The sequence below is a fragment of the Plutella xylostella genome, chromosome 9, assembly GCF_932276165.1.
Source record: "Plutella xylostella chromosome 9, ilPluXylo3.1, whole genome shotgun sequence".
NCBI classification, from domain to species: domain Eukaryota; kingdom Metazoa; phylum Arthropoda; class Insecta; order Lepidoptera; family Plutellidae; genus Plutella; species Plutella xylostella.
Window position 1 is genome coordinate 845,126 of NC_063989.1, and position 121,896 is coordinate 967,021.

Below are 121,896 nucleotides of genomic sequence, written 5' to 3' on the forward strand. Positions count from 1 at the left end.
TGGTCTGCGGTTAACCTTAGAATAACTAAACAAATACTTATTGTGAATGCTGATAAATTATTCTTCCCAATATTTTCCAATCTACCTATATGCAAAGCAAAACTGAACTCGAAACACAAATATAAGAGTTTCCCAAAACAGTAAGTTAGTTACCTATTGTACGTACGCAATTTGCTAAAACTTTCCTAAATAAATAAAAGTGGTGATCTGTTACGAATGCAGGTTTTGTTGCTAAGTCCTAAGTACACATGGCTCCGAATTCCCCGGCGGCAGACAATAGAGGAGATATATTATCATTAGAGCACGGACCTATAAGCGGAGGTGCACTTCACAATGCGAAGATGCGATGTACGAACAAGAAATAGTGGATGAATGTGGCTTATAAATATATGTGGTAAATGTGTTTTATTAAAACTGATGATCTTGTTAATTCAATAATTTTTTCTATAAGTAATTAGCCTTTCTGTTCGGGTATTTTCAGTTTCCTCTTCTACACCCTAAAGATCCAGGTAAGTACAAAAATAACTGAAAATCCTGAAATATCAAACATAAGACAAGTTAGGCCGTGCGGTTTTACACAAGAAGGCTAATACTTCGAAAAATTACTTATCCAATGATGTGTTTGTGAGTAACCTTATTTCTGAAAAGCTAGTTTCTTTCATAATAACTCGGAGGTTTCCTTATTAGTAAAACATTCAAGTTATGCAGTAAGTAGGTGTAGTAGAGCCATAAGTGCCACATCCACAGCTCGAAGCCACCCCCATCTCGGCGGTTCGTATCGCGCGCGCACTTACGGTGCGACAGGCGCAGCAAATTGAAAACTCACTGGACGGTGAAACTCCTTGATTTGTTCACTTGTGCTCACTGCACTGCGGGAGGGTTACTCTATATTGACAAAAACGAAGGGGCGAGAGCTGTCGTGCAATCGGCACGTTTAATACAACGAGATAGAGTCGTGCCTCGCGCAGCAGCGCTGTGAAACTTCGTTTTTCGTTATATATAGTGACCCCCCAGTTACACTGCAGTGTTCAGCTTACAGGTCAAAGAATTAGGACGGATGTACAGAGTTATTATGGTAACTGTAGTAGTAATAGTAAATGCTTTCAGCAACGGCTCTAGCAGTAGTTATTAGTGTTGAGGCCTCACATGATTTACGCAATAATTTAAAGAAATAATGTAAAACCAACGACGACCGAATGGCGTAGTGGTTAGTGACCCTGACTACTGAGCCGATGGTCCCGGGTTCGATTCCCGGCTGAGGCAAATATTTGTTTAAACACAGATATTTGTTCTGGGTCTTGGATGTGCCCGTAAAATGGCAATAGGCCCGCCTCCTATTACATTGGGACTAACATAACACTCTGGCGAAAAGTGGGTGCAGCAATGCACCTCTGCCTACCCCGCAAGGGAGTACATTAGTACAAGGCGTGAGTGCGTGTGTGTTGTAAAACCAACATAGTTGCAATGTTTGATTTTTAAATGATTTGATTGATTGATGATTTTTTATGATTATAATAATCGTATTCTGTGTTTTAAGCATATTATAGATAAGAGAGATCACGTGTATTTCGGCTTGTACTAAAAATTGTCCAGGAAACATTAAGCATTATTGATTTCCTAATAAAACCGTAAAAATTCCCAGACATTAATTACCTCTCTTGAGGTAAAGCATAGTAGGTACCTACTTTCAAACTTTCTCACTCTTTAAAAGTTGAGTTTCCCGTTATATCAAAGTTGCAGGAGGTATTACCTCTGAGCAAGTTCCTGAAAGAATCTCAGGAAGTAATTGACAGAAAGAATTAATGTGGCGTCACTAACTCGACACTTCCAGAGTTCTTAAGAATCTCTTTTTTCTAATTTTTACATCGTTGCAAGGTGTTAGGATTTTAAGGAAAGGCACAAGTTTGCTATCGATAAAATAAGTGTTCATGAAATACTTAGGTAGATAAGCGACCAACCTATAATAAAAATAAGTACTTAATTCGGTATGTAAATTTGTTATGTGGTACGTCATAAAATTTTCACTTTACTAATCAATTTAGTACCTTCTATCTTCGCCAGGCAGTAATGAAAGGTTACATACATACATCAATGGTGAAATGGCTTAGAACCCGTTACGCGCTGTGATAATTAATATTAACTGACGCTGCTTCTTGTATTACCTATGCACGTTACCCATACGTGAATCTCAAACTAACCAAAAAAACCATCGACATTGTTGTCCCTCCATCACTACAGCCGCGTCTGCGTGAAAACCTATTAATAATTTCCCTTCTCAAGTTTTTAAAAGTCCCCCTCTGCCCCTGCTTGCCCCGCGGGTGCACCGAGGGGAGGGGGGGGACAAGTTGCCGTGTTAAAGAAGGTGCTTACTGAACATCATTAATTACTTGACCTTAAACCGCTATTCATGAAGCAGTTGGTAACTAGAGCCGGTTGTTGTGTCTGTACTTGTGATGGTAACGAATTATGACGCCTGAATTCTGCAGTATCGAACATGACGCTGTATGACCTAAAGACCTAAATTATTATTGTTACGGATTCGGGTATAATTACATATCCGAATGTATCTATTAAGCATTCCTATGGATTTCTTCGCAATCGGTAGATATTTAATTACACGGATTGAGGGGATTGGATAATTTGGTCATCAAGAGGACCTACAGCGCAACACTCCGAGTCCCGATATCATGCATTTTTCTCAGATATTATAAATATTAAGTTAGAAGCTCTATGTAGAGCCTCAAACCAAGACCCCAAATTTACCTCACAGTTGTCAACTGTAGAGCGCAATAGGGGGAGTAATGTCGTGAAAATGATGATGTTGTTGAATTTTTCATACCACGGGGCGACCGCGGACACGCTAACTTTACAAGTTTCGTATAAATTAATCAGCGGTTATTGTTGTCCTGTTGCGAAGCTTTCGAGGTATTTCCTCCTGGGACGCAAGTTTTATGCAAGACACGAATTAAGATTTTAAAAGTTCAGACTTTCGCTTTCTAAATTGAGCTTTTTAAGTACAAGCGAGAGTAATATGTGTTTGTAATTAACTGAAAATACTTATCAGCTTAAGTATCATTAAATTTAGGTGCAAATGTAAAAATATGCCAAAAGCTATCGCGGAAATCGATGTAGACCTGATTTCAATTCTCCGCATCTTTTAATAACGTACATAAAACTTTCATAAACAAAGTCCAATGTTAGCGACAGACCTCTCGCATAATAAAACCACTCGCCCTGCGCTGCGTGGACGTCAGACACATTTCCACTAATTTCCTTTCAACGAAATTAAACATCACCTTACAATATTACCTATACTCAACAAACAAACAGAAACAAGCCTTAATTCAAGGCAATAACGTCGTAAAAGAGTGTACAGGGTGTTTGTAGGAGCGCAGTGTCGGTGACAGCTAGGTGACTTTTAATTTAAGGTGTGAATAGCAAGGAAATTTCAGTTAAAACATTTTTTCATGCAAAAATCTTTAGGTTTGTTTTATAATGGCTATGTACATAAATTTAAGTTCGTTGTTTACATTAGGATCTTTGTGTATGTGTAGTACACATGAATATAAAATAATAAACATACGAGCATAATAGTAGCATCTGTGCGTTATCTCCAAAAAATAACCCCTAAATCACCTTTTGTAAAAAAAAGGGTCCATAAACAACATCTCCATTTCAATCTGCCGGCAGGGTAGGCTGGCTCTGGCTCGTATAAGAAATTACTTAAAACTTTTATCGCTACCGTCAGTTCTCGCGAAGAATGATAGAGAAGAGCCATTTTTCACGCGAAATGTGTGAACTCAGCTGAAAGGTGTTGTGAGACTAGAATGTTTCAGGAACATTACTGTTTTTTTTAATAAGTTCGTATAGGCGGGGGATTGTATATAAAGCTTTTTATTATATCTAATTTACTTTTGTGTATAGGTAACGATTAAGGAACCCTAATAATTATTTATTAAGTTAATTATAAACCTATCGTCAATCGTAATAAATGTAAGTAGGTAGGTACTATTAAAAATATCCGGTAGACGATGTTTACTGTCCTTGTACCTAATACCGTCCTGTCATATTCCCATTAAACTTAGTTTACAGATCACGTAGGTAATAAATGTATGAGAACAGTTTGACTACGGAACTGTCCAGTGCACTTTTACTTATTTTCATTAGCAGGGTCTTAACTCAGGTTAGGTCATCATTTAATAGCATTTAAACATAATTAATGAAACACAACTTATGAAATTGTTTAAAGAGTTTCTCAGAAGCGTTGTGAAGATGGCGCTGCAGGTTCGTCTTGACGGGAATTCGCCCAAAGCGTTTCCGGCCGATAACAACATCCGTCCAAAGTTCCCGGGAAAGTTCCCGAAAGTTCCCCGGAGCAGGTGCTCCCGCGGATAAAAATTTCCACCTTTTGTCGAACTTGGAAATCTTTTTATGAGCAAAAGTTTTACCGAGACAGCTTCATACAAGGAAATGAGTGTCGTTGCTCTTGAAACAGATTTAGGGGAATAAAAGGTTCAGACGATATCGGATTATTATAACTTTTAAATGGAAAGTGCTTTCTGTTTTAAATTATTTTTGAGGTACGTAATTTTATATTCCTTTCTTTTTCAGTGGATGTCCCTTGCTTTAAATTTCACTGTAACTCCCATTGTAAAAAGTAGGGTATTAATTTGCTATTAGGTACACTCACGAGCAATGAAAAAGTTTCACCTGCCATTGCCGTTCCATATTATTATTATTATTTCACTCGAACTTTTTCATTGCTCGCCCGCAGTTTCAGTGATGTATTATAGGTAAGAAGAACCTTCAATATAATTATTATGTTGACTATGCTACGGTTTCTATGAGCAAATTTTGTTGATAATTACTAATAACTTACGTTATTTTGAACTGCACTAATTACTGCCGGTAATTTCCCGTTCGTCGTCGTCTCGAACTCGAGGCACCGCGCACCGTCGCAAGCCGCTTATGCAGGTGGGGTGACGCCCTTCAGAGAAGTACAGGTTGATCAAACATAGTCGATTCTGAATAAATAATTTTATTCATTAAAATAAAAGTAGAAACCAAGAATTGTTTAAATAACAACAATTTAGGGCCATGACTCGAATAAACCGTTAAGAAGGTTTTAGAGTAGATAGAAAGTGCTTAAATTAATTGCTTGTGAAAATTAAAAACATACTTGTATATTTACTACAACTGTATCAATTTGGTCAGATGATAAAGGTAGGTTGTAGGGACCCAATGGATAAGAACTTATCAGGAGACTCAACCATGAGCGATATACAGGACTGATAATGAATTGATAAAAATAAATTATGATGATGATGAGAGGTACCTATGCAGTATGCAAGCATTAAATAATATCCGACTTTTAAAAATGACAAACTGAAACACACAAACGACATCACCAAATTAAGAACCAAATTAGTCAATCTGTAATAAAAATATCAACTAATTTGTCCATTTGCTTTTTCAGCCACGAAAGAGGATTGGCAACTTCATAATTAGCGAGAAAGGGCTCGGGGACAGGCCCTGAGCCCTCCTGGACTGGAGCATACGCATGGCTGCGTCACCGAGGCTACCGATCTACTCAATTCCTCAGACTCAGCATGTGCTATAATCCTTGGATTATAGCACATGCTGAGTCTGGAGTCCTTTTCGACACTACGCTGCAACTTGCATTTTTACTATTTGGATATTTTATGTTTAGTTTACTTGTTTTTATTTTTTATATAATTTTAAATGTACACGTTATTACTAACCTAAAACTAAATATTTTCTAAATTTTAATTACTAACAGTAGATTAGGTTTAGATTAAGTGTTTAATTGTAATGTGTGTTGATAATGTTGCTGTTTATGTGTTGAATAAATGTTTTCTATTCTATTCTATTCTATTCAATTCATTAAGGTGTTAAAGTATTAAAAGTGAAGTTTAAAAACAATAACCTGTATTTTTAACGGTAACTTTTATGTTTTGTTCACGTCCTTTCGGACGCTTTCTATCCGCATACTGTTTTATTGATACTGTTTGGTGAAGGATGTTTTGAGAACTAAGTAACTTTCAGTAGCGTAGCGTAGAGTGATGGCTGGTAGCGTATCGATGTCCTATGCTGAGTGTCACAGCTTACAGGTTTCACGCTCACTCTAGATACTCTCGTAATTTACAGGAAAGCTCGTAGTCACGGGCGCCCGTTTGCCTACTGGTAACACAGCCCGACTGACTGCATTAGAACATCTTTTAATAATCTACATACTTTTTTCTTTAATTAACACTCAATCCCGTTGAGTATGAGATATGCAAGCGCACGCCACGCTCTGCCCCGTCTAAAGTAAATTACACTAAACCTGATAAAACAATGAATGAATTAAACCTATTATCATAACATAATCCGACCCGGATCAATTCGCATCGGAACAGGTATTAAGCTCATAAATCTTTTAGATCTCTCTCAAACGCACTCAGTACCAGCTGAAATATGAATAATAATGTATGGAGTGGAGAATAATACTGAACCATATTATCTAGCAGATAGAGATCAAGGGAATTGTTTTTAATTAAGTGCCGGAATACCTACGTCGGGATATTCCTTGTTCATAGCTCTGTTAGTACTTGCATTAACTTTTTTCATAATCATCAAAAATATGCAGAAATTCATTGATGATGACAAAACATAATAATAGGTATATCTTATTCACCCCGAGATTACCTACCAAGTAGTTACTAAGTTAATAACTATATCCCTCGATCCTTACATACCATAAAAAACACTTCAATCGAAAAGGTCCATTAACAATCCCTAAGCCCGTAGGTACCTTTCAGCTCCTCTCTCCACGAGAGGTTTCACACGGGACCCGGGATTCCGGATCGGTATTAATCCGTCAGGTCGTGATTAGATTCCGGGGCACGGACGCGACTAGGTAATGTATCCAAGGTGCTTGTGTAGGGATGTAGGTACGATGGGTAACGATGGCTATAATATTAGTTTGCTACGAGAAGAGTCGTAGCAGCTACGAGGCATTTCGTAGCCGGCGGCGTGGCGTATTTGAAGTTCTGAAACTCCTTCCATTATTTATAAGCCTATAATTTAAAAAAATATAAATATCAAACCGTTTCATGGGTTAATTTATATCATAAAGTTATAGTAATATATTCGTTTATTTAATTCTATGTTCGGTATATTTAAAACTTTCAGAAAAACTATAATATTTCAGAAAGAAAATACACATAGGTACTGTAACATTTGCAACTGAAACAAAAATTCAATAACAAATAGTCTCAACCTGTTCAGTTGTCAAATAGCTTTCATGTAATTACATAGATGTCACTATCCCGCAAACTACATCGCGGTATTAAGTTATCTTTTATGTTAATGACCCTTTGTAATATACCAATAAACATTGCTTCTATTACCAGCGATCCGAACATAAGGCTACCAAGCCTTTTCACAACCCTCGACAGTTGAAAGCACTACCCCATCACTAGCTCTATCAGCGTCGATGCCGGCGCGTGACGCGGCAAGCGCCACGCATCTTATCGACACCACCTTGCGTGTCCGTCACTACTGTTAGTGTGTCTGGACCATTGGGGTGGTTGTTTACTATGTTGCAAGGTGTACCTTGCATCATGGATAGGTGTATTGAAAAAGGGTCTTTGATTTCTATTGAAACTTCATAAAAATGACAAACACATTTTTCAAATACGCTCCCTTTTTTGGTTAGATTCCGAGGTCCTACTAACTTTTTTTACTTTAAGGCAAACATAGCTTTTAAATAAAGTAGGTACAAGACTAAAATCTGTAGGTAAAATGGTAACCTAAAATGCTTTTAGCCTGAAAATCCAAGCACTACTTATTTTTCAGGTCCCAGAACGGCATTTATCAACAAGAATAAACGCGAAACAACTGCCCGGCATTCTAAGGGCGAGTACACAATCAAGCGAAGTGCCCTCCAGTGTGCACTTGTCCTTATAGCAGGTGAATGTACAGGTGGTTCCACTATTTGTTTTATTAGTTTTTATTACGTCTGCTATGACCCTCGGGATAGTCCGGGTTAAATGCGAAAGTATCTATGCTTTTGAGATTTGTGTTTGCATTTGGCTTCGGGGATGTTTTTGTAGGTGAAGTGTTTAATAGATTTTCAAGCTGTTGGGTATACTAAGGATAATTTATGGATAAAAATCGGTAGCCTGGGGTTTAGCATTACCATGAGCGAGACATTTAATTTTTTTTTATTGAAATACAGAAATAAATACAGATTGTTACTAATCGTGGGACGTGCCACCATAGTGAATCAATAGCCACATTCTCTACCTTATACTTCCAACTCCATCAATAAAAAAAACTCGCCAACCTCCAGCACAATCCAATCCCACCATTTCCTCATAAACGTCGAACACCTGAACGTCCCGGCTCCTGCAGCAATAATCTCCAACTTTACGACTCAAAGGAACTTCAGTTTTATTGGAGGTGTGCCTCTAATAGGTAACGCTGGGGACAATTGCCCTATAAAATACCAGCCACCCACAGTTTCCTTGGCGGACTGTTCAATCGAAAACGGATAAAGGTTTAGTGCGCTACCTTAGTTTGTGATTTTTCTTACATTACCTATACTTTTATGGGTAAGTAGATATAGTATACCTACGCTTACGTTAGAATATAACTTGAATGAGGGGCTTAATGGAAGTATAGTGGCATCTTCATGTGCTTGCATTAGGTACCTACATACACCCGACAAATTTTCATTCAGTATTACAATAAACCATTAGGTTAAAAAAAAGTTGGAATGTAGTTAGGTAGATGGTGTGGGATGAGGCTATCCAATAAATAATTTGATGAGAATACCTTATGTAAAATAAGACACTTAAATAAAGTTATATTCATAAACTCACCCCAAAATGTCCGCTTTGCATAACGCCGCACCACTAGTTCAGTTCATAAATCAGTATTTTCAATGTCCGCACAATACTCAATTCACAAAATTATATATTACAGTCCGCATGCATTTACGCGTCGCACATGTTTTTGTTAAATATTTTATAATTGCGCAATCTTTATAACTTTACAATAATTTTCCGATGCCGCCAAAAACCATAAACTATACTATAGTGCCACAAACTTATCTGTTCCGGTGAGAGCGAACTAAATTGATCCATATTTCATTACTTATTAATGAATTGTTTATTGTAAAAGATTAGATGGGTTTATTAACACCGCAAAAGCGAAATAACTATACGAGCAAACTTAAAATCTTATAGAATTAAGAAATATTAGATATTTATGTGAGTTGTCACCGGAACAGATACGTTTGTGGCACTGTATAAGTAAGTAAACGTATGTTCTTTTGTTTCTTTTCTTCGGCTTTCTTTCCCGCTTTGCGAAGTGGCAAAGGTTTGTGGCTCAAACAGCCTAGGTATTCCTTAGAAATCTCTGCATAAACTAAAAATCTAGTTATGTTACTTTTCAGCGACAACATAATATTAAACATATATAGGTATGTAGGTAGTAGGTATATACAAGAAGGACACTTACCTACAATACCTACATACACCATACATAGGCAAGTAAACAATAAACCCGTTTTCCCATTCCCTGGAAATCTGCATACTCCCCTGCCCCAGTGACCCAGAGTGTTCGCAACGAGTGTAAAAGGTAGTGAAGGGCCGATTCGTGCTCGATGGCTGGTGTATCGACGTTTTGGGTCAACCGGCCACTCGCGAGGTAAGTCTAGCTGAAGTGCTAGTGATGGGGTAGCTAAAGAAACTGAATTCGAAAAAATATATACCTAGTCATGGGCGTACCCAGGTAGGGGCAGGGGGGGGCAGCTGCCCCCCCCTAGCCCTTTCCAACCTGATTTTTTTTTCTATCATATGTTTAAAAAAATTGCATAATATCGCCTTATATATTAAAGTATACTAGGAAAAAAATATTATATGTATATTTTCCGTTTTCCCGGAAAAGTCAAAGCACATTCGTGCTATCTGGGTTTCAACACCACCAACACACATTTGTGCATTACGATATTTTACTTAAGATACCTACTTAATTGACTGAAATAAAAAAAACAGAAAATTAGAATTAATCATAAAAACTAGGGTTCCGCTCATCTGGCATAATCTTTATTGACCAAAACTCATTTCGCATAACTCGTATGGTCTAAACTTTTTTGGCCGAACCATCACTTTGCCAAGACTTATGTGGCATAAGGCTCGTTTCGTCTAAAACTCTTTAGGCACAATCTTTAAACACCTAAGTTTCGTTTGCTCAAATTTATGTTCGTCTATACCTATGTTAAATCTTGTTTCTCATAATGTTATCTTAATAAATAATATATTAAGTATGTAGTAAATGTACAAATTGTGGTATTTTTCTCCTACATCCCGAAAATCACGATATTGTATGATCAAAAAATCGAAAGTTAACGACCAATATAATTATTACTAACCCCATGAGATCGAAACCTAAAAATAGGTGCGACGACGAGCAAAGCGAGGAGGAGCGTGTTAGGTGCACATGTTCATCAAAACCAAAGCGGAGCGCAGCGAAGCGGAGCGGAGCGTTTTCCAAACAGCGGAAACAATACAAGACACCAGTTTGCGCTATGTAGGGAGACGCTCCGTCAAAGTTAAAACCAAACGAATATTATTACTTTGTATAAACCTATGCCATAGCATTATTAGGCTATTCAAGATTTGGCCATTACCATTATTAGGCTAAACAATGTTATGCGAAATAACTTTTTTACCAAACGAGATTTATGCCATACGATTTTCGGCGTAACGAGACTTTGACCAAACGTTACTATGCAATACGAGATTAGGCAAAAAATCTTATGCCAAAAAAGGTAGAACCTAAAAACTAAAATCCAATTCAGAAAAATTTGCTATTTGACTTATTTTTTTATTCTAATGAGATAGTTTTGACTTCCATCACATAAATGACAACTTTAAGGGGTGAAATATAAAAATAAAACGTTATTAGCTTAAATCTTCAGTTTCAGTCTCTATTAGGTACATATACTTATACCTATTGAAAATAATAGACTCACGGGCAATGAAAAGGTTCCACTGAGAAAAGCACCAAATTACTCCTAAACGGAAAAGGTTAGCTTAATGACGCCTTCTGCAACATTCAAGTACATTTAACAGAGCATCAGGATATTACCAACTAAACACAGTAATATTTTGTTCAATTTTCTAATTTAATGTTTGAAAATATTGGGTCCTTTGGTGTCGGTACCTTGTAAGTGGAACTTTTTTATTGCCCGCGAGTGTAATAATGATAATCATAAATGGGCAGAACAGCTGGCCAGCTGTTGGGCTCTAGGAACTCCAACTATCAGATTCCACAGAGAGAACCCCTGTTCCTCATCTCTGGCTTGCTTTTATTTTAGTGTCCAGAACACTGAAGAGGAACAGCATCTCCCACATTTTGCTTGGCTAGCTTGAGTGGTGTTTCACTAGTGCAAAAATGCTCGTAGAAAAAACTGGAGGTTTTCTTTGGGTTTACTTGTATTGATTGTGTATTGATTGTATTGATAAAGATAAGATAAAAAAATCTTTATTCTGTGTCTAGCATCACAGGGTAGGTATAGTCTAAGCAGGGAATATAATATGTTTGGTTGGCGTCATTTTAATAGGTATGGAATTATTTTGTCAAACGGGTCCCTAAATAATAATTCGACCCCATGAACGCCTTCCACGTGTCTGGGAACCTGGGTACTGGTTCATGGTAAGAGAAGTACAATTATTATGATAAAATGTAATTTTGTGCATTTGTACATTTTGAACCTGAAATGCATATTTGTGCGTATGTGTAGCTGTTTTTTCGAACAAATATTATCATAGAATCATTGTGTTTTGCAAACATTACTATGCTTACAACAAAGATAAGAATGTAATATAACAATGTTGCATAAAATATGTAAAGAAAATTAACTAAATCTGCAAAATAACATTAATTTCTTAATTCGCCCAGTGTCAGGATCAATGTAAGCCGCCGCCGCCATTTTCGTCGCCTAAACTGACTTCAAAAATCAAACACAATTTTTATAGGCATTAACAAAAAATATGCACAAACGATGCGTTTCGGTCATAAGGGCAAAATAAGTTTGACGCAAAAAAAAAAAACAAAATTGAGCGCACATTCGTATCACTCAGGTTCAAAAGGGGTAGAAGATAAAATAAACGTAAATTTTCCTGCCAAGTGGGAATTAAAAACGTGTTACCTACTCTGCGCAAAATGAAAAAGGTATGAGCTGCCCCCCCCTAGCTGAAATCCTGGGTACGCCCTTGTACCTAGTAGTAAAACTTTTAGGAAGAAAAGTTTTCTATTGAAAGTATGCCAAATATGGAGGGTAAACAGCTAACTTGCCAGGCTGTATCTACGAATCCGTGTGGATGGTACCCAGTCTGCCTAATGTTAAGATAGGCACGTAATTCTAAACTTCAATAGGAAGGTTATATAAATATATCAACAGAACACCATTCTCAATGGAGGTGTTTTCAAATATTTTCTTAAAAAATTAAAGGGTTAAATTCTGATGATACAGGGATAACTTTTTATGTTGTTTTCATCTTAATGTTAATCATTAAGATGAAAACAACAAAAAAAGTTATGATGATGATGTTGTTATTATGATGTTTTCGACTTCGTAAACTTATGGGTTTTTAAGAATACGGCCCTGCATTGTGTAATCCAGCCATCTACCCCGCAGTGGCAGCCCTAGCGGCCGTCAGTCAGCGTTTCCGTCGAGAGTGAGGCAGGTGCAGCTAATGCGCTCCTCCACACGCTCACTTTCACCAGAGTGACGCTTGACATGCATCGCGGGACATCGATTCGTGAAAGAGGGGCCGATTCTGGTGATTTGGTACCGAAGTTATGTTCTGTTCGAGTTTTTTGTTAGTTTGGAGCAAATACCTAAGTTGCTTTGAGCAATAGGAAATTAAACTCGGTCTTGATTGCTATGTAATATACTTACTGTTAGTCTATGGCTATGTGTAGAAAAGGAGATAGATACCGTAGCTGAACAGTCGTGATATCTAAGGAATATTGACCAAAGCAGATATTCTGCATATAACTCAAAATGGCTTTGTATGGGTAAATATTGCTGATTTATTATGATTTACAATGAAAAAATATAAAATATGTCGGGCAGGTATCACCGGAATTGCCCCCCAGCTTTGAAAACACCGCAAATGAAAACCTTAGGTTACGTAAGCGGGTTCATTTGTGCAGAACGTCGCAAAGTCAGCTACAAAGGCGTAATACAGATCCGTAGGTACTTTCATTTCATTGCACTTATTGTTGCTGAACCTGAAGGCCTAGCACAAGAAGACACACTTGCGAAGACGTGACAAAAGTTTTCGGCTTCGAGAGCGAGTGCATTCATACTGTGAGTGGGGCAATAGAATGACAAGTACAGTAGTACTAGTACTTGTTATTCTATGGTGGGATCAAGTTTATTTACCCCAGACTTATACATAGAAAGGAGAATACAGAATAAAATTAAAACAGTTCCATAATGTATCTTGTGAAAAATTTATTCGTGATTTTAAAGTACTAAAATAAAACTCTACATCTACACAATGAGTCTCAATGTATGCGGTTACTACTTCGGTGCCTCTTAATTTGTCTGGAAGAGATTAAGGCACATAATCTCACGATCGAATAAAAAACTGTTTAGTCACAACATAAAATACAAAACTATAATTTTTTTAATACAAAATTAATCCCACATAATGTCGCAAATAAAAATATAAATGATTACATCATTATAAGTTAAAAAAAATATTTTGGACGGAAAAATAAAATACTGTTTTGCATAAAATACAAATCTACGCACTAATATTAGCAGTCTAATTTATAATGTCGCGTTTTAAGTAGATTCTTAAATAATAGAAAATTCAGAGAGAACTTAATAAACCCAAAATACTAGTCTACATGAAGTTACGAATGCAGAGTGCTGTTGTAACAGTAGCGCCTAGCTGGCAATTTTTTTTATCTTTGTAAATATTATTTTATTTCAAATAGGTAATTTAACAGATACTATCCTCCGTGTTTTAACAATATAAAGTCATTTCTCATTTTTTATATGGTGAATAAGACTTTTGCTGGACCAATGATAAAACAGCACCCTGTACAAATATCAATCCCTTAATCTAAGTTTCACTTAACTCTGAAAGGCACAGTTCTCGACAGGCCTACTACATTCACTCTTCAGACGTTTTATAATCTGACTAACTTTAATTTTATTAATATTTCGTTTTTATTCGTAACTTCAAGAAACATAACTAAGTAATTACTTATAACTAATATACAATCACTAACAAAATTACGTCAGTTGTATAGTAAAGCAGTTTGCTTGTATTTTAAAAATGCTCTTTTAGATATACCATACAGTATAGTATAGATATAGTAAAACAGCAACTTTAAACTTATCAGATCTGTATAAAAATATAAAACGAGATACATACGATGTCGAATAAACTTTACAAGAAGGCATTTTGGTTTATGGCATAATCGGTGTGTAAAAATATAGCTATCGCATATACGTTTCATACAATATCCATGAGAAAGAAAGAGAAAGCAGTAGCCAAATGGCACTTTATGGGAGAAATAGGTTAGAAGAAGAAAAGCTATGGAGAGATTGAATTTAGGTAATGGTTTACAATATAACAATTACTTCAAAATGGTTGACATTATGAAGCAACGTATTTTATTATACGTTTGAAACATTTGAGAGTTTGACAGTGATAGATGTGATATGGATGATGCGTTTTGTACTATTTCTCGACTAATATCAATTAAATAGTTATATACCTAATATTATAATTTTGTAAATGTGCGATAGATTCTTTCCTCCGGCGTATGTCCACTGAATAGTACGATGGACACTCGCCATCTTTTTGTTTATTAGGCAGTGGAAAAACGTGGTACCTAAGTCTAATGAGTTAAACGCCTTTTAACTTCATCTTTATTTTATGGCAATCTGTCGATTTTGGCCTGTGGTATGTTCTGAATTAGCATATAGGTGTGGTGATATATATTTAAAGAATCGGGATGTCTTTACCCGCTATTTGAAGTGTCATAAATTGCTACGACAACTATTCCCAAACAGAAGGTTACAGTGAAGCCAACTTATCTGACCGCGTCAAATGGCTAAACAGAAGCCAAAATGTATAGCTCAGCTGTCACCGGACCAAGAATGTAGTTGTACAATGTTCCAGATCGCCTAAATTTTGACGTCCTGTTTTTCTTTATACCGCCATGAAGTTAGAAGTGACCGAAAATGGACTGTGGGGTAAACCCCACCCAACATTAGCTCGCTCACCAGCTCGCTTGTCAAATGTGACGTTCCTTGTATGAATCTGACAGATGTTTGACAGGTGAGCGACGCAGCTTAGTGTCGGTGAAGAAAATGACGTTACAGTCATGCCACTGTTTTGCTCGACTTCGGAAGCATCAGATAAGTTGCCTGTCACTACTGCTATGATGAATGTAAACAAGATACAGGATGTGTATGTGCTTGCCACGTGTATGTAAGATACAGGGTGTGCCTATATGAAGAACTCGCGTCGCTTGGTGACGCGCGGGCCGGTGGCGGCGGCGAGTGCGGCCGTGTCCGGGTCGGGGGCGCCGTCCGCGCCGCGCTCCTCCTGCGAACGGATAGTAAAACTTGCATTAGAATTTTACAGAGGTGAATGTATAACAAATACTGCACATTCGGAAAGGGTCGTTTTTGTGCCGTGTCAATTTATGTTGCTAATAAACATAAGCGTGTTTCATAAATGGAAATGAAGATTTTTTTTCCGTTACACCTGTCACACGTCGCCACATTTGCGTCTCTACTGTCGTGCGCATTGTAACGTTGGTATTCTATTCGGAAAATATATCAATATATTTAACTAATCCCATCCCAGCATTGTTTCAGTCCTACTGAATTTGAAGATGGGGTTATAAAAATCCTCCAGAATACCTATAAGTATTTTTATGAACTTATGGTCGACCACGAGTGAAACTTTTACGAGTATCCAGAGCGAAACTCGCGAGTAATAGCTAGAACAGCAATACCTACATAAAGTACATAAAATATATAAACATACCTGGGTGAGGTACTCTCCCTTGTGCCGCGAAAGCGCGCGAACCAACACGATGGCCACCACGATCAGCAGCAGGAATATGAACGCCAGCACCGCTGCAACAAACACATGACATTAGCATACAGTAATATAATATGTAATATGTGGGGACATCTCACACACAGTGACACTTATTCTCAGTTATAGTGCAACATAAAGTCATAATTATACATGATCAGTTGTTAGGTGATAACAATAATGTATATTTACTATAAACTACACAAGAACCTATTACATTACATTGAAGACTAGGGTCCACTTTTGACGTTTGTTACGTAAAAAGAAAGTCCTGTGCTTTCTACTACTAAACTTTTAGTCCTCCTCCTCATAAAACGCTATAAGTATAAATACAGTTCTGGTTTAGAACAATGTTTAGTCCACTGATTTGTGTATAGAGCGTAATTTTTAACACCAAAAAACCAATGCTACATTTACTCACTTCCCAGTATGGCCTCGTCAGTCTTGTGGAAGTCTGGCCCCAGATCGTTGGCGTCGGGCGGCGGCCGCGTCTCGATGGGCTCGGGCGGGTGCGTCACTGGCTCCACTCCGCAGAAGTCCTCGTTTAGGACACCTGAGGAATATGAAGAGTTATGGTGAGATTATGAATGAATAATAATGGCATTAAAGCCGCAGCGTGCCTGGCCGCAACAGCAAGTCGCTCGTAAGTATTTTATACGACAACAAGACCTACGAAAACCGGGCGTATAGTGCCATTGTTGATATAAAATACATTGCAGCAACTTTTGAATTTCGAGGGATCAATTAAAATGAGGGATCGTGTACCACTTTTTGAACAAACTCGTCCTGTCATTGACTAAAAGCCACGCAGCGCTAATCATCCGCCATGGTAGTCTGTAGTTATCATCTATCTCCCCCCACCTCCACCTACTTGAGCGGGTAGATGTCGTCGAACTGTTATCTCCCCTATCTCCGCTCACCTCCGAGACTCCTGACATTAGGCGGCGGGTCCTGCTGGAACAGCAGCTTCAGCGGGTAGATGTCGTCGAACTCGACGCGCGACACGCAGCCCACGAAGCCCTCGTGCATGGACTCGTTGCGCCCCACGTACATGTACTGGATGTTGTTGAATTGAGCGTCGGCTGACTCTTTGATGTTGAAGTTGTACTCTTGGGTCTCGATGTTGTCCACCTGTGGGGTGCGGGAATGATTTAGATATTTTATTTAAAATATGTGAAGGTAAAATAGGTATCAAGAAATCGCAATTGGCTTACGCCCAAGAGCACATAAAAATTGACCTCAGTCAATGACGAAAGGAAAGTGATAAAAATAAGTTATGGCTGTCCATTGTAAAAAAATGATTTCTCCATCTTACAGGTTATTTTACGAAATTTAAATTCTATTAGCCCACCCTTTGATTTTAAGGAAACTGAGATCTGTCTGTCTTACCGAAAGATTTATTGTTTGTGAATTTTTAGTAAACCTACAAGAGCCTGTCAATCTAAACTAAACCTTCACCCACTAACCTGCAACACCATAGTGGCGCCACTGTTCTTCCTTGACAGGCGCACGTCGTGGTACTGTCCTAAACCGAAGTGCTTCCCCGGGAAGATGATCTCCTGCCGTTCGAAGCCGAAGTCGAATACTACTCGAAGGTGGCCTGGGAGAAAATGTTGTGACGTGAGCTTAATGTTGGAAGTGTAACGTGAGGATTGTAAGTCAGGGAAAGTTTATTGTGGGTGTGTATTAACTGTCTGTAAATTTCTGGATAAAGGTTATCAGTCCGTCTGAAAGTTTTTTACCCAGAAAAAAAATAGTTGTTGTGAAATGTGAAATAAATATGCAAAGAATATCTGATCTCTCTATCACTGTCACTGCATCAATCGAGTGGCCCGCAAGCAAAACCTGAAAAGGGTCTACCACATAGATGACATATAGCGAAACGGAGAAAGGACGGTGACGCGACGTCAGCGTGGCGCCGGGTGTTTTAACACATACGTCACACAACGTGTCACGTCGCGTCTAGCATTGCGGAATTGCTTGTATAAAAAAATCCGGCGGAACACAGACATCGCGACGCCATCCTGCTCCGCCTTTAACCTCAATTTAACCACGTAGTCTTTATTGAACAACTTACCGGAGTTGGAGACCTGCAGCGTGAGGTACTCTCCATATATATTGGAGTAGAAGCCCAGCAGGAAGCCCTTGGGGTTGGTGGTGGTGAAGCCGACGCGGATCTTCTCGTTGATCGTGGACCGCCACGAGCCCAGGAAGTCGTATTTTACTATACACTGGTGGATTATGTATCCGAGATCCGCGAATAAATATCTATCTGTAAAGGAATATCGGACCGGGCGGGGAAAGAAGCCGCAAATCTTGGCACAGCTGTCATCTCTAAACACTGCATTATCCAGCCGTTTTAATACATACGACACCGTCACGTCACCGTCACGTCACCATCTTTGTTCCGCTGACTGTCTAACCAGATTATATTTAACCACTTACCCGAGTTCGAGACTTGCAGAGTCAGATACTCTCCAGATATATTGGAGTAGAAGCCCAGCAGGAAGCCCTTGGGGTTGGTGGTGGTGAAGCCGACGCGGATCTTCTCGTTGATGGTAGACCGCCATGAGCCCAGGAAGTCGTATTTTACTATAGAGTTGGGACGCATGTTCACGCCGATCTCTGTAGGGAGAGGAAAGGTTGGTTAGAACAACGTTATAAAGTTGAAAAGAAAATAAAGCCGGTTGCCACACCGTCGATGCCGATGGCTTAGATACATCGACGTAAAGCCAGGGATCTTATAAGATAAATGTGTATTTGTTTATGCATGTTAGTACCTACTAACGGGATGGTTTAATGAGTTTGACATATATTGCATTTTTTCATACACTGTATCGTATTAGCCCCTCATGGTGTGCTTATGTACTGTTGAGTGTATACGAAAGGATCCTCCCCGTGTGACGTAGGCACTTATTAACTGTACAATACATATCCACAGCAGCGAGCAGTCAGAAACTGAAGACTGATATCTGACTGCCCTAAAGCTCGATTTGGATACGCTAAGACGTGATTAATATTAGCTAAAAACACCACAATCCACTTCAACATCATCACTATCCATAACGTCCCCACTGCTGGGGCACGGGTCTACTCCCAATCCAGGAAGGGTTTTAGGTATAATCCACCACGCTGGCCTTGTACGGGTTGGTGGACGCCAATTCAACAACATCAGTACTCACCATCAGCACAGATGGGTCCCTTGAAGGCGGTCCAGCGGCAGTCGCACGAGTACGAGTCGTAGCCCTCGAGGCACGTGCCGTTGTTGAGGCACGGCGACGACGCGCAGCGCCCGTGGCAGCCGAGCGAGATGCCGTATTGACCTGGGGGGAGAATGGATATGTGAATTAATCAGTGGGGGTTGATGATATGCTATATTGACCTTCGGGGAATGTAGGATGGGTCGGTTGGTTAATACAATTTACACACTAGAATATATTCAGTTTAAAAGCATTCACTGTCCAGAGTATCCAGCAATTATTGTGTCTAGTATTTTCTAGTATGTAGGGCGTGCAAAACCGGTTAACCGGTTTTTCCTAAAACCGGTTAACCGGACAATATTTCACGGTTTTTCATAACCGGTTTTGAGAGTTCAAAACCGGAAACCGAAAACCGGGTTTTCACCGGTTTTGATCGTATTTTTATATACTTTTTTACATACATTAGAAGTTGAACCCATAAACTCTAAAAATAAAAGAATTTGTATATCGGTTGGCACACTGATGGACACTAGATTAATGGTGAAACTCATAAAAAAGCACTAAAATATTGTATGGAAATTGAGTGACGATTTTCTGGTGCACATGCCGGCACTCTGCCTAGGCGCAGTAAAGCAAACACGACGTCAGTGACCGATGTGTGCGTGTGAGTTCACACTTTTTGCTGTATGAAAACTTATTGCTGTGTGAAAAAAGGTACTCTGGGTGCACATAATTATAACGTTGAAATCTTGCCCAATAAAGCACAACAAGGTGGTCTTCATACAAACTCTAGGTAAAACAGGACTGCATTGACCGTTGTTGAAAATATAATTGATTGGTGATTGGTCCGACCGATTTCGGCCATGGCGACCACTTCGACCCCTAGTTCTGTTGGCGCGCGTGCGCCCTAAGATGGCTTATATAGCCGATCTTTGCGGCGAACCCCCTTGCACAGTGTGGGCATGTGAGTACGCCGCCGACATAATTATAGTTGATGGCGGCAGGTGGACGAGCTTTTAGCTGGTCGCGTTTCGCGTCTAACTCAGCTTTACGCTGCAGCTCGAATTCGCGTACTCGCCTTGCCACCACCCTGCGCCATTCAGGCCGTTGTGCCGCCAAATCTTCCCAACGAGAGGGCTCAATGTTGCATCTTTTCATGTGCCGCTTCTGAACATCTTTATATCGGAGGAGTTGTCCGCCAGGTTTCCGCTTACCCTCCTCCGAAAATATAATTAGGCCAAGTGCGGGGACTGCATTCGACGTTATGAACTTTTTTCATGAAGTGTTGAGGACGTCAAATCAAATGCAGTCGTGTCCATCAATGAGTAAGGCTTTCTTTCGTTGCGTTGATATGAATAAATCTGTAATACATCAAAAAAACATTCATCATCTTACTGCTACTATAGAGTGGTCGTAAGAATCAGACAATAAATGTTTTTTTTTCAAAATCTGCCTGTATGTTTAAAATATACAATTATTGATGATAACAGAACGATATAAAAACACCATTAAGGTGCCACACACTTTTTGTAGATGTGATAACAGTAAGTACTATGATAATTCTTATTTAACTTTTTTTCCTGTTCACTAAATTATTAATTTGTCATATGGTTGATTAAAAACAGGTAAGTATATCATAAAAAAATGTTTTATTCGTATGTTTTGTGGATATCTCTATCTAAGAATATGGGTTTCTTGTTTAATTAGTACTGTATGACAAAAAATATATAAGTAATATCAAAACCGGTGAAAAACCGGTTAACCGGTTTTGAGACTGAAAACCGAAAATTCAAAACCGGTTTTGAAAACCTTCCGGTTTTGCACGCCCTACTAGTATGTACGTATATTATGTATGTGTTTGCAAGTAAACTGTGAAAAGATTTATGAATATTACTGACAAATTTTGCGCTTCCTTAGATAAGGACAGTATGTTAGAAGTAGTTTTTGATATCTGTCAACTGGAGTAAATTTTAAGTATATGTCTGGCAAAGTTTTCGAGATTCAGCGTTGCGTTAAATATCAACATTGCAGCGATGACGCATTACAGAACAACTTATCGCTTCGATCGATTCAAGGTCCCAGGGGAGAGACTCCATTTGTATGTGTCCCCTGTATGACTAAAACGAAGTTTCGGAGCGTCACGGCGCGAGCCACGACTCCACCTCGCTGTATTAAACGTGCCGATTGCACGACAGCTCTCATTCCTTCATTTTTGTCAGCCTAGAGTAACCTCCCAGGTTCGAATCCCTACCGGCATACTGGCTGAGGCTGTCCTTCCTGTCGGCGGCGGCGCCCAGCACCAGGTTGGACGACAGCCGCCCGCCCATCACCAGGTTGGACGACAGCCGCTCGCCCCCGCCCAGCTCCTTCTTCAACGAGCCCTTTGTACGCTAACTCCACATTCATAAGTGTCTTAATACACGCTCGTCGGTTGCGAATCACGAATATTGTCGTCTCAAGTCGATAGCGTTATTCGATAGCAATTTGATCAGCGCCCCTGTCGGTAACGTTAGAAACAAGTAAAACGCAACCAGTGACCTACCGAATCTACCGAATCCCTATCGACTTAAGTCGATAATATTCGTGAGGCGCATACTTATTAGGCTCTTCTTGAGTATGTTGCCTATCTAGTCGACAGCATTTAATCATCTTGGATTCTTCTTATTCCATTCGCGACACTTTTTGGCCCATTCACTATAGTTACCTGCATACTGGCTGAGGCTGACGGGGCGTCCGTTGAGCAGCAGCGCGCGCACGCAGCCCACGAAGCCGTCCTTCCTGTCGGCGGCGGCGCCCAGCACCAGGTTGGACGACAGCCGCAGCGCCCGCGCCGCCGAGCGCCCTGTCCGGATTTCGTTCTTTAGGGCGCCGTCGACGACGACTCGGGCTTCTTTTCTGTGGGGAAAGTTTATGTGTTAGTGGTGATGTTTGAAACATAAGATAAGAATTTGGGATATGGCTTAGTGAGGTTGGATGAAAAATATAGAGCAGAGCTTCTTGAAAGTGGCCCATGAATAGCATGGGTATTTTGTTACTCTTTCGCGGGTAAACAGCTAAAGCAATTTTCATGAAATTTAGTTAGATTACCCATATTGGCTACTTTTATTCCGAAATTGCGACAGGAAAACATTATTATAAAGGAGAGTTAACAGGCTACCTAATCGTCTCTATGATAGACACGGAATGCCACTGGTTCATACCTGTTCCTCTCTATAGACACGGAGTGCCAGTGGTTCATACCTGTTCCTCTCTATAGACACGGAGTGCCACTGGTTGTCGGCCAAGCGGCCGCTGGTCTCCACGGACACCCCGAGCGGCGTGTCCCCCACTTGGAACTGGAACTGGAGCTGGTCTCCGCCGATGATGGACAGCTTTATGTAGTCTTGCGGGCCCTGCGGAGAGTGGGATGTTGTTATAAACGATACAATCATTCAGTATTCTTTGGTAAACTTCGGTAAGACACAAATTAATGAAAGAGAATATGGAAAAGAGAAACTTATATATCTGCCAGTACGACAACCCCAGTGTTCTACGGCCAATAGATAATTGAGGTTCTAGTAAAGTCATATCTGTTTTAACAACATATCGACCTGTTATTGGCTTCCTTTTGCAACACGCACGCTCAATCTTTTAAAATAACTGCAAGTGGGAGGGAGACGTCGTATCGGAATCGATTTGAATGCGAGTACTTCCATATTTGTGCGATATGAACGTATTCTGACTAATCACACCAATCGTCATCACTCACCAAAGCGTGCAACAGCACGGCGTTCTCCCGGGTGGTCTTGAACTCGAAGTAGATGTCGCCACTGTGGCCGAGGTCGAACGCGGGGAGCGAGATGATCGCGTCCGATATGCGGAATGTCACTGCGTTGCTGAATAGATCTGTAGGGTGAGGGAGGTTTGTAAATAGTGGTAGTTATACGAAGGATGTTTAAACCGGATCTGTTTGTGTTTTATTAATTTAAAACGTTACCAGCAGGGGCGGTTGTCATAAACTAATCGGCTACAGGTGTTATGAATATATCAGTAAGGCTAGAAATGAAACTGATGACAATAATATTATGAAAAAAATATTTCGTGTGCCATCGTTCTTAGAGCAAAAGCATTAATGACTATGTAGGCCCAGCAATAAAAGCCATGAGAACATGAAGTTATATGGTTCTGGTTTTGTGTTATCAACCTGAGAACTTTACAAAGTAAAAAAGGAATGACGCAACAAAACGATTTGGTATACATCAAAAGCTTATTCAACTTACCGTCTCCCTCACACAACAGCGGTCCCAGCGAGTATCTTCCCTCTTTCTCATCAAGATGGCTACCAGTGTCACCGAAGCGAAGCTGTTTCACTGGAAGATACTCTTTCTCTGTAATCTCGCCGCCGTCCGTCAGGAATTCTGAAGAAAAAAGTGGAGATCAAAAAGATGGTATATGAAATTGTAGAAATTAGAAAATAGAAATTTGGTCCTGTTTGAGTCTACAAATATTTTACAAACCACTTTGTCAAAAGTTGCTTTAGCGTGGGTTGTATCAAAAGGAAGACGGTTCACTACGATGGGCACTATGTGTACATGATTCTAATACAGAACATTGTCATAGTAGATACACAAACAGTTGCAATTGTTAGTATATATATCACAAGTATCACAACACAATAGTTACAAGCCAAATTCACCATTATGCTGCCTGTTCGGATTATAATCCGCGTCTCAGTTGCACCACTTGGCTGGGACCACACAGGACCCCAGCATGCCGCACGGACACATCATCGAGCCATATTGACACAAGTTAAACTAAGCTAAGCTGACGGCCGAATGGCGTAGGGGTTAGTGACCCTGACTACTGAGCCGATGGTCCCGGGTTGGATTCCCGGCTGGGGCAGATATTTGTTTAAACACAGATATTTATTCTCGGGTCTTGGATGTGCCCGTAATATGGCAATAGGCCCGCCCCCTATTACATTGGGACTAACACAACACTCTGGCAAAAAGTGGGTGCAGCAATGCACCTCTGCCTACCCCGCAAGGCAGTACATTTGTACAAGGCGTGAGTGCGTGTTTTTTTTTTAAACTAAGCTTTACACCGCTGTCTATTTGGATTATAATCCGTGTTAAGTAACTCCACATTGCCAAGGTAAACTCACCATTATGCCGCTGCCTATTAGAGTTATAATCCGCATCACAGTTGCACCACTTAGCGGGGTCCACACACGACCTTAGCACTCCGCACTGGCACATCATCGAGCCATATTAACACAAGTTAAACTAAGTTTCACACCTTTTCTTATTAGTTATATCCATCATCGACAATACTTGACGCAACAAATACAAGCTAAACTATCCTTTACACGTTGAATTCACCACAATAACTACAAGCTAAGCTCACCATTATGCCTCTGCCTATTCGGGTTATAATCGGCGTCACAGTTGCACCATTTAGCTGGGTCCACACAAGACCCTAGCACGCCGCACTGACACATCCGTGAGCCGGGGGGTGCCCCACCCCAGGAGTCCATGCGCTGCCCGGCGCCGGACACCCACCACGCGAAGGGCTGGTAGTTCGCTTCGTCACCTGTAGGGGGAAAATCTGGTTAGTATGTGGTTTATAAGTAGGTCCTATTGTTTTACATAAGAATTCCCTTGACATCGACTTAAATCCACTATCAATTGTTATTTGGGACATCATAAATAGAAGGATACCACACGAAATTATTAAAAACATCGTTTTTTTTGGGGGGAAATCGTGTTCAAGTATTGTAAAGTCAGCAGGCTCAAGTTTTATTACAGTTTTCGCGGTGATAGACGTTGTATGACGACCCAAAGAGGCAACAGAATATTAAGATTCTTTATGTGCTACCTACCTCTATGTGGAATATGCATGATTATGATATGAACTTACTTGGTGAATTGAGTAGGCGTGAATTCTTGCACATGTATTCCAGCCTCTGCCAACAGTTGTGAGATCTGTAACAAAAATCATTGTGATTAAATTTCAATAATGGTAAAGTAGCAGTGGTAGTAACTCCCGTCTGCTGTGCTAAGGGTCCGGGTTCGATCTCTGGATATTGGGTATCAAATGTGTGGTCTTCAATCGTGTGGTGATTAAGTATAGTGTTAGGTTTTAGGTTATTTTACTCGTTGTTTTTTTTTTTTACCGGTAACACCGATATCGCACTGCGATAAGTTTGCTATATAAATGCTCAAATTGTTTGGAGCACGCAACGAGAACAGACGTTAGAGTTCTGGTTTGATTTGAATAATAACGGTTTACCTACAGTTGTGCGTTTTACTAGTTTCTCGTTAGCAGTGTCCTGTCTAACAATAGCAATTAGGTACTACCCAGTCTTGGAAGACGCCTAAGTACGGTTACTCAGCGTTCCGATGCTTTATAAAAATCAATCAATTTCAATCCGTCTGTACCTATTGAGCAGTGCCTCGAGCTGCGGCCTGGTCGCGTCGTAGGCGATGTCCTGGCGGAAGCTGCCCGGCTCCTGGTATCCGTCCACTATGGTGTTGAGCCCCGCCGAGTGCTGGACTGCTGTTATTATGCGACCGTCACCTGGGAACGTAAATGTATGTATGAAACTCTTATAATTCACGGGGTCCACCAACCCGCACTAGGCAAGCGTGGTGGACTAGGCCTAAATTCCTTCCTTTATTGGATAGAGAGCCATTCCCTAGAAGTAGGGACGTGATGGGTCGTGATTTAACAAAGCGAGCTTAAACCGTTTTGTGGTCTGATTGATAATCATGATTAGAACGTAATTCCATATGTCTAATTCACTTTGCACACGTAACGCTCGCGACGTGAAACATGACGCTCGACGCTTTTGTAACGCATTCGTCTCTCTTGTGGAATTTCATATATTCGTCTGTCGCTTCGCCTTGCTGTCGTCACAGTCACGCCCCCACGATTAAATTTCAAGCACTATACATACTATATTAGATTTCTAGAGTAAGCATGACTCACTATAAATTGCAAAATGAATTGCACGTTCTTGTACTCACAGTAGGTGACAGTACTCACTGTAGAACTCGCAGGTGACGGGGAAGGCGGGCAGCGGGCCGGAGCCGTCCACGTCGATGTGGATGTCCGCCGAGCGCGACACGGCTTGCACGTTCTTGTACTCACAGTAGGTGACAGTACTCACAGTAGGTGACAGTACTCACTGTAGAACTCGCAGGTGACGGGGAAGGCGGGCAGCGGGCCGGAGCCGTCCACGTCGATGTGGATGTCCGCCGAGCGCGACACGGCTTGCACGTTCTTGTACTCACAGTAGGTGACAGTACTCACAGTAGGTGACAGTACTCACTGTAGAACTCGCAGGTGACGGGGAAGGCGGGCAGCGGGCCGGAGCCGTCCACGTCGATGTGGATGTCCGCCGAGCGCGACACGGCTTGCACGTTCTTGTACTCACAGTAGGTGACAGTACTCACAGTAGGTGACAGTACTCACTGTAGAACTCGCAGGTGACGGGGAAGGCGGGCAGCGGGCCGGAGCCGTCCACGTCGATGTGGATGTCCGCCGAGCGCGACACGGCTTGCACGTTCTTGTACTCACAGTAGGTGACAGTACTCACAGTAGGTGACAGTACTCACTGTAGAACTCGCAGGTGACGGGGAAGGCGGGCAGCGGGCCGGAGCCGTCCACGTCGATGTGGATGTCCGCCGAGCGCGACACGGCTTGCACGTTCTTGTACTCACAGTAGGTGACAGTACTCACAGTAGGTGACAGTACTCACTGTAGAACTCGCAGGTGACGGGGAAGGCGGGCAGCGGGCCGGAGCCGTCCACGTCGATGTGGATGTCCGCCGAGCGCGACACGGCTTGCACGTTCTTGTACGCGAGGCAGGATAGCGGGTGCACGGCTGCGGAGGGAAAAATATATTTAGTTTAGTCTGGTTTTCAGCGGGACATTGTTGTAATTGTAGACAATTCGTGTCAGAACCATTTATTACAGTTTACAAAGTTTAAGCTAATTGGTAGTGTATTTCAGCAGAGCCATTTTTTCTCAAACTTATCGCTTCAGCGCTTTATCTTCGGTGTCTAAGGACTAGTGAAATCAGGCGTATAAGATCAGGTAACATTCCTTTCTTGCACCCCTGATTTCGGTAGTGCAGTTGGCTGGCATTTTTGTCTTCTTTCGTGAACCAAACTATAGTAACCTCTCAAATAAATCACTATTTATAGACACTTTATTGCATACAAAAACATACAAAGACAAAAATACAAAGTAAGATAAAGTTAGTACACGATCGCATCCAGTGGCGTACTTTGGGAGAAGCCTACGTCCAGCAGTGGACTGCTATAGGCTGATGATGATGAACACTAAACCTATGTGTAAATACTTACAAGTGTGGCACACGGCGCCCGCGTAGCCGGTCCCCTGGCACTCGCACGCGAACTCGTCCGCCGTCTGCGTGCACACGCCGCCGTGCTCGCACGGGTTCGGGTTGCATCTGGCGGGAGACCGGAATTCGGTGAATACATGGTACGTTATAAAATAAGGTTAGCAGAGTACAAGTTATGTAACAGAATAGAGATAGTGAAATAGGTTGTAGTTAGAAGGTTGTGTTCTGCTAGCATGAGTACATAGAAATTTATCAACGTGCGTAACGTGTTCGTGGTCTCCCGAACACGCTAAGTTAGGTTTAGAATATGTTCCAATCGGATGGACCTTAAATAGGTAGGCAGTGGTAGCAATTAATGAGAAAGGGCAAAAATAGAGCGTTGTGTGTCTTGATTTCACTTTCTGACGATGATGAAAAACTGAAACCAAACAGCGGCCTTAATCTGCCTTATGTCTATATGTTTGTACAAGTAAACCACGTCTATATCTACAACACACAAGTAAATACCTGTCGATCATCTGACACGCGTCAAACACCACCTCATTAGGGCAGCAGTAGTCCTCCTTCTTCCAGTCGGTGGGCAGTCGGTAGTTGCCGTCTACCGCTATGCGACGCATGCAGCCCACGAACCCGCGGAGAGGCGCCTTGGTTTTACCGCCTGGGGGACAAGGGTTATTGGTGCAGTGAATGAAATGATAGTTTTAGGCGGCGATGTAAAAAGAATAGCAAGGCAATAAGGGTATACTCGGCCCGGTCGTAACAAAATAGAGCATGATTCAATTATGCTAGCTGACTATTCGAGTAGAAGGAATTGAAAGACCTATGAATATGGTGAGATAGCATGAGTACGGCCGCCATCTTTATATTGTTTTTTAGTGACTTCTACTGTTTAACTTACTGCGGATAACCAGTCATAACAGCGGGAATCGAAAGCCATGTCAGATTGAAGCATATATACTCATCGCAGGACAATTAAAAAACCAAACAAAACACATTCTGGACCTCCTAAACCTATAAACCGTTTCTGGCCAATCATAACCTCATCCAAACTCACCAGCAATATAATAAGTGCTCCCAGTCAGAAACCGGAACTTCTTCGTAGTCTTCACGGGCCTATTGTCCACGGCCAGCACCAGGCTGTCGGTGGCCATGGTCAGCATGAGCGCGTGCCAGCGCCCGTCGTTGAACTCTTCAGCATAGTTGTCCAGCTTGACCTTGGGCGCCAGGTCCGCTGATGTGGTTTGCAGGTCGACCTTCACGCGACCTTCTTCTAGGTATACCTGGGGGTGAGAGGTGGTTTGTTTTGAGGGGGTTTAAGGTGGAATAAGGTCTGTCGAAACTGTTGGACTATTTCGCCCTTTGTATGTACCAATATATTTATTCCCATTTGAAGAATAAATGGAAATGAAGGGTTTGGCATTAACCATAGCTGTCGAAAGCCAGAATTTACCCCCACATTTAAACGATTAAATTTCAGTTAAAATGTGACTTTCACAGCATCAATATGCTACACGAATTTTCGCTGACTCTAGTAACTCGTTTGTTTCTTGCTTTATGAAGCCCGAACTAAATATATTACCCCCTTTGTACGCTCTATGAATACGGGGGCCAAAACTAACTTCATAATAGATCTAGACAAGTGTTCATTCAAGAAGATTTTGTTGATGTTAAGATAGGGATCTAGATATTTATGTCATTCCAAAACCAACTCCACCCACCTTGACATAGCCCTGCGTCTTGAACTCGTGGTGTATGAGCAGGCCGTGCTTCTCGTACGTGCGGAACTCCATCGAGATATTTAGCGTGTTGCCGCCGGAGTAGCCGCGCAGCTTGGCGTAGGAACCCTCTTTGAGGAAGGTTATGGGGACTATTGGCGGCTCCTGGAAGAGGGTAGGTTAGGGTAAAAAGAGAAGCAATTTACTACTTGTACTTTTTGCATCTGTCTGTAACTACAATATGTAAGTTGAAATGTTTGCGTTTTTATACGTCCTTGCAAGAGTTTTTAGTTTGTGTAAAATATCAAAACTATCACATGATTTTCCTAACCCTTCGACCGCAAACGCTTAAATAATGCAAATTGGTTTAGATTTTCATAATTTATTACTTTATACAATACAATACAATATAACTTTATTGAACAAAACACACAACATACTTTTTACTTTATCTATCGTATCTGATTTTGTTTTTTTTTCGACATAACGATTAGGTTACTTTTTGACTCACATTGATCCTTCTTCGTTATTTATGTAATAGGTAAACATAAATCACTATATATGTATTTAGTATTAAGAACTGTAATAAATAAACAAAAATATTAAATAAACCCGCACTCACCGGGCACGCATACAGCGTGTTCACGCGCTGGTACTTAAACGGCTCGCCACTCTCATATCCTAACTTCAGCTCCTGGATCACGTTGGTGGCGTTCAGGTACAGGTTCTCGACACACCCCGTGAAGTTCTGGTTGACTACCAGCCCGTCTTGAAAGTTGGGCACGCCGCCGATGTAGATCTGAGGGGAAAAGCGAAATTAATGATTAATTCAGGTTAGTTTGTCAAAATTGCGGACGTCCGATGTTACAATAAGAAAGTAAAGATAAAAGATTAGCGGCAGACGCAATAGACGAAATACCAATGTCAGTTTCAGGCAGTTGCGTGAATGTAAAACCGTCATGTATGTATTCGTCACACTTATATATCATCGTTCTGCTTTTACATGACATTTCTATATATAAACATCACATATCGCGAACCGCCATAATTATGGCGATCACGAATTGTCATGATACTATTCAATCATAGGTAATATTTAAGAGATGTAATATGAGGTTGTGATTCTTGTAGAATAGGCACAGGAAATCGTACCCTGCCGGACCGTCTCATATGGTAACGTTGTGCTCATACTATAAGAAATGAAATTAAAATAAATACGAATATGCCAACTCTCACCGGGTGAATCAAATCGGTGCACTGTGGTAACACAGCCTATATTAAAACATTACACGCCAATCACATACATCCACTCTCATTGCCATTGCATTGCACTAAAGCTTCAGACTGCATAATATATGTCAATAGCATCCTCACTTGCCCCGCCTCTTGGCTGAAGGCCGTAATACACGTACCTGCACTACGATGCACACGCGTATACGTTTACTATCATCAACTCATGCCCCGCGTCTTCGCTAAGGGCCGTAATACGAGTACCTGCACCTCAATGCACACCCGCACACGTTTACTATCATCAACTCATGCCCCGCGTCTTCGCTAAGGGCCGTAATACGAGTACCTGCACCTCAATGCACACCCGCATACGTTTACTATCATCAACTCATGCCCCGCGTCTTCGCTAAGGGCCGTAATACGAGTACCTGCACCTCAATGCACACCCGCACACGTTTACTATCATCAACTCATGCCCCGCGTCTTCGCTAAGGGCCGTAATACGAGTACCTGCACCGCAATGCACACTCGCATACGATTACTGTCATTAGCTCATGCCTCGCGTCTTCGCTAAAAGCCGTAGTACGCGTACCTGCATCGCAATGCACACGTGCATACGTTTATCATTCTTTCATCATCTATCACTCTCTCATATCATGTTTCGTCACTATTAATGATTTATAAACATTAAATGTCGGTTCTGTAGATACCGACGAAGGGCCTCCAACCACCCCTTATAGCCCTCCCTGACCACACAGTATATTCTCTTCTCACTCTAGTTACACATTTACCCAAGTCACAGTAGTCCACTCTTATTTGGGGTACGACTTCAAATTACCGTATGCTTAACGACATACCAACATTAGTATAATCAATGTCAATAGCAATCACAATTCAAAACCAAGAAATAAAGTACAAAATGGTTTCCACTTACATTATCTCCATAGTTTCGTTACTCATTATAAACACAATTGGTCCATCAAGAAATAAAGTGTATAACTTATCAATCATAAACGAGAGATAAAAAGTAAGTAGAAAGATCACTTAGCTGTACTCGCTGTAACTATTGTCTGAACCGGGCCATCACTCCCGCCTCGGCTCCACATGCCTGGTCGCCTCGGCTCCGCTGCGCCGGGTCCTCACGATCCCACGGTACTGATCACTCCCTCACTCTGACCGTCTGCTCACCGCGGCTGCTCACACAAAAGTGGCGCTCCACTACACCCGTCGAGTCGCCCCGTATTCACTTCTACCCACTAGTTACCGATATAAATTTTAGGCTCGTCTACACTATTGAAAATTCTACTCGATTTAAGTGAAGTCGAAATGTGATTCGCGATCTTTCGCGACACTCCCGGCAATAAGAAAGTGAAATAATAAGATAAAGTCAATAAATAATGTCTATTTTACACTATACGTAGTATCGGTAAATCCGTTTATAGTAGTAGGTATATAAGTATGATTTATGATATTACTATACTGTTTTCACTAATAAGTATACTGTTACAACATTATTCAGTAATTCAAGCAATTTTCTATTGCAAGTTATATTTGATACTTCTACTATGTGGCTTCTATTACAAATAATTCATCCTATTTTTCTGTTATCTTCTATTCTTACTACACCTCTTCTTTTCTAACTACCTATACCTCTTCTTGCATTTACATTTATTACTGATACTCGTATCTGTCACATAACACAAACGACTGTACTGTAATTTTCTGCTTTTAGCTATTGGTCCTGTTGACTTCAGCATGTAGACACTTGAACACTATATCTTAATACTCAATCAACGATAATCTTAAATCAAATAAGAATTAGCAAACAAACTATTGTGACAGTTTACTCGGGAGCTGTGGCTGGCTTAGCCGAAACCAAGGGGTAATGCACAAAGGCTCCACTCGAGAGAGCCACGCACAGAAACTTCGCACCCTCTCTGATCAGAATAGAATAGATCTATTTCAACACACAATAATGTATTCGGTGTCGACACGTCTCCCATAGCTAAATTAACGCTTCACACTAAACAATATAATCATGTCATATTCTTATCATTTATCTATATTATATTGTATTTATTGTTTGCTAGTTTGCTTCTAAGTATATAATATTAGTATCCCAAATGAATGTTCAATCTACAACAACTATATTAATCTCTTCCTCTATAACCATACTCTAACTCAATTTTATTATTCTATATGTATTTATGTTTTGGTATAAGTGGAGTGTTAGCTACTACAAGCTATTATCTTGAACTACGTTCGAAGACCCTCCCCGGCACAGAAAAACTTTTAATTTGAACATCTCTAAGCCTTAGCTTTTATTATAACAAGCATTAGAGTAAATTTCTGTGTATTGTAATATTTTACATTCTGTAACCTCCATCATTATTGTTATGCTTGAACTTTAGGAGTGCTATTCTGTCTTTTCATCCCTTCATATTAGAATACCATTAAATAATCTGTCTCTTTATCATTAACCGATTATGATATAAGTTTGGAAACATTCATTGCAACAAGTATTTGTAATAGGCCTAAGTTGCTGGGAATATTATGTGATAGTAAACCCACGTAAAAGTCAAGAGAAGTCCTGATCATGAATAAGATACTTTAGTATTCCTAAACTGAGGCTAACTCTCTCTTGGTCTGACACTGGACTTGGTTATTATACAGAGTTGGATGACACGGTTAGTGATACACCGATATATGCAATTATATGTTCTGTCTATAGTTCTGTTCAACGTTCTATGAAAGTTCAGATGTATGGGTAGGTTCATTACTTATAAATTAGCTCAACCTTTCCAATTACAACGGGCACTGACTTTGCCACTGACTCTGACTGTGACTCTGACTCTGACTCTGACTCAATGAACAAGTATAGTAGTACCCATTCACTATAAAATGCACACAGGTTACCATTTGCATATCTGTCTATCTGCATTAGGGCATGCAACACCGCAATACCGCTATCGGACCCTTTTAGGCTATAAATAAAGTGATTAGGATATAGTTAGACTTGTGTTCCTATATACCATGAAAGCCCACTTGTTTCCAACCGTTTAATGCAGTTTTCGGACGTTGGAAATCTACTGTTGTCCATGCGTAAACAAAAATCAATGTTAAAAAATATATATTTTAAAATATAAACTCTAATACTCAATTGTTGTAAGTAAAACTAAATTTTATTGCCTTTTCTTGTTTAATTTGGTCCTACACGACCTTTAAACACAATATATGCCATTTATTACAATTAAGTCTAATACCGGCACCAATACCGGAATCCCGGTATTGAGTTGTAATACCGGAACTCTTGAAAATTTATCCGGTATTGTATGCCCCAATCTGCATACTTGCACTAAGGTCTTCTTATCTTATCTTATAATTACATCATATTTCAGTTACATCCCAATTGGGCCTCAAATATTCATTTCATTTATTCACACTAAAACACAGCCAACATCATGTGCAACACATGTACCTACATGTGTTGCATATATTCTATCTATCCTTCTTCAAGTCTAATACATAGTACGTAAGCACCAGTTTGCACATCCGTTCTCTAGTTAGGTAAGTACTCAATATTTAACATGAAAATTGTTAATCTTTAATTTTAATTGAGACTTAGGTACCCTTTTGCTTCAACACTCAACACTCACACTACTTAAACTTCTGACTTATACAATGTTTCCTTTGATATAACATCTATTCTGTATGTTAAGGAAACATAAAGAGGATTACCGTCTATTGAATTCTTCTTACATTGGTGACGTACGTACGTACCCATGTATATCTACATATAATTCTGTTCTTACATAGGTACTTTACTTTATGAGTACCAATACCACATGCTAGTTAAGGTCATGTGCATTATATGTATACAATTATACATTGTATACCACACATAATTGGACTCTAAATGATAAAAAATCTTAAAATATTGCAGATCTCAATAAAAGGGATGTGTTTATATAGGTACTACTTGGTTATCCATACTATTTACCATTGAATATGAATGGTCCCCTCTGGCGGGGTGGTAGGCCAGAAAGGCCCTCCGATTTATAAAAACTAGTTGCAGTCTCAATTTTCACTAGACTCAATCTAGTTGGCAAAGCGTTCGTTTCATAGAAAATGATTTGTTTACATACTAAAATGACAGCTTCAATTCATAGAATATCCGGATTCCGGATTTGATCACAGATTTGGTCATGGTTTATTGTTATTAGCTGTTTCCTAGCAACCAATGTCAAAAAAATGCAATAGTGATGTACCGGTATGTAGATATGTATTAATCGACAAAAAAGGTCATAGTTGGGAAGCGTCCGTAGTCGAATTGGCTTCAGTAATCGTAACTGATCACTGAGGTTTAGGAACAACTGACACGGTCAGCCATTGGTAGGTACAGCATGAGTTACCGATTTCAAATTGTTCTTTTCTGGACGCTTCCGTGCTTTGGACGGGACGTTAAGCCGTGGGTCCCGGTTGCTGCTTCGGCAGCAGTCGTTAAGCCTAGTCAGAGGCCGCCCGAAGGGGCGGCTTGAATGCATCTGACCGTCGGGCCGCCCACTTGACAACTTCAGTGCATTGTACTCATTCAAAAAAGTCGACACGGCCCGCGACCCACCACGCGAGCACAAATGCACAGCGAAAAGCGGGTGACTTCGTTTATTAATCATTCCTAATTAAACTTAACTATACCTAATTAATTTGAAATTAGTATTTCTAACCCATGTTCTCGAATTCATCGATAACACTTATCGATAATTGTTACATCCATTGGCAAGAAAAATGAAGACACTGTGTTCATTATTAAATGTCACTTCACGTAACCCTTATTGCTGCGAATGAAAACTCATAATGATATGTCCCATGAGACATAATTATGGTAAACGGTAAAATTTCCCCCCGCAAAAATTGGCAGACTTTTTTGTATCAAGAATGATCGCTATGACGCTTCCCGAGGGTACACCCGACTTCACCCGAGTCCGCGTTGTTCTATGCTATTTACCTATGGCAAACTTGTTTTGATAACTATTTTGGATTCAAAATAACATGGATCTGAATTTCATCTTTGATGACTGATTTAAGTCTGTGGTGGTCTATGTCTTATATCTAACGTTCCTCTATATCAGTACTGTTATAACCATGGATTTAAGATCACGTTTCGTAAAGTAAAACTCTAAATTAACAATCGATCTACTGTACCAACATGATATGTATCACTAAGATTATGATAGTTACTTTGTAGGTATTCCACATTGTCAATGAGTAGTCTAGATTGACTTCTTAACTAGATCTGAATTCTTATTTCTTAATAGCAATGCTTTTGCTGCAACCGGGCTATTTTACGTGCTATTACTAGAATCATAGCAGAACTTTCATAAAATTGGCCAATTTTAAGGCAGATTTGAATATTAGCTAAATAACTCATTTTAAAAATATGGTGAATACCACATACCACAATGCAACGTTCTGATTGACTGACTTAACTTGGTCTCTCTGAATAGTCAACTTACTGTTACTGATAGGTCATAACATGCAACCATGCAAGTTTTGTGTTATACTTGTGTTATAATTCTAACAGCTATAACGACACTTATCAACTTCATTCCACATAAGTACAACTGTTTCAACCTTGATGAAACTGAAACTACTTATTTTCCTCTCGGACTCATAGACTAAAACTTCTGAGATCACTCGTGATCCTTTAAATTCTATGATTACTATAAACCTTCTATAAAGTATATCTTATTTACGTTGGCACGTAATTGTGTGTCCCAACTTGATACTTATATGCAAAGAAAAAGAATAGTCTTAGTTAACCCAGTATACATACATATATCTAATTTCAACTGAGTATATCAATTTTACAGTTTGTTTTCCTTTACCGTTTTTTTTTTTTTTTTCAGAAACTTTAGGTTGAAGGTACAGTACTTAAGCAACTATACAGTCTTATGTTACGTCTGGTCTGCTTGAGAAGAAAATCGCAAGAATTTATCTGAAATTTGACATTGTAAGTATAAGTAAGTATACTCAGTAAGAGTACGAGTTTCAATACAATGACAATTCAAACATTCTTAACAGTATTGGGCACAATGTGAATCATATTATTTTTAAGAGGAGATTCATTCTGCGATATTGGCCTACCTGCTTGGGTATTAATAACCAAAAACGTTCTTTGATTTATAAGCTAAGTACTTTAAATTCTGATTCTTTTCTGAGTCGCTCCTTGGTTAAGGCCATTCACTTGTAACTAAAGTTTAACGCTTACTGAAATCTAAACATTTTAAAGTTCACATTGAACTAAAGTAAGACATATATTTAACTTCTAAATAATTTGAAGCTTAATATTATAAAGTATAACTTCAGAGAACAGTATATACATGGGTATAATCTTCGTTAGCTGACAACTTCACTATTCATATTCGGTACTATATTCGACCTCAGACTACTGATATACTCAGTACAAGTTCTACCAACTTTCACGATATCTAATTCTAATATTTTCGAATTATCAATCCGACGAGAACTATAAAATGTTTGGTAATAGGCAAACTGTTCCTTTTGAACATCTAGTATAGGTATATTCTTTAGCTCATAGCTTTTCAACTGGTTATTCTAAATTTCAATGGGTAGGTAGTGTAGGTACAAGCAAGAGCATCACCTGAGTCTGTACTACTTAACATCAAATCAAAAATATTTTCTGGGAAATCCTTCATTAAACTTAACCATATTCAATAGGCAATAAAAAACAAATTTCTTTGCAAATTATTTACACCGCAACAATGTAACATAACAAAGAAACGGCCGGTGGCGCCAGCGCGGGCGTCTCTTGTCTACTCGCCTCGTACAGTTAGCTCACTGTGACTTGCTCCTTTACAAGTTTCATTTCATTATAAAATTGTAGAATTTGTGCTTCATTTATCAAGAATAGCATTAACTATGTAACATCTATGCAGTCCAATAACTTGTAAGCAACCACTTGATTGTCCCGATGGCGTCTAATTCAGTCACTAAATATCTGAATCTGAACCATAATAAGTGCCAAGAGTAAATTACTCACACACGCTATGATAGATTACTAAAAAATTCACTAAATATATCTATTCTGTATTACTCAGGAAAAATATATACTGTGTGAACAGATTGCAGTCTACAATACCTAAATAAAATTTATCAAAAAAAAATTATCTAAAAGTCACATTTCGGTGACCTGACTGTACTTTCACATTATATCCGCATGAGAAATAATAACTTCAAATCTGACTTCGCCCATTTGCTGGTCTAATTTTGATCAATCGCTAACTGCAAACTGGCATACTCCAACATTCCAATCATAACAGCGAAAATCGTTCGTATATCGTTTTTAACTTTAACTAAAGCATGTAACCTTTAAACTCACATTTTATAGGCTTACTTCAATTTATATTTATATTTTCATTAAATACTCAATAAGTAATGCTTAAAATACTATTGACTACTAATATAACAGCTACACCAAACTAATTTACTTGTATCTTAATCTTTATGTATATATTTTCATTAAAACCTTTTACGAGTCTCAAGAATAGTCCCCAATTTCTCTCAAACAACTAAAGTATTCACTGGTGAACGTTTATCATGATATTTCATAATACCTTTTCTTGTATTTTGCAAAACCCTTTTGCAGGGAAAAATAAATTATACACCCAAGTCAAACAAAGCTGTAAAACTGGACTCAGATCCCAGCATCTCCACCATATCGCGAACCGCCATAATTATGGCGATCACGAATTGTCATGATACTATTCAATCATAGGTAATATTTAAGAGATGTAATATGAGGTTGTGATTCTTGTAGAATAGGCACAGGAAATCGTACCCTGCCGGACCGTCTCATATGGTAACGTTGTGCTCATACTATAAGAAATGAAATTAAAATAAATACGAATATGCCAACTCTCACCGGGTGAATCAAATCGGTGCACTGTGGTAACACAGCCTATATTAAAACATTACACGCCAATCACATACATCCACTCGCATTGCCATTGCATTGCACTAAAGCTTCAGACTGCATAATATATGTCAATAGCATCCTCACTTGCCCCGCCTCTTGGCTGAAGGCCGTAATACACGTACCTGCACTACGATGCACACGCGTATACGTTTACTATCATCAACTCATGCCCCGCGTCTTCGCTAAGGGCCGTAATACGAGTACCTGCACCTCAATGCACACCCGCACACGTTTACTATCATCAACTCATGCCCCGCGTCTTCGCTAAGGGCCGTAATACGAGTACCTGCACCTCAATGCACACCCGCATACGTTTACTATCATCAACTCATGCCCCGCGTCTTCGCTAAGGGCCGTAATACGAGTACCTGCACCTCAATGCACACCCGCACACGTTTACTATCATCAACTCATGCCCCGCGTCTTCGCTAAGGGCCGTAATACGAGTACCTGCACCGCAATGCACACTCGCATACGATTACTGTCATTAGCTCATGCCTCGCGTCTTCGCTAAAAGCCGTAGTACGCGTACCTGCATCGCAATGCACACGTGCATACGTTTATCATTCTTTCATCATCTATCACTCTCTCATATCATGTTTCGTCACTATTAATGATTTATAAACATTAAATGTCGGTTCTGTAGATACCGACGAAGGGCCTCCAACCACCCCTTATAGCCCTCCCTGACCACACAGTATATTCTCTTCTCACTCTAGTTACACATTTACCCAAGTCACAGTAGTCCACTCTTATTTGGGGTACGACTTCAAATTACCGTATGCTTAACGACATACCAACATTAGTATAATCAATGTCAATAGCAATCACAATTCAAAACCAAGAAATAAAGTACAAAATGGTTTCCACTTACATTATCTCCATAGTTTCGTTACTCATTATAAACACAATTGGTCCATCAAGAAATAAAGTGTATAACTTATCAATCATAAACGAGAGATAAAAAGTAAGTAGAAAGATCACTTAGCTGTACTCGCTGTAACTATTGTCTGAACCGGGCCATCACTCCCGCCTCGGCTCCACGTGCCTGGTCGCCTCGGCTCCGCTGCGCCGGGTCCTCACGATCCCACGGTACTGATCACTCCCTCACTCTGACCGTCTGCTCACCGCGGCTGCTCACACAAAAGTGGCGCTCCACTACACCCGTCGAGTCGCCCCGTATTCACTTCTACCCACTAGTTACCGATATAAATTTTAGGCTCGTCTACACTATTGAAAATTCTACTCGATTTAAGTGAAGTCGAAATGTGATTCGCGATCTTTCGCGACATCACATTTATATCAGCCTACTTATTTTACAGTACATGATTGTTGAGTTGGACTTGAATCTAGTTTTTCTCAGGGAAAGAAACCTGAGCCCTCCCATGTAGCATTGTCACTCTATATCTATTGTTGTAGAAAATCATCCATGCACGAATTTTGAATGGCGTTATACACGCTCAAGGCTACTACATATTTCACTCTACTTTCATTATATATTATACACTCACAGCTCTATTCAAATTCAGCCTCGAGAACTCTCCCTTGATCTTGCCCAGCACGACGACTCTATCCACGGAGAACACGACGTCTCGTCGGTTGCGGGACATCACCACGTCGTGCCAGATGTTGTCGTCTAGGAGACTGCCGACTGAGAGGGAGGTGGAGGTGCCTGAGCCTGGGGAAGGAAGGTGGAATTAATTGGGATGTCCTGTGAGGTTAACAGAACTAATATTGACCATGAGGACCTATCAGGTTAAGTGATCAATATGAGTGGACTAATGATCAAGTTAAGCCAAGCTTACAGTGATGCCCATTTAGTCACTTTTATTGAAGTTTTTTTATCCATTTAGTAACTTTTATTGAAGTTTATAACGCAGTCTTCATCTTAGCGTGCCGCTAGACGAGGGTTTGTTTTGAGTATTTTGGGGACCATAGTGAAAGGATTGGCTAGTTAGATTAGCCTCAGCCGCTGTGTGCCAGATGAAAATCATATTTTCATTGCTTGAAACCTCTAAGAATGGCCTTTAAGACCACACAATTTTTTTCACCATTATCATCACTAAGCTAACAATTCACAAAACCACCACTAGTAATTTCAAAGGCCAACCGATATCCACTCACCCAGATCAATATTCAACAGCAGCCTATTATCCCTCAGCTGCATCGCCATATAGTCCCCCTGCGTGCCGCGCGAGTAGATCATGGCTCCCGAAGCCGTGCTGGTCTTGAACCGGAACCGGATGGTCTCGCGGGACGCCGAGATCGGGTCTCTGAGAAGGTCGACCTTGACGAGGGAAGAGCCGTTGAAGAACATCGTGTCCGCCACTGGAAGGGAATCGGGGTTGGATTGGTGATCTCAGTTTAAATAATTATAGACCAAAAATCTAGACGGTCTGATGGTGAACTATTCAATGACATAGTAATGAAGAGTATCTCTGTCGCACGCGCACAATAATAGCTCCTTCACGCTCGCACAGTAACGTTGATGGCCGGCGGCAGAGATTGAGATTTTCTCTGTGCTTTCCGACCGGGCTTTATCACCTGATTGACTCTAACCCTAGATTATTGTTATCACCAAACATGGAGTGGAGAAGTCTAATAGACACTCACCATAATCGCAACCATAGAGCTCCACCCTCATGGAGATCTTGTCCAGCCAGCGCATGGGGTTGATGCGGATGTACTGCGCGATGATGGGCACCTCGAACTCATTCAGGAGCTCCACATTTAATACCGAATTAAATGCGGAGCTTCTATAGCTAGCAACTAGCTTGAGAGATAGCCCCGCAGTCCACTCTGATTCCTACAGTATTCTTTCACGCATGGTCGCTAAGCTAAGCATAGCGAAAAACGGGCATTGACCTTTTTATATATTTTTTTTATATTTGTCTCTGTCGCACGCGCACAGTAATAGTGCCATCACGCTCGCACAGTAACCTTGATGGCCAGCGGGCGAGATTGTGATTGGCTGGTGCAAAGGGCGAAGGTCAACGTTCGATTTTCTCTATGCTTTTCGACCGGCCTTTATCACCTGCATGACTCTAACCCTAGATTATTTATTGAATTACTTACCATAATCGCAGCCATAGAGCTCCACTCGCATGGAGATCTTGTCCCGCCAGCGCATGGGGTTGATGCGGATGTACTGCGCGATGATGGGCACCTCGAACTCGTTCTTCTTCACCGTGTTGCCGTCGTGGTTGCCTTCGAACATCTGGGGAGTAGGGGTGTGGTGTAGGGTGGGATAAAGGGTAGTTTGGTAATTTATTTAAGTACTGGCTTTACTTTGACCCTTTCCTCGCCAGGCGCGAGGCGGGCGCTTGTTAACCTCTAGTCAATAAAAGAAAGTAGGTATTTTTTATTTTTAACGAAAGTCAATGAACTATGTAACTACTCTACATTCGGAAGGGGTCTTGATTTTGCTATAAATGTCAAGGATACTTATCATGATTTGTAATATTTGTAGCCTCGTATCGCTTTTACTCGTACCACTGGTTAGCGCCAGTCAAATCCAATCATTTCAGAATTTTAACCTTGAAACGTACAGAATTATATCCGCTCTCAGTTCAGTTAACATACGTTATTCCAACCACATCTACACATACAAATAAAAACCACCGCATTACCTGACTAGACCCATCAGCACCAGTCAGCGGCCGCCATCCCTCGCCATCATCGGAATACTGCACCACATACTCGGAGACAAACTCGTCGGTGGCGTAGCGCCCCCTGGTAGCGAGCGCGCGCACCTCGCGCCGCCGCCGCAGGTCCACGGTCAGGTGCTGGTAGTAGGACTGCTCCAGCGCCGTCCATGCCGATGTGCCTTCCGCCACCGGTTAGTTAGGTTAGTTTGGGTTAGCAGGGTTATGATTATATGAAGTACTAGCTGTTCCCGCGCGCTTCGCTTCGCCTTAAAAAGTTTTCCCGTGGGAATTCCGGGATAAAAAGTAGCCTATGTTCTTTCCCAGGGTCTAGACCGTATGTATACCAAATTTCATTCAAATCCGTTGAGTAGTTTTGGCGTGAAAGAGTAACAGACAGACAGACAGACAGACAGACAGACAGACAGACAGACACAGTTACTTTCGCATTTATAATATTAGTTAGGAAGTTAGGATTACTGCGCCATCGGAGAAATCAATGCTGGGACGGATTTAAAAACAATATGGCGCGTGCGCTTTGCGTTTGTTATAAACACAGGGACAGGTTTCAAGTGGTTCTAGAAATTACTATTAATAGGCCAGCTTATTCTCCGAAAGCACAGTGTTAGAGTTAGTATATAGGGTATCAGTGCCTTAAGCTAGTGCTTTATGAACCTTCATAAATAAAGTTTAACCATCCATTAGAGGGGGATTTAAGTCATTGGTCGTTAACGTTAATTAGAAGACACGACACAAGTTCTAGAGGCGGCATTAGTAAGAGGGTCAATCAGTTTAGTTAGTTGTAAGTTGTATGAGATAGAAATGTTATTATTTTTAGTCAAATACAGTTTCGTTTCTACTACCACATACTACTACTAAACTACAAACATGCAATAAACAAAGGAAACAAAAAATTTAACCACATGCCACATTAGTTACCCCAACCCTCATCCAAGATTTTAGTTATCATCAGTACACCACATCACCGCCCTTATAACTTGTTCATTACTTCAAATTACCTTGACCTCACCGCCAGCGGCCTTGTACCTCACGTAGTCAAGTCCATTAGACCCATAGCTGATGCGGTATTCCTGCACAAACTCCTGCGAGTGCGCGCGGCCCTGGGTGGCGATGCGGGTCACATTCTTCACGGAGCCGAGGTCGATCACCAGGTACTGGTCGAAATCGCTCTCTGACGCCGTCCACGCGTTCAGACCTTCGCGCCAAATACACTAGTGATAAGTATGCATACTTCTTGCTTGGGAACTTTTTTCTGTTAGTGGGTTGGCTTCTTGTTAGTGATGGGAGGCTTTTTGTTTTGTGTTAGTTGCTTGACAGTGTTATTCAAGAATGAGTTTCGCGTTTATTTATAAAGATCTTTATTTCCGTAACCTGATTCCTAAGTAACATTGCTTGATAAGTTGATTTCAAATTATATTATAGATTTGTCTTATTATAATACCTATGCTAAACCCATTAAAAAGTAACATGCAAACTTATAAAATAAAACGGTTCTCATTAACTATCCATTAAGGTAGGCTTGTTCACAATTTTGTTCATGAAACAGAACTTCCAGGTGGTATCTGCAGCATGCAAGGGCTCAGCTCCCGCCACCAGTTCCTCAAATGTCAGGAATTTGTATGGAGTGGGCGTCCAGCTGGCTGTGTCCTCCAGTTCCATGGCCACTGCTACTGCGTGCTTCTCATCCAGCAGGGTCTCTTCAAACACCCAGTTCTTCATCAGAACCCTTCTCTTATACAGCTCTGTATCATTGACCATTTCACCAACTTTCAACTTTCTCGTCTTGATATTGAAGCTCAAATCTTGCAAGTTAACTGTGATTCCTGTTCCAGTATTTTTGACATAGCTCTCTTTCAGGCACCAGTTGCGGTAGAAACATGCAACCTGTTCAGCTTCAGTGGGGAAACTCCTGATGGTCTCCCACTCGTCTGAGGAGAACTGTCTCTTCATCAGCCTGAAGAATTCAGGTATATCCTTGTTACATGGAGCCTCTACCTTCATGACATCAATGCCTACATTAATTTCAGTAGATCCAGCCAGTACCACAAGGTCTCCTTGATGTGACACATTGAAAAATAGTTTATTTTGGGAATCCATTAAAATTGGTTTCCCATGATTGTCTCTGCCTAACCTCATTTTGCTGTATGGTACAGATGTAGCTTCATGAACAAACTTTCGAAGCATAAGTCTTCCAATCAGTGATGTCTTAGCATCAGTTTGGAATACAAACTTTGCAATTCTATCTTTTTCTTCATTTTGTATGTAAGTGGATGCAGCCAGTATCTGTTCATCAGTTGGTGTCCATTCTGCTGCTTTGAAAGCCCATCTGACATTCAATTGTTTAGCCATTGCTCCGGAGTTAATCTTTTTCAGTGCTATGGTCCAAGATTTAGGTCCAAAATCAGTACGGACCTGCAGACCAAGGAATCTTATTTTATTTATTTATTCTGCTGTTGATTCCTATTTTCATTTGTATACGATTTTGTCTCCCTAAAAATTTACTGTTTGTTTCTGTCTAAATATTTTAAACTAAATTGCAACATAAATAAAAATAAACACTTCAACACAAAGTTCATGCACTAAAACACTCAGTCTTTAAAATATCTATGTCATTAAACAAAAACAGAACAAGCCTCATTGTTTGCAAATGAAGACCCACGGAATAAATAAAATAACACTGGGAAACCTACTCACACACAGACTAGACTTTAAATAAATTTAAATAATATCAAACTTACAGCTTTTTAATTATACATATTACTGCTAGGCTTGGCACTACAGTATCAAATAAAAATACAAAAGACTTACCATACAACTTAGCATTATCGGCACCTCTTTCCCTCAAGCTAGATGTCGCAGATAGTTTAGAGGAGGCTACTAGAGGCTCGTTGCACTCATAGTCGTAGTAATAACGAGCTGTGTCTGTGTAATCTGTAATGAATAATGTTTCATTGATGAGAACTTTCCACATAGAAAAAGATATACCTGAGCATTCAATACTATCTATTCTCTTTATATACGAGCTGCTTAGGATGGAATTGATTGGATTCTATCAAAATTCTTATTGGTTCATGAGTTATGAGACTAGTGAGACAGTAGTCAACATGAGGTTGGTAATACAACATAACCAATCAGAGAAACAACTAACAAATAATTTATTACGGCATTTTATTACAAATAACATTGTTTTCCCCTGTAACATCATCCCACATCGTTAATTATTCAAGCATTCCAAGAGAAATCAGTTAAATACCGGGATACTTACCAACACCTTCCGTTAGGCTACTGCAAAGCAATACAAAGAAATAATACACAAAATCCCTCATCATAATATCATGACTGGTGTGAATTGATTGGTAAATATTAAAACACAAACGTTAACAAGAATTATCAGTTATAAAATTAAATAAAACTTGTTTGATCATTACGATTGCGTTGTCAAGCAAAGCAAATCATCAAACGGCCGGACATACATGGACAACACCCTGAGGCTGTTTTCAATTATTGTTTTTGTAATCAAATGCCACAATGCTATTGGCCTTTACTCATAAACTTTTTTCCTAAGCCAATCAAATCAAATTAATGACATAGCTTTGTAAATGTCAATGACAAGTCAGTAATATTATAAGATTGAGATTGAGCATAGAGAACATATTCAGGCCCACTTGCACCATTCACCAATGATCTTTGTGTACAGAATCTATAGACTGAAGTAATCAGAAGTAATAAAGTACATACACATAATATAAATAAAAAGGCTCGCTGTCTTGTTGATTTTGTTTTTTTTCCTTGGCAGCACCGTATTTAATTTACTTTTTGAGTTCAAATGAGCCGTTTTCCTTGACAGCTGTCAGTTGAGCTTTTGGGTAAGCCGATAGATGGCGTGAAAACGCAGTGTACCAACTGTCAAAAATTACATAGAGAGCAAAGAGTACTAAACTCAGAATAAGAACTCACTAGTTGTGATTAAATGTCGGGTGGTAGCGCGAGCCATCCTTCCGAGGCTCAGACTGCATGTGGCTTGGGATAGTGCTAAGTATTCTGTGAATAGTTCTACCCGCGCCGTCACGTAGTGTTCTTTTCTCTATGCGCGCCGTTTGCATAGAGAAAAGAACACTACGTTTTAAGAGATGGGAGTACAAGGGGAAAAAAAAGAAAAAAATACTTGTATTAAACAGAGGGTACCAACAAAACAAAAATTATGACGTACAAAACTGCCAATATAGCCCCGCTGAAATAGTGATGTGCTTCTTATGGATATTTTTTATCGATAACTAGTTAACTAGTAAAAAAAAAAGTGCGAGTGTATGTATTACTTTAATTTCAGTTTTACACAATAGGATTTCAGTGTTACACAATGACACCAACGTTAAGTCCCGGTTCAACGTTATGTTATGTTCCTATTTGAACACAAAAATATAATCCATAAAATAAACTCGAGATTTTCCGTTGACGTAAGTGCTATGATATAATGTTGAAATAAAATAAAAGAGGAAAAATATAATTATATTTATTTATTATAAAAAAAGTGTCTGCAGTAAGTCCCACACATGAAATTGTTTTTTTTTCAATTGTGTTCTTAAAATGTTGTGGTAGAAAATGATTGCCACAAATTCGTTTAAGTTGATGTAGCTTTTCAATAGGCACATAAACCAGATCCTCCTTACCGGTCATCTTAACCCACTGTTTACATCTGCAAACAACATTTTTATAATCATTATTAAACAATTAAATATTATTTAAGTAGGTATAATAAAAGTCACTGGTAATTTTTGTATGGAGATCCAAAATTTGATTTTCGCTAATTTCCAAAACTAGTAGACAAAAGTTGTTCTGATTGATGAGCTGTGCGTACTAATGATAAATATCACACAGTCACTATCACAAGAGTCACTATCTCACAAGAGTCACTATCTCACAAGAGTCACTATCTCAAAAGAGTCACTATCTCAAGTGCACTAACTCTACAGTATCAAGGGAGGAGGAGCAGATAGCTCAACTACAACTCAATTAATACAGGAGAAACACAAGTAAACTGAGAAAACTTGAAAAGAACGGCTGTACGCACAATCGCACTGAACGCTGAAGCAACAGTGACATCGACATCATAGAGAAAATAATACTACAATTCTACCTACCTACGTCACTTTCACATTTCGTTAGCCTCACAGAATAACATATTGTGATCTGAGTGTGTTCTGAGGGATTGAAAGTTGGTACAACCCCAGACAACGCCATCTATTTCTCCAAAAAGGAACTTTTTTTTTTTAACAAACGCCTCATTTCAGAGCTTCTGTCTAAAATAAAAGGACAGTAGATTGGGCAGTTCACCATATTGGTACAGAGTCATCTAAATCATCAAATTCAAACATGGCAACTCCATTTAAAAAAATCGAATAAAAGTTTTTTTTCTGAAAATAAGTGAAAATATTTTTCATCAATAAATCGAGTTTTTATGAAAAATAGCTGATAATTACTGTTCTTATAAACCGTAGTAGACATTAGTATTACGTATGGTTTAAAAAATACTATTAATTTACAGTATTTATTCATCTGCACACAAAACACTTCTTCCCGTTATCCCGAAGAAATTACAGTCTGCCACGTTCAGACTGTGTTTGTATGTTAATTTCTTGAAGATGCTGTTTATTTATTAGGTATCCGGTTAAATTTAAGGTAAGTTACATTAATATATTCGTATAAATCTTCAATCTGTGTGAATCATGGATCCTCAATGATGACATCAGCCTTACCCATCATAGGCTTTCTTTCCCTGCCAAAATTCAATCAGTCCTTTATTGAGCAAAATGATCATGGCTCCCACATCGTTTTGAACGTAAACCCATTTGACGTAGCTGATTTGACCCAATGAAGGGTATTCCAATTTTAATCTGTTTACTTACACTCACTGACCAACAACATCCACCACACAATACAACATCCAATAACTACAACATTTTCCACCTGTCTGTCCCCAGGACCTAGGAACAACACTATGTCCAGCATGTCAGACCGCAAGGCAGAGCTGGAGCGCAAGAAGGCGAAGCTGCAGATGCTGCGGGAGGAGAAGGACCGCCGCCGTCGTGAGAAGGAACAGAAGGATGCCGAGGAAGCCCTGGTAAGAGACTATTTAGTGCCTTTAGGAATTCACGGAAGTGGCATTTAAACAAAATTGATAGCTGTATGGTTGAAAGTGGATGCCCATGGAGCTGTTAACAAATGTTATTGCCTGTTGCATGGACCAAGGACCCTAGGCATTTCATATGAGTCTCTGCAGACAAGTTTATTTGCTAACACTAGACTCTGCCGCAACATCTGCTCCCAAAACAAGAGCAGACAAGGAGGAGCAGGAAGCTTAAGCTAAGGTCTTATAAATTTCTTATTTTTGGCTCCTAGAAGTTTCTTAACCATTTACTGCCCAGTATGCTTATGAGACACAGGCAGGTCTCTCTGTCTCTCTCTGTCTTCTACGTAAAAAAATACCCATTTTTATTGTATTGCAATAAAACTTGCACTAACAAAATATAAACCTCAATCTACTCTCTCAGGCAAATCTAATTAGATTCATAGGGGTTTCAGAGCAGTTCCCATTTGGCTGCTGCAAAAATTGGCTAGGCATAATATCAAAAATTTACAAAATAAATATCTCCAGTAATGTGCCTATGTATAACATCTACATTCTCCACATATCCTCAGCAACGCGCCTCCACCGCCTCCAGCCTGGACAGCCGGCGCGACCTGGACGAGATGCTGTCGTCCCTGGGCGTGGCTCCCGTGAAGGACGTGCTCTCCTCGCTCTCCTCCATGACGTCACTGACGCCGCCGCAGACCGCCTCCCCGGATGTCAGCTTGCCGCACGCTGATAAACAGACGCCGAGTTTGCTGTGAGTGATGCTCTTTTATTTGGAAGAGATTTAGATTTTGTTTAGACTAAGATAAAACTTAAACATAAAGCATTTGAGCTATCAGGGAAACAAAGCCAACCTATGTGTTTACTATGTGTGTCTATTACACATGCCACATGCACGACTAGTTCCACTACTAGTTTCGTGCAGGATATTATTTTGAAATTAAGCCATTGTGTATGTCCCCACTGCTATGTAATATGGACAGAAGTATCGAAAAGGGTTCTGTGCTTGACCAAACACAATAAAAACCTCAATTAATAAATCTTCAACCTCAATAATGTTTCAGGGTCACGAAAAAAGCGCCAACACTCCAACTGGTGTCAGTTCAATCTACTGACATCCCTCCGAAGGAGAATGTGGTTTACACCAAGCAGACCCAAACCACCACTACAGGGGGGACAGAGTTGCGAGATGGTAAGTTCACGTCAGTCGTACGGGTGTGAGCGAGATGGCTAGATGTATGCTTGCGCCTTGAAAGAATTGCAATCAACATTCCATTGGCCATTTAGGGAGTTAGAGAGAAATTGGGGCTTATTTTATTTTGTGATTGATCTGTTAATACTAAGTTATGTATACGATCCATTGCTGTATGGGGTTGTCTTTTTTATTTTTACATTATCATAAAATCTATCTACTGTCTGAAGAAAAGATCATCAACGACAATTTCATGAAATATCTAACTCATTCTCATCTCATGGAATAATCACAATCATAAAACTAAACAAACAAGAAATTGGTTGCAATTTTTTCTTCCAGATTTCAGCTACGGTTTTTTTTGTAAGTAGAATGCTAGAGAGGCTCGGAATTGTGTGATGTTTTATGTGTGCCGTTTGAACTGAGTGAAAGGGTTTGCGATTATTTAAAGTAATTTACAATAATGATCTAACATTAACGAAATAATCTGCATGAAATATTAACAGGACGGAATACACAAAGATTAATCTGTATCTAATGATAATTCTCTGTGTATTCGTCTACCTAACTGTTAACACTATGTTATCATTATCACTGTGTAAAAATAAACATCCCTTATATTGTGTCCCCGTCTGTCCACGTTTTTGGTTTTAACGTGACGTCTGGTGTTGGTGATAATTTTATATTTTGCAAATAGAGTTGTCCTTTCCTTTCCAAATCATTCTCATTCACAAATTATAAACAAAAAGCATTAAGCTTTCATTTATAATTGAACAAATTTATTTGCAAACTAGTCTTGGTATTAACTACTGACATTCTTAATTAATATTTAGAACAGTATTTACTTTTTTTCGTTCTCATTGTCTCGTCAACTTAGCAATCATTATTTAGATTTTCTTTTGTTATTTTTACTGATACACCTTTCTCATCATAAACTGTTTAAAATTTGTATTTTTTTTCAAATTTAGAATCCACCAAAGAGTTTGGCTACCTTTGAGTTGATTGGCTTGTGTGGCGTCCTCCTTTATGCTACCCTACTTGGTACTAAACTAATGTTATAAAAGTAAATACTGTTTGAGTGTCCGGTGCAATGTTTGTGTTTGTGCTACCATAAAAAGGCTGCTCTTCCAATCCATCACCGCTTTCAGGATACATGGAGGACTGGTGGCGGCCACGTAAAGGTAATTTGAACTTTATTAACATATGCCGTAACGATTTCAACAAATATCACGTCTAATGAATTGGTTGAAATGACAGAGATATTTGTTGAAGATGCTGAATAATGTTGCCTCTTTTAAATCGATTAAAGTCTCATTTTTTTTAAAGTTATTTTTTAATTACTTATTTGATACTACTGAAAAAGGCGACATTATTTATTATAAAATAGATTTGTGTTTGTCAATAAACAGCTGGGTAACAAATAAAACTGCATGATTAACTGATCCATTTCGGACATAATGTAATTTAAGTAAATATTTGAATTTATGTTAATTAAATTATAGGTATTTTAAGCATGTCTTGATTTAAAAGCACCGCCAGAAAATAATAGTATTTATTTAATTGTTATTCATTGTGAATATCATATTTCAATAAGGTATTCAAACTAACTCTTTCGGTACATCTTTGAAAGGGCCATAATTATTCGAGTTGACAAATAGGGTGAAATTTTAGATGTACATAATTTAATGCTCCACAACGCAATACTGACGGTATGTTTATATGTTTGTTTCTTTCTAGCACACGCGACCGACTACTACGGTAAGTCATTATTCCTCTCGTATCTCCCTCTAACACTTGTGTTCGTTCGGTGTCGGTTTGCCCTCCAACTGGACTTCCATAGATATCTGTACATAGACTACCTGTTCACGCTTCTAGAACTTTCGTACTAACAAATCGGGTTAGGTGCGGTACCGACGGATTGCTTGAAATATACTCTTAATTCATTAGACTTAAAAACTGTTATTGATTGAGACTAGAGATGTGGCCTTCCAGAGTTCTCCACGAGTGTAAGGCCGCAGAGATACGATTGTACCTTTATATATGTGTATCGATATGGTGGTAGTTATGGGGTCGCCGTATGACGTCACGCCTCTTCCGTCTATACTAACACTGCACAGGTTTTAACTCATCAAACGTAGGTCATGCTGTAACATAATGAAGCACCCTCCATATTGTCCCGCCGTGTTCCGATAGCTACGAAATACCCCACTTTTGACCACAAAATTACAATCAGAAGGGAAAATCTTTAAACGACAGCTATGGGAGCACCTGGTAATTAAAATAAATGTAATCTTTCTAAATTGGGCCAGATTTTGTGGTTAAAAGTAAGCCTCTGGAACGCGGGGTCTGTATAGCATTTGTTTTGACCGAATGATCGAAAGATACTGACATGATTTTTGTTTTCCTCCCTTGTTCAAGATGAGTACAATCTAAACCCAGGCTTAGAGTGGGAGGACGAGTTCACAGGTAGGTTTCAATTCTGAACCACTTCATGAGACCTAAATTTTGCTCTTCAAATGTAGACCTTGTGCCTATGTCACTAAGCAGTAAGCATGCCTGTGTTGGACTGTACCCTCATTTTACTATATCGAATAACGCTATTTATGACATTAGAAACGCTAACAACAACATTATTGTAGTATATCGTGCACCTATTATTTATTTTGTATTTTGGCTGGGAAATGTTTAGGTTGAAGGAAATATTTTTTGTTCGTCTTCATCGGTTTTCTACATAATTTGATTGAAATGCCTACTGTATTTAAACATTTGTCAGCCATGTTGAAAGTCGTTATATTTGAGTATCGATAGAGTATTTTATGCATGTGACAGAATAGTATCCCACTTTTGTGTGTGTTTGCATGACGACATAGTCATTACTTTTTACAGAATAATTATTATTTAAGAATATTAGCTTTATTTTATACATTAATATTTTATTTTTGTATTTTATAAACCATTTTTCTCTCTAGTGGAGAGCTCGGGAAGTTTTTTGTTGAGCTATTTTTATTTTGAATATTATTTTAGAGCTTTCTGTCACCATTTAAATGCTTTTTATAGAAAAAAATATTATGAGTGATATTTAGTTGCACATGAATCCGTTTGGGTTTGTTTTTGAAACTGCCTTGTGTACAAACTTTGATATTTAAAATGAGATTTAAGTTTGATAAAGCTACGGTAGGCTCAGAGTAGATAATCTCGTGTTTAGCTAGGCCCCCTGTATGCTTAGGAAAAAGGCAACATTACCTTACTCGGTACAGTTAAAGTTTTCATTGAACATTCTTCTTATTCATTGTACATAACATTATACGTGTAACTAAGAATTGACCTTTTTCCTAAGCGTAAAATTAAAAAAAACGTCTTGCTTTAAGCTACATTCATCAATCAAATAAAACCGACATCACTTATTACAGAATTCAGTACTTAGAATAAGTAACAACTAACTTTAAAAAACTTCTAAGTATTTCCTGTAAAAAGAACCACAAATCTACAGTAACATCGCTTAAAATAGAATAACTAATTCTGTTCTGAATTCTGGCAACGCAACTTAGTTAGGTATCTTCTAACTATGCACTCACGCTTACTTGTGATAATAACCATAGACTAGCTAGATCATCGTACACTAAACAATTCAAACCACTGTCTTTCCTGAACTTAGTGCAATACTTTCATTTCCTGTAGTTAAAAGTATCCAATAATGAGCAGCTATTTACAATACTAAAAACAGAATCAGATGTTATTAATAATAGCACTAAGTAAATAATGTATAATTTGTATGTAGAATTATTTATCACAAAAAAACCTAATTGTGTATGTTATTGTATACTTTTAATTCACATTACATCACAACACACCATTCGTTCCTGAAATAATAGAGAAAATATAGTTTCCATCGTATTTGTAGATCTATCTATACTGATTGAAAGTATTTAGTTTGAATTCCTCTAATTTGATGATGATTTAGTCACCGTAGTGCATGATGCACAATCTCCTAAAAGTAGATATAATTTTGGATTAGACTTTCCTTAGTCTTTATTTTATCTAGATTCCTAATCCCCTTATCCTAAATCATTACATTTAGTTTAAATACATACAACCAAGTAGATAGTGCCTACATCTAGTTATGAATCCCTTTTAATCCAAATGGATATCGCTTTCACAATAACAAAAGTTTTCAGTAACTTCAGAACTACCTATAGCACAAATTCCTAAGGATGGATTCGTAGCTTTAATTGACGAGAATAAATCTCGATCTCCGTTCTTATTCCATCCAATAACTACTAGTATCACAGCTTCCTTAAAAGTCCCAGGACCTTCATTGTCCATTTTCGTCGTTGGAGTCATATCCATTCTTCTAGGCTTATAAGGTGTCCTTCTTCGGTCGTCGAATATACATTCTACGCTTATAAAGCTCTACTCCCCCCCACACAAACACACACATTCTCACTCACTCCCATCCCACCCATACACAAACCCGAACCCCGCCGCCGTCGCCATTCTTATTCACCATCTAGTACTTACATTCGACGACGGCGCGCGACAAGGGGACGAAGAGGACGCGGCGTTCCACGGCAAGCTGCCCCCGGGCATCCTGCCGCACGGGCTGCCTACTGTGAAGGAGGTCCAGCCGGCTGTCACCCAGCCCGAGGAGAAGAAGGAGGAGGAGAAGGAGAAGAAAGGTGGGTTGTGATTGGTTGAGTATTTTTTGATAGAGTTGCAATAGTGGATTGGCTGAAGGAGGGATGGTCTCCCAAAACGTGTGCCCACACTGGCCACATTACTCTGTACTGATGGTTGCACGAATGATACTCCTCACTTCTAAATTAATCTCCCGAAGTGATACGTCTTAAATTGAAACTTAGTGTCAGTCTTTTTGAACACACCTAGATATGTAGTTCTTTTGATATAGTTTATGATATGATATTTGTCACCTGAACTCCGTTCTTGATAGAAAAGAATGACTTGAGGAGTTTAGTAGCTAATACAGCAGTCAACAGTCGTTCGGTGAGACCTTTAGGCCGCAATTTACATGTATTTTCTTTCTATAAAACTCATTCCTTCTCCCCCCACACAGCACGCGAACTAAGTGCGGACGAGAAGCAGACAATAATGCTGTCGGCAGAGTTCCAGCGGTTCATCTCGCGCGCCGGGCGGGTCATCGAGCGAGCGCTGGCCGAGAGCGTGGACATCTACGCGGACTACACCGGCGCCAACCACAGCGAGAATGCAATGTGAGTAGAGCGAGAATGCCATGTGAGTAGAGCGAGAATGCCATGTGAGTAGAGCGAGAATGCCATGTGTGTAGAGCGAGAATTTCATGTGAGTAGAGCGAGAATGCCACGTGAGTCAGTTCCAGCGGTTCATCTCGCGCGCCGGGCGGGTCATCGAGCGAGCCCTGGCAGAGAGCGTGGACATCTACGCGGACTACACCGGCGCCAACCACAGCGAGAATGCCATGTGAGTAGTCGTGACACAGCGAGAACGCCACGTGAGTAGTTGCAACACAGCGAGAATGCCACGTGAGTCAGTTCCAGCGGTTCATCTCGCGCGCCGGGCGGGTCATAGAGCGAGCGCTAGCCGAGAGCGTGGACATCTACGCGGACTACACCGGCGCCAACCACAGCGAGAATGCCATGTGAGTAGTCGCAACACAGCGAGAATGCCATGTGAGTAGTTGCTTTACAGGAGAGGCAGTCAGGCCATGTACATCATATTAAGTTACCTGCATACAACCGAATAGATAATGCATCTAGTTATGTATCCTGTTAAATCCCAATGCATATCGCTATCACAAAAAGTAAAGTTTTCAGTAAGTTCAGAATTACCTACAGCTCATGACCCAGGTACATGGAACTGCGGATTAGTAACTTGATGATATTCTTGCACATTAAATCACATCATGGCGAGGCGCCAGATAGGCGCGACACGAGGCTATTGTGCCGACAGGAGTAATACATCGACTTTCATCATTATGAAACGTCACATAGCGCGTCGTGCTAACTTCGAGTCGGGCGATTAGTGCCTCTGTGTGATGCATTTGGAATTCAATGTATAACAATCCCGGGCGGCACTATAGCCGATATATCCCCGAAGGAAAACTATCAGGCCACAAAGATCCAGCCTACAAACTGGGCCCTAAATGTTATGAGGGGCTAGCTTTAAGTTTTCATTCCATAATAACACGACTTTCATTCCCCACAGAGACGACAAATCCGACGCGAAACTCTCCGTGGTCCGTTCATTCTACGACGAGCGCTGGTCGCGCGGGCGCTGCGTGACGTCACTGGACTGGAGCGCGGCGCATCCGGAGCTGCTGCTGGCCTCCTACCACAACAGCGACGAGGCGAGTCATAGAGATGTAGTTCATGTATCCGGCTCGAAGGACCAAAAAATGTTTACGTAAACCGTATAGTTAAAAAGCCCGAAATTCAAACACTAAAAGAAGCATGATTCAGATGTAGCTCATATATCCGGCTCGAAGGACCTCCTACCACAACAGCGACGAGGCAAGAGACATTTCTTCTCCTTATACCGTATACAGTATTCTCGGCCGAAATTCGTTCATTGGCAGAGGATCGATCAGCTGAGTATTAGTGACAAAGCCTTTGTGTAGTGGTGGAAGGCTAATATGTCACCTAGCCAACGATAAAAACCCCTACTTTCAAAGTCAACACTAAAAGTTGCATGATTTTTGTAAGGTAAAACCGATTTTGATAAAATATAGCTAAGAACACTCGGGGTAACAATATCTATGTATCTACAAAAACAAGATGGAAATAGGTTTAGCCGTTTGGGAGCTACAGACACGTTAAACTTGTAACACCCCTCTTTTTCCGTCTGGGCTTCCTGGCTATCGACAAATAAATCTAAAAATTTACGTAATTTAACTTTTTAATTGTAATTCCAGGCGCCGCACCAGCCCGACGGCGTGTGCCTGCTGTGGAACACCAAGTACAAGAAGAGCACGCCCGAGGACGTGTTCCACTGCCAGTCGCCCGTCATGAGCGCCACCTTCGCCAGGTGAGGGGGTAGTGAGGGAGGCGTGACGTCACTAGACGGCGTGTGAGGGGATGTGACTCCCGGAGCTGTAAATATTACGTCAACGCGACGTGATTGCGACGCGACGCGACGTTAGCGTGACGGCAACGTGACGGTGAAGCGACGCTTTCGTGCTATCTATAGTTAGCTGTAAGACAGAAGATTCTATATCAGACGTCACGCAGTCGCAGAAATCACATTTGCAATTATTTATCTATGCATAACTCAAAAATAAAGATTGTTTCATAAAATCAATTTAAAATATTGTATAACTTCAGTTTTTGGCGCCTCCTTTGAGGTTTGAGTTACAAACGTTTTACTTATTATTTTCAACTTTACCTTATATCACATTACTCAACCATGCGTAATTATTGCAGGTTCCACCCGAACCTGATCCTGGGAGGGACGTACTCCGGCCAGATCGTGTTGTGGGACAACCGCGTGCAGAAGCGAACGCCTATACAGAGGACGCCACTGTCGTCGCTTGCGCACACTGTGAGTTAATAAGTCAATTTTTTTTTTATTCAATGTTAACCATTCTTGATAAATTCCTGTCTCAATGAATGCTTCTAAGCAGGCTAATCAAAAGATAAGAACTGCATTTGTGGCTACAAATACTAAACTCCTAACTCTTCTTAATTTTCAATGGTTATGTGATAAACATAATTTCTACACAGGTAAATTTATGTATCTTTAGCAAAATGGTGACCATCTACGTTGTGTATGTTGTATTTATGAACGAATAAAATTCGGAGCACGTCCTTGCCACAATAGACGAGCGACATAACTCGCACTAATGACGTAACTCGTACTCGTTTTGACGCATCCCATTTGCGCCTCACACCTGTACAGTGCGACAAACCTATCTGTTCCGGTGAGAGCGAACTAAATTGATCCATATCTCATTATTTACTAATGAATTTTATATTGTAAAAGATTATATGGGTTTATTGAAACCACAAGAGCGAATTACCACTACTGGCAAACTTAAAATCTTATACAATTAAGAAATATTACACATTTACGTGAGCTGACACCGGAACAGATAAGTTGTCTAGTGTAGGTACCTACTAAGATTTTTCATGCTTTTGTATAATAATATTGTTATGTAACGGTATACAGTTAACTAATATAACCCTACATTCGTCCCCAGCACCCTGTATACTGCCTGTCGGTGGTGGGCAGCCAGAACGCGCACAACCTCATCTCCGTGTCCACCGACGGACGCATGTGCTCCTGGTCGCTCGACATGCTGTCGCAGCCGCAGGTATGTACTTGTCTCTTTTGCTGACTGATGTAGCTGCATAAGTAGCTATGCACTTTTGTACCATGTCAAATTCACCAACTGCCTATTCAGTATTCATTCATCCAAACATTGACGGTTTGTAAAGTAGGTAGTTTGACAAGGTACAAATGTATATAGCTAGTTATGCAGCTGACTGTATAGATAAGTATGCCCTTCCAGCGTAAACACTTCCATTTTATAGTCTACAGAGAGATGATGTAAATATATTAGATCTTCAGAAGCAAACAGATTTTGTCTCTAAGGTGGGCTGGGAAAGTAACTAGCCACTCAAGCTAACGGCAGGAACCCTTGGCAGCTTAACAGACACTGGATGTGAAATATAAGAGAACCCCCAAACTCTTTCCCCCTTATTCATAGAAAAGTTAAAGAACATTTTAGCTATTGAACTGTATTGTCTCTCCCTGTGAACTTTCTATGAATAAGGGGGTTTATCTCCGCAGGCGGTTCACCACCGTCACCGACAGATGCGCATTTCGAACCGCTTGTAATATACTGTACCTAAATGTAACACATGCAACAATGACTCCCCAGGAGACCCTCGAGCTGCAGCACCGGCAGAGCAAGGCGGTGGCGGTCACGTCCATGGGCTTCCCGCACGGCGACGTCAACAACTTTGTATTGGGCGCTGAGGACGGGAATGTTTATACTGGTTAGTGGTTTGGCTTGTTATCATTTGGGCTAGTTTATATCCGAGAAAACGTAAGGGTAAACCCTTTAGGGCTACAACTGGTTCGGATGCGTGACGCGTTGGCTTCGTCTCTCACATGGTAGGAAGCAATAGACCACGGATCCGCGTTCCGTGATAGAATCATGCCTCTTCAAGGCGGAGCTCTAATCCGACGCCCGACAGACACATGCTATACAGGGTGTTGCAAAAAGGATATACTAAGCCGAAAGGGGTCACCCCCTTCACTCAGAAGGTTATTCTGAACAACTTTTGTTCTCCATAGTAAAGTCACGTGACCATAAAAGTGTCTATGGAAAGGGGCCGTCCATTAATCACGTGAGGTCGTTTTTCACATTTTTTGTCAATTTTTACAAACTACTCCCCAATGACCCCCTGTGTCACCCCCTTTCGGCTTAGCATACCCTTTTTGCGACACCTGTATAATATGCCTCCGACGCACGGACAAATCTTTATTAAATTTGTTTAATATTTAATGAATTCCCCTCCCCCCAGGTTGCCGTCACGGGCAGCGCGCCGGCGTCTCCGAGTGCGTGGAGGCGCACGCGGGCCCCGTGACCTCCGTGCACACGCACGCGGCCGCCGGCGCCGTGGACCTGAGCCACCTGTACCTGAGCGCCTCCGTCGACTGGAGCGTCAAGCTGTGGAGCCTCAAGGTCTTTAACTATATGGTTTGATTTATCTGCAACTGACATAATAACTGGACATAGACCTCTCCCAAGGAGCGCCACAACTCTTGGTCCTCGGCCTTCCTCATCCAACCACTACCCGCCACCCGCCTAAGGTCGTCAGTCCAGCGGGCAGGAGGGCGTCCCACGCTGCGTTTGCCTGTTCGTGGTCTCCACTCGAGAACTCGTCTACCCCAACGGTTATCGGTTCTTCGGCAGATATGACCAGCCCACTGCCTCTTCAGCTTACATATTTTGATAGCTATGTCGGTAACCTTAGTTGTCTGACGACCCTTTACTGTTCTCTATAACTAATTGCAGCCATATCTACCAACCATCGCTAACCAAACCTCTTTCCTCCGCAGGAGAACAAGCCTCTCTACTCATTCGAAGAGTCCGGCGACTACGTGTGCGACGCGCGCTGGTCGCCCGCGCACCCCGCGCTGTTCGCGGCGGCGGACGCGGCCGGCCGCCTCGCGCTGTGGCACCTCAACCGCGACACGGAGGTACAGTCAGCTGCATAAGTAGCTATACACATTTGAACCTTGTCAACCTAACAAACCGCCTATCCATTCATTGAAGCATTGACGGTTCGTCAGTTTGACAAGGTACAGAAGTGTATAACAACTTATGCAGCTGACCGTAGCACTTGACACTATGACGTAGTGTGTAGTGTAAAATTAATGAATACATTCTTGCCAAAATTCAACTACACTTGGCCCTCTATCTATCTATCTATCATGGCGAGCAGATTTACCGCATTTAGCTTCTAAGGTGGGCCATTATGCGTGAAATACCTATGGGGTGACTAGCCATTAAGCCTCCCAAACTCACGGCAGAAAGCCAGTAGACAACCTAGTTTGCTTATGACTTCCCGGAGGGACCCCGGAGATCCGAGGGTTTTTGATCGTAGTATCTCCAAGCCTTTGTAATGTAACAAGACATGAGACACTTGGCCCTCTGTAAGCCCTCCCTCCCCACAATTCCACTAACCCCCCCTTCCTTCCAGGTGCCAGTGGCCAGCATCCAGGCGTCGGGCGGCGTGGCGCTGTCGCGCGTGGCGTGGAGCGGCGCCGGCACGCACGTGGCTGCTGGAGACGACGCGGGCAGGATCTGGCTCACGGAGCTCAACGAGGTAAGCAAGATGAGACTCCAAGCTAGGTAGAGACGGTATAAAATATGGGTATTCGACAGCTGATGTATAGAGCCGAGTAAAAATATCGGTCCGCCCAGGCTGGGGACCCGGGACCTTCGGCATAGCAGTCAGGGTCACTAACCACTACCACCATTCGGACTGAAAAGTGTTTAACAAAAACAACATAGCTAGGCCTTTTTTTGCAAAATCGTGAAGTAGCATAAAATTAAATATATATCCGTAACAATTTTTCTGTAAGATCTCTGAAGTAGTTTTCCAAACTTCAGAGATCTTACAGAAAAATTGTTACGGTGTATAATGTAAAGAACCCAGCAGTTATTTTCGAGAGTAGGTCATAATAATTCTCATCGACTTACGCTAAAACCATTTTCTCGTCACCTAAACCACATGATCTCCTCATCACTCCCTCCACAGACCCTGTCCCAGCCGCGCAACGACGAGTGGACCAAGTTCGTGTACACCCTGCAAGAGCTACGCAACAACCAAGCGGATGAAGAGACGGACCGGCTGAGCCTTGCCGCCAGCGGGCCGCCCTCGCTGACCTCCCTCACCAGCCTGGCCAGCAACCCGCTGCGGTAGACCACCAGGGGTGAGGTGCCAGGGGTGTAGGGAAGTGGGGGTAATTGCAGCGGCTAACATTTTGAAGCCTATACGAATGAAAGTTCATTAAGACCTATATAGCTTCTATTCTTCTATTCCTATATAGACTATAGGAATAGAAGAATATAGCCTATAGTAGCTATAAGCTTCTATTTAGTTCATTTGCGGATTCCACTCATGCAATATGATGGCAAAAATTTGCTTCGAAAATGCAGGCCGCTGCGATTATGCTGATGTTACTCATATGAATTTCAGCTGGGTCTTTATCTTACTCAAGGAAACAGTAGGCTTGTAGATGCAGGAGTCAGTATGTAATCATCTATTATTATCACGATGCTGAATGATACAAGTTTTAATAACTATTTTGAATAGCAGTTGAGATAACTGATTAACATCTAACGCATTTTTATATCACGAACTGATTGATGTAGAGGAAATTACTGATCATGGATTATATTTGTAAGGAAGTACATTTAATTGCTAAGTTATGGAGTCATTAAGGATTATTATTGGCAACTTATAACTTATTTAGCATTGCTTTTAGGGAAGTTTCATGGTGTCAACACTTTGAAAAGTGCAATTTAGGGTTGCTAACTAGAGATTTAGCTGAATGTTTTGTAACTGAATATGAATTTCCAACTAAGTTTTTATTTATTCCAACATATTTTTTATTGTTATAGATAGATAGGTATTGAGATGTAATTATTATTCAACCTCGATTTTAAGTTCTCAAGTTTTGTATCTTTAATAAACATTATTCATTCATAATTAGAAACATAACATTTACTAACATGAGGATCAAATAGGTACAGCAATATAACAGCAACAATTTTATTGTTTTTCAAACTTAAACTATATGAAACATGTTAAATACACATAAATTATTAATGTACTTATATGTTTATGCTATTGTAATAGCTACAGAGAATAAATGGCTTATCATAAATACAGTTGTATTATTCAAGTCTTACATATACCTAAGTTTTTCCTGGCAACTATTCAGGGGTGAAAGGTATTGTGACTTTACCCTTGGACAAGTTGACTTCCTCCCAACACAGGCAGTGCAGGGTCTTCCTGTCCATTATGTCAACATAGAGCTTGCCATCTAAATGATCCATTTCATGCTGTGCTATCCGCGCCCCCCAGTCTTTGTATACCTCCTTTGTAGGTTCACCTTTAGCATTGTATCCTGCAAGAAGTGTTCATAATATTTATGTATTGATTATGTAGGAAATTTTATACATTATCAGGAGAAGGTTGTTATTTAAGTGAGTAAATTACCAGAAACTTCAATAGCTTTGTATCTGGGTACATCTGCAGAGTATCCCTTGAAGCTCTCACATCCCTCAGTGTGTACCACCTTCTGGTAGTCTACCACCTTGATCTCAGGGTTGATGTACACCTGCCAACAGAGTCAGTTGTAAGGAAATCATATCATATTTATTAAATAAACTTATAGATTTACTTTACTTACTCACAGCATGAGCTAAAGGAGTCATGCCAATTATTTTCGCACGCTCCAAAGGTATGCTGCCGATTTGTAGTGCTGTAACCCTGAAAAATCATAGTTTTAGAAGTTAACTTCATAAAACAGGAAATAAATAGTGTCTCTACAAAATGACTATTTACCTCATAACAAATATCCTTAAGTTAACTCCAATTTGCGGCGCCGACATGCCAACGCTGTGGTACTTATTCATGACATAGTTGAGCTTCTTGATGACAGTTTGGATTTCATCTGTTTTGATCTTCTCAAGTGGTACTGGTTCACAAACTCTTCTCAGTGTGGGGTCACCGATCTGCACAACATGAGTGTAGGGGGGCAGAGACTTGCCGCGCGCCGGCGACAGCCGCGCATACCAGTTCAATGTTTTTCTAAGCAGACTCATGCTAATTTCTGATAATGATGTGAGGTTATGTTGTCTTCAGAGTTTGAATGAACAAATTCGTTATGCAATAGTGCACTGATATACGGTTTTAAATTAATTATATTTGTAACGAGGACTCAAATTTCTTTGATTTCAATATTTTAAATCTTTAATTGAGTTGAATGTTGAATTTTATTCAAGAAAAAAAAAGTTTTTGTTTTGACAGCTACAGTAGCTGTAAAATCTAAATTTTAATCTGTGAGATAATGTAAATTTCTTGCACTTGCCAAAATACTTGACCCTTGTAAGTTGAGTGTGGATCTCAATCTGTGTTAGTTCGTGTTGTTATTGTCAGTTTGACAGCCCGGTTGCAGCTGGAGATTATTTTGATCTAAAAATCATTCTTGTTGCAGTGTTGTTGCCCAATTTAAATTATTCTAATAATACACATAAATTAAAGAAGTCTATCTAACAAATCGTTTGAGTAATTCGGCATGTAAATTCAAATTTCCAAGGAAGAAACTATACGTATCATCACAATGGCAGCTATACTAGGAGGAGGGTTAGGCGGCCTATCTACAGGTTACTATTTGTTGAAGAACTGCGTGAATGCCCACATGAAACTGGCGCTGTTCGAAGCGAGCGACTTCTACGGCGGCTGGATCAGATCTATCCGGACCAACGACTACATCTTCGAGCAGGGGCCGCGCACGATCCGGCCGAAGGGACCGTACGGGTTGAACACCCTGAACATGATCCAGGAGCTGGGTCTGAGCGAGCACGTGAGCGCGGTGCTGCCGAGCCACCCCGCCGCCACCACGCGCATGGTGTGCGTCGGCCACACGCTGCACACGCTGCCCTCGCGCTTCTCACAGATCTTCACCAAGACCAAGCCCTTCTCCAAGCCGCTGATCCTCGCCGCGCTGCACGACCTCACCCAGCCGGGCCTCGAGCTCAAGGACGACTCCATATACAACTTTGTCTCTAGGAGATTTGGACAGGAGCTGGCTGACTATGCCGTCTCGCCCATGATCTGTGGAATTTGTGCAGGTGATGCCAAGGAGATCAGTGTCAAGTTTCTGATGAAGACACTGTTTGAGTATGAGCAGACTCATGGTGGTGTACTGAAGGGAGTAGTGAAGAATATGTTCAAGCCGCAGCCAGAGAATGAGCAGGCACTGAGTGAGCTGGCCCTCAAATCACAGGAAGAAAGGTGGAGTGTGTACACACTGCAGGGAGGGCTAGAGACTTTACCTGAAACGCTGAAAGAGCATTTAGTAAACAATAATGTAGAAGTGCACAGTAACTCAAAGATTGAAGAAATTGAATTTGTTGACTCAAGCTCCGTGCTGCTCAGAAATAAAAAGGGAGAAATCTTGGATTTGAAACATGTTTACTCTGCAATCCCAGCCCATGCCCTGGCCAAGCTGGTGGCGAGGCAGCACCCTCACCTCAGTGAACAGCTGGAACAGATCCCATTTGTGAATGTTGGCATAGTCAACTTATTCTTTGACAGCCAGGAAACCCTCATCGCTCCTGCATTTGGTTTCCTAGTGCCACCTAAAGAGAACTCTCCTATACTGGGAGTAGTGTTTGACTCCTGCTGTAATCCTGAACAGAAAGGCACAGTTCTCACAGTGATGCTTGGTGGAAGATGGTTCAAGGAAAGATTTGGTGATAATATCACAAAAGACCAACTACTGGCAATAGCTATGAAGGAAGTGAGATCCATATTGAAAATAACTATGGAACCTACTGTTAGCCATGTCAATATATTGGAGAAGTGCATTCCTCAGTATGTGATAGGACACTATGACAGGGTGGAATATATAAGGAAGTACATAAAGCAGCACAACTTGCCACTATCTCTGGTAGGCTGTAGTTATGATGGAGTGGGCATCAATGACGTCATATACTCTGCTAAGGCTCAAGTAGAGAGAGACTGCACAGTGTAAATTTTTTTTTACATAAAGTTGGTAATTGTGGAAGACTGTCTGGAATAGTTGAATGTTTTTGGCTTATTTAAGTGTTAAATTATATTGACTGATTTTTGCACTGTATAAGACCTATGTAAAGATGTAAATATAAAAAAGAAGATTTAAGTTTTATGCACCTCTAGCCTGTGATACATAAACATTATGCACATTATTTTATGAAATGGAGATCTAATGGTTTTGTTAAGAAATATAATATTTTAAAAGTGATGAGGTTTTTACAATTCTTTTTATTATAATGTGATTACATTTAAACCCAATAGCAGCTGCAAAAAATAATTTATTGATTATAGCTCAAAGTACAAAATAAATAATAAAGCTTAGATTAATCATTAGTCTATGATTATATACTAGGTATATCTCAATATCATTTTACTTTTAAATTAAAGTGTGAGTGGGCTCACAAACATAGGTATCCTCATACGAAACTTATTTTGTTATTCAATATTATGCTTGACTGAGAATAAAATCTCATTTATTAAGTGAAATAATAATACCAAATGAGTTAATCTCACCTTATCAGGTAAAGTTACAATAATGAGGTTATCATCACAAATCCCTAAAAGTTACATAATATGTTACGGAATACGTACACAACTGCAGCCAAAAATACTTGATTTATAATGTGTAGTTTTCATTTACATAGTTAAGCTGGTTACATAATCTTAAAGTTAGCAGCTAATACAATTTTTTTTACAATACATAAGTACAGAATATTAAAATTTTAGGCACTTATCTACGATCCTCAATTATTTCACTCTCATCTAGTTTGCCTTTACCTTTTTCGCCATAAAGGAGTTTTCTATCGCCATGTATATTTTCCCTTGCTAATTCCTTACATACGTTCTCCAGCAGTGTACAAGCTGATGACGATGATGACTGGTTTAGTTAACGAGTTTAGACCGTCAGTTTACCGAGGTCAAGCAGCACGGTGGTGCGCAGCGTGTGGTCCTGCGGCTGTCGGGGCGCCGCCGCGCTGGGAGGGAGCGTGTTTCTGTAAATATAGTGTAGATATATTAGTTTACAGCCACACAAACGCTTTGTAGTTACTGTACTCCCTTGCGGGTAGGCAAAGTTTGCGGTGCACCAAAGGAGCCTCCCCGAGTGACGTACGTTGCTGCACCTACTAGTGTTTAGGTACACCCGAGTCCGGTTTAGGCCTAATGTAATAGCGGGTGAAGACCCGATAGCAAATATATGTCTCGATCGGGAATCAAACCCACGATCCTCGCCAACATTCTAAAACGGTTCTTTTAGTCTACGGATGTGGTTGAATGAAGAAAGCCTTGGTCGAAAAGATCTGGCATTCCTAAGTAGGTATGGTTTTCTTGACATCTAGCTGCAGTGATCGCTTTTTGATTGCAGTTGATATGTTAAAGATGTAGCTCCATACCTGTAAGAGTACTCGAGCGTGAATGCGACGGCGCAGCGGTCGGCGGGCGCGTCCTCGGACAGAGACACGTTCAGCCGGAGCGCCATCTTGTTGGACTTGCGCCACATCACGATCCTGCAGACAGACATATAGGTAGGTACTTAAGCAGGGTGTTAGGAAAAGGGCAAATATTTATGTCCATAAGTGGAAGTTCTGAATGAATTAGCAAGAATAAATTGGCAGTCAATTGAAACCAAATAATATCGACGTATCTACCGTTGCGTCTGACGATAATTTATTGCACGAATCTGTATAACATAATAGGGACATGATCGCTTTAAACCAAAATAAGTGCAATTGCCGTGGGAATTTAGGGTTATAAGTAGGGTTATAGATATGTCAACCCAGAGTGTCTTGATTATCAAGCTTCCTCAGCACAAAATTTCCTCAAAATTGCTCCAGCTGTTCTGCGCCAAAGAGTAACAAAAACCTATCAATCCAGTACTTTCATTTCATACTTTAAGTTTAACGTTTATACATATTATGAGAAGAAAAATAAGACTTCATTAGACAGAGAACACTAAAACTCACTCATGTTGCGGCTGCGCAGCCTGCGCATCATCATCATATTCCGCCGCGTCGTCCCTCTGTGCAAGCGAGAGAGACACGTCCAGCGGCGACAGGTGCGAGTAGGACGGCAGCACCGGCCGCTTGGAGACCTCCTTCTTTGGCTTGGGCTCCTGGTAGTTGAGAATGGGGGTTTAGATGTATGGTGGCACAGTTAATGCTGCTGCTGTAATAAATAGTCTCTAATGCAATGCAGCAAACAGGTTGCGGTTATTGTTGAGTGGTGGTATTTTATATCATAAGTAAATAAGCAACCAACAGTTTTTTATTAACATTAACAACGAAATATTATAACCAAAGCAACTTTGTAACAGAAGTGCAGACGAATCAGTGACCCCACTAACTTATTTTCACCGTATATTTTTGGGGCTCTGAAACGTAGCAATTTAATTAATTTGCCCTGCATTATCAACCTGTAAGGAAATGCTCTATGATAATCACATATATAACCACAGCATAAAACACCTCAATTTTCGAAAACCTTACCATTCCTTCTTACAAAACGAAATAAGTAGGTCCTCCTCCTCCTCAATTTAAACACAGGGCCAGTTTTTTGATACCTAGTTAACTCAACCATTGGTCAAAAATGGCTACCATTAGTTAAAATCCAATGACAAAAGAATAAAGAGAGGACCTGGCATAAAAATCGGTATTTAAAAATATATCGTCGTCTCTTTTTAACTTATTAGTGTTATCGTACGTAAAAAAGGACAACAGTAGTTTTGTCTTTGCCTAAAATTACAACATTGCGACCGGTCGCCATGTTGATTGACATCCAAACACAAGGTACTTCAGCTGTCAAACAATTTGTTTGTTTACATTTTTCAAGAAAACCGCCGCCATTTTAATTGACACCAAAGTTTAGGTAAGCGCATTTTTTTCGTGGATATGCCATGTCCTCTCTTTATTCCTTTGTCATTGTTAAAATCCCACAAAATTCGTATGCAGCTGTCATGGGTTCCCCTCATCTCGCCTAATCTTTATTGCCCTAAACTCGTTTCGCATAACTCGTAAGGTCTAAAAATTTTTGGTAGAATCATCACTTCGCCAAAACTTATGTGGCATAAGATCTATATATACAGACTTTGCTAAGGCATTCGACCGGGTCAATCACTCAGTACTGTTATCAAAAGCATACCACCTAGGAATTCACGGAAATCTACACCGATGGATAACTTCTTACCTAATGAATAGAACTCAGTTGGTTTGTTTGAATGGATTTGACTCAGTTCCGTTTATAGCAGAATCTGGCGTTCCTCAGGGTTCCAATTTAGGACCACTGCTTTTTTTGTTATTTATAAACGATCTGCCCTATAGGTTTGACAGCAACTGCTTAGCATATGCAGATGACGTGAAGATATACCGTCCTATAAACGACATAGATGATTGTGAAATTCTCCAAAAAGATATTAATACTATACTGAGATGGTGTGTGGTTAATGATATAAACAATGAAAAATGCCTAATCATTACCTTCACAAAGGCTAGGAATCCAATCAAATATACATATCAACTTCAAAATATAGATATAAAACGGGTAAATGTGGTAAAGGATTTGGGCGTTCTGTTCGATGCTGGATTGTCTTTCAGAGCACACTATGACTACATGTGTTCGAAAGCAAATAGGATGTTATCTTTTATACTACGTCTTTCAAAACCATTTAAAAGAACAGAGTCACTTATAATATTATATAATTCTATAGTAAGGACAATTCTGGAATACTGCTGTTCTGTTTGGTTTCCGATTTATCAGGTCCATATAGACCAGATCGAATCCATTCAGCGAAGATTTATGAGAGCACTAGTATCAAGACTTGGTCTAAGGCGTAAAATACCAAACTACTGTGATCGATTGCAAAGGTTTAATATGTTGAGTCTCGAGAAGCGTAGATGTGTATCAGATTTAACAACATTATTCAAAGTTGCCAATGGATCATTCGGAGCTCAATTACTAGAATTAATACAATTTAAGGTTCCTGCTAGATCAGTACGATTCCCTAAGCTGTTTCATGTGCCACCTGTTAATAATAATGTATCATACAATAATCCTATAAATAGAATGTGCAATACATATAACGGAATATGCGCCAATGTAGATATTTTTAATACTTCCATAACATGTTTTAAGAATGATTTAATTAAGTTGTTATGAAATGTTTTTAAAATTTTAGCATGTACTTAATTGAATTAATTCATTAATTTATAATTATAATTATGTCATAAAATAAATAATGCATGAATAGTTATATTTTTAGCTTAATTAAGTTAAGTTTTATTTAAGCTAGTGTTAATGTAAATGTTGTGTGTAATTATCAATAGGGCAATAGATTTAAAATGTTTTTATAGTGCTGAATTTTATGTAATATGGTAATCTATTGGCTGTTATTACACCTTTTCCAATAAAATAAAATAAGACTCGTTTCGTCTAAAACTCTTTTGGCACAAACTTGAAACACCTAAGTCTCGTTTGCTCAAATTGTTCGTATTGGTATAATCTTGTTTCTCCTAATATAATCTTAATAAATACTATATTAAGTATGTTGTAAATGTACAAATTGTGGTATTTTTCTCCTACATCTCGAAAATTTCGTTATTGAATGATCAAAATGTCGAAAGTGAATGACCAATATTTTATAGTTATTACAAACGCCATTAAACCCCATGGGATTGAAACCTAAAGATAGGTGCGACGACGAGCAAAGCGAGGAGGAGCGTGTTAGGTGCACATGTTCGTCAAAAGCAAAGCGGAGCGCAGCGAAGCGGAGCGGAGCGTTTCCCACCAAGCGGCCACAATACAAGGCACCAGTTTGCGCTATGTAGGGTGACGCTCCATCAAATTTAAAGCCAAACGAATATTATTACTTTGTATTACCTATGCCATAGCATTATTAGGCTATTCAAGATTTGGCCATACCATTATTATGCTAAACAAGGTTATGCGAAATAACTTTTTACTAAAAGAGATTTATGCCATACGATTTTCGGCGAAACGAGATTTTGACCAAACGTTACTATGCAATATGACATTCGGCAAATAAATCTTAGACCAAAAAAGGTAGAACCAGCTGTCATGTTTGACAAGTGACTTGACTAATGGTTGAAGTTGACTACGGATCAAAAAACTCGGCCTTACCTTCTCCTCCCCTTCCCCCTCCCTCTCCTCCACCTCCGCTCCACAGTCATGTGGCAGCAGGCGCAGCGCGAGCTCGTGCGGCGTGGGGTTGCACAGCTTCAGGAGTAGGGAGCCAGAGCCGCCCGGCTTGAGCGGGTCGCACGAGATTATCTTTACTTATGTAACCATGCTATGTAACCGCAGCATAAGAACACCCCAGTTCTCGAGAACCCTCCCAATCCTTTCTACACAAAGTAACTACGTCACTTCAGCCACATTTATCTTCTCCCCCTCTCCCTGCATTCCTCCGGTGGAGGAAGAAGCCTCCTCAAGGTATTACCTCATATGGGTCCGGCCAATCCTTAAACCACGGCGACTAACCTTACTGAAGCTCTTGTGTTTTCTTTTCCATCTTCCGGTTACAAAAGTGATTACCATTTACCTTCTCGTCTCCTTCTTCTTCCTCTGCACATTCCTCCACTTCAGTTCCATAATCATGTGGCAGCAGGCGCAGCGCGAGCTCGTGCGGCGTGGGGTTGCACAGCTTGAGGAGTAGCGAGCCAGTGGCGCCGGCTTCAGCGGGTCACACGAGATTATCTTTTCCTTTCATGTAACCACGCTATGTAACCACAGCTTAAGAACACTCCAGTTCTCGAGAACCTTCCAAATCCTTTCTACAAAAGTAACGACTTGCCTCACTTTAGACACATAAAGGGCTAGTACGGGGCGCATTTAAAACGTAACAAAAGTTCTCCGTCGCGCTCGCACTTGAGGCCGCACGATGTGAGTGAGTGCGATGCAAAACTTAGGTCACGTCTTCATGATTCCTTCTTACAACACGAAGTAACTAAAGTGAGGACTTTATCCACACTTACCTTCTCCTCCCCTTCTTCTTCCTCTGCACATTCCTCCACTTCAGTTCCATAGTCATGTGGCAGCAGGCGCAGCGCGAGCTCGTGCGGCGTGGGGTTGCACAGCTTGAGGAGTAGCGAGCCAGAGCCGCCCGGCTTGAGCGGAGAGCACGAGATTATCTTTACTTCTGGCACGTGGTAGCTGGTGGAGGAAGAATATGTGGTTGAAAAGATACGTGGTTGATTGTGATGTTATTGCTTAAATTGTAACATTTTCATAGACATCAGCCGTCGGCCACAAGAACAAAATAGTACCTAAACTATCTATTAAAAAATACTGAAACCATATTAACGATAAGCCATTGTTCAAACGTTGTGAAGCAGGCATGAAATATGAGTACTTAGGTACATTGTATACTGGTGGTTAATAAGGTACCTACTAGCAAACAAATTTCTCACAACTCACAAGTAGGTATTGTATTTAATTACCTATACATTGTAAGTTTACATGAGCATAAATTCTCGTTTGTAACTGCAAATGGGAAATTGAGAAGTTTATAATTGAAAGTTTGGCAACTCTACTACCTACATAGTTAATAAGAAGTGTACGTACTTCCCAAAGCTATTCCCACCAGTTTGTGGTTAGTTAATCAATAGATTTTCATGTTTTAATGAATGCTTTGTGAAGGTAAGTTATGACTTCATTGAACTCAATTATCCATGAGAAAATTTTGCAGGAAAATCATTCATCGGCACCTTTTGAGGCAAACAATATAACATCATAGCCAGTTAGGCAATACACACCTATACAAACTGTAGAATATGTAGATAGATAACTAATTAGGCATTTACTCATTTGAAACAACAGTCTACTAGATAGCTTCCAATTAGTCTTTCAGTTTCGAGCCAAGTACCTACAACACGCAAGAGTTAACTACGGACGACATAAAATAAAATATTTTACGCCTGTACCATAACAATGTATAGCTGAACATAAAAGAGTAGAGAATAATTGAGGGCGTGGCAATCTAAGAAAGTGGCCACACTATTATAGTATAGAAAACGGATAAAAGTATCACGATACTTTAGCAGAAAAAATCAAAACGAGAAATGTTTCAAATATTTACTAATTATAAAATGCCACTTTTTGTTAAGAGAAGAAATTAGTAGGGGAGAGGGGGGCAGTCTTGAAAGAATTTCATTAAATCAAATCAACTGTAACTTTTATTTCATTGTGTATTTCATAATGTTTTTTTGCACTGAAACACGTGTTGGTTATCCCATTATGTAATTACTATATGAGAAAAGTGATTGTATCAAACATCGATATTTTATTACAGTTTTTTCTTGCTCAGGAAAAAGTTCAAATGTGCCCCGGCAATTCTTCTAAAACTGTGTTTACCGATTTTCCTGCAACAAATTATGTAATTGGTCAGAAAAGCAGTGACTTGCAAATTATTATGTCTGGGGAATTTATACCGACTCTTACACTGAATTGCAGAAAGGATCTTTAAGTTAATGTCGGCATTAAATGTATTGTTGCCTTGCTTTGACAGTATACGGACAGAAAGAGACAGACATAGATTTAATGTCGACATTAGCTTAAAGTCCCTTTCTGCAACTCGGCATTACATACATATTTTTACAATAGGTAAGTACTTTAACACGGAGAGACCGACACACATAGACACCTACAGCTGAAAAACTTATCGATACCCTTTTTGAGTCGGGGGTTAGTAAAAAAGTATCTAGACCTGATGTTTTAACAACATTAGCATCCAGACCCTGATGTCATGTAACGTTTGACACTAGTATTTTCTAACCTCCATAGAACAACGCGGACTCGGGTGTACCCTCGGGAAGCGTCATAGCGATCTTTCTTTATACAAAAAAGTCTGCCAATTTTTGCGGGGGGAAATTTTACCGTTTACCATGATTATGTCTCATGGGACATATCATTATGAGTTTTAATTCCCAGCAATAAGGGTTACGTGAAGTGACATTTAATAATGAACAAAGTGTCTTCATTTTTCTTGCCAATGGATGTAACAATTATCGATAAGTGTTATCTATGAATTCGAGAACATGGGTTGGAAATACTAATTTCAAATTAATTAGGTATAGTTAAATTTAATTAGGAATGATTAATAAACGAAGTCACCCGCTTTTCGCTGTACATTTATACTGACGTGAAAGGTCGCGAGCCGTATCGCCGTTTTTGAATGCCAGGCTTAACGACTGCTGCCGAAGCAGCAACCGGGACCCACGGCTTAACGTCCCGTCCGAAGCACGGAAGCGTCCAGAAAAGAACCATTTGAAATCGGTAACTCATGCTGTACCTGGCTGACCGTGTCAGTTGTTGCTTAACCTCAGTGATCAGTTACGATTACTGAAGGCAATTCGACTACGGACGCTTCCCAACTATGACCTTTTTTGTCGATTAATACCTACATATCTACATACCGGTACATCACTATTGCATTTTTTGACATTGGTTGCTAGGAAACAGCTAATAACAATAAACCATGACCAAATCTGTGATCAAATCCGGAATCCGAATATTCTATGAATTGAAGCTGTCATTTTAGTATGTAAACAAATCATTTTCTATGAAACGAACGCTTTGCCAACTAGATTGATTGAGTGAAAATTGAGACTGCAACTAGTTTTTATAAATCGGTGGGCCTTTCTGGCCTACCACCCCGCCAGAGGGGAACGTCTGCCTATTTCGTCTCCAGACCATTCATACTCAATGCTAACCTCTATAAGAATAATAAATACGCATTGAAAGGCATTCTATTACATCAAAATAGTACATTTTTACAAGAAATATAAGCAATGTATGTTAATGGTTAGAAATTAAGTACCTACTCACCAGTATAAAACGCTGCTCTTTCATAAACATCGTATATATTGACTTATACTTCTCCAGCCTCATTCTCCGCCAAACATCGTAGGTAAACGCTGTAAATCATCTGTCTAGCTTCGCTGCGAATGGTTTTATTAATTTTCACCTCGTGAACAAACTCAACAATCCACAAAACTCCAAAATTAAGCAAAATTCGATTTGTTTATACAGGAGCAGGGCGAGTTTGACATTCAAACCATGTTCAAACCATAGAAACAGACCACAAATCACAAGTTTTTTTTTATTGCCAGGTTTAAATCTGTTTAGTTCCAAAAACATTAATCTCTACTCTTTTGTGTTCAGCTATATAACAGAGTTCAAGTTTTATGGCTAAGAATACTTAGGGCGTCTTGCACAACAAAGTTAAATAAAATTAAATCTATGACCTCTTGCTCTGACATTATACTGTCAGAGCAAGAGACAAACTATTTAATTTTATTTAACTTTGTTGTGCAAGACGCCCTTAGAGTAAGACCCTAAAAAAATAAACGAAATTCGGTTCAGCCGATTAGGATCTACGCTACACACATACAGACACGTTAAACTAACAACTACCACCACACTTTTTTTCGTCGGTTCTTAAAAACAAAATACACAGCACAGGGGTATAATCGTGACAGTTCTGACATTGCGAAAAAGAGACGCTTAGCTACATTAAGCGTAAGAAAGAAACGTTAAGCTGTAAATGTTTTTTGTCCTTTTTGCTGTGGCGCCTGTTTACGTCAGTTCTCTTTGCCAAACAATGAAACAAATGAAAAATCTTTGCCAAACAAAGGCTGACAGTTACAACAAAATTTTCTAAATGCTATTTATTTTTGATTTGCTAGTGATTTGTGGGTGTTTATTAAGTTTATTAGACTATTATCATCACTTAACGAGTGTGTGACATGGGTGGGTGGATTTTGTTCGGTTGTATAGAGCATATTGAACGAAAACACGATGGAATGATGGATGAGATATATTTTCACATGTAAGTAGATACTATCAAGTTTAACAAGCTTACATTCATCATAGTACTATCTATTGGCTCGATTTTAATATAAAACGATACTAATTTTAATACTGTAAGGTCTTTTAGTATCAGTTTTAAGTAAAAATTACGAGGTACCATATCATAACAAATCACATGGTGTTGCAAGTTATTGAAAATTTATTTTACCCACAAATATTATAGTATGCAAAGAAAATACTAGAAATTGTAACGGACTCGGGTTGGGTTTACAAATGGGGCGCACGAATTCGGTTTTTGTGAAGATTGTATTTTGTAGAAGTCATTCTCCTCTTTCAAATGAGGTGCCTCTCATTGTGAGGAAACGTTCGTTTCGTTTTTTCTTCTATGTGTGATTTCTTCTGTATAATATATTTATTTATTTATTATAATGCTCATGCTCATCCATTTATCTCTGCTTCATAGGTTTCCGACAGAAAAAAAAATATCAAGAAAATGGATAGAGATTACCGGTCGCACAAATTGGGAACCAAAGAAACATACAAACCCAAGTAACATTTTTGGTTTTAGAAAGGTTTTGAAAAGGTTCTAGAACCTTTGTATGGAAATCTACTCGTAAGTCTTAGAAGGCTCAATAACCTTATATTAACCTTATATTAACCTCCTGAGTGCAAAAAGGGCCCACGTTTTAGAACCTTTCTGAGAGCTACAGCAAAACCTATAGCTCAAACCCAGAACCTTTTGAACTAATAACACAGAACCTAAATATAACCTTCACAACCTTAATTTAACTTTAATCTAACTTGGAAGACAGCTTTTAAGTTCTAAATTAGTCGTGGATGTAACTCTATAATGCCTTTCCAGGACTTTTGGGTTTTAAAATGTTTCTGTGTAAGATTTTTGCACAGAAAATCAATGCTATATAATAATAATGGCGCTATTACCTGACACTTTCCAAGATTCAAAATGGCTAACTTGTAAGATTGTATTCATACAAAATAATAAGTAAGTAGTTAGGCTGAAGTCAGGAAATATGAAAACCTTGTGCGACTAGCACTTCATTGTGATACTTTAGGATAATAGTTCTGTATACGTGACGGGCCTTCTGTAAATAATAAATTTGAAGATATTTTAATTAAAATAAATAGATAAAATTTTATGTTTGGTGGAAAGTTATATTATAAATAAAAGTACTGTTTTTATAAAAACACATATATTTGGAATGGTAGAGCACACGCTACTGAATTTTGCCCTAATTAATTAAAATGTATCTTTTTTGTAATGTTTTTTTTTATTTAAGTGAAAAAATATGGCGGACGTTAGGAAATTACCAAAAAGCATTAAACATATTTTGAAGATGCCTTTAAAGCTTTAAAATATTCTTGAAGGACTTAAATCATGCCTTTAGCTCATAGCCACTGACTTAATGCTTTTGGTTTTCACCATGTAGTCCTAATTTGTTTGCCTAGACAACTCTCATCAGCCTAAAGGTTTAAGATAGGTTTTAAATATTACTTATAGGTGATTTCAACATACCATAACTTAATAGTTTTATCAAGGCTGAAAATTTAACCTTAAGCTCTCACTTTAGCATAATGCTAGCTTTTCTAGAACATAATCAGGAGTCTACGACAACTATAAGATCCTAGAACTATATGCTCTTGAAATACAAGTTAAAATAACGTTAATTTAAACTCTTATCAGCAGCTCCAAGGTTGTATTAATAAACAATTAGTTTTAGGACTTATTAATCATTCTCAAGTACTCAATATGACCAGATAGCAAAGCATTAACCTTTTCACGACCCTTATAAAACCTAAAGGCATTTCTTACAACCTAAGCTCGAATGAAATGTTACTTGGGAAAATTGTGTTCGGCACATTTTGAAGAGGATTGTTTCGATTGGACGAAGACAATGAATCATACAATCCACTCAGTTTGTGTATATTAAATAATTATATTGAAATCAAATAAGTATGAGTCAAGTTACAGCGGTGGTAGCTCAGTCGGGTAAGCGCCCGCTTCTCACGCCAGAGATGCGGGTTCGATCCCGGCGCTGACATGTACCAATGAGTTCTTTTAACTTAAGTACAATGTATACCATCGCTCTTACGGTGAAGGAAAACATCGTGAGGAAACCTGCATATCTAGATCTAGCAAATCTAGATATGTGAACCCACCAACCCGCAGTGGACCAGCGTGGTGGGGAAATGGTCCAAGCTTAGGAAGGCAGTTTAGACCTTGGGGATATGCACAAAGGTTCCATTCGAGAGAGCCAGGTGCAGGTACTTACACCCCCACAGAGAATAGAATAGAATAGAATAGAATGAGTCAAGTTTTTTTTCTTATATCGTCGGTTGACAGGAAAAACTCACTAAGGCAGATTTTTCAATATTCAGATAAATGTTATCTGGGTAATACAAACATTGACAAACATTGAGACGCAACAGCATCAAAATTATTTCCCAGCAAAACTTTTATCTGGCTATTGAAAAATTACGGTCTTATTCATAAAAAGTTACGGGAGACCTATAGGCCTGCTATAAGCAAATGTCAAAAAAACTTTATTCATAAACGATCAATAGCGCTAAAGAACTCTCCAACTGATTCGTAAAACCTTGATATGCTAAAGTTGGCTGGACCCTACTATACACCTTCCGTAAACCTCCTCTTGTACAAAAACATGGCGGCCGGTCAACAGCTGTTCTGCTTTATTGACGATTTGACATTTGTTGTGAGTTAATATTTGCTGAAAATAAGTTGCCATGGTAACGTAAAAATTTAATTATTTTTTTTGTGGGTTTTGGCTTGGCCAACTGCGCCTTTAAGCCAACGTAAACTTTTTTAAGTGCCGCGCCGTGGCTAACATAGATAATAGAGATTGATAAATGAATGAAAGTTTTCGCTATTTTTGTTTATGGTTTCGTCGGACCGGCAACTTAATAGGGTAAATGTCAAAATGTTTGGTCTGTGAAATCTATTAGCATCACTTTAGTTATTGAAGGTTTACGGAACTATTATGAATAGAGATTTTTACGAAACCTCAAATAGGCTTAATGTGTTCCGTAACTATTGAGCTCAGTAAACCTACTTTAAGGTTTTTTTATGAATAAGACCGTTAGCCTTTAGTGTCTTTTTCCTATCAACCGACGATATAAGAAAAAAAACTTTACTATGGTTTGAGTGAGAAAGAGAATAGTGCACACGGCGATTGCCAGTATAGAGGTAGTAGGTCTAAAAAAAAATACTCACAGCGCCAAAAGCTCGATCTTGAACTTGATGGACCCCGGGTTATACTCTGGTTTCGTCAAGTTGTGGTCGCACTGGCGGCAGCGCTGACTCCGCTTGACGCTCAGCGCTCGAGGCAGCGGCTGGAGCCGGGAGACCAGCACGGGCTGCCACTCGGGGGACGCCAGCCGCTGCGGCATGCTCGTTACTGCGGGGTGGCATGTGCTGAGTGGGGGAGCTTTTGGTGGTATGAAACTGAATTGACAAACTAAAACCGGTAGAAGGTCTGGCCTAGGACAGACCCGATGTATCGCATCTTCGGGAATGAACTGTCGTTGCATGGTACACCCATACACCGTACAACTATCGCCAGGCTCTGATAAACCCGTGGAGGCTTCGCAGTAACCCTCCCACAGACACTTACTGTGTGAAGCAACACAAACTATGGTGCATCTTACATCATGCCCCGTGTGTCCTTACACCTCTGTACGCGGTGCAGTATCATTGGCCCACTTCTGGTAGCGAATTTGTTGGTTTGTCGTCGACACAATAAGAAGAAGAAGACACTCACTCTGCTTCAAATCCACCTCCCTCGTATAAAAGTCCTCGGGCAGCCCCTCCACCTCCTCCTCGGCCACGCTGGGCGGGAAGCCGGCCGCGGGCGCGCCCTCCGCCGGCATGCCCGCCAGGCTGCGCGCCATGGCCCCGGTCAGGCCAGTCTTGTCCTGGGGGAGATGCAAGTAAATAAGTAAAGGTTTGTTTGACTAAGGAAGAGCAATTTAGGTAGGTAAATATTTGATAAGGTCCTCTTACTAAATTAAGTACCAGTATTTTATCAATAACAGCATGGGATGCATGAAAGAAAACTCCAGGTTGATAAAATATATCAACTGTACCTTATGCCTGTGGAGTAGAAGTTCCTTGCCTATATGGACCCAACCGACTGGCTAAGATCTATACTCTGCCTTCTTAGCATGGTGTCACTAACAATGCGTCTACTATTGTCTCTGATAGCTTATAGCATGTAAGTAACTACACTGATAATTCTTACTTGTTAAAACACAATAGGTCAAAATTCCCATAGGGCAAACTTGCAAGGACAGAGAGTCAAATAAGTCAAATAAGTTTATTGCTTCAACTAATTTTCTTAGAGACTATTGTGGTGTTGCTTGGGAAAGTCCTATTATTTCCGGCCAATAATGATGAGACTTGTAGTGTACACTCCACAACAGAGACACATGTACTCAACTCACAGTGAGGGTGATGTACTTCCCCCTGATGGTGAACTTCTTCCGCTCCTTCTCGAGGCGGTCCTGCTTCTCGAGCTGGCTGATGGCGCGGCAGTGCTCGAGCAGCGCCGCCAGCCGCGCCGCGTGCGGGTGCGTGCGCTCCGGCCACCCGCCTGACGCTGCGGGAAAGACAAGTATGTGAATAACAAGTATTTTTTTTATTTATTTGTTGTAGTCCCTATAATATGCAATCGGTCTTGACTATTAGTCTTGAGTGACCATAAGCAGTTGTTTGGAGAGTGTTTTTGTCATAAAAAGTTATTGAAACTGTGAAAGTTTACAACAATAGGGTCACCTTCCTCATTTATCTTTAGGTAAGTCATTCCTCCACCCAAAGGTTGCCTGGAAGAGATCGCTTTTAGCGATAAGGCTGCCTGTTGAGTTATATCCACTGTATAAATTGTTATTTGTGTTCTGTGAAGTAAATTAAGTAGTTTTCTTTTCTATTAATATTAGCACTCAAAGGTTATTCTAGCTTGTAATAGTGAAAGTTTTGGAATTTGTCTAGTAGATTTAGAGCCTTTACAATAATAGTGTAGATAAGTTAAAATTATTGAAGTTGTGGCACTCTAGTTCACATGAAACATGAGAAAGGGCATTACTCCGTAGTCCTTGGATAAGTAGCAAAGGTAAGCTATGAGGTTGATAAAAAGGAATAAAAGGATACATAACCTTTGACTTTGACTAATTTGAGGATTTTTCTGTATTTTGACTTTGTCACATTTCACACCCAAGACCCAAGAATAAAAATACTGGTAAATCATAAAAAGATATTCCCATTAGTGATATTACAAGTTAATAAGTAACTTACCAACTGGCTGATCTGGAATACCGACATCCCTGGAGGTCCACCTGCAGTTGAAGCACGACAAGTAATACATCTTCTTAGAGGCTTTGTTCTCTACTTTAGCATCTCCGGCCGCGGCAGCCTCCTGAGACTGCCGCTGCTGAGCTAAAGTAGCCCTAGTGGACAGTGTGTGGAAGCAGCTCGGGCAGTCGAAGCAACTGCTACATCGGTTCTTCTTCAACCGTGCTTCAGATGACGGCATGTTCTCCAAACAGTTTGCACAGTAGTGGGAATCCACCTGGAAAGTTGTAGTAGTATATTGTATTGTAGCTTTGTGAATTTAAGTGCGTGTTTTGTTAGAAATCGGTACAATAGATGTACAGTGTAGGTGTGTCAGTTTGACCTAGCTTTTGTAAATAGTTGGCCCAAAAGGCTAGATGACAAGCCCAGCCTATAACTTAAAGTATTGCTCATTTGGAGGTTTCATATGTGATAAGGTATGTTTGTGCATATATAGTAGAATAGTCCCAAAGGCCTCACCTCATGACAAATACAGAAACCGCAGCGTATCTGCAAGCAGTGCCGACAGAAATATAAACTTGTTATAGGCTTCAGCTGGCCACACGAACACACGTATGTGACATAGTCCGGTTGAGTTAAGTATGCCATTGTTTACGGAGGATTTTATGAAATCTAAAAGTAGGAAAATCGGAAAATTTGTTCAAAATTCTCGAAAATCCGTAAACTACACAAAATATCCTGCTGACATGACAGGACAAGACACAAACAAATGTCAAACAAAATTGTCATTTATCCACAGATGACTAATAATGACATCATCAAAGAAGCGATTATTCTGAGTGCCGCGCGTTGGCAACGAACTCAATCTTTTATTTAATAAGATAGAAACGGAAATAAGGAGTGACTGTAATTTACTCAGAGTTAAAGACATTTTAATAAAATTATACTGCGTGTAATAATATTAGGAGAAACGCAGAGTCTTTATTCTGAGGTCAAACCGGAAACACCACAGTATCACAGAGCAGAGTACAAAGCGCGGCATAAATACAAAAAAGTTTTTCTAATTTATTTTATTTTAGTTGCTATAGTTTTGTTTTGTTTGGATAACCCTTACGGATATTCTCATTTGAGAAGTTCTTGCGTTCCTTGGATATTACCATAATACTTTTATTAGGATATTACAGAATTACAAAAAAAATTAGGTAAGTACTACTTGTCAAAGTTCATAGGATTATATTTTATTGAAATTGAATATCGGCAGTGGAGTCCCCGGGTCCTGTAAGTAAGTGAGGTATCTACTAGATAGAGGCATACAGATACAGATACTAACTAGTAACTACCCACTCACATTCTTCGTCAATCATATAGGTAAGTAAGTAGAATAAAAAATAGGAGTTCCAGTCCTATATATTATACTTATGTCCCCGCACGCAATTTTATTAGGTGTTAAAGCTTATAGCACCATAATATTGTAATCTCTCTGTAATGAAATGATGAATAAAACATTAACCCTTAACTATAATGAAACCGAAGACCTTATCCAAAAAAGATAATGAAATCCTGTACCTAATGTAAAAAATATACCTTACTCTACTCTACTCTGCATTCATTAGATAGGTTAGGTTAGTTCTAATAAATATTTAACACACACACACACACACACACACACACACACACACACACATACACATAACATACACACACTCTAATATGTCTATACACATAATGATCCACCAACATATCGTTTGCTTTATACCTATTGTTCTTAACTATTTTTATTTTTCTCTAATGCATGCTTTCTCTGTGTCTTTAAATAATAAGTTTCGGTATCTTACAATATTGTTATAAGTACCTGCATAATTAATTTGTGTAAAACATCATAGTTACCCATAGTTACCTAACTTTCTCCCAGAAGACAGATTTGATCTAGTCTGGGAACAAGTGCTCACTAGCCTTATAATAATCTGATACTCCCAAAAGTAGGGGATACAGGATATTGTGCCCAAAATACAGGTTACCCTAGTTTGGATAACGATGTCCTTCTTCCTCACTAAACCTATTTCAAATAAAATATTTCACAATGTAATATTATAAGGCCAATTGTAACTTTTCATAAATAAACGTTATTATTATTATTTTATTATTATTAAGTGGTCCTTCTATTGATAACAGGTAGGTACGGTACAACAACGAATTTGATTTGATTTGTTTTCCATGCTAGAAGGTTACTCTACGGCGGTACATACCTACTTATTTATCATCATCAGGTAACAGACAGGCAATTAAACCAGAGCACAATCCTCGATTGACAGCTGAAAGTGGCAAAGGGGCAATAATTACACGTAATTCATATCAATTACGTCCAAAACGAATCCTATTAGCAATGGACGATGGAATTCTGCCCACGAAGGCCGCGTCGTGGCCCGCATGGCGATCAGTCGCCATCTTTTAAGGCATGCCAACAGGAACCTATTTGTCGGCCACTTTCTAATGCTGTAATGTTTACAATTGCGAAACAAATCAAGGGATCCACTTATGTCACCAGTTGGTATTAATTACTCCACACTATATTTATGTTCGAGTTTAAACTGTTTATGGTTAGGGCTAGTTTTTTTCACCTACCTTTAGATTAAATGGTATTGCAACTTTGATTAGGTGCTTACTGACTTTTAAATTATATTTTATAATCTCTACTCGAAGAAATTTAGAATTTTACATCTACTTCCTAAGTACATAAGTACCTATTGTTTTTTAGATTATGTATTATATAGGTATAGGTACACGTTACTTTATCAGCTGAAACGAAATAAATTGTGCGATCCAGGTCATTCTGTCATGATTTGATAATTCTAGTATGAACGGACATGTAGGTACCTAGGTAGCCTACTGCTGCTGTCTGGGTAGTAAATCTGATTTAAGCTGTCCATTACAAAATAGTTTTAACTAATTTTGATATTATTATAACTTCTTGTTTTCAACGAGACTTGGGTAGGTAAATAGGTATAAAGTTTAAGTGCTTTACTTAGTTAATTTATAATACCTAATGAGTTGCTCAACAAAAAGCTATTTACACACATCCTACGAATTTTACAATAAAACGTTCTTTCGCTCTCGTAACTTTCGACCTTGAGTCTAGAGCATTTCTCACTGGAACAACACTGGCAGTGGGTCAAATATTCGTAGAATTAATTACAAATGCATATTAACACCACACATAAATATTTACTTAATTAAGATAAATAATGTAAGGTCGTTTCATATACTTACCTTCTTAATTTAAATTACCCCAGGCACATAGTTTGCTTTATGATTGATGTTATTCGTATTCTTGTGGTAAATATCACAAGTATCGCAACAAGTCCGAAGGTATAGATGTGCTTACTTTACAGGGTTACGGGGTTGCACAAGAGAAACCTCACCAAGCGACATCTAAATGCTAGTCTATAAGTGTTTGTCACCGATACGGTAAGAAGAAGAAGAAGATGGAGCTACATGTATACTTGATTTGGGATGCAGCTATCGGATTAGATGGACTCATATGCAATAGGTACCTTGACTTGAACAATAATTTCAAAAGTCATAGATTAAACCCCCTCTATTAGGTACAATGATAAAGGCCTCTAGTTGGTTAATTCCATGCACCCCACTATAGCTAACACCTATGAACCATGAAAATATATTTTTCATGGATGACAGAATAGCGAATACCTATCAAATATCAGAGGTAGTCTTAACGCGGAGAGTATGAAGGCATCGTTGTCGTTCTTCGTACAAGAATACATAGATATACCTACTTATGAAAAGCAATTTAAACCATGGCCCAGTTGTCTCAAACTAGCCATTATTAAAATATGTAACAAACCAGTATGGGCTATGGAGTCTACTTGAAGTATCTAGCACCATCTCACGACCCCATTCACAACTTGTGGGCATAGTTAAATAAGTAGAACATAACTTTATAATCGATTTAACGTAATCATCGATTTAAAATCAATCGGTAACTCGAATCGTGATGGGAGGGCCATGCAGCAATTACATACATAATTACAGTCCTATTATCTACTTACTTACCAGTTCTTGAGTATGTTTTCTAGTTTTCTAATTAATAGTGGTTATATCTGATATCATATCATAAAGTTAGGGGCGTTATTTCTTTATTACATAGCTATTTACCTAAATAGTTAAATAAACATTATCCCATGTCGAAAATAGTAGCATAAAATTTGTGTAGGATTTAAACCATAAATTTTGAAAACCTATCAATTTAACTTTAGAAACTTTGGTGAATCATCAGAATGATCTACTTCTCCTACGGATCTTAGGCAAAAGTATAGTAGAGATGTTAGATATACATAATTGTAATAAGTTACAAGAATGTGAAACGTATAACTAGTACATTACAATTATAACGAGGTCGGGAACCACGCTCGAGCGAACATCACTAGCATAATACTTCGGTTAGCATTAACTACTTACTAATACTAATATTGTCCAATGAGTGTATCATAGTAATACATTATGTGTACTTTGTGTACATTATTATCATAAAATCTTAAACAAACATACAGGCCGTAATAAGAGGACGAAAGCTTCCTCATGGTCTGGAGGGTGGGTCATTTTCATAATCTTTAGATTTGGCAGGCGGATAAGACATTGGAGATAACAGATATCACACAAGACAAAAGAAAAGATCTTTAATATCGTAGACCTGAGAACAAATAACTAGGTATCTGTAACCGGGACCCTCATAATAGCAGTTGGGGTCAAGGACCACTACACCATCCGGTCTTCTAAGATAAGAAATAGAACGTAATATAGGTACCAACTAAGTAATGTTTGATAATCTACCTGGTACCACTATTACCAAAGTCAGTTAACGAAGTTCGCCGTCCAAAGCTCTGTGCTTCTGAGTTGTGAAAACCCATCACTTTCACACGGCATCCACGGTGGCTCCACACCAATCACCCGGGCCCAATATTTCATCAAGAGCTACCGGCCCTGTCATCTCCTTCCTTCGGCTGACGTAACGCGTAAACACGTCTACACGTGAGAAGAACAAACATCGCTCACGACCCGCTTTCATCACTCGCCGCCCGCCGCCGACTGCTAAGGTAAAGCCAACGTATGATCCGGTCACGATACTCACGATATCGGTCACATTTTCGGTACTTTTCTGAGAGTTCTTCAAAGAAGGATTGTCGAGTATGTTCTGTCGATATATTGATTTCATACGGGTACCTATGTAAAACTGACACCCATTGCAGCTTTGTTCTACGCTTGAACTGGGCTTAGTTTAATGTTTGTCGGTAATGTTGGTATTGTAAAGCTCTTGGAATTCTCACGGCCCATAGGTATACCAAAAAGCTCAGTGTGGTGAATGTGCTACCAGTAGGTACCGATCTTCCAAGTTATGGAAAAAAGTGTGTGCCATTGCATCGAACTGCATCTGCATTTAACAGTTTATGTGTCTAAGTACTACAACATAGTACATGCATTATTTAGGTATGTGTAATACATACCTAAAATAGTGCTCCTGAACTTTGCTTTGAAGTAAGTTAAAAGATGCCGAACAAGACACCATCGGTACAAAGTAGGCGGGAAACTAAGATGATTTATAATAACCATAACTTTTATAAGGAACTCAGCGATTGGTGCTAGAGCGGACGCATAAATCTCTAATATGACTCAACATCTTTAATTAACCTTAACTAAGCCGTAATAGGCGTAATAAGTTTTGTTACAATAACAGACTGGAAATTGTGTGTCCATTGCGGGTTCGCTGTGTGGGACGGTGGATGTTGTGGCTGAGAACAAGAAATGTGTATAAGTTTACCCACCATAACTTTTGATAGCTACTTTAGTAGCTACTTTAAGTGACCCTAATTAGGTTTTTTAATTGAAAGTTTGTGTTTCTATTATTTATGAGATCATGACATACTTTAGACTGTAAAAAGTTTATGATTTTATAGCAAGTTTAACGAACATAAATATCTGGATATGACTTGGTGCAGCTTTTGACCAGTTCATTATTTTAAAACATATTTATATGAAACATAAATGTTTTGTGAAATTTACGTACTCGTCATTTTTAAGAATGTACTCCACCTGTGCTATCTATGTCATCACAAGCTCCGCGCCCTCCACTCCTCGTCCTGCCCTTTCATCCACCGGCGGCGGCGGCGGCGGCGGCGGCGGCGGAGGCAAGGCCAGGGCTCACACGTTGTGCAAGAGTGGAGGCGCCCGCGCCGCGCGGCCCGGCACAATCCCGCCACACGCGCGCCGGCGCTGGCGAAAAAAAAACATTCGTCTCACCAGCCAGTAAAACCCACCCCAAAAAAAGTATTTGGCATAGTGCTTGCAGAGATATTTTTTTGTGAGTGTCACGCATAGGCAAAGGTTGCGCCGTTACAGCCAGGATAATGCTCTCGTATGTCGTTTGCTGAAACCTCGTGCGGAGGGCGTCAGTGCTGTGAGGTGTGATGGTGGCAGGATGTGGTGGCTCCTGGGGCTGTTGTTGGTGAACGAGGCGCTCGCCGCCAATAGCACCGCCGGAGGATTCGGGGTAAGTAACATGAAAAGATGAATTGTCTGCTTCAAATGTAAAATATAATAAAATATGTCCAATGACTAAACTTTTCAAGAAATTAAAAGACAGTTAATTGCCGAATCTGGTAGGAATTAGGCAAATACTTAGTAATACAAATTACTTAGTAGTAAAATAGATAAGTTTATAACTGTTGCGAACATAAAACAATGACTATAATAATAATGACGTATAAATATAGTTTAATGTAGCAATTATTTCAGTAATTCAATATCCGTTATTACCGTTACGTTTATTTTATGATTGGTATGATGATCGTAGCACTAACATTTATTAGGTAATTTTATTATTTATTGTTCATAATTAATTAACGTCTTTTAGTTTTTAACGCATCCATAAACATTTTTCCATTTGACCTAGAAAGAAATTGAGCGTATCGTAATTATCATTAAGATCTAATTAATCACAATACGTTTACTTGATTACATTATTTGAGTACGTCACCTACATTACATTACATTGTGTATTAATCATGCGTTTGACCCAGTAATTCCGAACAATAACTACTTTACTAGAATGCTTACTTCGCATTCGTAATTATTAAAACATAGTTTCACTTCCTCACAATTATTTGTAACAGTCATAACACAGCCGCATCAACTTTGTTCACTTTAACATGAGTTAATAGCAGTGGCAAACTGAAATTATCTGAAAACTTATAGAGAAAATGTATACAATAGACAGGAAGACCCATCTTCATTCATCATCTTACCTGATCATCAAGAAGACACTGGCAAGTGAGATATAATACCGAAAGCCCTTAGAAATACCTAGTTACTTAGGTATAAAATTACCTATTGATCACTTGTTACTTTCCTTTAGGAATACATAATGTGTAACCCTTATTTACCGACGCTACCAATCGTTTACCCAACAATCCTTCTGGTTTTACCTGTTATTCCGCGGCCCATGCCACGGTGCAACTTCAATGCACACCTATGTATCACACGTTTACATATCGTGAAAAAATATCAAAATACACGAATACACACACATATTTTTTGGCTGATAAAGATACTAAAACAGTAAAGTTAAATAAATTAATAACGCATTAAAATAGGTAAGTACCATAGCTTGTGTGTGTTCAAAATTAATTAAAAAGTACTTAATGAAAGTTAATACCTATAATTATATTGGATGTCATTGACTAATTCTTTCCAAGATACCTAATGCCTATCAAATTCTTAGACAGATCCGTATATTGAAGTCGAAGTAGGGTACCGCGCCTAAATTATGAGTTCGCTATAAGGACGTGGTTACACCACAAGTCCGTGGCATCAGACAGGTTCTGTAGTAATTTCGATAACTTAAGGCGAGGTGAGAGAGAATCTGGGATCGATTGGTCTGATTAACTTACAATTCATGGGACTTCTAACCTTTTTTAAACAACATGGAAGGCCTCGTATATTGAGTATTATTATTTAATCTTAAAATTATACTAATTATATACCTATACTTATCAAAATAAAGTTTTTAAATTCATGTTCTCTTTTTCGTAGTATCTTAAACATATTGCCTGTCGGATTTTAATGGATGGATTTAATCGGCATAGCTAGAATACCTAGTCATAGATTACGAGTACATTATATTGTTTGCGAACATAACTGAAATCAGCATTTTGTTTTTCAAATATATTGTAAGTATTTATTCACTTAACCCATTACTTGTTCCAACAAAATGGTGGACGGGTGGAATGTTTGTTTAATTGATCTAGGAATCGACGTCACTGGCCACCGGCCCTAGCCACAGACAGGTCCCACTACTTTTACTTTAGCTTAATCCAATTCATATGGGATTTGCACAACCGGGCATTCTAAATATTATGTGATAGGTAAAATATGTTAGGGAAAGTTTTCAAGAGCTTTTACTATCAGTAGGGCAAGTTACGGGAGTTTTTATAGTAAAACAAAAGGTAAATACAAAGTTAGGGAATCGTTAAAAAAAAGTTCGGATGCACGTTGAATTCTTTTGTTCGAGAATATTCGGTATTTTTTTTATACGCGTTGGAAGAATACATACAAAACCTAACACAAAAATATTATGTTCAATATAGATTTATTTATTTAGGTAGTATACGTAGGTACTTAATGCTTTTGAAAGACATCATATGAATTAATATGGGTACAGCCTTTTTAGGTCAATCTTAGAGCCTTGTTATAAGATTTCATTATTCAGACAACCGTTACAAAATAAATGCAAATTGATAAATTAATATTAGGACTATTCCACTAATTAATGCGTAACATGCGAATTATGAAGAGTTGGTGCAATCCTTGAAGTATCTGTGAGATCAATGAACTTTTCATAGATTGCCATATATTGTATGTTTATATAGCTTTCGTATCATATTTAGGTAAGTACTTATTGTTTAATAAGTGATAACGTATTCTTTTAATTACTAATATGAAATCTATAAAATTAACCTATGTTATGCCAAATATACTTAAATCAGTTATGCCAAAAATAAAAGTACCTACGACTTTAAAAAAAACTTAAAATTCCTGCTGCGTTTGTCTTTCATCCGTATAAGCTGTGCAGTAATATAGTAGCCCTAATTTACATAACATCTTAAGTATAGAAATTACGAAATTCGGCGATTAGCATCAAGTGAAGGAACTGGCGAGTGAAATGCAACGCCCAATGTCACCCGGTACCGCCACGGACATGAGAAAAGCCTCTACTAGTATGGCCCCCGGCTGGCATCACAGAACATGTACTCCACTATACGAGAGCACTCTCGCACCATCACTATACAAAAATAGGTATTTTTTTATAGAACCGGTTCGGATTGGATGCCGAATCTGAATATATTGCTGTAACTCATTTGTTTTCTTGAAAATTTTGTATTGTCAATACATAACATAGAGAGTTAGAGAGTAACATAAAGTCCAGTGTCAGAAAACCAGCAGCTCAGCATATGCTAAAGATACAAATCATGAGATGCGCACTATCTATCTTCCTTTTTAAATATATATTTTAAAATACAGTTTGTTAAGAATCTTTCATAATATTATATGAAGCAAGAATTAAAGTGGTTAAAAGTCTAAACCTTACCTTGGTAAATACTTAGTGGCTTCCTTTAAGTGAACTACTTTACATAAAGGTTATTATTTCATCAATCACACTTTGTATATACGTACATCATATTTTTTTTTGTTATTATAAAATTGTCTGGAATGTCTCAAATCACACGAACTATTTTCAACTCTTCGAGCATTTGTAACTTACGTTCAGACCATGTGGGATAAAAACTAATAAAAAATTAACATACCGTTCCGTTTCTACCATAAATAGGTACAATATTAGTTCGGATGTATCTGTCATAGTCATAAACAGACCTATAGACCTCATGGCTAACAATGTTATTGCAATTAGTCATAGCACCATCACGTAACATAACATTCTAAAAGGCCATCGCCAGATGAGATGAACTCTATGTCATGTTTTAGTGAAGAGTGTTGTGGGTTAAGAGCAAGAGGTTCTATAGGTATACATTTTGTTATACTTAGTTAAATATGAATGTATTATCGATTACATAATAATCCTTACTAATATTATAATTGCGAAAATAACTGTGTCTTTCACGCCAAAACTACTGAACGGATTTAAATGAAATTTGGTACACACATGGTCTAGAGTTCTAGACCCTGAGAAAGAACATAGGCTACTTTTTATCCTGGGATTCCCACGGTAAAACTTTTTAAGGCAAAGCGAAGCTCGCAAGAACAGCTAGTATATTATAATTTTACCGCGAAATAAAGCTCTCAAACCCCAGCTAGTCTTTAATATTATTGCATGATGGGTTCTACATATAACCTACATGTATTAATATTATGCCTATACAACCAAAACAATCATCACATAAAATTATAACCATACATAACTACTGCAGACCCCTAACACAGCGTGCAAACACTACATTGAGCGGTTACGCTCGCGACTGATCAATAAAACAAATTGTCTGCACGTGAGGCGATGTAACGAATGTCTGCACTGTGCGTCTGACCGTAGCTCGTAGTGTGTGACCTGTGTGTACACTCAACTAAAAAGATAAGTGTACAGTTCGGTTCTAAAAACTTGTAGTCGTGAAATTGGCAGCAAATGCACTTTTGTACCTTGTCAAACTAACATACCCTCTATTCATTCTTTCAAAGATTGACAGGGGGTTAGTTTGATAAAGCACAAAAGTGTAATCGCAGCTAACTTTAGAACTACTAAGTTCAAGAACAAGTTCAAGAACTGGCAGTTACCACCCAACGCTAACAGTTTGATCAATCAATCACAGATGAAAGATAGACGAGTAAATAATAATAATCGACACATACATACCAATTCTAGTGATGTCTATTCTTCGTATCTCTTTTGTTGACTGTACATAGCAATATATATGTACGGATGCGGTCAACAGGTCAACATAATTATTGAACAGTGAGAATCGAACTTGTTTGACCAAGTGACCATCTTATCTTCGGAATGATTGAAAAAAACTCGTTTATGATTATTATATCTCCCTACTTTAATTTCATGGACTTTGCTAAAAACTATTTATATTTAAGTTTATTTTAATAACTAAGTAGGTGCTTTAATATGGTTATAAATAATTTTAGGTCAAACAAATATTTATAAAAATAATTAAGACCGACCTATAACGATAATTCAACAAATAGAAAATGATTTTCGCTTTATCCTTCCTTTTTGCACATCCAACTTCCTTGTTGACAAACATTGAACAAAAACCGTTAAAACAAAACTAACCGCAGTCAACATAAACTCATTAGGGTAAATTAAATCTGCGTAACCATACCTTATGCAAACCATGGCTAAGTCTATTACAACCCGAGTGTTCCGCGGCCCGTGTTATGTCTCCAGCTTTGTCGGGAACTAATTGGCAATTCGAGTCGGCGCTACGGGCATGCTTAAATAGGTATTAATACTTATACAGGGTGCTGCGAAACAGATGATTCAGAAGGTCTAGCTTAATCAATAAATCAATAGTGTATCAACAAAAATAGTTGCACATTTCAGATATCAATAAAAAAACGCAATTGCACTAAGTGCTTTGCACATCCTCAAACTTTGTGGGTACTAGATTTCAATAAGTACGGGTTTCTCGGATGATTCTGAGATAAAATAACTTATAACTACTTAGGACCACAAAAATATACATTAACCCCGCTTTATTAAGCGTATCTATTCTATATTTCTATACCAGTAACGAATCAAACAGCTGGCCAATGAAAGTTCAGCTCGCGCGTTGATGTCTTTTGTATGGAGCTACGACGCCCGCAGCCCCCGCAGACCGCACTCAATATAAAGTTGAAATCACTGATTATAAATTCTACTTTACAAGATTATTAATGACTGGATGTTGTACCTAGCTTTTGAAGGGTGGTTTTAGGGTTTGGTTCAGGTTTATTTTTAATATTATAATATTATAGGTTTATTTATTGGATAGATATAAAATGCCAAAACCAGCTATTAAGCTAAACTATTAAACTATAAAAGAGACTAATCCCTTCGACACAGGGAACCCTAGTGTAGGGGTTAGGGATAATATAACACTGTTTCAATGTTTTGGCTATCAATAAAGATATGTGTATTTGTATTTGTTTGTTATACGGATATTTGATTCAGGTTTTGGAAGTTTAGTGTGAATCATTTTATCCAACAAAAAACGATAAGTATTTATTTCATTCTAGGTCATATTTATTGTATTCTAGGTGAATAGTCTTAAATTGCAAACAATCAGGTAAAACCACTATAGATGTGCCACTTGCAACGTAAAATGTAGAGTATAACAGAACTGGATATCTACTCTGAAGTAATACATTGTGTCTGCGCATTATACCTGTTTATTGGGTTCCTTAGGATAATCACTTATTAGACACATCAAATAAATTAGCTGAATATACTTAAAGTTATTTTTATGGTTAGTAAACTTTTAAATAAATATGAAATTAAATAAAATAAATCATTAACACTTGTTCAAACATTCTATTTTCATACCAGATTTTTCATATCAAAGCAGGGCTATAAATAATGCAGAACTCAATTCTACTATCGCAGCGACACGTAACGTAATGGATTGAAGTGCACACTATCATACATATTATGTTCCGATTCCGTGACCTGATTAAAATATTTAGGTACGGGAGAAGTTGCAAAAAGTGTATGAGGAAGTAAGCCGAAAAGAGATGACTCAGGGGGTTAATCTTAACAATTTTTGCCCTGTAGCACTGTAGACATTCATTCATGGTAAAATCTTGAAAATAGGTCGAATCAAGTTACGTGAATCCTATTGCTTCTACTTAAATGTTATACATGTACCGGAATTACCGTTTGTCCTAATGGTGATACATCAATACATGCATCTTCACTTAGCGTGAGTGGTCGCGGGTTCGAATACCGTCACATGCAAACTCAGAACAAAAGGTTCAAGTACCCATGCAGATGTCGAAACATCGTCAACACACTATCAATCACTACCGACTGTCGTTTTAATAGTTCGTTATGTAGCCGTTAAATAAAATGTTCAGTATATTGTTATAGTTGAATTATGTAGGTATAGTTTTTTAGTTATGTTCATATTTAAATTTAAGATTTAAAATGTGAAATAAAATAAAATTGCACAGTGTGCACCTTTGTTACTATGCTGTTCATGAAGGAAAATTTGTAATTGGCCTTACTATATAACGTTTGCTAGGTACGTTGGTGGACAGGTGGGACTCCCCGATCCTGCGCCACTGGTGCAGTCTGCATGTCCGGCCGTGGTGGACGGAGGATCGGTGAGTAGGCTTACACCTGTGTACTTACACTTTTTATTTATTATTTATCATTATTGTGTTTAGCATAAGGTACTAACATTAGCGTAAGTTAACATTGTTACTAACTCTTTTTTATGGATTTTATATCTGCAATAAAATGAATTGAATTGAATTGAATAACGATGTAATAGATTATAAGACTTTTGTTTACGCTGTAAATTTTCTTAATAAATAAATAAATATACAGAGAACGCTAAGTATATTATGCACATTTAGTTTTCTATATGATAAATAATCAAAAATGAGGGCTTGTAATAGGTTCTTTTTTTCCTACTTACCCGTATTATATGCTTCTAAACTTCTTTCACTTAATGCTTCTAAAAGTTTAAATAAACAAATTACACATATTATACTTCTATTCAAGAGAACGCTTCAAAATATGTAGAGAATACGCTCGGAATTAAGCTACTCGTAGTAAATACATAATATCTCTATAACATAAGCTTTTAAACCGAGTGTCTCATGGGTCTGCTACCAACCGATAGTCTGCCTTCCTGGGTTTTGTTTGTTACTTTGAGGAAAACACCAAATCGCTAGCTCACGAGGACGTACTTTGTGCGATGGCTTATGGTATTTTACCGTTTGCTCGTAATCTTCAGAAGGTATTCACTCATTAAGTATTATTTCCATTTCATAAATATGCAAAATTATGATGTTTCAAAAAGAGACACAGTATGGAACCCATAGTTCCCCAATAGGTACTACGTATAAACTACATTCATAACAATGTAGGTAGTTTACAGGTTTGACCCAAAGGCATGCAAATTAGGATTGCCACCCGCTACATAACAGTGATAAGCACAAGTTAGAACAAGTGGCGTTATCGCCATAAATCCTTCGGTATTAGTTGCGTACAGATGCAATTGTTACGTCGTCGTGACGTCACAGAGTCCAGCCACGTTCTACTCGTTAATCCTTCGTGAAACGTTGCAACAACGATTCATTTAAATAAAGTTGCGCGCGCGCCGCCGTAGCACCCGTTTGTAGCCAGTTATCACCATTTAGTCCCTGTATGACCGATCATTGTCTCTTTCTTAATTAAACTAAAATCCGTTCGTTTTTCCGACGTTAAACAAAAATCTCTTAGCCACTCACATGGCTATCTCATTTCAATTTTCTAAACATTTTAAACCCACTTTCCTTCGCAATCATAAAACTATCTCTCAGGCCCAAAGCTCGGGTCCGATGGGTCGTGATCTTTATCAAGTGAGTTCGGGCGTGGACCGCCGGGACCGGTCCGCTGACCCACTTCCACTCGACACTCGGGTACACTCGCGCAGACTGCGTGGCGCAACCTTCCCACCATTGTGGCATTTTTAAGCTGAGACCATCGAGAACACATCACACGTAACACTTATTATCTGTATCTGTTATTCTGGGAGTACGAATTAAGAGCAGTATAATGTTCATAGTATAGCGCGTGATATGTCCGTGACTGTACTTTCAATCTATGAACGAATGGGCTGGCCCCAGTAACATCTTTTTCGAATTGGAAATGAATGATGTCTAGAGTTAAATAGGTCCTTTAACTTTAATAATATGTAGTATTGTGGATATAATTATTGTAATCGCTAAATCAAAATAGCATGACTTTATTGTTACATGGTTCAGTAGTTAACCGATTAAAGAGGTGAATATGGGTGGGGTGCTAAATAAACAGACTGTTTCTCAGTCCCTTATGTCGCCAATAAGCTGACAAAGGATGACAATAGGTACAAATGAGGTATAGTGCCACAATCTTATCTGTTCCGGTGGCCACGTCGCTGTCATTGAATCCAGTGATGCCATCGATTAAATTTTGCCTATTTCTGGTTTAAACGACAACTCATTTCTGCTATTACCTATTTTTATAATTAGGTACATTCATAAGTATAAATAAATCAAAATATAGGGTCGATAGTAAATGAAAGAGGATATAATATATCAAACGACATTTGTTGTATAAAAAAATTGTCCACGGCGAACAGAAACAAAATTAGTTCTGATTATGTTCTGATATAAGACATTAAATCTAGATTTTACAATGATATAGGTAATATCCGTGGGTCGTGGGAATAACGAGATAGGAAACTATTGTACTTAATTATTATTTATTTATTTATGAACACTTTATTTTTTTCATTTTCTTTAGTAACAAGAAACAAGAGCATAAAATTAAAAGAAATTCAGACAATGTACAAAGACTAATTGCCAAAAATCCATTTCTTCTAGCCAACCCTTGATACTCGTAGTGGAAGAAGAAGATGTCATTAATCATCATTATTTCGTCTAAAATCGCTGCAGGTGCGAGAAATTCTTCTTGGTATACTGCCTAAGGTATAGGTACGAAGGTTCAGTCACACCTGTAATCAAACCAAAATAAAGATTATATACTTTCATCACGACCCATCCCGTCCCCACTGCTGGGGTACGGGTCTCTTGGGAAAATATTAATAAAATTACATGTGAGTATATGGGTAAAATTATTCGTCATATTTGGCAACACTAACCTGTAGCCGCTGCAACTCGTTCTTCCAATTTTTCTAACGGAATTAAAGGCGCATGAATACGTTATTCTTCCTGCATAAAAGCCAATATATCTAGTATTACTTTTCTTGCATCACTTTTCAGCGGTTTTGGCATTATTACACCCAGAAAATCACAAAACAAATTAAATAACGTAGCGTCAGCCTCTTCGCAGAAATTGACAACTCAAATAACGCACAGAGTATGAAATGACGATTGACAATGACGTCTCGTTAGTACACATTTTGACCACCGGAACAGATAAGATTGTGGCACATAAATGTTTGGTTTTACGAATCACCTCATCAGACCAACCCATAGACAAAAGGTTTTTCAAATATATTGAACACAACTTTCTAATTACAAAGAAGGTACATACTGTGACCCTAATAAGATGTAAAGTTAAATGACAGATAATGAACTCAGATACATTACAGCACTCGCCATGTTATCGCTATGGCGACGCGTGAGTAGCCAGTTGTAGTTGTAGCGGTCATTTATCAATCATTCATTCATTACATTAGCTCAATTTAACTGCTGACAGATGGACAGAGTGACGCCTCACGCGGCCCACGCCTAGCGACAAGGAACATAAGTACCTTCTTTAACGAGAAGCCTAGAGACATATTGTCTCGGGGGTTCTACCTTTTTTGGCATAAGTTTTTTTTGCCTAATCTCGTATTGCATAGTAACGTTTGGTCAAAGTCTCGTTACGCCGAAAATCGTATGGCATAAATCTCGTTTAGTAAAAAGTTATTTCGCATAACATTGTTTAGCCTAATAATGGTATGGCCAAATCTTGAATAGCCTAATAATGCTATGGCATAGGTTTATACAAAGTAATAATATTCGTTTGGCTTTAACTTTGACGGAGCGTCTCCCTACATAGCGCAAACTGGTGCCTTGTATTGTTTCCGCTGTTTGGAAAACGCTCCGCTCCGCTTCGCTGCGCTCCGCTTTGGTTTTGATGATCATGTGCACCTAACACGCTCCTCCTCGCTTTGCTCGTCGTCGCACCTATTTTTAGGTTTCGATCTCATGGGGTTTGTAATAATTATATTGGTCGTTAACTTTCGTTTTTTTGATCATACAATATCGTGATTTTCGGGATGTAGGAGAAAAATACCACAATTTGTACATTTACTACATACTTAATATATTATTTATTAAGATAACATTAGGAGAAACAAGATTATACATAGGTATAGACGAACATAAATTTGAGCAAACGAAACTTAGGTGTTTAAAGATTGTGCCTAAAGAGTTTTAGACGAAACGAGCCTTATGCCACATAAGTCTTGGCAAAGTGATGGTTCGGCCAAAAAAGTTTAGACCATACGAGTTATGCGAAATGAGTTTTGGTCAATAAAGATTATGCGAGATGAGCGGAACCCTGTCTCTGGCCACACACCATCGATCATAAATCACCAATACACGACTCTTTCGTACGAAACTTATCTCACCATTAAGCGGATGGAAAGCTCGTTTTGTCTAAGTAGAAACAAAGCTTTTTTGTCTAAGAACATTTAGAAAGGAAACAAGGATTAAAATACAAAAGAAATCCAACTCACGCATGTTTTTTTATGCATTTTGTTTCATAAGTACTGGCGGTGGTTGTTCAGAGCATTCAAGAGTTGCAGGCTGTTAATGAAATTCGGCGATTGTAGGTCATAAGCGTGAGTGGATATTTGCAAACTTGTCGTCATAAGTGTCGGGGAAATTTCCATAAGGATTTGCGCATCTACCATCTATATTTCGACACCGACGAATCCTTATCTTTACTGCTTCAACCAATGTTGCGTTTACGAGACGGAATGACAAATGGCCTTATACAACATTGTTTAAGTAATACTCATAGGTGGTTATCTGAAAAATAAGGTCGAAAAGGCGATCATACAGAACACGAACATTAACCACTTGAGATCACTTTACGCGTATCAATCTGGTATCATAAACACAGACTATGTTGGATCTGTGACCAGGCCCTACTGACGCAATACCCTGCTCGGTACCAATGAGTTTTTCACATATTTGAAGTCCATTGCTCTTTTGCTAAAGGGTTATATACTATTGGTTGTAATGAAGAAGGCGATGTGTAAAATATGAAGTGATGTAATGCCCCTCAGAAACCGGACTTTAGTAAGGAATGCTGGTCGACATGAATCATTTCCCTGACTCCGTATATGTTATGAGCTTAACTAGGTTTTAGGTACGAGTTTACTCGCCTTGCAGGTTGGCGGAAATTGAATCGATTTATTTACTGTTGTGTGATGATGAAATGTCTGTACCTTCGGAGTGAGACACATTGAGAAGTGAGAGTCGTGATTTTTCCGATATAAGGACGTTTTGAAGTTTTGGTTCGTCGACCAATATACAAATGTACTTACTGGCTATTGCTGAAAGTTTTCTTATTGAACATCAAGAAACATGTCTTGTTATCTAGGGACCTCTATGTCTATCAATAAACTGGAACGTGGAATGTGCTCAAATTATTGAAGTAAAAACCAGAGAAATTGTATAAACAGATGATGGCACTAGAATTCTTTTCTAGACAACCCGTCCCAGTCGGTTGCAAAACTGCCGACTATCGAAGTTTTTAAAAGTTTTTTGTGCAAATACTTAAGTAATTATATCATTTATTTGTACAAATACGCGCTCAAGTTAGCGTACAAATGTCAAACTCGAGGCGCGATGTGCGAAAGCACCGACTGAATCAATATTGGTTGTGTTTGAGGCGAAATAATAAGGTCACACGAGAACTGTGCCGTAATAGATGTTTGTGCACGGAGAATGTGAAACGTTATTTGATTACTGATTTCCGATCTAAGTAAGTAGGTACATAATAATAATATGTAGGTATGTACCTGATCGCTCATTGAAAGTTTATACCTACATTGTTAAAATAGAATTCACCTTTATACAACTAACTTTATATATGTACTACTACTTAGTCAAAGAAATAAAGTAAATCACAATAGCGTCAGCGTCCTCAAGCACTAGAATCTAGAATAATATTACAAACAATAGTGCTCTGCGGCTTCTGTGGAGACACAGTTAAGAAATATTTCTGAGAAAGTTTATAACCCTGTGACTTTATCAAAAAGCATTAAGTAACAGTACTATTATTACTTTCATGAGAAAAATAAGCTTTTTACCCGAAATTTCCTTGACGGATAGGTCAGTACTACTTGGTTACTATTAAGCTAATATTAAGCACTAAATATATAATAAATAATGCATGCATAACATAAAGTTATAAGGTACCTGTGTGTGTGTGTGTGAGATGTCCCCACATATTATTATATTACCTATCATATTAAATTTCAAAGATAAATAAATGTGTGTGTCATAACGAAAACTCTTGTTACCTGCAGATGGTATAGGAAAAAAAAAACCAGCACTTCATAAATACATATTTTTTTTACTGATTTTAAAGTTGGTTCCTACATAGATACATAAATCACCTCATTCAGTGATAAACAGATTCCTTCTATATTGTTTTGAGTTACAAATATTTATTTATTTACTTATTTATTTTATAAAACTTATACTACTCGTATCATTACAGAGTAACCTAATTCGATAGCAAGCTCAATTTTATTATAATTAGTTATATTATACTAGTACCTTACTTATACTAGTATTATACTAGTAGTAGTAGACGACCGAATGGCGTAGTGGTTAGTGACCCTGACTACTGAGCCGATGGTCCCGGGTTCGATTCCCGGCTGGGGCAGATATTTGTTTAAACACAGATATTTGTTCTCGGGTCTTGGATGTGCCCGTAAAATGGCAATAGGCCCGCCCCCTATTACATTGGGACTAACATAACACACTGGCGAAAAGTGGGTGCAGCAATGCAGCTCTGCCTACCCCGCAAGGGAGTACATTAGTACAAGGCGTGAGTGCGTGTGTGTGTCTGTGTGTGTATTATACTAGTAGTAAAATAGTTGCCATTGCATAGTAAACATAAAAAAGCATAAGTTTTTTTATGCACAGGGTTCAAAGCTCATAAACAAAGAGCACACGATGTCATGAAAGCTCATTTCTAGTGATTTCGCAAGCACAATAGGCCCCGTAGTTGTTACGTGCTACAACCATATAGCAAGAACATAATACCTGGGGGTCACACCACCTTACGAAAAACTAAGTTTTGGAGTGTTACTCCGCTAACCACGACAGTATTTTGTTTCATGACAGCTCTCGGTCCATTGTTTTTTTGTAAAGCTAGAGTAAACCTTCTGTACCTGCCTAGATAAACAGTTGTTCGTATGGTGATTAATTGTAAACTCGTAAACTTTTAACGACATCACAGGCAGTTAGTATGGAAATAAAGTGTACCTACATTGTATCTAATTGCTTTGACTTTTTTTAATCTCGTGTGAAAATAATAGTTAGCCAATACTAAGGTATTAATTATTATGAAGCAATACCTATGAGTAAGCTAGTAAGTACATGTTAAATTTATTGTTTTTAAATATGAGATTTATAGGAAATATCAATAGGGATTTTATAAATTATTAAATTGAAATTTTGATTTTATCAGCGCAAATATAAATTTGGATAGTTCTTATTTCAATTTCAACAGGTACTTATGGCCACAAAAGAGATTTTCACAGTCAATTACTAAGTATAAGTAGATCTCTACTGAAAGCAGAGTAACACTTATAGCGCCTATCTATGTGTACACGACACAGTACGGTCATCAATTTATCTTTTAACGAGACATCTAAAACGCCCCGTGAATATTAAACCAGTTGTATCTAATTAAAAACACCCAAGCTAGCGCCTTGCATCAAATGCTGGCGTCTCATGACGATCAGCATGCAAGCTGCGCCCGCGCACTTCAGGGGTTACTTTAGCTTTACAATAAACGAACGTTCGAGAGCTGTCACGCAATCGGTACATTTAATACACTCACGGGCAATGAAAAGGTTCCACTGAGAAAAGCACCAAAAAAAACAAAATAACACGCACTCACGCCTTGTACTAATGTACTCCCTTGCAGGATAGGCAGAGGTGCATTGCTGCACCCACTTTTCGCCAGAGTGTTATGTTAGTAAAAGCACCAAATTACTCCTAAACGGAAAAGGCTAGCTTTATGACTCCTACTGCAACATTTAAAGTACATTAAACAGAGCATCGGGATATCACCAACTAAAAGCGATAATATTTTGTTCAAATTTTAAATGAAATGTTTGAAAAAAATGGGGTTGTTTGATGTCGGAATTTTGTGAGTGGAACTTTTTCATTGCCCGTGAGTGTACAATGAGATAGAGGCGTGGTTGGCGCCGCAACGCTTCGAAACATCGACAGTGACCCCCTGCACGCAGCTTGAACATGTTTGTCGAAATGCGCAAATGCTTGTGAGTCGCTGAGCGCGTGCGCTTTGTATGCGCGCCGTCTTCACGACGAATTGGCAAGGAATTTGCTGGACGGCCTACTTACATAATTGAGTTAACATATGCGTACAGTACATGGGCTGGTCGAGGAGTAGTTGAAAATTGCTATTCGCGATGATGATGATATATCCAAGTGTAGAGATGTGGAAGCAGATGGTAGCTATACCAGCAATGATGGCGGTAATTTCCTAACCATAAAGTGGGAAGGAAAGGCGACAAAAAGAGCGTCTTTGAGTGACATGAAAACTGATCCTTTTAGTACTTTCCTTACCACAAAGTGAGGAGGAAAGACGACAAAAGGAGCGTCTTTGAGTGTCATGAAAACTATTCCTTTTATTATACGTTCGGCGAATCCGGCAGTCCGTTACTATAACACCATATAATTTTCAACACGGTGATAAACATAGTCTAGCTCTTTTGCCTTGTCTAACCTCGTCTGGCGTCTGACCCTAGTCTAATTAACTATTTCTTACTTTTAGGACTTATTTCTGAAAAGTAGTTACATACAAAATAATTTTTACTGTTGTATTTGTCACCGAAAAGAAAACCAATACATAAACCTACTTAAGTATTTTGATCTTCAACTTACAAATTATGAAAATCAAGAACTGAGAAAGATTCAAAGTAATAAGTAACTTACAATTCTCATTTACCATCTCTATGCTTAATTTCCCGAGCATTCATGAATTATTTCTGTTATGGTTAGAACCCAACAGAGCTTGAGCGGTCAAAGGCTAGCTCTTAATATCCGAGGCATGTTAAATAGTGAATGGACAATAAAGCGTTTTACTACCCACTTATAAACATCATCAATAGATAATAAAACTTTAGCTTGTAATTATATAACTCAATTATATACATACGTATACAAAGTAACAAAGCCTTTAAATTACGAACAAGCGGTTAAGTTACACCGATGATTTGCTATTGACGGTGCCTGCACTGCGTCACAAAGTGTGAGGTTATGCGTTTGGTGTTACGTGCATCTTAATGTATGTTTGTATGTCTGCTGCGTGAACGAGATGGCTAGATAATAGCATAAAATAACGAGACTAGCACACTACTTGTTATTCTATGATAATAGTGTCGTACGTACTACGTATTTTACCTAATGTATATTTATGATCCAAACTGACGAGATTTAATTAGATTTAGGTAATAAAGTTATGAGTTCTGGATGAATTGTAATTGAAGCTATCAAAATAATGTATCAGATAAAATAATATACGTTCATACGTTACGGTAAAGATCAGGTTAAACATTATATTCTATCTTGCATAGTACCTTACCAACCTAAATAACAAAACCATTAGGTTAGTCTTGAAGAAGATATTTTCAGATATTTTAATAGACACCAACTGCTTATGGAGAGTAGATTACCAAGATTATCTGACAGTGTGGTGTCAGCACAGACACTGATTAGATGAAGATGGCGTCAGGATCAACTGCAGGTCGCGTCGTGCTGCCTCGGGCCCTGTGGCCTCATGTAGGAAATAACATAGATCCGAAACAATAACGTTTCTGACAGCATAATATTGTCCGTCCCTTTGGTATTCTGTGCTTTGGTGTTCGTTAGCAACGGCGTTAGGTACTTGTATTGTGTAGGTACTACTTAAGTAAGAACTTTCAATGCCTTTAGCGGCTATAGGAATACCAATTTCATTGAGTTCATTCTCAGTAGAGTTTAGGTGGTACTTATATTCAACTCGCATTATAATTTCTAGACTTTTGTTCATGGCTCACAATTGCCTTGTGACTGTGATTCACGCTTTTATCATAAGTAAGTAAATGAATGTAAGTATTAGCTAAGTACCTAAACATGAAAAGGGCTAGTTGGAGTTGCCATATCAAGGACTGATACCAACTCGACATCTTACATCAAACATAATGACTGTTTCCTTATCTCGAAGCTTATCTAAAAGACGGATCTCTCGAACGCTTTCTTTGATCAGTTATTATGAATACAAAGCAACTGATAACCCTACCTGTATACCTACTCACTGTACAGTTATAGACAAAGCTTATGAAATAACATTATACAGTCTAAATGACTAGATGGGCAGCCAATTATTTTCATCAAGTTGAGTACTTTTAATTAGAGCAGTTTTTGTCTCAATATTCCATATTTCCCCAGATACCTCGGTTATTTAATTACACTTTAACGAACGAAACAATGAAGGTTTCAGATCATTAGGTATGACGTGAGTATGTGTTGGTCTGAATGTAGTGCTTGAAGACAATAGTAGGTTTTTGTAGTCTGCTTTGTTATATCTATATTCTACATAAACCGTAGAGTGCTCGGTTTCGTTACATTTTCTGGGTGATTTATTTGTCAACTTTTGGTAGAGGTACTTTATATTACAAATAATGTATTATTGCCTACTAGGGTATAAACTTTTTTTTATATGAGGCTGTCACATGGACCTATCTACTTGACCATTTCGGCCAGCTTTCATCTCTCCTACAGTCAAACCCTCTCGAACCTACTACAACCAAACCATTCCCTCCACAGTGGTCGCTCCGCTACCCGACCCGCAAGTCGCACGTGCGTCGCCAGCGCGCCATCCCCGCGTCCACGCCCTTCTTCTGCCCCGTGGCGGGCGCGCGCAGCCCGCAGCGCCCGGCGTCCGTGCACCGGCTGCGGCCCGGAGACATCGACGTGGTGGCGGCTATAGGGGACTCGCTGGTCGCCGGTGAGTGTGCTGCTACTGAGGATGTTGAAGAAGGAAAATGGATTCGCCAGCCACATCAGAGCACATAACAGAGAGTGACAGTCGCTATTGTCGGACAACAAAGAGGGCATCATCATCGAAACATTAGCAATGTGCTCTTTGATTTCCGGGTTCCGCTCATCTGGCATAATCTTTATTGACCAAAACACATTTCGCATAACTCGTATGGTCTAAACTTTTTTGGCCGAACCATCACTTTGCCAAGACTTATGTGGCATAAGGCTCGTTTCGTCTAAAACTCTTTAGGCACAATCTTTAAACACCTAAGTTTCGTTTGCTCAAATTTATGTTCGTCTATACCTATGTATAATCTTGTTTCTCCTAATTTTATCTTAATAAATAATATATTAAGTATGTAGTAAATGTACAAATTGTGCTATTTTTCTCCTACATCCCGAAAATCACGATATTGTATGATAAAAAAATCGAAAGTTAACGACCAATAAATAATAATGTCCTCCTAGCCGAATTTCGACTACGGCGGCCAATCTCATTTGAGATCAGCCATCTACGCAGGAGTAGATTATAGTGCCCAAGTGTGTGCGCAGTACACAGGAGCACTCTCTGTTCCATCACTCTCATAGCCCAATGGGACGGATTGACCGACACGACTGGAGAGAGCTAGGCGCAGGACCGACTGCTTTACATGCCCATCCGACAGCATGGATCGTTTCACTGTTTCGGACATCAGGTGATCAGCCTTTTATGTCCTAACCAAACTTAGAACCACAATTTAGAAACACAAATTGATGGTCCAATATAATTATAACGACCAATATAATTATTACAAACCCCATGAGATCGAAACCTAAAAATAGGTGCGACGACGAGCAAAGCGAGGAGGAGCGTGTTAGGTGCACATGTTCATCAAAACCAAAGCGGAGCGCAGCGAAGCGGAGCGGAGCGTTTTCCAACAGCGGAAACAATACAAGGCACCAGTTTGCGCTATGTAGGGAGACGCTCCGTCAAAGTTAAAGCCAAACGAATATTATTACTTTGTATAAACCTATGCCATAGCATTATTAGGCTATTCAAGATTTGGCCATACCATTATTAGGCTAAACAATGTTATGCGAAATAACTTTTTACTAAACGAGATTTATGCCATACGATTTTCGGCGTAACGAGACTTTGACCAAACGTTACTATGCAATACGAGATTAGGCAAAAAAATCTTATGCCAAAAAAGGTAGAACCTTGATTTCCAAACAATCCTTCTGCAAACTTCCTGCGATAAACGGTTTTCCCGTGGGATTTTTATGGTTAAAAAGTCAGGGACATACGAACAGATTATATTGTCACTCAAGATTATACATAGCGCTTACCTATACGTAGAATAGAGTGAGATTCAGACAAGTTTATTTATAAAAGTCCTCCCTATTAAAAAAATATATAAAAAAACACGCACTCACGCCTTGTACTAATGTACAAGGCGTGAGTCTACCCTTGCGGGGTAGGAGGTAGAGGTGCATTGCTGCACCCACTTTTCGCCAGAGTGTTATGTTAGTCCCAATGTAATAGGGGGTGGGCCTATTGCCATTTTACGGGATCCTCCTCCCTATTATAGTACTGAATTTTGTTATGCAATAAACTAATTATATTTCATCTGTTTTTCAGGGAATGGTGCGCTGGAGGAGTTTGCGCTGGGAGCTGTCATTGAATACCGGGGAGTCTCCTTCTGTGCAGGTAAGAGTCATGTTCAAAACCTATATAACGCCTAAGTACCTAGTACGTATTACTATTAGTAGTCTCTTCCCAAAGATGTTTGCCACATTAAGCCACCATTCAAATGAGATTAAGTGATCGTTTATATTCTCTTTCAGACTTACATAGGTCATTGAATAGCATCAGAGTAAGTACTTATTTCGTATTCTGTGCATTACTATCGGTCTCTTTTGATTATTTCCTAAATTAAATTAAGTAGGTATTGCAAATTTGTACGCAAACGGACTTATAAGACGAGGCCCACTTTTATTTATTGCGTAAGCATGTCATTTGTCTTATTCTTGTGATAGCAAACCGTAAAACGAGGAAAAACATCAAATCTGCTATAGCGAAATACAGTCAAGCGATTTCAAAATAGCTAACATTTAAATATGAAAGTTGTGTACTGGTTATTAAAATGTAAAGCAATTACCCAGCGTTGTGAACTCTGAGAGATGTCATCTGGGTTCAAGAGCGGTTACGGAGACTCTGGAGCCTCTTATAGACAGGCACGTAACAACTACGCAAATAAACTTCATCAAGATGTGCAGAACAGACCGAAAATACATAATGAATGACATAATTTAATTCAGATAAAACAAAACTGTTGACATAGAAAATATTCCAAGTAGGAGAAATACGTATGTATACTGTATAGTTAAACCAAACAATAAAAGAGCGGCAAAAGTAAAATACCTACATGTTCGGGTCAACCGAACACTTACCTCAGCAATTCGTATCTCTTGCGAGTCGCGCACACGCGGCCGACTCAGTGCATCGCGGAACGTATTGCCGGGCGGCAACGGGTGCATTCATCATTATCATAGTTTTAACGTAATTAAGTATCATTGTGGAACTTGAATAAACTTTAATATATCATTTATCAGTGACTTTATCATTTATAAAATTATCATTAGTTATGTACGGACTTACAACCCGCACATAAAATGGTCCTTCGAGCCGGATTTCAGTCATTTTCCAAATCATAACTTGAGTGTATTCATTTGTAATTGGAGACGATCCAAACTTTAAATATAATTTTACGTAGGGCCCAGTGGGTCAACCTTATTTTAACGAGCATTTTTCACATCACTTCCAGTTTCCTGTACGCATTCCCATCATCAAAAGTAATTGTCACTTAAAAACTGTTATTACTTTACGAAAACAAAAGTATTACCTTACAACCTGACAATATGTGTTACTATGATATAACAGAGTAACGTTTCCTATCTCTACAACAGTAAGTACTGAGTTTTATTTGCTTGAGAACTTGCAGATTATTCTAAAAGCTGCACAAGTGCACAGAGATACGTTTTTATAACTTTTTATACGTTTTTATAACCGTGGTATCACTATTTTGTCCTACTACTTTTTGTACCTTGAAATACAAAATGTGATACAAGGTACCTACACTGACACACAACTTGGTTCGAAATATAATAGTAAACTCTACAATACTGTAATCTTATGAATTTTAACTTCCATGGTTTCAAGCTGTGCCGTGTGCTTCGCTTCGACTTAAAAAAGTTTTACTGAAAACCTCCAGATTAAAAAGTACTTAGCTTATGTGCCAATCCAGAGTTTCAGAATGCAGGAAGCATAACAAGTTTGATGATAATCTTTTCAGTAGTTTTTACGAGAAAGAATAACAATGGTACACAAAATATACAAGTATGTCCTCTTTACGGGTATTATATCGTGCTGATTTAATCAAGCATACGGAGTCATTTACCCGCGTCCCGCGTGCGTATTCCACACAGCATAACAATAAATAGTTGTATGAAAATAACACTTGTATTACGCGTGCTGGGCGATCCCGCGTGCGTGATCAAATCTGCACGATATTAAGAAATTTAAAGAAATTAAAGAATAAAGAAATTTAAATTTAAAAACAGCCTATAATATTAGTGCAGATTTGCTCATACTATAACAAATGTTACCCCTATCATTCCTCACCAGGCGGCGACGCGACCTGGCGTGAGGTCCTCACCCTGCCCAACATCCTGCGTGAGTTCAACCCGGCGCTGCGCGGCTTCAGCACCGGCACCGGCGAGTGGCTCGCCAAGAACTCACGGCTCAATGTCGCCTTCCCCGTCGCTTCCGACATGGACGCCTTCAAGCAGGCCAAGGTAAATAGAAGCATCAGGCTCAACAAAGAAGTGCCGCAACACTCTTCTCGGCCTTCCACATCTATCCGCTACCGATTACTTCCTGTGGCTCGCTAAAACTTGAGGCGCAATGTGGCTTCTGATAAGCAGGCCAACGTAAGAAAGCCAGACTACAGTCTTACAAAGGGGAGCCACAACACCCTTCTCGATCTTCCTTATCTAGCCGCTACCGATTACTTTCTGTAGCTGGATAAAATTCGAGGCGCAATGTGGCTTCTTATATCTGGACACCTTCAAACAAGCCAAGGTAAGAAAGCCAGCCTATAGCAAGCGTCACTGTCTTAAGTCATCCAGCAGTAAACAGAAGCATCAGACTCAAATTCTAGGTAATTCCAAACTCTACCACTCTACAAAGAAGTGGCACAACACTATTCTAGACCTTCCACATCTAGACGCTACCGGTTATTTTCTGTGGCTCGCTAAAACTCGAGGCACTATGAGGCTTCTGATAAGCAGGCCAAGGTAAGAAAGCGAGACTATAGCAAGCGTCACTGTCTTAAGTCATCCAGCCTCTGAAGGCTGCGGTCCACTGGAGCATCCTGCGCGAGTTCAACCCGGCGCTGCGCGGCTTCGGCACCGGCACCGGCGAGTGGCTCGCCAAGAACTCACGGCTCAATGTCGCCTTCCCCGTCGCTTCTGACATGGACGCGTTTAAACAGGCCAAGGTAAATACAAGAATTAAACAGCGGCAGGCTTTAATTCTAGGTAGTTCCAGGCTCTACAAAGCGGAGCTGCCTTCCACATCTAGACGCTTCCAGTTATTTTCTATGGCTTCCGTGGCTTCTGATGAGGACGCCTTCAAGCAGCCCAAGGTAAGAAATCCAGACTATAGCAAGCGTCACTGTCTTAAGTCATCCAGCCACTAACGGCTGCGGTCCACTGGAGTATCCTGCGCGAGTTCAACCCGGCGCTGCGCGGCTTCAGCACCGGCACCGGGGAGTGGCTCCCCAAGAACTCGCGGCTCAATGTCGCCTTCCCCGTCGCTTCAGACATGGACGCGTTCAAGCAGGCCAAGGTAAATAGAAGAATAAAACTGCATCAGTCTCCAATTCTAGGTAATTCCAAACCTAGAAATGCCACAACACTCTTCTCGGCCTTCCATATCTAGCCGCTACCGATTACTTTCTGTATAGCTCGCTAAAACTCGAGGCTGAATGTCACTGTCTCCGTGGCATCTGATATGGATGTCTTCAAGCAAGCCAAGGTAAGTATAAATATATAGCTGCTAGCTCATCTTCTGTCGGTAATTGTACACGGGACTGTTCTCGGTGGCTCGCCAGCTACTACGGGCTACTAAAGACGTTTTCAAGCAAGCCAAGCTGACTCATCTTCTATCTGTCATTGTCCACTGAACTCTACTACTAGTAGTGAAACAATCCTCTGTCCTACCCTGGCTCCACTTGCAGCCACTACCGGGTATTTTCTGTGGCTCTTGGAACCTTTACTGTTCTAAGTCAATCTTCAAACTACACTTGGATTACAAAGTTACCTACATAACTGTAGGTAAAAGGGTCAAGGTTCGCCCTAAATTCGGTTCAAATATGTAATCAGTTATTCCAACCACAAAACCTCATGAGCAACTCGAGCGGCCATTGTTATGCGTGTCGCTTGCGAGTGTGGCTGTTTAGGTGCTTTTGATGGGCTCTTGGGTAACTGCTGTGTAGTGTGTAATCACACGGGCTTGTGTTAGGAAGTCTATTTGTAAAATATAAGGAAGCTTCTTACAGAAGTTTACTGTAAGTTAAAAAAATTACTGGTGAAATCCAGTTTTAAAAGGGTATGACACAGAGGGTAATTAGCCAAAGTTTTGTAACTCATACGTATCTAGTATCTACCCTTAATCCTTAGCTGGCTCCAGTATTGTGGTTGGCATAATATGATGATGAATCATCTTTATGCCTAAGACTAGAACATGTCTAGGTACATCTTAGGTCTACATCCATTGTAGTAAAGGTGATAGATTGGCATTAAATCAAATAGCATCTATTTGGTCACCGGTAAATATTGCTCTTATAGGTGAGCTCGTAATGGCATTTCACAAAAGTAATGCTTCCAATGCGGTCAAAACCATGTCAAGGTGAGCCCGGTCATTACATCTGCATAATTTCTCAAGAAAGTTATATTTATGTAAACACATAACTTAAAAAACTAGTTTAATTAATCTTTACTTATTTCATTAGAGTAGATTGCCTTTTTTTTTTATAAAATATTCATTTCTTTATTGAATCTCTTAGCTCTATTGCTATTGCCAATAATTAATTAAAATTAAACTCTGTCATTTATACAGATTTTAGAAAAATATAAATGGGAGTTTAATACTAATACCTACCTATATCTGCCAAAAATAATTTATCAGATGAAATGGACACGTTTAGGTACAATAAAATAAAATACATTTAATAAAAAAATATTTACACTGAAACAAAGTGAAAGGATTTTGGCAATACTTAGCAACTTTTCGCATGTATTTAAGTATTCAAGACAGGTTTATTAGTTGCTAATTAGCGCCTCGAACAACTAATGTTGAGGTCGGGTGTTGCAGTTTACAGTGCGTGAAAAATAATCGACGTTTGATTGTAATGATTATCAACCAATGTGGTCAGACTGTTTTTTCTAGCGACAGTAAACATCTAGGTATTCTACGTACATAATGAACATTTATTGCTAACGAATTAGTAAAGGACACTTATTGTAAAATGTTACGTGGAATAAACAACATTTCATTTCATTTTATTTTGGGGACTCTCTGGGGAAAGTGTCACCGGCTCCCTGGGCAAAGTGTCACCTCACAGCTGCTGTTCTTCATATACTGTTATGTGTATTCGACGGACCCTGCTGACTCCAGCCAGTCTCAAAATAGGCATTACCTAGCCGATCATATAAGTATTTTTATTTTTAGGAAAAACGCCTCTGACGACATGTTATGATTTTTTAAATGTTGGGGACAGACGCAATACATTGCCTTTCATGAGTAGCGGGGCAGGACTGATGACGCAAATCTGGCTAGCCAGTTTAATACCACTAGCAAACCTCTCTGTTCTGCCAAGGATGCAATAATTTTAGACCCTCTTTCAACCCTTATAGCATTGGCAATTAAGCATAGCTACTTAATTTTTTAAATTAATTTGTCCTTACTAGTTTCGTCCTTAACTCAATACGATAAAGTAAAAAATTTATCTATTTACTATTTGAGATCATAATTTGTCAAATTAAAAAGGTTAACCGGATCTTCTCCCATCCACAGGTGCTGGTGGCCCGCATGCGCGCCTCCCCCGACATTGACATGGAGCAGGACTGGAAGATGGTGACCATCTTCATCGGCGCCAACGACCTGTGCTCGGCGTCCTGCCACTCGCCCGTCGCCTGGTCACCCACCGCTCACGCGAGGAAGTTAGCGAAGGCGATTGATTACCTGGCGGCTCATTTGAAGAGGACTTTTGTTAATGTTGTGCCGGTTTTGGGTAAGTTATCGCTGTTCTCCCATGTAAAAAAAGGTCTACTGCTTGCTATAAGATAGTGCCTCGAGAATGGCGCAATGTCATTCGCTTTTAGTTACATTGCAGTATCTACGATTATTGGTCTACCAAGAACCCTAGTCAGCATATATTAGGTCCTTACATATGAAATTGGCGTTTTGTCGTACTGGCCACTTTGATCTCAAATATTACCTTTATGGTTAGGAATTCCAAATTCAAATTCATACAGCTATTTACTCATGCATTTGTGTTTCAAACCCCCTAATTCATTTGTTTTTTCTTCTTTTGTTTTTTTCTTTGTGTCACTCTGTTTACAAAATGGAAAACTTGAAATATCGCGTTATTTACGAGTATGAGTTCCACCGTGGCACCAGTGCTGCAGAAACGGCTCGAAGGATTAATGATGTGTATGGTGACGGTGTCGCAAAAGAAAACACAGTGCGTTTTTGGTTCAAACGTTTTCGTTCTGGAAATTTCGACCTGCAGAACAAGCCTCGTGGACGGCCGGAGACCAAAGTTGATAATGAAGAATTGAAGGCTATTGTGGAAGCGGATCCATCGCAAACCACGTCCGAGTTAGCTGCAGGCTCCGGTGTTAGTGATAAAACTATTCTAATCCACTTGAAGCAAATTGGGAAGGTGAAAAAGCTTGAAAGGTGGGTACCTCATGAATTGAGTGAAGCAAACCGACAAACGCGCGTCGACTGCTGCGTTACGTTACTCAACCGGCACAATAATGAAGGAATTTTAAATCGAATCATTACCTGTGATGAAAAGTGGAACCTCTACGATAATCGGAAGCGCTCATCGCAATGGCTGAACCCTGGCGAACCAGCCAAATCCTGGCCTAAGCGAAAATTGACTAAAAAAAAGTTGCTTGTAAGTGTTTGGTGGACTAGTGCCGGTGTCGTTCACTACAGCTTTCTTAAATCTGGCCAGACGATTACGGCAGATATCTATTGTCAGCAACTGCAAACCATGATGGAAAAGCTAGCTGCTAAACAACCGAGGCTGGTCAATCGCTCTAGGCCACTGCTGCTTCAGGACAACGCTAGACCACACACTGCACAACAGACGGCTACCAAATTAGAGGAGCTTTAATTAGAATGTCTTAGACATCCACCGTACTCTCCGGACCTTGCTCCAACAGATTACCATTTTTTTCGCAATTTGGATAACTACTTGCAAGGAAAAAAATTCAACTCCGATGGGGCAGTCCAAACCGCCTTCAAAGATTTTATTGATTCCCGCCCGAATGGTTTTTTTAGTAAGGGGATCAATGAACTACCTATGAGATGGCAAAAGTGCATACATAGCAATGGTACATACTTTGATTAATTTAATATATTTCATTTAAAAAAAAAAACGACTTTATGTTCCTCCTATAGAAAACGCCAATTTCATATGTAAGGACCTAATATTTCAAAAGTCAGGGGTGACCCCTTCGACTTAAAATACTTTTACCACTTTTGCAACAACCTGTTTTTTTTTTATTTACGAATAAGATAGCTAACTAAACTACGGTACTAACAGACAAGGTTCATGATCTTATCTGCATTCCGCGATCAGCAACAAGACCTTCAAGCACCATTAATTTGCTAATTACAACAAATCATCACAAATAATAAAAAAACAGTAGGTACCCTACGGCACATTACTCAACATAGGTCCAATTTAATTGTTCAACACTAACCTTGGTATGTTTCAACAGACATATTTAAAAAAAGTACTGCTTATGTTTTTTTAAATATTTTTTGTAACTATATACTTTGTTAGATGTTTTCACATTTCGTGTCTTGCCTGTCTTAACCTACGGTTCACATACATGCTGACCGAGTCTCAGAAGTTCAAACTCAAGGTTTGCCACAGAGCCATGGACTGCAGTATTTTGAGAGTGGATCTAATATGTCACATTTCGAATGCATTCCGATCAGTCTCCTCTATTCTAACATAACCCTTATATCCACTCGCAGATGTCTCCGTATAAGACTGTTTTTAAAAGCCTGCGGATTTCATCACGCATGCGGGATTCCCCGCACGCGTTCATACAAGTATTCATTGCAACGCGTGGAATATGCACGCGAGACGTGGAAAATTTCGTGCCATCCCGCGTGCGTGATGTAATCCGCATGCGATTAAAAACAGTCTAAATGCTGGAGCATCACCCTTTTTCCCCTAATCTCTACCAACCCCTATATCTCCACTTCCAGACGTATCCGTATCGATCCGCGTGCTCCGGCCGCTCTCCTGCCGCGCCATGCACGCGCTGTTCTGCTCGTGCTTCCACCGCGGCGGCGGCGAGCTGCACGACCTGGTCCGCATGGCTAGGTTGTACCAGAAGGCAGAGCTTCAGTTGGTAAGTGCATTTGAACCTCGGGTGTATGTATGGTGAAACCTCTAGATGATTCTGGATGACCATTATGACCAGATTGTATCAGAAGGCGGAGCTATGTACAGATGGTTAGTGAATACGATCCTCAAATTTGTGGGAAAAAGAGCTATAAACAACCTGCATGACCAGGCGGAAGAAGGTGGGGGCAGCTAATAAGTGGATGTCACCCTTGCGTGTACAGAGGAAGAAGTGCTATTCCTCCTGCATGTCCACCCAGACCTTATCAGACCAGGTTATGTAGCAGCTGGTGAGCGCTTCTGGCCAGTTGTACTTACTTTCTCCACCTTCAGTTGCCTACTGGGGTAGCTACAGCTACAACCATCCACTGCAAAGAAATCTGCTAAATGTAAATAATAATAAGATTCCAACTTGTGTTCCCCAGATCGAGAGCGGTCGCTACGACACTCGCGACGACTTCACCGTGGTGCTGCAGCCCTTCATGAGACTCTTCAACGCGCCCTACCCGCCGCGCCTGCCTATGCCGCTCGTCATACACCAGTCTTATATCACGCATGACTGCTTCCACTTCTCGCAGAAGGGACATGCGCTGGGTAACCTCTTAGGCCGAGTTTTTTGATCCGTGGTCAGCTTTAACTATTAGTCAAGTCACATGTCAAACATGACAGCTGCATACGAATTTTGTTGGATTTTAACTAATGGTAGCCATTTTTGACCAATGGTTGAGTTAACTAGGGATCAAAAAACTGGCCCTTAGTCTCTTTAAGATCCTCGTATTTATATAGCTACTTCATGAGTCTTCTGAGAACTAGTCCAGTCCATCTACAACACTATCACGTATCATTGCTTCCACTTCTCACTTGGACTTCACACAGGGTAACCTCTTAGATTCTCTGATATCTTGGTATCATGCGTCCATTCAACGCGCCCTACCCGCCGCGCCTGCCGATGCCGCTCGTCATACACCAGTCTTATATCACGCATGACTGCTTCCACTTCTCGCAGAAGGGACATGCGCTGAGTAACCTCTTAGTTTCTATGTGATCCTGGTATTAATTTATAGCTAGTTCATGAGTCTTCTAAGAACCTCTCCGACCCATCTACAACGTAACCTCCTAGTTTCTATGAAATCCTGGTATCATGTGTCTATTCAACGCGCCCTACCCGCCGCGCCTGCCCATGCCGCTCGTCATACACCAGTCGTATATCACGCATGACTGCTTCCACTTCTCGCAGAAGGGACATGCTTTGGGTAACTATGTGATCCTAGTACTATAAAATGTCTTCACATTAAGCATATTGCACCGCTCCGGCGGGGTGCCACACCCTCCTTCGCACCCACCCGCCTTCTTCTAACTACTCCAACGTATTTATGGAATAAATAATATAGATACCAGATACCCCAAACCAGGTTTCTTCTTCAAATCCTAACATAATTTCATCCGCGATTCTTCTTCGGATCCTAACAAGCTCCTTTATCTATATTCCAGCGGCAAACCTGCTCTGGAACAACCTGCTCGAGCCAGTAGGTAACAAGAGCGACAACAGCCCTCCAGTACTGCTGCGCTCCTTCAACTGTCCCAGCGAGGACGCACCCTACCTCTTCACCGCCGCCAACACCAAGACCTACTTGGCCACTGGCCGGCAAGAAGACAACGAGTTATGACCGACAGAAAAAGAAGTTTGACAGCTAGTGTTCTTTTTTTGTTGTGGGAAAGTAGAACTTTTTTGTGAAGCATAGACAACTTTTTGGTGGGAATATTGAATGATGGACTTTTTGGAGGTGGACTTTTTGGTGAAGAAAAGGTAAATTTTTGGTGGGAATATTGAAGTAGGAACTTTTTGTTGGGTTTTTCCAGAAACTTGGCGCCAAATCAATAATGTGTTATTTCGATAGTTCTTAATTTCGTTTGGTGATATTAGGGCAGAATATATTTTAGTTTTTAAGTTTCTTCTTAATCTTTTAGAGTTACCATATGGACGCTAAACAATGTTTAATACTTAAGTATTGTTACTTATTCAATTTTATTTGTAACTTAGCTATCGCACAGTTTTGTTATTGAAGTAAGTTTCAGTAGGCATTAGGTGAAGTTAAGATTACTTTAGTGCCATGACTAAAGATCTAGTGAGTGCTAAGATATCTGTGAGCTACGAGTTATGGCAAATTTAATATTTATAGCCATGTGATGTCTGTACATAATAAGCTACTTGTAAATAAATGACTGTTACATATTTTACAACTCGTGAAGTTTTTATTAACTACATAGCGCCTGAACAATATAAATTGGCAAGTCTACATCTCAGCGTTTTCATTTAATTTAACAATATTAATTTGGTACAGTTTGGTCCAAACAAGTATATAGATATTTACTTTTTAACGCTTTTGTTCCTTGTCAAACTAACCAACCGACAATCTTTGAAATAATAAATAATTATGTGTTTTTTTTTATTTTGAGAAGGTATAAAAGTAAAGCTTAATACATGTATTAAAAAGCTTTTATGTATAAAAGCTCCAACTTTAGTAAGTACTTTGCGATACTTATCACAACTGTAATAGCTTCTTTTACATTTTTTATTTGACTTCCAATATACTTCTTCGAATGGCAAAAGGTTCAAAAGCCCTCTAAGAGCATCTGTATAAGTATGACGACTAGTTCATTCCTCAAGTCATATCCACGCGAAGTGATTACACGGTTGAGTCCCGCCGCGCCCGGCCGAACCCAACACGGGTTTAGAACAATAGGGAATGTCAGAATATGATTTTGAAATGTAACCAAGGCCTAGGTCTTTGGATATACCTAGCCAGCGGAAACAGATATAAGAAACCCCGATTATTACTCAGAATAATTCTTTTTGGATGTCTGAACTTCTAATTGAATATGAAAATGAAACTTATGTTATCTACATGAACCTACATACGATCTATTTCAATCGATAGTTCAGTTCACACATGACACTATTTCCATCTAGCTAGCTAGCAATAACCATCGCTTGGAGACCAATTATTTATTGTTATTAAAGTTATTACCCAGTCCCAGTTAGGATATCAATACATACAAAAACTAGGTCATCAATCTATTCTATTTTTTTTATTAGGGACTGTATTATAAATTAAATTAAAAACAAAAATAAGTTAGTAACTAATGCTGCAGTTGTCGCGCATTCATTTAACTATTTATATGAGTAAACGCGAATATCTGAACTGTTAATAATTAATAACCGTGATTAGTACAAACATACTAATCACGGTGACGAACTGAATATGGGATATATCATAAACAAATTAGTTACTTAGTATCACGCACACGTGATGACCGATCAGTCTAATAACCTGATCGTCTGAATGTCAAGGATAATCCTGATGTTCTTAGGGGTTTCACCCCAGTGGCCTCCAACCTCCCCTATAGCCACCCCGTGCCTCGCTAGCAGGGTTGTTCCCTGGGACTGATCACATGGGATTGTTTCCCTAGCTTCTTACACTGATCACATGGGATTGATTCCCTAGCTTCTTACACTGATCACATGGGATTGTTTCCCCTGGCGCACTGAATATCTAATCTATCTATTATCACACGGTACGGGTACGGTATGTACCTCGTACCTCCTTTAAACCTTACATTATTAGCTCCTTAGTTTCCTTACTCATTATAAACACAATTGGTACATCAAGAAATCAAGTGTAGGTATAACTTATCAATCATAAACGAGATATAAAAGGTAAGTGGAAAGGTCACTTAGCTGCGCACTTGCAGTAACTGGCTGTTGTCTGAATCGGCTCCGCTCCGCGGGGTCCTCTCGCACCCACGACACTGATAACTCCCTCACTCTCCGTCTGCTCACCGCGGCTGCTCACAAAAAGTGAAAAGCGCTCCCGCGCTGCTCGTTAACGTGGATAAATTAGTCTACCCTCAACTCGCCGATATTAATATTAAGGCTCGTCTACACTCAGAATAATTATCTTAATTATTCTGTGAGTCGAAATCGGTACAACTCCCGATAATTCGGGACACTCCCGCCGAGAGAAAAGTTTCTATGAGTGAGACGCTTTTACCTATTCTAATATAGGTCATAAGTATATGTATAGATCAGCCACCGACAAATTAGACCCTTCTCAAAATTTTCGTGTTTTGATTTTACGTCTATATTAATGCCTGTTTCATTAATAAGCAATAAAGCATACATCGGTAGCAATCTCTAGTTTTGGCTCCTTTGCTACAAGTTCCTCAATTGCACTTCTCCTTTCGTACCATAACAACATTCCAGTAATTCAAGCAATTTTCTATTGCAAGTTCTATTTGATACTTCTACTATGTGGCTTCTATTACAAATAATAGTTCATCCTATTTTTCTATTATCTTTTATTCTTACTACACCTCTTCTTTTCTTACTACACCTCTTCTTGCATTTACATTTATTACTGATATCTGTCACATAATACACAATTACACACGACTGTACTGCAATTTTCTGCTTTTAGCTATTTTTCCTGTTGACTTCAGCATGTAGACACTTGAACACTCTAAATCTTAATACTCAATCAACGATAATCTTAAATCAAATAAGAATTAGCAAACAAACTATTGTGACAGTTTACTCGGGAGCTGTGGCTGGCCTAGCCGAAACCAAGGGGAAATGCACAAAGGTTCTACTCGAGAGAGCCACGCACAGAAAAATCGCCCCCTCTCTGCACAGAATAGAATAGAATACATCTATTTCAACACACAATAATGTATTCGGTGTCGACACGTCCCCCATATAGCTAAATTAACGCTTCAGACTAAACAATATAATCATGTCATATTCTTATCATTTATCTTTATTAATATTGTATTTATTGTTTGCTATTCTAAGGATATAAATATTAGTAGGTATCCCAAATGAATGTTCAATGTACAACAACTATATTAATCTCTTCATCTATAACCATACTGTAACTCAATTTTATTATTCTATATGTATTTATGTTTTGGTATAAGTGGAGTGTTAGCTACTACAAGCTATTATCTTGAACTACGTTCGAAGACCCTCCCCGGCACAGAAAAACTATTAATTTGAACATCTAAGCCTTAGCTTTTATTATAACAAGCATTAGAGTAAATTTCTGTGTATTGTAATATTTTACATTCTGTAACCTCCATCATTATTGTTATGCTTTCATATTGCGTTTGTCAGTTAAAATGTTGAACCAACACATACATGGTTCAAGGGCAAATATAGGAAGTTAACAGCAGTTCAAAGTTAAAAATTGTGATTCGACTTATTACGTCGTTGCCCTATGGCAAGTCTTTTATCATTACGACTATTCGTATAAAACAGTGCTAGTTATTATAGATTGGTAATGATAATAAATGCTAGCAAAACAACAAAATCCATTTTGTTACTGAAATACCTAGTGAAAGCAGGTATACTTATGTCTGTCCGTCTGCCATAAAACATTAACTTAGTAGTCATCAGACTCTTATAGTATGCCTGAACTTTAGGAGTGCTATTCTGTCTTTTCATCCCTTCATATTAGAATACCATTAAAGAATCTGTCTCTTTATCATTAACAGATTACGATATAAGTTTGGAAACATTCATTGCAACAAGTATTTGTAATAGGACTAAGTTGCTGGGAATATTATGTGATAGTAAACCCACATAAAAGTCAAGAGAAGTCCTGATCATGAATAAGATACTTTAGTATATCTAAACTGAGGCTAACTCTCTCTTGGTCTGACACTGGACTTGGTTATTATACAGAGTTTGATGACACGGTTAGTCATACACCGATACTGATGCTGATACTGGTTCTGATACTGATACTGATATGCAATTATATGTTCTGTCTATAGTTCTGTTCAACGTTCTATGAAAGTTCAGATGTATGGGTAGGTTCATTACTTATAAATTAGCTCAACCTTTCCAATTACAACGGGCACTGACTTTGCCACTGACTCTGACTGTGACTCTGACTGTGACTGACTGTGACTCTTACTGTGACTCTGACTCTGACTCTGACTCTGACTCTGACTCTGACTCTGACTCTGACTCTGACTCTGACTCTGACTCTGACTCTGACTCTGACTCTGACTCTGACTCTGACTCTGACTCTGACTCTGACTCTGACTCTGACTCTGACTCTGACTCTGACTCTGACTCTGACTCTGACTCTGACTCTGACTCTGACTCTGACTCTGACTCTGACTCTGACTCTGACTCTGACTCTGACTCTGACTCTGACTCTGACTCTGACTCTGACTCTGACTCTGACTCTGACTCTGACTCTGACTCTGACTCTGACTCTGACTCTGACCCTGACTCTGACTCTGACTCAATGAACAAGTATAGTAGTACCCATTCACTATAAAATGCACACAGGTTACCATTTGCATATCTGTCTACCGGGATCCCGGACAAACTTTATGCTTTTTTCAATACCGGTATCGAACGTTAATACCGGCATGGAAGTAACACCGGAATCGGACCCTTTTAGGCTATAAATAAAGCGATTAAGATATAGTTAGCCTTGTGTTCCTATATACCACGAAAGCCCACTTGTTTCCAACCGTTTAATGCAGTTTTCGGACGTTGGAAATCTACTGTTGTCCATGCGTAAACGAAAATCAATGTTAAAAAATATATATTCTAAAATATAAACTCTAATACACAATTGTTGTAAGTAAAACTTTTCTTGTTTAATTTGGTCCTACACGACCTTTAAACACAATATATGCCATTTATTACAATGAAGTCTAATACCGGCACCAATACCGGAATCCCGGTATTGAGTTGTAAATTTAAAAATTTATCCGGAATTGTATGCCCCAATCTGCATACCTTGCACAAAGGTCTTCTTATCTTATCTTATAATTACATAATATTTCAGTTACATCCCCATTGGGCCACAGCCAACATCATGTGCATCACATGTACCTACATGTGTTGCACATATTCTATCTATCCTTCTTCAAGCCTAATACATAGTACGTAAGCACCAGTTTGCACATCCGTTCTCTAGTTAGGTAAGTAAGTACTCAACATTTAACATGAAAATTGTTAATCTTTAATTTTAATTGAGACTTAGGTACACTTTTGCTTCAACACTCAACACTCACACTACTTAAACTTCTGACTTATACAATATTCTTCTGATATAACATCTGTATGTTAAGGAAACATAAAGAGGATTACCGTCTATCTGTCTATTGAATTCTTCTTCCATTGGTGACGTACGTACGTACCCATGTATATCTACATATAATTCTGTTCTTACGTAGGTACTTTACTTTATGAGTACCAGTACCACATGCTAGTTAAGGTCATGTGCATTATATGTATACAATTATACATTGTATACCACACATAATTGGATTCTAAAAATGATACAAAATCTAAGAATATTGCAGATCTCAATGAAAGGGTTGTGTTTATATACTACTTAGTTATCCATACTATTTACCTATGGCAAACTTGTTTTTATAACTATTTTGGATTCAAAATAACGTGAATCTGAATTTTATCTTTGATGACTGATTTAAGTCTGTGGTGGTCTATGTCTTATATCTAACGTTCCTCTATATCAGTACTGTTATAAGTTTATAACCATGGATTTAAGACCACGTTTCGTAAAGTAAAACTCTAAATTAATAATCGATCTACTGTACCATCATGATATTTATCACTAAGATTTTAGTTACTTTGTAGGTATTCCACATTGTCAATGAGTAGTCTAGATTAACTTCTTAACTAGATCTGAATTCTTATTTCTTAATAGCATTGCTTTTGCTGCAACTGGGCTATTTTACGTGCTATTACTAGAAGAAGCTAAAAATATGGTGAATACCACATACCACAATGCAACGTTCTGAATGACTGACTTAACTTGATCTCTCTGTATAGGCAACTTACTGTTACTGATAGGTCATAACATGCAACCATGCAAGTGTTGTCGCGCTACTTTATTACTTGTTTTATAATTCTAATGTGATATGATTCTAACAGCTGTAACGACACTAATCAACTTCATCTCACATACTGTTTCAACTTTGATGAAACTGAAAC

At 39.3% G+C, this 121,896-nt stretch overlaps 6 protein-coding genes across 25 annotated transcripts; 3 read left to right on the forward strand and 3 right to left on the reverse strand.

The window, feature by feature from the left end:
* Positions 1 to 13,517: 13,517 nt before the first annotated feature.
* LOC105388903 (neurexin-4) lies at positions 13,518 to 45,789 on the reverse strand. Its single transcript, XM_048623196.1, has 26 exons — positions 45,576 to 45,789; positions 45,119 to 45,241; positions 43,309 to 43,505; positions 41,721 to 41,862; positions 40,770 to 40,973; positions 40,157 to 40,323; positions 30,042 to 30,218; positions 29,423 to 29,584; positions 28,759 to 28,984; positions 28,212 to 28,362; positions 27,706 to 27,812; positions 27,096 to 27,221; positions 25,774 to 25,912; positions 25,253 to 25,317; positions 24,740 to 24,925; positions 23,614 to 23,751; positions 23,103 to 23,239; positions 22,595 to 22,746; positions 22,059 to 22,249; positions 19,337 to 19,477; positions 18,600 to 18,779; positions 17,621 to 17,754; positions 17,075 to 17,285; positions 16,576 to 16,707; positions 16,101 to 16,192; positions 13,518 to 15,653 (listed from the first exon to the last, which is right to left on the reverse strand). Exons 1-26 carry the CDS (start codon positions 45,637 to 45,639, stop codon positions 15,555 to 15,557), a joined length of 3,843 nt encoding a protein of 1,280 aa, XP_048479153.1. The 5' UTR covers positions 45,640 to 45,789; the 3' UTR covers positions 13,518 to 15,554.
* A 1,913-nt stretch (positions 45,790 to 47,702) lies between these two features.
* On the forward strand, positions 47,703 to 62,028 carry LOC105388904 (cytoplasmic dynein 1 intermediate chain). Of its 20 annotated transcripts, none has more exons than XM_048623199.1 (19): positions 47,703 to 47,986; positions 48,289 to 48,428; positions 49,007 to 49,194; positions 49,505 to 49,632; positions 50,751 to 50,813; positions 51,370 to 51,390; positions 52,051 to 52,098; positions 54,144 to 54,308; positions 54,704 to 54,783; positions 55,010 to 55,086; positions 55,831 to 55,972; positions 56,537 to 56,649; positions 57,045 to 57,162; positions 57,821 to 57,934; positions 58,505 to 58,622; positions 59,154 to 59,314; positions 59,692 to 59,832; positions 60,336 to 60,461; positions 60,897 to 62,028. In XM_048623199.1, the coding sequence occupies exons 2-19, from the start codon at positions 48,306 to 48,308 to the stop codon at positions 61,059 to 61,061; spliced, it is 2,091 nt and encodes a 696-aa protein (XP_048479156.1). In that variant the 5' UTR covers positions 47,703 to 47,986; positions 48,289 to 48,305; the 3' UTR covers positions 61,062 to 62,028. The 20 variants fall into 20 exon arrangements, with proteins under 20 accessions (XP_048479156.1, XP_048479155.1, XP_048479159.1 ...); XM_048623198.1 differs by having other exon boundaries at positions 54,704 to 54,753; positions 54,980 to 55,086; XM_048623202.1 differs by lacking the exons at positions 50,751 to 50,813; positions 55,010 to 55,086 and adding an exon at positions 49,975 to 49,995 and having other exon boundaries at positions 47,704 to 47,986; positions 54,704 to 54,860.
* LOC105383063 (peptide deformylase, mitochondrial) lies at positions 61,802 to 63,129 on the reverse strand. The gene is made up of 4 exons (XM_011553076.3): positions 62,712 to 63,129; positions 62,561 to 62,636; positions 62,364 to 62,484; positions 61,802 to 62,271 (listed from the first exon to the last, which is right to left on the reverse strand). The coding sequence occupies exons 1-4, from the start codon at positions 62,969 to 62,971 to the stop codon at positions 62,078 to 62,080; spliced, it is 651 nt and encodes a 216-aa protein (XP_011551378.3). The 5' UTR covers positions 62,972 to 63,129; the 3' UTR covers positions 61,802 to 62,077.
* A 197-nt stretch (positions 63,130 to 63,326) lies between these two features.
* LOC105388907 (protoporphyrinogen oxidase) lies at positions 63,327 to 65,154 on the forward strand. Its single transcript, XM_011559943.3, has one exon. It carries the CDS (start codon positions 63,490 to 63,492, stop codon positions 64,903 to 64,905), a length of 1,416 nt encoding a protein of 471 aa, XP_011558245.3. The 5' UTR covers positions 63,327 to 63,489; the 3' UTR covers positions 64,906 to 65,154.
* Positions 65,155 to 65,407: 253 nt separating this feature from the next.
* LOC105383090 (dynactin subunit 4) lies at positions 65,408 to 80,843 on the reverse strand. The gene is made up of 9 exons (XM_038106017.2): positions 80,608 to 80,843; positions 80,092 to 80,365; positions 79,245 to 79,399; positions 78,563 to 78,716; positions 78,016 to 78,199; positions 70,931 to 71,108; positions 66,908 to 67,056; positions 66,338 to 66,451; positions 65,408 to 65,938 (listed from the first exon to the last, which is right to left on the reverse strand). Exons 1-9 carry the CDS (start codon positions 80,734 to 80,736, stop codon positions 65,842 to 65,844), a joined length of 1,434 nt encoding a protein of 477 aa, XP_037961945.2. The 5' UTR covers positions 80,737 to 80,843; the 3' UTR covers positions 65,408 to 65,841.
* Positions 80,844 to 86,298: 5,455 nt separating this feature from the next.
* LOC105383091 (phospholipase B1, membrane-associated) lies at positions 86,299 to 115,534 on the forward strand. The gene is made up of 8 exons (XM_048623273.1): positions 86,299 to 86,650; positions 103,936 to 104,116; positions 105,773 to 105,841; positions 107,819 to 107,988; positions 111,272 to 111,488; positions 113,714 to 113,859; positions 114,278 to 114,446; positions 115,344 to 115,534. The coding sequence occupies exons 1-8, from the start codon at positions 86,579 to 86,581 to the stop codon at positions 115,517 to 115,519; spliced, it is 1,200 nt and encodes a 399-aa protein (XP_048479230.1). The 5' UTR covers positions 86,299 to 86,578; the 3' UTR covers positions 115,520 to 115,534.
* The last annotated feature ends 6,362 nt before the right edge of the window (positions 115,535 to 121,896 follow it).

Bases quoted from the DNA above. Each gene is read 5' to 3' on its own strand.
- LOC105388903 (XM_048623196.1), bottom strand. From the start codon at position 45,639: ATGATGAGGGATTTTGTGTATTATTTCTTTGTATTGCTTTGCAGTAGC. The intron at 27,222-27,705 runs GTAAGTATTTAC...TTCCCTCCGCAG, and splicing joins GGGCGCCGTGTGCCACACTT to CCGTGCACCCGCTATCCTGC. The intron at 25,318-25,773 runs GTACAGACGGAT...TTTTTGTTACAG, and splicing joins CTCGAGGCACTGCTCAATAG to ATCTCACAACTGTTGGCAGA.
- LOC105388904 (XM_048623199.1), top strand. From the start codon at position 48,306: ATGTCCAGCATGTCAGACCGCAAGGCAGAGCTGGAGCGCAAGAAGGCG. The intron at 54,309-54,703 runs GTGGGTTGTGAT...CCCCCCACACAG, and splicing joins GGAGGAGAAGGAGAAGAAAG to CACGCGAACTAAGTGCGGAC. The intron at 55,087-55,830 runs GTGAGTAGTCGT...CATTCCCCACAG, and splicing joins AACCACAGCGAGAATGCCAT to AGACGACAAATCCGACGCGA.
- LOC105383063 (XM_011553076.3), bottom strand. From the start codon at position 62,971: ATGAGTCTGCTTAGAAAAACATTGAACTGGTATGCGCGGCTGTCGCCG. The intron at 62,637-62,711 runs GTAAATAGTCAT...ATGATTTTTCAG, and splicing joins TTAAGGATATTTGTTATGAG to GGTTACAGCACTACAAATCG. The intron at 62,485-62,560 runs GTGAGTAAGTAA...CTCTGTTGGCAG, and splicing joins TGACTCCTTTAGCTCATGCT to GTGTACATCAACCCTGAGAT.
- LOC105388907 (XM_011559943.3), top strand. From the start codon at position 63,490: ATGGCAGCTATACTAGGAGGAGGGTTAGGCGGCCTATCTACAGGTTAC.
- LOC105383090 (XM_038106017.2), bottom strand. From the start codon at position 80,736: ATGGCATACTTAACTCAACCGGACTATGTCACATACGTGTGTTCGTGT. The intron at 78,717-79,244 runs GTGAGTTGAGTA...CATCTCCCCCAG, and splicing joins GGAAGTACATCACCCTCACT to GACAAGACTGGCCTGACCGG. The intron at 78,200-78,562 runs GTGAGTGTCTTC...GCCACCCCGCAG, and splicing joins GGAGGTGGATTTGAAGCAGA to TAACGAGCATGCCGCAGCGG.
- LOC105383091 (XM_048623273.1), top strand. From the start codon at position 86,579: ATGTGGTGGCTCCTGGGGCTGTTGTTGGTGAACGAGGCGCTCGCCGCC. The intron at 105,842-107,818 runs GTAAGAGTCATG...ATTCCTCACCAG, and splicing joins GGGAGTCTCCTTCTGTGCAG to GCGGCGACGCGACCTGGCGT. The intron at 107,989-111,271 runs GTAAATAGAAGC...TCCCATCCACAG, and splicing joins ACGCCTTCAAGCAGGCCAAG to GTGCTGGTGGCCCGCATGCG.